The 144,179-nt window shown below is 41.8% G+C and overlaps 1 protein-coding gene across 1 annotated transcript; it reads left to right on the forward strand.

The window, feature by feature from the left end:
• The first annotated feature begins 28,671 nt into the window (after window positions 1-28,671).
• LOC126228015 (leucine-rich repeat-containing protein 40-like) lies at window positions 28,672-94,286 on the forward strand. Its single transcript, XM_049942261.1, has 3 exons — window positions 28,672-28,788; window positions 80,789-81,050; window positions 93,702-94,286. The coding sequence occupies exons 2-3, from the start codon at window positions 80,790-80,792 to the stop codon at window positions 94,224-94,226; spliced, it is 786 nt and encodes a 261-aa protein (XP_049798218.1). The 5' UTR covers window positions 28,672-28,788; window position 80,789; the 3' UTR covers window positions 94,227-94,286.
• Window positions 94,287-144,179: the final 49,893 nt, after the last annotated feature.

Consider the following 144,179-nt stretch of genomic DNA (forward strand, 5'->3'; position numbering starts at 1 on the left):
TGAACGAACTTTACAAACTAACAGCAGGAATATTAACCAGTTGTCTACATAAATTTTAACTTCCAGGAAATGATAAATTCTTTTAAGCCACATTGTACTGAACTTTTTTAGAGTAATAATTTGTATCAGAGATTATTCCAGTGTGCTACATTTATAATTAATTTATTCATCACTAAAGGAGTTCACAGGTGTTGAGGGTTCTACATTCTTTGCAACACTCAGGGGCAGAACTATTGATGAAAACCTAAATGTCCATATTTGTTGCACAACTGGAACTGAAAATGACTGTATTTCCTGCATAGCTGGAACTCAGTTTTAAAACACACACACTGACACTCACGTCTTTAAAATAAATCATCAGTAAATGGAAAGTCACAGTCTGGGTTCAATTTAACTATAAATATATAACAAAATAACAAATAATAAAATAAATAATTTCATTTATTTGAGATGAGGTGATGTACAATTGTGTGTTACACAATTTTGTGTCTATGTTGTAGGACAGACTTAAATTCCTTAATTTTTCTGGAACTATGTACAAATGTGTGTTACACAATTTGGTGGCTATGTTGTAGGACAGACTTAAATTCCTTAATTTTTCTGGAACTATCAGTGAAATCTGTTCTTTTATTATAAGCTTCTCATCATTATTAAGAAGAATCTTGTTTGTACACAGAAAGATATTCTTTAATTCGTTTGGCAGGGAGTATCCAACACACATTTGTGTCTAACATCCATGATGTTAGTGTCCTGTAATCTTCTCTAACTTATGAGCAACTGGAAGCTGTTTCCCATATGTCATCAACTGTTGCAGATGATTTTTCAGAAGTGAAGATACCATGTCCATGTCAGAACCACAGTGAATACTCCTTCCTCAGAAGGTAAAATTAGTCTGCCTCTGTTCAAGTCTTGTTAAGAATCTACTTCAATTTCTTCATCTGACTGCAAACCCACAGCGCATATTTAACATTTTGGCTTCTGTAAAACTTTCGTAACTGCATAACCCTTTATGTAAATCAGTGATGGTAAGATATCATTTGGAATGTCCGCTACTTTGAAACTCTTACTTAATATATCTCCAAACATATGTACTATATCAATATTCTAATCATCGCTCTGCTGCACAGGAAATAAAATTTTCAGCTGTTTAGTGTCATTTTGAGCAGCAAACAGTACATAATTCTTAAATCTAAGCTTTCTTTCATTCTCAAATACCTGAATGTAACTTATGTAATAATTGGTATCACTCAGTTGATGGTATGATCCAAATTGACTTTCCAAATTATCAGATTGAAATAACCATAGCAGAATGTTATGCACTCCATATTTTTCGAATAAATATTGAATTACTTCAAGAAACCATTGTATGGTTAAAATCAAAGATTGAAATGTCTGTGGTGGAAGAACAATATTTGATGGGACAGACAGTCCCAAATTTTTAGCCAGTGAAGCATGTCACTTAAAAAATCTGATTACCAAAGGTAGTTCTAACAGCTTCTCTGTATTGACCTCTGGCCTTCAAACACACTTTTAACATTAACAACTTTCCAACATTGCACTATAATCTGAAGAAAACACTAGTTTGATTTATCTCTCTAGATGTGTCAGGAATATATATTGGTGCATGTTTTAATGCAACTAAATTAAGTTTCATTGAAAAGTCTTGAAGCTAATTTGACATTCTGCTTTTGTATGGAAGATGAGTACAAAAGTTTGAATGAAAGTATATGATCATACTTAATTAATGAGTTTTCTCTTTTTCAAAAAGTAGTTCTAGATGACTATATTGTAGTGACAAAATGACTGAATTGTTATCAATGTCAGAAAAATGCAGTGTCTTATTTACATTTCTCTTTGACTCCCAGTAACTCCTCATAGATTTTAATATATGGAATGCATCAAACATAAAAAATGATTTTTAGGAGAATCAAGATGTACAACACTGTACAGTGTACAACACTGAGCTGTAGGATTTTATTTGGACTGAAGAGTTCAAAAGCCTTTCTGTTCACACTGTTATTATCAGCAATAAGTCTGGCAACTCTGAAAATCTCTTCTTCCATATACAGAACATTACTGATTAAAGACTTTGACTGTTCAGCTGACATACCTACAACAGGTATAATATCCACTACATCAACATATTTGAAGAGAACAGAAGAAATCACAGCAGTCTGGGCTGTCTTACAGATGTCTCAGCATCAAAAATATTACTTCCATATATCTCACCACACTTAAATGAAAGCTGTGGCTGCTCATAAATCTCATCCATTAAAAGAGACACTAACAGTTCATGTAGTTTTAAATACTGTATCCTAGTTTTCATATACTTGCTACTTTCAAGTGAGGAACTGTCTCAGTGGTAATTACAAATAACCTTCTGTAAGGAACGAGGTTGTGGCAGAAACATAAAATGCATTTTCTCTGGGCATTGTAAGCAGAAAGTGGATGCACATACAAACATCATGCTACGATCAAGGTTTTTTTTTATATCTGTTACAGTTCAAGTTAGTCAACAAAAAAATTTATGTATTCATTGACATCATAGTTAAGTGTAGTTTGCAGACATTGGATGGCACAGTCTAACTTACTTCTGACATCTGACACTACCTTCTTTTCTTCCATTTGCAACATAACGCTGTCTAAAGTGTTTACAGGATTGAGTCTCTTTTAGTTACTTGAAGGAGCATGAACAAAGAGATTACTGGTTGTATTAACATTTAAACTGTAACTTAAATCACAATTTATTGTGCTGAAGGAAGTGACACAAGGCACTCTCCTATAAACTCCCAACAGACAAATTCGCAGTTTATCGCTATCATTAATCACTAACCACTTATTACTACTAATTTTTCTTGTCTTATGCGTGATAGTATGTGATTTAAACTCTTTAGTGCGTCCTGTGCAAGGTGGTTCTTATTGGATTCAATACAATCCTTAATGGGTTTTCGCAGGTTGTCTTCTTCTACATCAACAAGTGGTTTTGCTTTTGTGACGGTTTTAGAACAATAGGATGGCGTGTTTGGAAGTATAGTTGCCACGGCATCTTCTGTTCCCTTCGGGATTATTCGTGGATACACTCTTAGTACAGATTTGTCCATAATTCTGTCTACTCGAATTACGTGTGATTCTTTGAAATGTTTCACATATACACCTGTCTGAGTTTAGAGAAGTCGCTTGGGACGTGACGAAGCCATGCATTACGGCGATTTTCAACGGATGGCAGTGGAAATATTATTGTCTTCTCAGTCTCTCATTTGTAATTCGATCTGCATCCAAATAAACAGCTCTTGCGTGGCATATCGGTGTTTCACAAAATCTATAAACAAAATGAAATGAATTTCGAAGTACCTGTCACAATTAATTTGTAGTGCTACAGTTTATCAATACACTGTAACTGGAGCATTCTAACCTAAAATTTGGTGTTACATATCTTCTTGATATAAGTATTTACTTCCAAACACTTCAGTATAAAATCACGAAAACCTGTTGACCAATGTGCACACTTGGACAGTCACTATATTAGTGGCTTGCACAAAACGGTGTACTTATTACAAAACCCTCACTGAAAGAAATTAGACGGTTAAGCAAACTCAACGAAGTTGAGGTTATGCACACTTCTGATTATTATACTTTCACATACACCTGTTTCATTATTAAAAATTGTACGATACGCGTTGAATGATTTCATTTACACATTAGAAAAATTTGAACGAAAATAACTTACACTGTAGAACTTTGCTCACATAAAACTCACAAACAGCCACATTCAACAGCTATCACGAGACACACAAGAAATCCATCCGAGATGCTGACGTCACTATAACGCGCCGGGGCGTCGGTTTCCAACGGAAGGCGTCAGGTGCATGGTCCCTTTTACCCCGTTCCAGCTCACGGCTTTAAGACAATTATTTATCCACGTTTGCGTTGATTACACGTAAACGCAAATTAGTACGACAGAGTACAGTACTGCAAATGAGAGAGGAATTGAGACTAATCAGCCGAAACGCTGGTACGATTTATACAAATTTTATATCAAAAGATGTCAAATAAACAAATCTGCAGTATGTGCAATTCACTGAATAATTTATAACTTTTGAACGAATGCAGATACAGAATAAGTGAGTGTTCATTTCGAAGGTCCCGTCGAAACACAACGACCGACATACTCGAATAATTTGCAGCAATAATATTTTACTGGCAAGAGACCAATTGTATTAATTTGTTGACAATAATTAATTAAAACTAATAATAGAAGACGCGTACACGAACAGCAAGGCAGTGTTTGATAGGGGTGTCGTCATGCACATTTCAACATAATCTGTTGGTGATATTTGTAATTATTACGATGTTTTGTCTATGTTTAGTAATAATTTTTGTATAGTTCGGCCCATCTCTGTTTAACCTTTGAATATACGTAAATTCTGATCGGTGTATCAGAAAGAGCGCTTCAAATCTGTGTGGAAATTAGTACCTTATAAAGAACTATAATGTTATTTAGTGGCACAAATAGCCAAAACTATTTTCGCAGTCTCCAAGGATAATTGCAAAATATTGGAACATTAATTCTGGAGAAACTCTTCAGCTACGAATCTGGTTAATAGATGTTTTTTGATGACAATTGGAGAGCGCATATAGCGGCACAAACTGCATTAACATTGTTCTTATATGTAAGAAATTACGCACAAAAGTGGTGATCAATGGAAAGCAGTCACGTGACATATCTGGGCATTTCGGATCGAGGGTACTTAAGCGGAGCTTTAGGACAGAGTTCTGCGCGCCTTTGCTGACGCCAGACCTGTGTTGCCCGATGCGACACTTCGGTGATAGTTTTTTGCGGTTCCAGAACAGTTGAACTAAGCCGAATTTCGCAAATCCCCGCAAACAGAATTTTTCACGATGAAACCGGACACAGGATATTAGTGATGTGGAATACAGTAGAGACTTGCGTTTTGTACGTGTTTCGTATTTTGGTGATTGTTTTTGCAAGCAAACGTGACTTTGCTGCAAAATTGCAGACGTGGGACTCTGTTTTCACTCGGATGCCGCCACACTTAGCCCTTAGGCGCTACTGTGGGACTCGGTTTATTTTTGAGCATTATGAACTCTGTTTTGGAATACAAAGGGCGCTTTTGATACGGTCAGGTTGGACTGTAATTATTTTCACCACGTTTAGGTGATTGGTTCTGAAACGGTGCCATTGGACTTAACTGTGATTAAATCAGTAGGGGCTTTGAATATTTTGTGACATTCGTCACATAGGAATTCGCGCTAGTGTCGAGTGAACTTTAGATCATCGAGATTAGGCCATTTTTTTAGCGAACCATTTCCTAGATATCAGTCGATGTTCTCCAGCATTCAATAACTTTTATTAAAATATGTACCGTGTTGACTATCGCTACTGGGGGCTCGAGCAATAACTAAAATAGACGCAACCACTAGTGAACTGTATTTAGTTATGAATAATAACTTGTGAATTTTAAGGAATTTAACACACTCATTTCATTCGTCATTTGACTTCAGCCTCCTAGACTGTACCCTAATTAACATTCGTGCTTTTCGGTCAGCAGTATCTGGAGTATTTTATTTTTGCTCTTTAACAGGTGTTTAGCACACGCGCCCGGAGACAGACAATGAGAGTCAGCGAACAGAAGTATCTGCAGCTCCATTCGATTCCGCAGACCATCACACAGTTCCGGTCCTAGGACGGTGTCTAGGGCCGTTTTCAAGATCCCATATTTCACATTCAGACAAAAGGACAATACTTAAAACTGGTGAGATGTCCCCCCAAAAATAAAGGCGATGTACTCGCGTCAGTCCTCTGTTAAGATCACCTGACAGCGAGAGGATCAGCAAGGTCCCAGCAGGCACACGGGGAGAGGGGGTTTACAAATTACTGGGAGCTCCAATGTTAGACGCGTTATTGAGCTCAGGCAGATACCGTTCACGTCGGGAAAGAAAGCCAGTGTGCACTCGGTATGTCTGCCGGGGTTTGGGCGACGGGGGAGGGGGGGGGGGTCTACTCCGAGACTTGGAGACGGCCTTGTCTGTTGCTATCGAGAGTGCAGGGTGCAGTGGTCTGCATGATGTGGCGAACGTCGGGACCACCGACCGCTGTCGCAGGCGATCCTCAGTTCGTACAGGCGGCAGGCGGAGGTGGTGAAGATTAATGGCCTTCCGCACGGGATGCAAGCAGAACTAGCAATCTGCATTAACGTTCCCAGAGCTGAACGCGGTCCTTTGGATTGGAGACGAGTGGAGGTCTCAATCAAAGGCTCCGGCGACTCTGTGGCGGTCTTGGCTGCAGATTTCTAGACCTGCGTTATCGTGTGGGGATTTTGTAGGACTTCCCTCGAGTTGAACAGTGGTGCACTACACAAAAGAAGCAGCTACTCAGGTGGCTCAGTACCTGCGGAGTGCAGATGAGGTTTTTTTTTTTTTTTGGCTCAGCAGTAGCCTGAGGTGCTCTGATGAACACTCGTCAGTTGGTAAGCAGCAAGGGGAGTCAAACGGCGTTCAGAATAAAGACATGCCGACTGTCACATTTTAATAAGTAAACTGTCGAAGTATTCGTAACAAAGTTCACGAATTTACTGCCCTCCAGGAATGTTCTCGTTTTCAAATTGTTCTTGCGACCGAGAGCTGGCTGATGCCCGAGCGGAAATCTCTGAGATGTTTAGCGAGTTGTGGAACGTATATGGGAAGGAGAGATTAGAGGCCATGGAAGCGGGAGTTGAAGCTTTGTACAAAGTCAGTATAGACACGGGGTTAGTGGACATGATGTCAGTATAACAGCTATGATTACGAAGGTTAGTAAATCGATCAAGAAGGCTAGGAGATTGTTTCTGCTAGACAGAGGAGATAAGCAGTTACTAACATCTCAGTGAATTGGCATAACCTAGTTCGAGTAAGACTGATGAAGAGGAATTATGGGCAAAGTTTAAGCAGATCGTAAATCGTGGTCTGGAGGATTACGTTCCTAGTAAGAGGAAAAAGGATGGAAAACACCCACCATGGTAGCCAGCCGCTGTGGCCGAGCGGCTCTAGGCGCTTCAGTCCAGAACCACGAGGCTACTATGGTCGCAGGTTCAAATCCTGCCTCGGGCATGCATGCGCGTGTTAGGTTAGTTAGGTTTCAGTAGTTCTAAGTCTAGAGGACTGATGACCTCAGATGTTGAGTCCCATAGTGCTTAGAGCTATTTGAACCATTTTTTGAACCCATCATGGTTTAATAACGAAATTCGGCGGTTCAAGAGGGAACGCATAAATGACGATAAACGAAGAATAGGAGAGATTTGTGTGTCTTTGAAAATATGTACATGCGAAGCATAAAATAACGACCAGAGATCCCGAGAAAATTTTAGTCCTACGTAAAATCACTAAGCAGCTATAAGGCTTCTATTCAGTCCCTTGTTGACCAGTCTCCAGTGGCAGTTGCAGACAGCAAAACGAAAGTTGAAGTTTTAAATTTCACGTTCAAGAAATCGTTCACACAGGAGAATCGTGCAAATATGCCGTCATTTGACTATCGGTCAGACTCCGTATGGACGACATAGTAATAAGGACACCTGGCGTAGAAAAATAACTGAAGGATTTGAAAGTAAATAAATCACTAGGGCCGGGTAGAAATGCAGTTCGATTTTACGAAGAGTACTCTATAGCACTGGTCCCTTGTTGTTCTCTATAAATATAAATGATTTTGTGGACAGGATGGGCAGCAATCTGCGGTCGTTTGCTGATGATCCTGTGGTGTACAGTAGGGTGTCGAAGTTCAGTGACTAAGAGTGACTAAGATACAAGACGACTTAGACGAAATTTCCTGTTGGTATGATGAATGGTAGCTAGCCTTGAATGTGGAAAAATGTCAGTTAATGCGGATGAGTAGGAAGATCAGATCTGTAACGTTCTGATAAGGTATTACTAGTGTCCTGTTTGATGCAGTCAAGTGGTTTAAATATCGGGATATATCGTTGCGAGGCGATTTGAGGTGGAACTAGCATTTTACCTCGTATTTCACAATACACGTTAAACTGTTCTAGAGGTTGTAGAGGGGACTTAGTAGCTCAAGTTTTACATAGGATCCCGTGTCCGGAAACGACACGCAACGACGCTACAGAGCGTCAAAGTTATCGGTGCCGGCGTCTGTAAATGTGTTTATATACAGGGTGATCCGTGATGAAGTTACGAACTTTCAAGGATGATGGAGAAGGGTAAATGTATCCCTTTGCGATAAGGATCCCTGGTTCAGAGTTGAAAATTGAAATCGAAAATCATTCTGATACCTCTGACAGTGGAATACATCTACCGATACAGCTGTTGCTAGGAATGTACGGCAGGCAACTTCCAGAGGTGGTAGTATGGACCAAGACGAAAAAAATTATAGTAAACACGGACACTAAAATGCATACCTGAGGAGCTATGAGCACTTCTTCATCTTCGCTAGTGTGAAACACATCTCCTCTATTCAACAGGTACTCATAAGCCATAAGCTATGCATTTTAGAGCCCATGTTTACGAGACACTTTTTCTTGATTTGGTCCTTATTACCACCTCTGAAAGTTGTGTACCCTACACTATTAGCAACATTAGCATCGATAAGCGTATTCCACTTTCAGAGGTGTCATAATGGTTTTCACCTTTAACTGTGGACTCATCCTTTTCCGGTACAGGGACCCTTACTTCATAAGTGATACATTTATCCCTCTCCACCATCCCTGAAAGTTTGTGACATCATCGCGGAATCACCCTGCTTATGTACAGTCACGCTCAAAAGTACCCGAACGACGAAGAATTGCATTTCGCCTGATTCGCATGCAACACACATAACACAGCTGTCTAGCAGGTCCTCTAATCGCTCCTTGGTACAGTCGTTTGACTATTGAAAATGATTCCAACAACTCACCACTAGAAAACACTGATCTGTATCGCAATAACTCAAGATGTAAAGTAATACCACAATACTAGAAATATCAGGGAACACCTTAACACAGATAAGACTGTGCTTAAGGCTTGTAAGCTCACATTTATTACAATAAATGACATACCTGAAATGTTACCACTCTCATTATTACGTCAGATGGGTAATGCATGTAGTAAGTTCGTCGTAATTATGATTTCCTCTTCAAAGTAACATACTGTACTTGTTATTTAACACAAAATGACGTTAAAAATTTAAGTTATTCGCGAGCAGCTAGTTGAGAATATGTATGAACTTCAAATGACACGACGAACCGTCTCTTTCTGCATATGGATTCAAACCCAGGTCTTGCAGACTAAGAATTCGTGACTGCCGGAAACTGACAGCCATTCCTGACTAGGCATACAGAGACTGATATATCTCAATTTTACACAGTATCAATTAGAAAATATCAACTTTAAATTACATAACGTAACATTTTTAACGGACGCGAATTCCTACCCAGTATCTATCTTCCCTGTTAACGAACTACGAGAGATGTTAAATATTGCTTCTTCACAAGTAACGTACTTCAAATGTCGTGAGGTAAAGCTTTGTGTTGGACAGGGATTCGAACCCAGAATCTAATCGGATTGTTGTCGAAGCACAATCAACTGTGACATATCGGATTTTCTCGGCAGTAGCTAGATGTTTTAACTGGAATGACGAGAAGAAACATTAATTTTTTCTTTCCCAGGACTCCAACCCGTCGCCTATCACTATTATATTCTAGAGAAAACGAACGTTAAATATGGGTTTGGTACACCAGCAGCGACATGTGAGCATGTTTGAACTAGAAATAATATGACGAAGAGTTCAGTGTTGACTGGGAATCGAACACCACACATATCGGTGTTGACTACACACAAACAGACGCTATCTACCGAATTTTTCTGCACCAGCAACTCGAAATAACATCCTTGAACTTACAGTGATCTCGCAAATAGTTGTATGTCTCACTTTTAGTGAAAAACGTCAGATATCGTTTGTGTTGCATTATATTTTTTTATTATTCACCACCAGCAGATAGGTGTTCTCATGCTAGAGCTTGATAATTCATAATGAAAACCTTTTTGCCGGGCCAAGATTCGAACCCATTCACGTGCAACATGTGGAGATGTTGAATAAATAACAAATTGTTGTCGAGCTCTATTGTCACGAAGGGATCAAATTCCGCGTTAAGGGTGGTCTGAGTTGATTTTCCAGTTCAGAACCAATTTTATCGACATACAGAAGCTCAGATAAAGATGGAATAAGTGTCCTGTGACCCCACATAGCGTTTGTTTCGTCACTAGAAATAAATAACTAGTATAAGAAAGGTTCAATATAACGTCTAGTTGGTAGAGAAGAAATATCACGTTTATGTGAATTTCAGAACACAGTGCCATTATACCTTCTTCACTTGGCGTAGCAAGAAGAGCATAGAATCTGTCATTCCCTATCAAAAAGCATCGGCAGAAGTTGGAATCGAACATAGACCATCAGTATATAAACATATCATCGATCCAACAGATCACCAAATCTTCTTCTCCGTGATTCAATTTTCTATCATAACACCTATACGGCACACTCGATGAAATTTCTGACACACAGGCTCCCTGTAGTGGTTTGTAGCATGTTCAGTTCATTCTTTTACTTGGTTGACCGAATCGCCATGAATTAGCTGCCTCTGCTATCCAGTGCATACATTCGTCTCTATTGTGTAATCACCGAAATAAAATAACTGTCACCTACACAGAACTGCCAACAGTGTAGGATGCAGAAATTTAAATAGGATGTGTTCCTTTCCATTTGAGCTACTCTATTGCTCTATCTGTTTGTTGAAACAGTCGTGCAGTGCAAAAGAAAAGCTGAAACTGTCTGTCTTTCAGAAGTCTAGATCTGGCCATATCCATTATCTCACAGCACTGTGGAATGCGGAAGTTCTGGAGGAACTATTGTTGACTTCTGGAGCTGTTGTACCTATGTGACAGCTAGTGGCATAACGGTAAGCGTCTCGCACTGTAGATGAGAGATTGTGAGTTCTATTATATTCGTTGCTACATTTTTTAAAACGCAATTCTGCTGTCTGCTGAAGTTATCAATTTAATGGAACTTTGAACATAATTCCCTTCACTTCTCACCCCAAAATAGTCGCATGTGGAAAAAGGGCTAACTTCTGCGACATTTTGTTCTTTTCAGGTTTAATAGACGGCCAGGCAGCAGATGTATCTCGAAGCACTTGTATTATGTATGGGGAGAGCGCATCGTGCCAAAATAGTCATAAAAGTATTTCCTACATTAGCTGTCATCTGGTAGTGGCATTTGTGGTGTCACCGCTAGACACCACACTTGCTAGGTGGTAACTTAAATCGGCCGCGGTCCTGTAGTACATGTCGGACCCGCGTGTCGCCACTGTGTGATCGCAAACCTAGCGCCACCACATGGCAGGTCTCGAGAGACTGAGGAGACCTCGCCCCAGTTGTACGGACAACATAGCTAGCGATTGGACGTGCTAAGCCTTGCTCTCATTTGCCGAGAGATAGACAGTAGAATAGCCCTCTGCTAAGTTAACTGGCGACCACCTAGCAAGGCGCCATTTGTATCAGTGCCTATAGCTTACTAATATTCAAGAGAGATGTATTCCAAGGACTAATTAAAAGTTAAGTAACAAGCATCTACGTACTTTTCTTCTTATTCATTGATAAGTTCTCATGTTCCAGACTTCACGCCCGTCTGCGTTAGCCTTGCGTGCCCTATCGGCTACAGCATTGTGTCTGGGCTGTATGGTCTAGACACAACATTATTGGCGACGAGGATGGGATGTTAAACAACTACAGAGTGTGCTGGGTAAAATTAATTATTATGCAAAGTTTGTGCGCAATGCTTCTTCCATTTCAGCTCCGCTTCATCGCTTACGCCGTAAAGGTGTTCCGTTGGTCTGGACGACGGAATGCGAACGCGCCTTTCGCCAGTTGAAATCGGCGTTACTTTCACATACTTGCCTTACGCCATTCGATCCCCGAAAACCCCTTTTGTTGATGGTAGATGCATCGGATTTCGGGATCGGTGCTGTGCTTGCGCACAAAGATGGATCGCATGATCGCCCTATTGCCTTTGCGTCAAAATTGCTCTCCTCTGCGCAAAGAAATTATTCACAGATAGAGAAAGAAGCTTTAGCTCTCGTGTTTGGTGTTACAAAGTTTCACGATTTCTTGTATGGTCGTCACTTTACAATCATCACGGACCACAAACCGTTGACATCGCTTTTTCATCCGACCAAGCATGTACCTCCACGTACAGCGCAGAAATTCATTCGCTGGTCACTTTTTCTCTCGCAGTACCGCTACGATATCTTGTATCGGTCCACTGCTAAGCACGGAAACGCTGATGCGTTGTCCCGTTTGCCTGTTGCTGAGGATAAAGCATTCGATTCTTCCGAACTTGCTTGCATGTTCATTGATTCGGAAACCGATGACGTGGTCGAATCGTTTCCGATTGATTTTCGTCGTGTAGCTGCAGCCACAGCTGCTGACCCTGTCCTTGCTACTGTTTTGCGTTTTGTTGCTACGCAATGGCCCTTGTCAAAGTCACGGATCGGGGATCCTTTGGTTCGTCGTTTTTTTGCTCACAAGGAGAGACTTTTTGTCCGACGTGGTGTTTTGTTGTTGCGTTCCGATAATGATCAGTCCAGAGTCGTGGTCCCACGTTCGTTACAGTCCTCTGTCTTAAAGCTTCTTCACCGAGGACATTGGGGTATTGTGCGTACGAAACAACTTGCTCGTCAGCACTGTACTTGGTTCGGAATCGATGCGGCGATTACGAATATGTGCTCTTCTTGCGTGGCGTGTGCCGAACAACAATCCGCACCGCCGCGGAAATTCTTTGCATGGCCGAAAGCCACTTCCCCTTGGCAACGTTTGCACATCGATTTTGCTGGTCCATTCTGGAAAGCTTGATGGTTGGTTGTGGTCGATGCTTTCAGTAATTTTCCTTTTGTTGTCCGGATGTCTTCCACGACGTCTTCTGCCACAATCCAAGCCTTGTCTGCTATCTTTTGCATTGAAGGTCTTCCGCAGACTATTGTTTCCGACAATGGCCCACAATTCATGTCCGCAGAATTTCAGTCCTTCTGCGAGGCCAATGGTATTCAACATCTGACATCCGCGCCGTTTTCGCCTCAGTCAAACGGTGCCGCTGAACGATTGGTCCGGACTTTCAAGTCACAGATGTTGAAATTGAAAGAGTCGCATTCTCGGGAGGACGCTTTGTTGCTCTTTTTGTCTTCGTATCGCTCTCAGCCCCGCGATGGTCGCTCGCCGGCTGAATTGCTCCATGGTCGTTCTCATCGCACCTTGATGTCTTTGCTGCATCCGCCACATCAGGTTCCTGTGCAGCGGCAGACTCCTGCTTTTGCTCCTGGCGACGTTGTCTATTATCGCACCTATCGCGGTTCACGGCGTTGGCTCGTAGGGCGCATTCTTCGCTGCCTCGGCCGCGCGATGTATTTGGTTTTGCGGGCCTCTGGTGAGGTGCGTCGGCATCTCAATCAGCTGCGCCTCTGTCGTCGCCTGGGTTCTGCCGCTCCCCGTCTGCTTTCAGCGACGGAGCCGTCCGGTCAGCGCCTTGGGGACCCATCTACTGGCTCGTCTCATCCCCAGGTGTTACCGCCGCTGCCTTCCCTTTTGCCTCATGGCGTCGCGCCGCCGCCGCAGCCGCCGCCGGCGCCGCCCGCAGTGGACGCTTCGCTGCAACCGCCCGGCGCCTCCCAGGGTCACGCGCCGCCGCTCGCTTCCCGTGACCAGCCGTCCTCCGCCATGGACCTCTTGCCCGCTCCGGACCAGATGTCGTCATCGCGCGTCGGATTCCCCGACGCAATGGAGGTTGACCCTTCGGCCCCTCCTGTCTCATTACGGGCGCATACACCGCATGTTGACGTGCACCCTGGACTAGGTTTTCAGGCGTTTCCTGGCTCCCCTCGGACCGAATGGCCGGGTGCGGGTGGCACAGCCTCGCCTGTTGTTAGGCTCCCCACCTCATCGCATACGTCAACATGGGGTCCTCCCCACGGCGGGCGGAAGCCTTATCTCACGACCGTTCGCCGATTTGCGGGGGAGGAATGTGGTGTCACCGCTAGACACCACACTTGCTAGGTGGTAACTTAAATCGGCCGCGGTCCTGTAGTACATGTCGGACCCGCGTGTCGCCACTGTGTGATCGCAAACCTAGCGCCACCACATGGCAGGTCTCGAGAGACTGAGGAGACTTCGCCCCAGTTGTACGGACAACATAGCTAGCGATTGGACGTGCTAAGCCTTGCTCTCATTTGCCGAGAGATTGACAGTAGAATAGCCCTCTGCTAAGTTAACTGGCGACCACCTAGCAAGGCGCCATTTGTATCAGTGCCTATAGCTTACTAATATTCAAGAGAGATGTATTCCAAGGACTAATTAAAAGTTAAGTAACAAGCATCTACGTACTTTTCTTCTTATTCATTGATAAGTTCTCATGTTCCAGACTTCACGCCCGTCTGCGTTAGCCTTGCGTGCCCTATCGGCTACAGCATTGTGTCTGGGCTGTATGGTCTAGACACAACAGCATTTTATTTTTCTTCAAACGTTGTTTGACAGTTTTAACTCAGAACAAGTATTATACATGCATGTAATCAATAAACTGCATGTGCATTGTCAGACTCTTATAGATAACATTAAAGGATTCGCATATATAGTTGATGCTTAATTTCTCTCTCGTATTTAGTATTGTTTTTGTAGTGTTGGCAGAAGAGCCAACACCGTGTTGCTAGAGGAGGCCGAAATGCACGCGTTTAATTACACGCAGACTGGTGTGTAACTGGAAGAATACTTAACTTTAATCAAGAAGTGGTGTACATCGGTCTGACGGTACAGGCATCACAAATTATATATCTATTGAATACGGCGCCTTGCTACGTCGTAGCAAATGACGTAGATGAAGGCTATGCTAACTATCGTCTCGGCAAATGAGAGCGTGATTGTCAGTGAACCATTCCTATGAACGTCGGCTGTACAACTGGGGCGAGTGCTAGTAAGTCTCTCTAGACTGCCGTGTGGCGGCGCTCGGTCTGCGATCCCTGACAGTGGCGACACGCGGGTCCGTCGTGTAGTAATGGACCGCGGCCGATTTAAAGGCTACCACCTAGCAAGTGTGGTGTCTGGCGGTGACACCACAGTTTTAACAACACTAAAAGAAACCTTACGAAAATTGTGCACTGTATTATAAGAAATGAAATAAAACTACCCACGTTAACCTTACGACGAAAGTCTGTTTTAATAAAACTATCTGTACACAAGCGTGCATCTATTGGCACGAATCAGTAAAATACTACTCACTTAGATTTCGATTTGGTCTGTGTTTAATTGGTACGCTGTGTCATACTCAGCAGGTATGCAAATGTGGCATTTCAAAAATAAAGTTATGTATTCCTAGAAACCCAAAATTTGCTTGTCAATACCGGAAAGGGGCGTTACCTGTTGTGTAGGATTGTAAGTTTTTCACCATTGCACTATGAGCTGAAAGTATTTCCTTGCGATTATCTTATCGATGTTTGATCTGACTGCCTGTAGCTCTTTCACAGAAGAGATAAAAACTTTAATGTCAGCGAGACTGGATCCGCAAACCATAACAGACGCTTTTCCATAGGTCAGCACGTCACCACGTTGTTAGCGAAGAGGTACGTGTTGCGCCTTCCTCTTACAAGGTCAGTAGTGACTAAAACTCGTAAACCTCTATTTAAAGGATGAGATTAGTTGCGATTTACCCATGCAACGACTTTCCTGGGCTGAAAACCGTAAATTTACAATCTGTTACACCTCAAGCGATAACAACTCAGATTATTCAATGGAAATGACAGGAAGAATCAAGTGAACTTTGAGCCTTAATTCCGTGCACAGCAGGAAGTAACTCATCGGTCACAGTGTTGCCAAACATACCTTGCCCTGTTGCCAAATCTCAGTTACAGTAAGAGCAGGAAGAAGACGAACCGATGTGATTCTACAGCGGGCTGGGAAGTGACCATAGCTGGCATCTCAAAGACGCAGCTGCTGCGGCCTGGAATACGTAATGCGTTTGATTCGCATTTCTGTAACTGGGTTTAGGGACCGGAGCGTAGTTACCAATAATACTCCGAACTGACTGCTAACTGAGCATAATAAATCAGTATTCTCATAGTCGTTTTTATATTTCTTTGCCAACTGTACTCAAAACTAAGATACTCATTCACGGACGTTTTCGTGCCTCGCCAATAGTCGAGCACAACAAACAAACAAAAATAAAAAGAGAATGTGTGTGTGTGTGAGTGTGTGTGTGTGTGTGTGAGAGAGAGAGAGAGAGAGAGAGAGAGAGAAATAAAAAATAACGAGAGAGAGGGTAAAAAATTGTTGTAAAGAAATTGAATACTGGTATGTAAAGAAATCTTTCATTAAAATGACACGTTCCACTTCATTACGAAATGTCGTATTCATGATGTATGGAACAAGTTTTAATCTAATCTAATATAATCATATCATATTGCTCACTAGCCACGAAGAGTCATGAATTACCGAAATTTTTTGCCAATATCAGTTACCAAATCTAAACTTGAAAATAAAAGACGACAGTTTTTGTAATTAACCGGGACTCCTATCAAGACTCTTTCATCCCTGTTAACTAACTACGAAAGATGTCTGATATACCTCAATTCAGAAGTTACAAAGTGTCTATAAATTTAAAGATGAAGCGCATGATGAGAAGTTCTGTGACGGATTGTTAACTAAGTAAAATCAAATGTTATGTATCGGTTTTTCTTGCCAGGTGCTAGGTGTTTGAATCTAAAATAAGGATACAAATTTTTGTGCCTGAGTGACAATTTAACTGCACTCCTGTTGTTCTTCTTTATCGTCCACGTATATAGCTTATCAATTGCTTACTCACCAACAGTAAGATGTGTGCGTGTTTGACCAGAAATTGTTGGCAACACAAAAATGGTTCAAATGGCTCTGAGCACTATGCGACTCAACTTCTGAGGTCATCAGCCGCCTAGAACTCAGAACTAATTATACCTAACTAACCTAAGGAGATCACACACATCCATGCCCGAGGCAGGATTCGAACCTGCGACCGTAGCGGTCGCTCGGCTCCAGACTGTAGCGCCTAGAACCGCACGGCCACTCCGGCCGGCTGTTGGCAACACATGAATAGACATTAAAAATGCACGTTAATTTTCACTAGCAGGCCGGTGTGCACGTGATAGGGCTTGAAATGAATTTATGAATATTTTTGTACTGGATCAGGATTCGGACCTACATACTTACCTTTGGAGGTGACCTAGAGAAGATTGCAGTCTTGGGAAAAGGAACGAAACGATTGAACTATACTGTTCCGAGGGATTCAGATCCTCGAAAGAGGAGATACGAATTCGAATCACAGTCCAGAACCAAATTTTTCAACGTTACTAGTTCAATCAAGTACAAGTAAATTAAGAGCCCTGTTCCTTTAAATGGCTATCGGTTCATCAAATAAAATAAAATTTTTTAATGTAAGTAAGTTTACTGGCGACAGTATTTCTGTTTACCCTGACCTCCACCTATGTCATTCCCCAACGTAAACCGGCTCTGCCCAGTTTGGAATGGAGGAACGTGATGTTTAATGCGGATTCTGGATTATAACATCTTTCTCTTGAGGTTACCAGAGGTAAAGTAAATCTGTTTGTGCCTCTTAAAAGTAAATGCCTGAACCCACGCATTGCACTTGTGATAGTTCGTCCCAACAGACCATTGTGGCCACATTTCCCAGCCCCAGGAGTGTGCAGTAACGGAAGATGTGCTTAGCTTACACAATTAGTCACGGTGGAAAAAATGCGAGTCTATTAAATGGTTAAGTAGAAGCAAGCTTCTGACGTGGAGATTATGTTATTCTCACGTTAGCAGGTTGCAAAGACTCTTCTAGGCGTCATAGCCTCGATTTGAAGCCGTTTTGAAATTTTCACTAATTCAGGAAATTTCTTAGTTCGAGAAAATCCACTATGAAGTGTGAAGTTACCGGATAATTCCATTATTACCGTCATTATTATTATCATTTTCTTCATACCGCTGTTGCAACACATGTGCTTGAAGATCATTTAAGGCCTTTTCGTCATTATAGAAGTAGTTGCTCAAGAACAGGTTCTTTCCCTGTCTACGGAATTCTTTTCATGATAATATCAAACATCAGCAATTACTCGTAGATCACTTTGAAACTAAAGTAATTGATGAAGACGTTACTTGATAACAAAAACACGCTGCCTTTCTTCATTTACTTGCGCCTAGAAATGGCTGTCGAATACTGCTAAACCAAAAGCCAAGGGATCTTACTGCCTTCCAATATACGTCGCTGTCAGTTCTTCCATATGATTTGGTCGACGTGACCTGTTTCAAGTTGCGTATGACAGAGAATGTTTTAGAAAATCAATTGTTTTCCTTTGCAATAAACAGAAAGATTTTCATTCTAAGCTATCAAAGTCCAGAATTTTCGCAATATTAGTTCAGATTTAATATTCGCTTGTATAATGTAGGAAAGTATTTCACAGTTTTAAAAAACCCGCATCCGACTCATTGTCTTTACACTTAGTCGCTGTCCATAAATTATAGCTCAGAGTGACACCAGTTTAAGTAACCTAATGTAGCGAAGTCTGTTTGCCAGTGCTCTTTGTCACCGGAAAATATGCAATTCACTCATTGGGCTCCATAAGTACACTGTAACAGTAATTACTGTGTGTAGAATTGTAGAATTGAGTGGTGCTCTCTCTTCCACTTCTGTATACAATATGCCTGATCTAAACGGGCCCTTTATCATTACAGACCCTGGGCGGTGCAACATCATTCTGACAATAGTACTGTGCTTATACTGACAACCTCACTGTTCGTTTTACCTGATTTTGCAATCATTTAAATAAAACAACATGACCTTACAGTGGGAGACATTTCGTCCCCCTTTTCCTTCTGTGAAATTTGTCAGTAAGCTTTTTGCCTTCCAACCAGCGAAATGCGGCAGAGTACGGCCGGTAAACGATTCACAAACCACAATTTAGTGCCGTTGAGACGATTTCTTTAAACACTGGCGTAGCTGAAGGAATTTAGTTTCTTCTTAAATTGTCTTATGCAGCATCGTTCACGGATATCTCAAATAGGAAAAGCTCTTTATCCAGGTACGAAGGTTGTAAAACAAACTTCCCACAGTTTGTGTCACGTTGATCTTTTCGTCTAATAGCACTGCGTTACTATTTTGTCTAACAGGTATCACAAGTAGTGTTCCTGTAGCTGTGGGAATCATTGGTTGAAAACGATTTCAACACCAATGTGTACAGTAATGCTAAATATTCAAAATGATTATCAACCTAAGTCTGTGTTCATCCGCAAACTGAGGCGTATTTGTAATGTGGATGCTAGACTCTGTATCCTTATCTTCGAGGTGAGCATTGGAAGGCGTTTACACACACGCATACGAAGGTAATCCCAAATGTAAGGTCTCCTAAGGGACACGCAAGTGCCAACGCAGGCACAAACGAGAGATCCTAATTTTAATGCCAAGCAGAAACCATTGTGTTGGATGCATGATGGCAAGGTGATAAAGAGCAAGACTACGGATACGAATTTCTCAGGTTCGGTCCCTCCCCAGTCCCACGCTTTTTATGTGCCATTTTACACTTATTTCCCCTCGGGCAGTGTTTGTTGATGTGAAAAATGCCGAGTTGCACTGCGGTCCGAAAGCCACGTCAAACTGTAGGTTCCCCTATTAACTGGTTAGGTAAGTCAACTCAAAGGTCGGATGAAAGCAACGGCATACCACCTCCAACAAGACCGTGCCTTTTAAAGCATTGTGGTGTTCCAACCACTTTTCCGACTGATAACTGCTTTACTTTCTATGGGTTTCAAAATTAATGATCTTCGGGTTATTAACATTTTTGTGTTTTTAGCTATAGCTTTGATACCAGTAAACGTTAAGTAACCGGCCGAGCACTGTCACCGTTCGAGTTGTCAAGGTGGTAGACGACGATGCTGTCGACCCCAGTTACAATCTTGGTCATGGCTATGTTTCAGCCGAATACCTCTACGTGCCTTTCTGCGTATTTCAAGATATACTTCTATACACTTGGTATGCATCAAAATTGATATCTGATAGAGCTGTATTTAGCAAAATGAATCAGATATGTTTTCCATGCAATATTTAGGACAACACGTCAGTGAAGCGAGATTTCGTTTCTGTGTTGCGCATGGTGCAAGAAATATTTATGTTTGGCTTGCTTCTGTGATAAGTTTCACCCCACTGAATGCGAGCAAGCTCACGAATAGACCGTCAATAACTGGAATTAAGCAATAATACACTTAAAAGTTGCATTTTTGCATTATGTATCCCGATGAAAATAGCTGTAAACCGGTTATATGCCTACTTGCTTATTATTGCGCTTCTCGATGCTTGCCTCAAAAAATAAAAATGAAAATAATAAGAGAGACAGAGACAGAGAGAGAAAACAGAAATGTATTTCAAATATCAGCTCAGTGACGCCATGTTCGTCTCTTGATGTAAAGCAAGGGCAGTTGATAGGTAATATCTCGTTGTACTAGCCATATGTATGGCTACAGGATTCATTCTTTTCTCTCTGCAAACAACCAGAGCAGAATTCAGTAACTAAGTGGTAAGAACACCTACGCAGTGCGCCAATTAAACACTCAGCTTCTCTTGGTTATTTTGTTCATCGTCTGTAATGCAGTAAACATCCTTGATTATTGATTCGTTATTACTACCATTCTCACCTCACATCAGCTTTCCTATCACTCATTGCCGCCTATGCACGTAATGAATGGATCAGGATGAATGGAATGTGGGATGTTTCGTCACGGAGAATATACACATTTATCTCGGCGTCTTGTGTTCAAATTAAAATGAAAATCTCAATAAGAGAGGACGACAACGGGATGCCGGTGATGCAGGCAATAACACCAAACTATTTCTGTCGACTTAACACCATGACGACAGACAAATTGGCGTCTCACTGTATTTTGATTATAATTCGTTAGCCTTCTTGCGACCTCGTTTTAGTATCTCGTGGGAGCAGGCATGATATTTTGCTTTATCAGCACCGAACAATAACACACAAATATAGTAGATGGAAGGAAACAAAGAAACAATCAGATTCATGCGTGTGGATCCATTTCATCATCAGAAGACTAAACAAGAGCGAAACATTACGAAAGCAATGAATACGCTGGTTAGTATAAATTATTTGTATAGATCTGAAGATGAAAAAGTGCAGATCTGCACAGTACCCACATCTGCACTTTAGTTTCTGTCTTAATGGGCATAATTTTTAGTTTCATCTCTACTGAATTTTCAAATGAATTGATTATTACGTAGTAAAGAATAATTAGTTAACTGTGTTTCTTACAGCTTCCTATTGCACTAACATTTTTCTACATTCTCGTGCAGTTCATGATATTCTACTTGTATGATCTCAAGAATGCACATAGATGCAATCGATTTCGAGGTGCAAAGTGTCTGTTATCTTACTTTTCGTGACAGATGGGCGAAGTTCATTTCCAAAGACTTTTTATTGTACTGAAATAATCTTTTGTCGGAAACTAACAAGGTAAGTGTTTTATTCGTATATATTTTGTGGGAAACTGTAATCGTGATGGAAGATTACACACCTGAATGTTTGACACAACTGGTAGGAGAAAACGCTGCACATTAACCAAACCCCGCGCCTCCTCTCCGTATCCTGCTATGACACGAGCGCGGGATTCTCCTCCTATAACGCTACAGGGCTGTTCCTAGCACAGCCGAGAATTGGCAACATCGTCACAAACATTTGGCAACACTATGACAATCCAATCACTTCCGCGTACGGTACTGAATTGACTCGTTAAATTCACTTGATATTCAATTTCCATTTGAATGACTCGTGCTACATAAGCCTCACGTAAACTAAGACAATGAGACAGAAAATTCAATTTTTTGACTAAAGAAATGCTATTCTTCACATAAGTGACAACTTTTATTATCTTTCACGATGCGTTATGAGGCTGAGCGATCAATACCATGACGAGAGTGGCGTGCTGGCAGCTGTGTCTCTTGTTGCAACAGTTCAAGGAGTCGTCAGTTGTAACCGTGGTAGGGGCCAGAGTGTGCAAGTTTTTTCTTGTGGTTTATTTTATGGAGCTCCGAATTTCCAAAAGAAAATTCTGTAACGAAATCAGAAGAAAACCTTCACACATCAAATCCTATTGGCAGCTCTACTCAGTAAGTTGTGTTAATGGTCACAGATCTCGGCTTTCTGACTGCCAAGCTGCTTCACAATACAAGTGTCTCTGAAGAAATTTGAATCGACCATCAACGATACGAAATTCAGTATTGTTCTTCACTTAAGTCTCACATGCCAGGGTCATAAGTATGAAGGAAATGAACTGATAAGCAAATCGCAAGAAAATACTTTCAGCTCATAGTGCAATGGTGAAAAACTTACAACGCTGCACAACAGGTAACGCCTCTTTCCGCTACTGACAAGCAAATTTTGGGTTACTAGGAATACATAACTTTATTTTTGAAATGCCACATTTGCATACCTGCTGAGTATGACACAGCGTACCAATTAAACACAGACCCATTCGAAATCTAAGTGAGTAGTATTTTACTGATCTGCGCCAATAGAGGCACGCTTGTGTACAGATACTCAGTTTTATTAAAACAGAATTTCGTCGTAAGGTTAACGTGGGTAGTTTTATTTCATTTTTTATAATACAGTGCACAATCTTCGTAAGGTTTCTTTTAGTGTTGTTAAAACAATACTAAATATGAGAGAGAAATTAATCATTAACGATATATGTGAATCCTCTGATGTTATCTATAACAGTCTAACAATGCACATGCAGTTTATTGATTACATGCAGGTAGAAAACTTGTTCTGAGTTGAAGCTGTCAAACAACGTTTGAAGAAGAATAAAATGCCACTACCAGACGACAGCTAATGTAGCAAATACTTTTATGATTATTTTGGCACGATGCGCTCTCCCCATACGTAATACAAAATCTTCAAGAGACATCTGCTGCCTGGCCGTCTATTAAACCTGAAAAGAACAAAATGTCGCAGAAGTTAGCCCTTTTTCCACATGCGACTATTTTGGGTTCAGAAGTGAAGGGGATTATGTTCAAAGTTCCATTAAACTGATACCTTCAGCAGACAGCAGAATTGCGTTTTAAAAAATGTAGCAGCAAATGTAATAGAACCTCTCATCTACAGTGCGCGATACCACTACCTGTCATATAGGTACAGTAGCTCCAGAAATCAACAACAGTTCCTCCAGAACTTCCGCATTCCACAGTGCTGTGAGATAATGCAAATGGCCGGATCTAGACTTCTGAATCACAGACAGTTACAACTTTTCTTTTGCACTGCACTACTGTTTCAACAAACATATAGCGCAATAGAGTAGCTCAAATGGAAAGGAACACATCCTATTTCAATTTCTGCATCCTACACTGTTGGCAGTTCTGTGTAGGTGACAGTTATGTTATTTTTTTCGGTGATTACAAAATAGAATCGAATGTATGCACTGGGTAGCCAAGGGAGCTAATTCATGGCGATTCGGTCAACCAGGTAAATGAATGTACTGAACATGATGCAAACCACTACAAGGAGCCTGTGTGTCAGAATTCTCATCGATTGTGCCGCAACAGTGTAATGATAGAAAAATGTGTCTCCAGTAACAGGGTTTGGTGGTCTGTTGTTTTGATGGTGGGTTCGTATGGTGATGGTCTGGGTTCTATTTGAACTTCGGCCGATGATTTTTAACATGGAGAGACAGATTCTATACTCTTCTGGCTACGCCAAGTGAAGAAGGTATAGTGGCATTGTGGTTTTAAATACACATTAAACATAATATTTTTTCTTAACCAAGTAGACGTTAGGTTGAATCACAATAAAGTCAGGAGTGGCGAAATGTGGGAACTCCATCACCAGTAACCTCTCTTATACTAGTTATTTATTTCTAGTGACGAAACATACGCTGTGTAGGGTCACAGGACACTTAGTCCATCTTTATTTGAGCTTCTGTATGTCGATAAAATTGGTTCTGAACTGGGAACTCAGACTGCCCTTAACGCGGAATTTGATCCCTTCGTGACAATACAGCTCGACTGCAATTTGTTGTTTGTTCAAAACTGCAGACTCCTCAACATCTCCACATATTGCACGGGAATGGGTTCGAATCCTGGCCCGGCAAAAAAGTTTTCATTACGAATTATCAAGCTCTAGCATGAGAACACCTATCTGCTGGTGGATGATGATTTTGATTTTTTACTGCTTTTAATTCGTTGTCAACACTAATGATATCTGACGTCTTTGACTCCAGTGACACACAACTATTTGTGAGATCACTGTAAGTCCAAGGATGTTATTCCGAGCTGCTGGTGGAGAAAAATTTGGTAGATGACGTCTGTTAGTGTGTAGTCAACAACGATATGTGTGGGATTCGATTCCCAGTTAGCACTGAACTCTTCGTCATATTATTTCTAGTTCAAACTTGCTCACATGTCGCTGCTGGTTTAACAAACCCATATTTCACGTTCGTTTTCTCTACAATATAATGGTGATAGGCGACGGGTTGGAGTCCTGGGAAGGAAAAAATTAATGTTTCGTCTCGTCATTTCAGTTGAAACATCTAGCTACTGGCGAGAAAATCCGATATGACACAGTTGATTGTGCTTCGATAACAATCCGATTAGATTCTGGGTTCGAATCCCTGTCCAACACAAAGCTTTTCCTCACGACATTTCAAGTACGTTACTTGTGAAGAAGCAATATTTAACATCTCTCGTAGTTCGTTAACAGGGACAATAGATACTGGGTAGGAATTCGCGTCTGTTAAAAATGTTATGTTATGTAATTTAAAGTTGATATTTTCTGATACTGTGTAATATCGAGATATATCACTCTCTGTATGCCTAGTCAGGAATGGCTGTCAGTTTCCGGCAGTCACGAATTCTTAGTCTGCAAGACCAGGGTTTGAATCCATATGCAGAACGAGACGGTTCGTCGTGTCATTTGAAGTTCATACATATTCTCAACTAGCTGCTCGCGAATAACTTAAATTTTTAACGTCATTTTGTGTTAAATAACAAGTACAGTATGTTACTTTGAAGAGGAAATCATGAATACGATGAACTTACTACATGCATTACCTATCTGACATAATAATGAGAGTGGTAACATTTCAGGTATGTCATTTATTGTAATAAATGTGAGCTTACAAGCCTTAAGGACAGTCTTATCTGTGTTAAGGTGTTCCCTATATTTCTAGTATTGTGGTATTACTTTACATCTCCAGTTATTGCGATACAGATCAGTGTTTTCTAGTGGTGACTTGTTGGAACCATTTTCAATAGTCAAACGACTGTACCAAAGAGCGATTAGAGGACTTGCTAGACAGCTGCGTTATGTGTGTTGCATGCGAATCAGGCGAAATGCAATTCAGGTCGTTTGGATACTTTTGAGCACGACTGTACATACACTCACACACGCTAGTGCCTATAAGTTTGACGCTCTGCAGCGCCGTTGGATGACGTTTCCGGACGCGAGTTCGTATGTAAATCTTCGTCTACTAAATCCCATCTACTGAATTTAAATTTTTTGCTTTTTAACGTCTAGTTCCGTTGGATCAAGTTGACGAGCAAATCTCCAGTACGTGAAATTACAACATGAAAGTAATAACAAATGAAATAAATTGTTGTGGATCCCAAAGAAACGAGGCTTAACTTTATGTAAACGCAATTAACAATATAACACAGCTGTCATCTTAATTTTTCACGGAACTCTTCGACAGAATAGAAGAAGTGGCCCGTGAGAAAACTCTTCAGTTTCGATTTGAAACAGTGTCGATAACTACTAAGATTTTTGAACTCTTGTCCTAGCTTACTGAAAATTGATGCAGCTACATAGTACACGCCTTTCTACACAAGATTGAAACAAGTGCAGTCCAAATGAAAATTGGATTTCTGCCTAGTATTAACTGAGTGAAAACTGCTAATCCTTGGGAACAAGTCGATATTTTTAACTAGACAGTAAAGAATGTGTATATTGAGAGCCCAATGTCTGAATATCCAGACTAATGAACAGGGGCGACGAGAGGTTCCCGAATCTACACCAATTATCGCTCGAACCGCCCGTTTCTGTGGAAAATATCCTTTGAGAATGGGAAGAGTTACCCCAAAACATAATACCATACGACATAAGCGACTGAAAATGAGCAATGTGGGCTAATTTTCGTGTCAAGCTATCACGTACTTCAGATACCGTTCGAATACTAAAAACAGCTGCATTAAGTCTTTGAACAAGATCCTGAACGTGGGCTTCCCACAACAATGTATTATCTATCTGACCACCTAGAAATCTGAATTGTTCAGTTTCCTAATCATATGCCCATTCTGTGAAATTAAAACGTCGGGTGTTGTTGAATTGTTTGTTACAAACTGTCAAAACTGAGTCTTAATGTGATTTAGTGTTAGTTTATTTTCTACAAGCCATGAACTGTACTATTTGAAACAGTGCCAACGTTGCACGTAATATCCTTTGCTACCAAGCTAGTGCCATCAGCAAAGACATATATTTTAGAGTCACACGTAATACCAGATGGCATATCATTTATATAAACAAGGATCAGGAATGACCCCATCACTGATCCGTGCGGCACCCCCATTTGACCGTGCCCCTCTCAGGTGTCACATTATAGCCATTCCCAACACTGCGAATAATGACCTTTTCTGTTTGTTATCAAAGTAAGAGGTGAACCAATTGTCAGCTACTCCCTGTATTCCATAATGGTCACACTATTGGATCAATATTTTGTGATCAACACTATCAAACACGTTATTTAAATAAAAAAAGATGCCTAGAGTTCGAAAGCTTTTGTTTTATCCATGCAGTACCTCACGGAAAAAATAGGCTATAGCAATTTCAGTTGTTAAACCACTTCTAAAACCAAACTGTACATTTGATAGCAAATTATGAAAAATAAAATGATCAATCATCCTTATATATACAGGCTTTTCAATAACTTTAGCAAGCACTGATGTCATAGGAATAGGTCTGAAATTGGCTACATTATTCCATTCTCCCTTTTTATAAAGTGACTTTAGCACTGGGTACTTTCATCATTCAGAAAGCTGACCATTGTTAAAGAAAAAATTACAAATTTGGCTAAGTACAGGACTTACATGTGCAACACAGTACTTTAATATTCTGCTAGGTACTCCTTCATATCGATGAGAGTCCATAGTCTTCACTGATTTAATTATTAACTCAATCTCCTCCTTGTCATTGTCACATAGGAGTATTGCAGACATCATTCACAGAAAGTCATTTTCCACTAGAATTATCTGATTGCCTGTAGAAACCAAGTTTTTATTTAATTCACCAGCAATGCTCAGAAATTGATTGTTAAAAACTGTACATATATCTGACTTATCAGTAACAGATACATTTTTACTAAGAACTGACTTTATATCGTCGACCCTGCGCTGCTGACCAGACACTTCCTTCACAACTGACCATATGGATTTAATTTTATCCTGTGAATTGACTATTCTATTTGCGTACCACATAATCTTTGTCTTCCTAATAATATTTTTAAGCACCTTACAATACTGTTTGTAATGCTCTACTGCAGCTCGATTGTGAGTGCTTGTTGTTCTTGTTGGTTTGTTTTTGGGGGAAGAGACCAAACAGCGAGATCAGCGGTGTCATCGGATTAGGGAAGGTCAGGGAAGGAAATCGGCCGTGCGCTTGGAACCATCTTGGCATTTGCCTGGAGCGACTTAGGAAAATCACGGAAAACCTAAATCAGGAAGGCCAAACGCGGGATTGAACCGTCGTCCTCCCGAATGCGAGTCCAGCATGCTAACCACTGCGCCACCTCGCTCGGTGTGTGAGTTCTTCTAACATTTTTACATAATTAATATAATTTATATAGTGTTAGCACACTAAGTAGGATACTGTTATCAACCAGATGATACAAAGTCGACAGTAAACCTATAGGTAGCCATCTACGTGACAAGTGGAGAACGAACAACACATTACTCAGCATGTACGACTGTCTACTATTACTGAGCAACGAACCAATTGTTGTAGCCATTTGAGTTCAACGATAAATATTTTATTACACAACAGAATTTATTATGGCTATTTCTGTCTCCAATAGAGCACATGAGGGACGTCATGGGACGATGACTGCAGCATGATCCACAGTCAGCATTAACCGGCGAGGAATGACGGTGTACGCAGGGAGCGTGCTGTTCGTGTCCCACTATCCATCTGAGGTTGAGGAGGGATGTACGAAAATTATAAATGTCTTGCCTACTGAGAGGAAGAAAAACATGTTACGCTTACAGATGTAGCCGATCTAACTCTGTCTTTATATCTTTCTCCAGTGTTGACGTAATCGTTCTTTGTCTACGGAAATAACGTAGAGCTAATTACCACCTAAGGATTTGCGCAGCGCAGCTGTTAATGCAACTTAACCCAGTGTAAAAAGTGATAAAAATCAACGCGAAAGTGAACACGTCTCACGAGTCAGTAGCCAATAGACAATGGCTGATAAAAAATTTCTCTTATCTCGTGACTGTCATCTTATCCCATCCACAATATCTCTGACGATCATCTCTTCGCCTCTACTTCTCTGCCTCCCCTCCCGTCCCACACTTGTCTATATATACCGCAGATAGTGGGCGCCAACATTAGTTTACTTCAACGATTCACTTGCTGAAGACCAGAGGAATGTGAAACGTACGACGACGAATTGATTTTACAGCAGGTAACTATTTTTCTTATATATGTTAGTTCTACTTCCTGCATCTTTCCATTCGAATAAGGTGATAATGTACACTGATTAGCGAGGACATTACGACCACTGACCTACTATCGATACAAACCCGTCCGTGCGATAGCAGCGTTACCTCGCGAGGAATGACGGTGCACGCAGTATCAGGAAGCGTTCTGACTGTCTCTTGACTGGGGAACGCGCGCGTTCTACCTGAGTTTGGCCGACGGCAGATTGCGATGGCCCGGAGAGTCGGCATTTCGAAGACTGTACGACTTGTCGAGTGTTGGAGGAGTGCTGTGGTGTCTCTTCAACAAGTGATGAAGCCAAGGTGGAAACCACGTCGAGACATCGTGGTGTTGGGCAGCCACCTCTCATCAGAGATGTCAGGCGTCATAGATTGAGCAGTCTGGTAAAACACGATAGGCGGCGAACAGTGGTGGAATTAACATCATACTTAATGCTGGGCAGACTACATGCGTGTCTCCTAACGATGGACCTACGCATGATCCATGTATGTGTCAATTTTAACACCTCGACATAGACAAATACGACTGAAACGGGCACGTGACTATCGGTCTGGTGAAGTCCGATGCCTTCATCATGCCAAAGGGAGGCTGCGAATCCATCGTCTTCTAGGGCAACAGCTCCTTGACACCTGTACTGCAGGACGGAAACAAGTTGGTGGCGGCTCCGTCGTGCTCTGAGAAATATTCACGTGGGCATCCAAAGGGCCAGTGGAGCTTGTGCAAGTCATCATGACGGCCGAAGTCTATCGTACACTGCTTAAATACCACGTGCACCTCTTCGTGACGATTACACAGGCCAAAGAAAAAAAATTTTTGAAAACATTTTTTACTTTGATAGCTGATCTTTATAGATTTTTATCAGCTGAAATACTGGAATACTCTCTTTCAAATTCTAAAGATGGCAGGGCTAAATACAGGGAGCGAAAGGCTATTTACAATTTGTACAGAAACCAGATGGCAGTTATAAGAGTCGAGGGGCATGAAAGGGAAGCAGCGGTTGGGAAGGGAGTGAGACAGGGCTGAAGCCTGTCCCCGATGTTATTCAATCTGTATATTGAGCAAGCAGTGAAGGAAACAAAAGAAAATATCGGAGAAGGTATTAAAATCCATGGAGAAGAAAGAAAAATGTTGAGGTTCGCCGATGACATTGTAATTCTGTCATAGACAGCAAAGGACTTGGAAGAGCAGTTGAACGGAATGGACAGTGTCTTGAAAGGAGGATATAAGATGAACATCAACAAAAGCAAGACGAGGATAATAGAATGTAGTCGAATTAAGTCGGGTGATTCTGAGGGAATTAGATTAGGAAATGAGACGCTTAAAGTAGTAAAGGTGTTTTGCTATTTGGGGAGCAAAATAACTGATGATGGTCGAAGTAGAGAGGATATAAAATGTAGACTGGCAATGGCAAGGAAAGCGTTTCTGAAGAAGAGAAATTTGTTAACATCGAGTATAGATTTAAGTGTCAGCAAGTCGTTTCTGAAAGTATTTGTATGGAGTGTAGCCATGTATGGAAGTGAAACATGGACGATAAACAGTTTGGACAAGAAGAGAATAGAAGCTTTTGAAATGTGCTGCTACAGATGAATGCTGAAGATTAGATGGGTAGATCACGTAACTAATGAGGAGGTATTGAAAACAATTGGGGAGAAGAGGAGTTTGTGGCACAACTTGACAAGAAGCAAGGATCGGTTGGTAGGACATGTTCTGAGGCATCAAGGGATCACAAATTTAGCATTGGAGGGCAGCGTGGAGGGTAAAAATCGTAGAGGGAGACCAAGAGATGAATACACTAAGCAGATTCAGAAGGATGTAGGTTGCAGTAGGTACTGGGAGATGAAGAAGCTTGCACAGGATAGAGTAGCATGGAGAGCTGCATCAATCCAGTCTCTGGACTAAAGACAACAACAACAACATGAGCTTAATCCAAATCTAACCTTAGTTTTTTTGTATCACCTACAGGTTTCCAGCAATATGCTTTTTATTATATAGTATAAAAATCCTATGCTATACGGTAAACGGGGAAGTTAATGAAACGCCTTGTTACAACATAAGCGTGATTTGTATTTACAGTAAGCTACTTAAAACAAGGATATGTGTTAATAGAGGTTTCACTTTTCAGCTGGAATTGGCTTGTATTTTCTTTCTCTTTTTTCTTTTTTCTTGTGTAGCTTTTTCTGCAATGAGTCAATTGCTGAACTTCTCATTGAAGTGACCAACACCCATCATGTTGATGTTCCAGCGGACTTGGTAGCGTTTTTCCATCACTACTTTTGGATGAATAAACAGCCTCTTCCTTTTTGTATTCAATTACAAACTCATTCATCAGACCGGGAATGTCTGAGCAGTACACTAAATCACCTTCTTGTTGAAAAAACTTGGAAAATTGCTGCTCTCTCTTTATATACAAGTATGTGCTGGTCCCAACTGCCAATAAGTCCTTTTCTATTAATCTACAGCCAAGCAATTCAGCTTTTTCTTTCGTTAAGCCCAAATCAGTAACCAAATCGGTAAGCTCGGTATGAGTAAACGATTTGGGCTCTAGACTTTCTGTATTACAATGGAATTCATCATCATCTGGTTCAACTAAATCACATTGAACATCAGAAAATACTTCTCTTGGAATAGAATTTAAATGATCTGGTGGTTCAGGAACTGGCAAATCTACACCATGCCCTACTGGTCGGATGGCGGACAGAAGGTTAAGGTAGCTTATTACCTTCCTTGTTTTCGAATTATGATCAATAATCAGTAAAAACACTGCAAAAGTAGCAATCATCAGAATGGTTTCTTGGCTCCCTCCATATCATAGGAACAGCAAATCTAAAGGCTTTTTTCTCCTTTTGGGACCATTTTCTCAAATCTTCAACACACACACAACATACCTTATGCGGCGCCCAAGATTTATCTTGATCACCTAGATCCAAAGTATGATAGATAAACCTTTTTCACAACGTCTGTAATGTTTCTTTGGTGGTTTTTAGTAACAAATTCACCACAAATATAACAAAAACTGTCAGCAGAGTTTTTACAATCACGATTAGACATTGCACTGAGCACATGTACAGGAAACGGGAAAATGAGGTTAGGTTGACAGTAAACAAAACATCATCTGTTAACACAAAAATAAAATCGACCTTTCTTTGCCAGCAAATGTTTTTCAGCAGTGCTACCAATGCCATCTACATTCATTACACCTCCTTTTTACATTGTTTTAACTATATAAAAGCTGCTACATTCTTCAAGCAATCGCTTAATTTAATAAATTAAACTGTAAGATGTGAAGAAATGGTGGGTGATACAGTTTTTTAAGTATCATATTTGGATTTCCCACCCTAAAAGAACATAAGAATAAGGCATTTTCAGCAAAAAAGGTTTTTCATCGTTGGCCTGTGTTATGTTTCACGATGGCAGTGCCATTTTTCAACAAGATAATGCGCCATGTCACAAGGCCAAGAGAGCGATGGAGTGATTCGAGGAACACAGTAGCAAGTTCCAATTTATGTCGTGGTCCCGCCAGCTCGCCAGCTCTGAACCTGGTAGCACACATGTGGGATGTGGCGTCAAAGCTCATCGCCCCCCTCCCCGGAATTTATGGGAATCAGGTGACTTGTGTGTGCAGATGTGGCACCAACTCCCTCCAGAGACCTACCAAGGTTTCATTGCTTCCATGCCACCACACATCGCCGCTGTTATCTGTGCCAAAGTTGGATTGTGCTTCGAAATGCTCCATGAAGAAGTCGGCCACCACTGGACTAAGCATGGCGATGCCTTCCAGCTGTTCGTAGAGGTTGACATTCCACACGATATAGCTCGTGGTCGACATGCATGAAAGAACTTGGTGATGTCTTGCGGAGTTATGGAACCAATATGCCACAGAGAATGACCGAGTGGCACTTGAGTAAACAAAGAAACATCAAAGCTGATCAGGACGTCGTTGGTCCATGTTTTAGTTACTTCAGCTTCTCAGTGAAAAGTCCTGAGCCTTTATATACGTGTCAGTCTTTTCCACTTGCGGCTTGAGGAGAGAGGCCAATTTATACGTCGGTGAGCCAGGTGTTGCCCATAATATTCGGTCTTCATTACGACGGTCGCATTTCCCTTTCGGCAGGCAGTACCAATATACACTTGTCTGCGTTGAGACTCTTGACACAGCTGATGTCAAGTGTTGTGTACTGGGGGCGTCCGCTCTCATGAAAGTCTCGTTGCCGCTGAAAAAGACTAACACAGGTGCCCCTGTAGGACGGGTGTGTGGGTTCTAGGACAGCACGCACGCACCATGAAAGTAACACAGAGTAGTGACTAGTAAAATGTACAGGGTGATTCAAAAAGAATACCACAACTTTAAAAATGTGTATTTAATGAAAGAAACATAATACAACCTTCTGTTATACATCATTACAAAGAGTATTTAAAAAGGTTTTTTTTTCACTCAAAAACAAGTTCAGAGATGTTCAATATGGCCCCCTCCAGACACTCGAGCAATATCAACCCGATACTCCAACTCGTTCCACACACTCTGTAGCATATCAGGCGTAACAGTTTGGATAGCTGCTGTTATTTCTCGTTTCAAATCATCAATGGTGGCTGGGATAGGTGGACGAAACACCATATCCTTAACATACCCCCATAAGAAAAAATCGCAGGGGGTGAGATCAGGGCTTCTTGGAGGCCAGTGTTGAAGTGCTCTGTCGTCCAGAACTTTTCCCTTTGCACAAACACCCATTCTCTGTAAACTGTTTATACCAACGTTTAATACACCACCTATCAGGAGGTTTAACACCATACTTCGTTCGAAATGCACGCTGAACAACTGTCGTCGATTCACTTCTGCCGTACTCAATAACACAAAAAGCTTTCTGTTGAGCGGTCGCCATCTTAGCATCAACTGACGCTGACGCCTAGTCAACAGCGCCTCAAGCGAACAAATGTACAACTAAATGAAACTTTATAGCTCCCTTAATTCGGCGACAGATAGTGCTTAGCTCTGCCTTTTGTCGTTGCAGAGTTTTAAATTCCTAAAGTTGTGGTATTCTTTTTGAATCACCCTGTATTACTCAACTTTGGTAACGGTCCTTACCTCATGTATAGAATGCCGGTTTAGCCTATCTGTTGCGCGTTGACTGTAGTTCTACGAACACAAACAAAATAATGTTCTCCGAACTACATTCGGATGGAAACTAATCTTCTATCTTGATGTACAATTCGGAATACAGTCCCAAACTAACAGTTAAATCTCTTGGCAGGCGGTCTCTGTCTGTACACGATTATTCTACAGAGTCTGCCGGAAAAATGTATACACTCTTTGTCACTCTTTATAGAGATAAAGATATTGTCGTTCGATTTGAGTTACGAGTGTGTTGTAGTGTGGTCTTTGGCTCAGCAGATATTAGTACTTTCATCTCGCTATTGAGAAAACAAGATCGCTGGAGCACGCTTGACATTCGGGCAACGAAAATGTATTGTGAAGTGGTTTTTCAAGTATGATAATGCCGTTGAAGTGCAACATCAGACGGGAGTTTGACACAGAACTGCCAAACCATCTAACAATTAAACGCATCATTGACAAGTTTGAATTGCGTGGGATGATTTGTGATATTTACAGAGGAAGATCAGGAAGACAGCGTACAGCTACAAGTCCTGCTTCGTTGCCGCTCGTGTTAGATACGTTTGCTAACTCTCCACAGAAGTCTACTACGCAGTGTCCCCGTGAAGTGTGGGTTAGCAGTACAAGTGTACGAAGAATTCTGAAGGCTGCAAAGTGGAAACTTTACTTTAAACGATTACTGCACGTGATTAATGATGACGATCCTGATCGCCGAATGCAATTTTTCGAATGGTATCAGCAAATGGTAACTGATGACGAACAATTTATGACGAAGGTAGTGCGGAGCGACGAGGCGCAATTTAAACTTGATGGAACCGTGAGTCGAATAACAGTGTGTACTGAGCGCCGGAAAATCTGCATATTTATTTGTATAAAGCAGAATGCAGTCACTGTACCAGGGGTTCACGTGTGGTGTGGACTATCATCTAGGGGCTTAGTAGGACCCCCCTTTTTTTTGGTGCTACTGTCACTGGAGGAGTGTACCTAGAATTGTTACGAACATCAATTTTGATAGGTATACGTGCGCTTTATGGAGCTGATGAAGAGGTCTTCTACCAACATGACGGGGCGCAACCACACTACCACCTAGCCACACGAGCTTTCCTTGATGACAGTTTTCCGGGGCATTGGATTGGACAAAGAGGGCCCATTGAGTTCCCGTCACGGTCGCCAGATCTAACACCTATGGACTTTTACTTGTGGGGAACTGTGAATGATGACGTCTGTCGACGTAAGCCACGTACGCAGGAGGAACTTCGCTAGGAGATGGCGACATGTGCAGAGTTCTCCATTATAACATTGACTGACGTGCTTGCGGCGACCGCTCATCGTTCTGTTATGTGTATAGCCGCCAACGGTGAACGTTTTGAACATTTAAAGTAACCATGTGCTAAACTGAAGGTTGTACAACATGTGTGGTCAATTATTAAATGTAAAATGAACACATAAGTAATACTTTTCGTTCCTTAAAGTGTGTATACATTTTTCTGGCGGACTCTGTATTCACTATTCTGTTTCTACCTGGAGACTGTCCATCTGTTGGCCACTGTTTCTATCTCACTCGACGACATGAAGACTTGAAGACATGACGAACGTTCTGCAGGAGCTCCCTAGCAATACTCGGGCTGACTTACAACTTGCAAATGACAACTTCTGCTCGTGCACAGTTCCTTAAGCGCGCGTCTCTCTTTCTGGTGCTGCTGGAGCTCCAGAGGTTGTCACTCTGGCGGGCCGCTTGATTGGTTTGTCGACTGCGATAATCCTGCTGCGGACGGACGTCCACGGTACTTCTGGTACCAACTCTTCTTGTGTGATATTTTAGTAAATCACATCAAGAAATTCGCTGTCAGTGAATAAATTTCCTAATGTGTGTAAATTCTGTGCGACTTAATGCTACGCCGGGCAGAGTGGCCGAGCGGTTAAAGGCGCTACAGTCTGGAACCGCACGACCGCTACGGTCGCAGGTTCGAATCCTGCCTCGGGCATGGATGTGTGTGATGTCCTTAGGTTACTTAGGTTTAAGTAGTTCTAAGTTCTAGGGGACTTATGACCACAGCAGTTGAGTCCCATAGTGCTCAGAGCCATTTTTTTGAACTTAATGCTACGAGTTCCAGCATGGTGAAATAATGTTTGAATTGGAGCTTTTATTTTTTCATGAACTACTCATTATCTTTCTTGACTGAATAATTCGTTTCAATATATATGAATATCGAATCTCGCCTCATTAACAATTCTGCGCTGCTGTAAGTCAGATACACTGAAGAGCCAAAGTAACTGGTACACCTGCCTCATATCGTATAGGACCGCCGGCGATCACATAGAAATGCCGCAACACGACGTGGCATTGACTCGACTAATGTCTGAAGAACTGCTGGAGGCAAATGAATGAATCCTCCAGGGCTGTCCATACGTCCGTAAGAATCCGAACAGCACTTTGCAAGGCATCCCAGATATGCTCAATAAGGTTCATGTCTCTGGAGCCTGGTGGAAGTGTTTAAACTGTGTTCCTGGAGCCACTCTGTAGCAATTCTGGACTTGTGGGGTGTCGCATTGTCCTGCTGTAATTCATCATACTGGATGCTTACCTACGTGTCACCTGTCAGAGTCTTATCTAGACGTATCAGGGGTTCCATATCGCTCCAATTGCACACGCCCCGCACTATTACACAGCCTTCACCAGTTTCAAGAGTCCCCTGCTGACATGCAGGATCCATGAAATCATGAGGCTGTCTCCATATAAGGCTGTCTCCATATCCGTACACTTCCATCCGCTCCATACAATTTGCAACGAGACTCGTTCGACCAGACAACACGTTCCCAGCCGTCAACATCCCAGTGCCGGAGGTGACGGACCCAGGCGAGGCGTAAAGCTTCGTGCAGTGCAGTCATCAGGGCTCCACGAGTGGGCCGCCGGCTCCGAACGCCCATATCTATGACGTCTCGTTGACTGCTTCGCACACTGACACTCTTGTTGCTGGCCCAGCGTTGAAATCTGCAGCAATTTGTGGAGGGGTTGCACTTCCGTCACGGTAAACGATTCTCTACAGTCGACGTTGGTCCCGTTCTTGCAGGATATTTTTCCGGCCACAGCGATGTCGGAGATTTGATGTTTAAACTGATTCCTGATATTCACGGTACACTCGTGAAATGGTCGTACGGGAAAATCCCCACTTCATCGCTACCTCGGAGCTGTTGTGTCCCATCGCTCGTGCGCCGACTATAATATCACGTGTATACTAACTGAAATCTGGATAACCTGTCATTGTAGCAGCAGCAACCGATCTAACAACTGCGCCAGACACTTGTTATCTTGTATAGGCGTTGCCAGCCGCAGCACCGTATTCTGTTTGTACATCTCTGAATTTGAATATTCATACCAATATCAGTTATTCTGGCGCTGCAGAGGAGAAAACTCTTGAATAACGTCAGTTTTTCGTCGATGAAAATCACTGTATCATCAGTTGATGATGAAAAACTTGTTCGTTGGTCTCGTACAAAAAAAATTATCAAACTTCTAACATTTCCTCTATTTAAAAGCGGCCTGTAAATACCTTGAATGCTGACAGACGTAGACATAATTAGCATCCCAACTTCAATGCTAATTCTGTGCGATCGCTGTAGTGGACGTCTTTATTGTCTTTTGTCTTAGTTGCTGAACATGGTAACCAAATTTACCATTACTAGTTTTTATGCATATTGTCCAGAGAATTACTAAAACAATAATTTCACTCCCTGTTCTTACAGTTTCAGGACTTGGTGGCATTGTGCTAATAAGAATCGTAATTCGCCTATCTGCTTCTTTACGTTGATGTTCATAATCAATTTCGGTCAGTTTTTACGACGTGGTTTTTGTTTACACTATGGCGTGTTGAAAACTAATGCCTCCGAATTTTTATGTGAAAATTCTTAAAGATTTTTAAATAAAACAAACTTTATTAACTGTCTACATCTTTATTCTTCATTATTTTTCAAGACAGTCACCTTGGTGACGAACACATTTCTCCCGACGGAAGATCGCTTTGTTGCTACCGCCACTGTAGAATGTTTAATTGCACTCAGAAATAAATATTAACATCCGTTGATTGCCGATTGACTTAATAGTAATGAATCTTGACAGAGCTGCAGCCGCACCTCCGACTACAAAGCTTCATCGCTATCAAAGAGAAGTCTTCGAACATGTTGCTTAAGTTTTCAAAACAGGTGAAAATCGAATGGGGCCAATTCGGGACAGTATGGAGCAAGGTCGATGACAGAGGACATAAAGTGTCGGATCGCTGCATATGTCGCAACGTTCGTGTGTGGTCTGGCGTTCTCATGCTGAAAGACAGGCTGTATTAAGTGTGGACGAACACTTGGCTTTCAGTTTCTCCCCCAGCGACATAGTTCCGGTACGTACCGCCATGTTACACGATACAATTCAGAGGGTTGCACGTTGCGTCGGCGAAGTGTGAATGTCGACTCGTAATACGTATGATATGCAATACCTCAATCGATAATGAGAACAGAATAAAAAGTTCGGAGGTATAACTTTTCAGCACACCTCGTATAATAGGAGTTGCATGAAGTCTGAAAAGATTTTCTTCATTTGCATTACTGATGCCGAAGTGTCGTTCTCCAAATAATTGGCGAAGAACTGTGCTGAAGCCTCTTCAAAGGGAAAAAACATGAGACTTCCCAAAAAACTGATTAACCTGGGTTGTAAAGGGCCTGGAATTCTGTATGATGTATCGCACCCTTGTAGATTTTCTAGTTGCAGTCTTTGATTGAATGTGTTCAATAGCGATCAAGTATAATATGTATCTCTGCAGCATTATTTGATTAAAGCTGTATGAGAATACACTTAGTCTCTTAATCAAAAGTTTGTGGGCAGGAGAAATCGATCAGACGCAAGAACTAAAAACCATATTATTTCGACGTCGATTCGTGTAGGCTGAAGCATGTGGACTGGAGACTTAAATGTCTTTTCTAATGTGTACAAGTATGTTTTTAACATTTCACCGGTACACCAGAAAAGAGCAGGTGGCATTGTTGCTAGTGGAAATGTCGGTGTTCTCCCTTTTTTTTTTCAAGGTTAATTACGTAGTGAGGTGGCGCAGTGGATCGTATTCGGTACGACGACGGTTCAGACCAGCGTCCAGCCATCCATATTTAGGTTTCCCGTGATTTTCCGTGATTCCGGGATGGTTTCTTTCCCTATGCTTGACACAATCCGAGCTTGTGCTCCATCTCTAATGACCTCAATATCGACGGGACGTCCTTCCTTCTTCAAAGCTAATTGCGAATAGCCGACCAAAGATTTCTCGTTCCGTTTTTAGTACTACCTGTATGTCTTTATTCACGTGAACTTTGAAGGCGCACTGTGATGCGAAATTGACAATTTTCTTTCGTGATATCGTTTCTCAAGTCTTCCGATAACAGAAATGCATTCGGAAATAAAAATTAATCAGTGTGTATTGTCCATTGACTTAATAGTAAACTGGAAATCAGGAACATTTAAATATGCTTTACCAGAATAAATTTAAAGAAAAATAAATTTAGCGAAACTATCATCAAATTGATTTACCGTACTTTTAATCGTTTTCATAAATTGTGATGATTTGCTTTATATCTATTATTGGCCCTTTGGAAAGAATCCGATGTATCATCGTTTAGTAACAAACCATATTGTCTTTTGTATGACTGATTCCAAACACGCCTCGCCGCAATTCGGTAACCAGTGGTCAATTTTCTCGGCGCAACCGAATTAAGTTAATTAAGTACATTATGAACCATCTAGCTTTAATACTGGTTTAATGGAAAAAATGAATCAGTCACGTTGTAATTTGCGTCCAAGTATAGTTCGAAGTAACTGGTACAGGTGCTTCTCGTCAACCGAACAAACAAGTACATAAACTCACCATACTTGCAGTAGTATTGAACCTTTTTTCCGTGTTTACCCATCACTGTACGTGTGCAGACCTCTTTACAGCCGTTAAAAATGCGGTTCAATAAATCAGGTAATTCAATCCTCTCGTTGTCGTAAGAAGCAGGTTCAGTAGATGTAGTATAGATAACTACTTTTAAAAGTACATTCGGCATCTCGGATGGAACTTGAGTTGTGGATAAATACTCTTCGAAGCGCGGTGACTGTGACACTGATGGGGTCGCTTACAACGCTTAGCGCCTGCTGTCTAAAAAACGCTTCACTGAACCTCCTGCTAATAATTCTGCTTGAACCAATACTTCCCATTATCCACTGGAATCTGTCAATTTCCTGATTGCTCTGAAAAATGGTGACTCATTACGAAAATATTATCAAGTTTTGGCTTTTCATTCTCTTGAATCTCTGGCCATATTGTATTCCACGAAAAACGTTTTTCTCCACTTTTCTCACATGGGAACCTCCCCATCGCACCCCACTCAGATTTAGTTATAAGTTCCACAGTGGATAGGCCTTGAAAAACTGAACACAGATTAATCAAGAAAACAGGAAGAAGTTGTGTGGAACTATTAAAAAATAAGCAAAATATACAAACTGAGTAGTCGATGCGTCATATAGGTAACATTAAGGAGTATATATCCTCAGTCGAGCCGTGGCCCCGTGGTTAGCGTGAGTAGCTGTTGAACCAGAGGTTCTTGGTTCAAGTCTGCCTTCTAGTGAAAAATTTTAATTTTTTATTTTCAGACAGTTATTATCTTTCCGTCCGTTATGTTTTCATCACTTTCTTGGGAGTGATTATCACATCCACAAGAAATCCTAAATCGGACAAGGTAGAAGAATCTTTTTACCCATTCGCCATTCGACAACATATTCCTGTCATGTGACGCACATGCCGTCACCAGCGTCGTATAGAATATATCAGACGTGTTTTCCTGTGGAGGCATCGGTTGACCTATGACCTTGCGATCAAATGTTTTCGTTTCCCATTGGAGAGGCACGTCCTTTCGTCAACTAATCGCACGGTTTTGCGGTGCGGTCGCAAAACACAGACACTAAACTTATTACACTGAACAGAGACGTCAATGAACGAACGGACAGATCATAACTTTGCGAAAATAAATAAAGTAAAATTGTCACTCGAGGATAGACTTGAACCAAGGACCTCTTGTTCCCCGGCTGCTCGCGCTAACCACTGGACCACGGCGTTCCTGGGCTCAGACTCTCCTATCTTGCGCATGAACTACTCAGTTTGTATATTTTGCTTATTTTTTTCATAGTTCCACACGACTTCTTCCTGTTTTCTCGATCGGTCTGTGTTCCGTTTTTCAAGGCCTATCCACTGTGCCAACCTATAACTAAATCTGAGGGGGGTGCGATGGGGAGGTTCCCTTGTCAGCTGTTTCCTGGGCCATGATAGGTGTTTCATTTTCAGTAGCTTAAGACGATCCAGAAGAGTCTGTTGGAGGAAGTAGTCAACTTTTGGATTTTCACTATGATCTGTCAATATCACACAGTTGAACTCCAACCACAAAGGAACACAATCATATCTGACGAAGGCATTACCCATAACAAATCTTTATCAATAGTTATCTCTTGGGCTCTTTTGTGTAGGTCGATTGCACTATTAGAAGAATCAACGATAAGAATCATCATACTTGCTGTTGGTTTATAGTAATTTGGCCAACACCTCGGAAAATTTCATTTAAACGTCATCTTTCCAGAAAGAATGTCAATATCTCTCCTCGTTGCTATCAAGTGGAAGAACTGAAGAAGTTTGTATACGCAGACTGAAGCGAAGAATTCAAATTTCTACCAAGGCTGGGATTCGAACCCAGGTCTTCTGCTCGCAAGGCAGACACGCTAAGTACGTCACTGTGGCACAGCCGATTTGTTCACCTGCACGGACTAACCTCACACGCCTCCTTCATCAATCCAAATTCCGGTTCACACCTGAGTCCACTTGTGGACAGGCGTTGTAAGGTCGTCCATGCAGTTGTACAAAGCCACTACACCAGGATGGCGTAGTGGGTTGCACATCTGCCTAGTAAGCAGAAAACCTGGGTTCGTGTCCCAACCATGGCACAAATTATCAGTTGTGACTCCAGTCTACATATATACATTATATGTGTCTCAGAAAGGTCTCTGGAACTATGTAGTATCATTTCAATACCTGAAGAAGTGATTATTTCAAGGTCCTCACTTCCTATATGGCTACATTAACAGACTATTCCAACTGCTCCGTGCACAGTGTACTTTTTCCCGAAATTTTATCAATGCAATCTAAATTATCAAACGCTATGTGAGTTGTGTGCCCATATCTATAACCACCTGATAATGTCTTGTTATCTGTGACTGCTGAGTAGCTTTTGCCAAGCCTTCAACTAAATTACACTACTGGCCATTAAAATTGCTACACCAAGAAGAAATGCAGATGATAAACGGGTAGTCATTGGACAAATATATTATACTAGAACTGACATGTGATTACATTTTCGCCGGCCGGAGTGGCCGTGCCGTTCTGGGCGCTACAGTCTGGAGCCGAGCGACCACTACGGTCGCAGGTTCGAATCCTGCCTCGGGCATGGATGTGTGTGATGTCCTTAGGTTGGTTAGGTTTAAGTAGTTCTAAGTTCTAGGCGATTGATGCCCTCAGCAGTTACGTCGCATAGTGCTCAGAGCCATTTGAACCATTTGATTACATTTTCACGCAATTTGGGTGCATAGATCTTGAGAAATCACTACCCAGAACAACCACCTCTGGCCATAATAACGCCCTTGATACGCCTGGGCATTGAGTCAAACAGAGCTTGGATGGCATGTACAGGTACAGCTGCCCATGCAGCTTCAACACGATACCACAGTTCATCAAGAGTAGTGACTGGCGTATTGTGACGAGCCAGTTGCTAGGCCACCATTGACCAGACGTTTTCAGTTGGTGAGAGATCTGGAGAATGTGCTGGCCAGGGCAGCAGTCGAACATTTTCTGTATCCAGAAAGGCCCGTACGGGACCTGCAACATGCGGTCGTGCATTATCCTGCTGAAATGTAGGGTTTCGCAGGGATCGAAAGAAGGGTAGAGCTACTGGTCTTAACACATCTGAAATATAACGTCCACTATTCAAAGTACAGTCAGTGCGAACAAGAGGTGACTGAGACGTGTAACCAGTGGCACCCCATACCATCACGCCGGCTGATACGCCAGTATGGCGATGACGAATACATGCTTCCAATGTGCGTTCACCGCGATGTCGCCAAACATAGATGCGACCATCATGATGCTGTAAACAGAACCTGGATTCATCCGAAAAAATGACGTTTTGCCATTCGCGTGCCAAGGTTCGTCGTTGAGTACACCATCGCAGGCACTCCTGTCTGTAATGCAGCGTCAAGGGTAACCGCAGCCATGGTCTCCGAGCTGATAGTCCATGCTTCTGCAAACGTCGTCGAACTGTTCCTGCAGATGGTTGTCGTCTTGCAAACGACCCCATCTGTTGATTCAGGGATCGAGACGCGGTTGCACGATCCGTTACAGCCATGCGGATAAGATGCCTGTCATCTCGACTGCTAGTGATACGAGACCGTTGGGATCCAGCACGGCGTTCCGTATTACCCTCCTGAACCCACCGATTCCATATTCTGCTAACATTCATTGGATCTCGACCAACGCGAGCGGCAGTGTCGCGATACGATAAACCGCAATCGCGATACCCCACAATCCGACCTTTATCAAAGTCGGAAACGTGATAGTACGCATTTCTCCTCCTTACATGAGGCATCACAACGTTTCACCAGGCAACGCCGGTCAACTGCTGTTTGTGTATGAGAAATCGGTTGGAAACATTCCTCATGTCAGCACGTTGTAAGTGTCGCCACGGGCGCCAGCCTTGTGTGAATGCTTTGAAAAGCTAATCATTTGCATATCACAGCATCTTCTTCCTGTCGGTTAAATTTCGCGTCTGTAGCACGTCATCTTCGTGGTGTAGCAATTTTAATGGCCAGTAGTGTATGTCCTATTGTATGCCCATGCCTGTTCAGCATCTTAATTAATCGCCTAGAATTTGTTTAAGACCTTATGGTAATCCGAGGGTTAAATCCTTCGCAGTATTGCAAAAAAAATGGTTCAAATGGCTCTGAGCACTATGGGACTCAACTGCTGAGGTCATTAGTCCCCTAGAACTTAGAACTAGTTAAACCTAACTAACCTAAGGACATCACAAACATCCATGCCCGAGGCAGGATTCGAACCTGCGACCGTAGCGGCATTGCGGTTCCAGACTGCAGCGCCTTTAACCGCACGGCCACTTCGGCCGGCGCAGCATTGCATCTACCTTATGTACCAGTTTAAATAGTATCGCTGCCAGTGACGTCATTTTGAATGCGATGTCGCCGTGCGGGGTAGCTGCGTGGACTAGGGCGCCTTGTCACGGTCCTCGCGGCTCCCCCCTTCGGAGGTTCGAGTCCTCTCTCGAGCATGGGTGTGTGTGTTGTCAAAAACAAAATGGTTCAAATGGCTCTGAGCACTATGGGACTCAACTTCTGAGGTCATCAGTCCCTAGAACTTAGAACTAGTTAAACCTAACTAACCTAAGGACATCACACACATCCATGCCCGCGGCAGGATTCGAGCCTGCGACCATAGCGGACACGCGGTTCCAAACTGAAGCGCTTAGAACCGCACGGCCACACCGGCCGGCTGTATGTGTTGTCCTTAACGCAACATAGTTTAAGATAGCTTCAGTAGTACGTAAAATTAGGGATCGATGACCTCAGCAGTTTGGTCCCATAAGACCTTACCACAAATTGCTAATTGAATGCGATCTCCTGTTATAAATGTTGGTTTTCAGCGTTGGGTCCAGCAATGAAGTGTGCAAATTCAAATAATTTACTCGGGACCTTTGCCTTGCGCGGGCAAATGCTCTACCATCTGAGCTACCGAAGCACGACTCACGCCCCGTACTCACGGCTTTACTTCTGCCAGTACCTCGTCTCCTACCTTCCAAACTTTACAGAAGCTCTCCTGCGAACCTTGCAGAACTAGCACTCCTGAAAGAAAGGATATTGCGGAGACATGGCTTAGCCACAGCCTGGGGGATGTTTCCAGAATGAGATTTGCACTCTGCAGCGGAGTGTGCGCTGATATAAAACTTCCTGGCAGATTAAAACTGTGTGCCCGACCGAGACTCTAACTCGGGACCTTTGCCTTTCGCGGGCAAATGCTCTACCATCTGAGCTACCGAAGCATGACTCACGCCCGGTGGTACTGGCAGAAGTAAAGCTGTGAGTACGGGGCGTGAGTCGTGCTTCGGTAGCTCAGATTGTAGAGCACTTGCCCGTGCAAGGCAAAGGTCCCGAGTTCGAGTCTCGGTCGGGCACACAGTTTTAATCTTCCAGGAAGTTTCATATCAGCGCACACTCCGCTGCAGAGTGAAAATCTCATTCTGGAATTTCTCAGGAGTCTCGTATTCTCCGTGAATTATGTTATCAGCTGTTAAGTGACTCGGCAACGATTAGCAACTCACCCGTTTTATGCAGTTCCTTAAATGAAACGATGTATCATCAGATTTTATTGTTCTATTCTATTTTCAAATATTCGGAGTTATTTGTTATTACAGATAAATGGATGTGTGAATTGAAAACAATTTGTTCACACTGTGGTGGAGCAGATACTTCTATTGTCCTGTGGCCAGCAAAACCTTTCGCTGTTTTGTTCCTAGTGTTTGGGTTGGTAATTTTTCTTCAGAGTCTATTTTATCTTCTCCGGATTCAAATATTAGAACTTTCTATCTGCAAAAGTACAATACATAACTTCATTACATAACTTTATCATATTATATTACTTCTCTATTTAAAAAATCCACACCTCCAGAGCTAAAATTAAGCAACTACTTATTTTGCGAACAGAAAGGCTAAGTGGAATATTCCGTCCGCCTCGTCTGGTGCAGGCCATAACGTATTATGAATGTCTGTCTTTAGCGAACGCAGAAGAGCTTCTGTGAAGTTTGGAAGGTAGGAGACGAGGTACTGGCGTAAGCAAAGCTGTGAGTCGTGCTTGGGCAGCTCAGTTGGTAGAGCACTTGCCCCTGAAAGGCAAAGCTCCCGAGTTCGAGTCTTGGTCTAGCACATAGTTTTAATCTGCCAGCGCACACTCCACTACAGAGCGAAAATCTCATTCTGGAAACATCCCCCAAGCTGTGGCTAACGGGTTGTCAGTCGTGCTTGGGTAGTTCAGATGATAGAGCACTTGCCGGCGGAAGTCAAAGGTCCCGAGTTCGAGTTTCCGTCCGTCACACAGTTTTAATCTGCCAGGAAGATTCATATCAGCTCACACTCCACTGCAGAGTGAAAATCTCATTCTCGTAAATGAACGATAATATTAATTGACTGTTTGGTCACCTCTTTGTTAAAAACCTTCATGAAGTTCAATTGATTACCTAAATAAAACAGTACTATTAGTGACATATGAGCCAGAGTTCAGGTTTAAATACAAGTTGGTGCCAGTTTTTCAGATTCACAGAATATAGCTTAAGAGCAAAATTTCAGTTTACATTCATCCATATACCAAACTAAATTTCTACAAAAATTCTGTAAGGTACACAGCTGGTGATTTCATTTTTCGCTTAACATACAAACATTCATCTTTCGTAGTAATCATTTGGTTACAAAGTTTATCATGATACATTTTTAGTATTCGTAGAGATGATCGGATGGAGCAAGTGGTTGAATTTTAGGCAGGGGTTGCTTGCTGCCGTTTAGGCGTAGCTAACTGTAGCTCTGCATTATAAGCTACTTCTACCTCGCCACTCCTCACCGGATGCCGAAGAACATGAAAACTTCCAAAATTAAAGTAATTAATTAATTATTACCAATATAGAAGACTTCGTATGGATTAATACATTGCATTTGACAGTGAGGAGTTTCGACTCAGAATCTCGACTTAATGCAATATCCTTTGCTCATTTCTGAAATCGGGTACGTTATAGATTAGTCATATCCTCGGGGTCAGTTGGGTCAGTTTTGTCCTTCTTTGCTAGTTTTCACTGCTCCTTCAAGTCCAGTAACTGTACGGTCACTACATGGACTAATTAGCTTGCATGCATTTGAGGTTGGTAGTCCGGTTATTGCCCCTTGGCAGACCGGTAAACTGATAACCCGCACTTGTCAGTAGCAATGCCATCTGTTAGCCGTCACCGGAGTCCAGTTCTAATGTGACGTTAACTGCGTACCATTTACAGGACATATTATTGTTCTACGATAGACACTGCAGCGGGTGTCCGTTATTAGTGCCACTAATAGATTCACTTTAGAATTGTTCGTTACACAGCAGCCAACACATCAGTTAAATAGCTGTCGACACACATTATTGTCTGTAAGCTGCCATCTTCACTTCATCCTTGATACCCACGGCTCACAATTAACGTGGCTGTCTATATTACCACTAAGCCCATATGCATGCATTAATTGCGCATAACCTTTACAATTCACACAAACTGTCTTTATAGAAGACATGTTTTCCAAAGACCACCATCTCATACATTTCTGAACTAGATCGTTATCAGATTACGTATCCTTTCTACGCTCTTGCTTTGTCTAAAACCGTTAGTTCTATTCTAGTTTTCAGTCAAGGATATTTCCAGTAATATGAATAATTTGTACCGTTTCAGAGAAATCGGTCCTTGTATCAAAATGGCAAAGTCTATCCGACTGCAAATGGTTGGTTCAAATGGCTCTGAGCACTATGGGACTTAACATCTATGGTCATCAGTCCCCTAGAACTTAGAACTACTTAAACCTAACTAACCTAAGGACATCACACAACACCCAGTCATCACGAGGCAGAGAAAGTCCCTGACCCCGCCGGGAATCGAACCCGGGAACCCGGGCGTGGGAAGCGAGAACGCTACCGCACGACCACGAGATGCGGGCGACTGCAATAGAAAGGAAAAAATATGTACTGAAGGAGCCGAAAGAGAAAAATGTCGTCGGTGAACGAATGAAGGATAGATAACTCACAATCGAGTGTGATTCGATATTTGTTAATCTATTGATTTGCAGTAAATTAACTGCTTAGTAATAATCATTTCCACAAAAATACAATATACCTCAATTATTTATGTCATTTGTGGTACTTTGCCACATACGTCCATGACAAATGTATTTAGAAATTGAATTTAATTTTAATTTTACTTCATTACCGAGCAAGCAACTACAACCTCCTTGTAACAATCACACAGCTAAATTCAGTTTATTTGATAACGAAGGCTGTCATTTTTACACAGACCTTAGTAGTGCAAAGAAAAGACTGGCTTATCAATGATGAAACCTAACAAATTCTTTCAAGAACAGACAATTCCTAAATATACCAGATTACATCCAAACAAACTTATGCTCATTTTTACAAAAGCAGTTTTACTTCTCGTAAGTGTATTTGCTCAAAATATTTTTTGAGTTCCTTTCGAGCATACATCACTTTGATGCGTTGCGTGTCGGGATATGACAAAAGACGCATGATCACGTGAGGTACGTCAATAACGACATAGGGGCCAGAATATAGCAGCTGCTATTTCTTTTTGCTTTTAGCTAACGTAGAAGACGCAGTGTGGCTTCGTACAAGGTTTTTTCTTTCCCTGCCTCAAACTCTTGTACTCTCTTCGAACTGGTGTCAAAGTAAAAGTTTCTCTTCTCTGTTGTTGCGAAAGAGGTCATTTCTCTTGCAGTCCTGGGTAATGGCTTAACACATTCATTGTTCTTCTTGTCAAAAATTAGCTCATAGACAGTGCACTGGGTCGAGATATGGGTTAAGTTATGAAAAAGGTCCTTGAGCAACAGCAAATAGTCCGTCTATGCAGTTTTTTTACTTGACCAGTAAATGTGCATGAACCTATTGAAATCGAAGAATACCTGTATGGGATTCGTTTCAGAATGATAGCGTGATATGAGTCTCTGTTTGATACCACGAATCTCCAAAATTTGCTTCCATATCTGCTCGTGAAATTTTATGCGTTATCATTCGAATTGCTGACTTGAGGAATTTAATTTCTAATAATCGTCGGATTACTGGGTGCCGGTTGCCCTCTTCAAGGCATATTCGAAAACAACCCACAGACTGTAATGACGTATTGGGTGTTTGTACATGCAATTGGAAAGTGTTCACAAACGCCTGTCGCGTTCGACCTGTCGACGTTTCTCGACAAAAATAGGGTTTAATTTTCCCTTTGAGTCTCGGTTTGAAGGTTTTTCCTTTTGACATATCAAACGTTTCCGTACCAATTGCTGTATACCACGAATCTCCAAAATTTGCTTCCATATCTGCTCGTGAAATTTTATGCGTTATCATTCGAATTGCTGACTTGAGGAATTTAATTTCTAATAATCGTCGGATTACTGGGTGCCGGTTGCCCTCTTCAAGGCATATTCGAAAACAACCCACAGACTGTAATGACGTATTGGGTGTTTGTACATGCAATTGGAAAGTGTTCACAAACGCCTGTCGCGTTCGACCTGTCGACGTTTCTCGACAAAAATAGGGTTTAATTTTCCCTTTGAGTCTCGGTTTGAAGGTTTTTCCTTTTGACATATCAAACGTTTCCGTACCAATTGCTGTATTTTCCTTCGTATATTCAATATTCAATCATTTTCGCGGAGCCTTTAGCCAAATCCTATGGGTGCACCAGATTACGTCTGCTTGGCTTCCTTCTGCAATGAAAACACACCAGTCACTGTTCCGTGCATTATGACGATAAAACAGTACACCATTATGCGCCACATAATGATTACTTGCCATATCCGTCGGGCTTATCACTAACTACCTTTCTTATGTCCCCTATCTGGGATAATTATCTTGTAGACATCCCACGTTTCTACACAGATGGAGGTGACACTGTCAGTACGTCCCATCATTCATTAATAAACTTCGAATTCATTATTTTGACTATCATATTCCTCAGTCTCAGACAAACTCTCAAAAGGTTATTTTATGCATGTGCTGGAATAACGACGGTATGGTGTACTACGAATTGCTTCCCTGAGGTTTAACCGTGACTGCTGACGTTCACTGTCAACAACTGAGACATCTCGCAGACGGAATCCGAGAACCACCACCAGGAAAACTGTGTAAAGTGATGCAACTCCACGATAACGCCCACCCTCATTCTGCTAAACTAGCAAAAAACATTGTACGGAAGTTGGATTAGGAAGTCATTCCGCACTCTATTTATTCACCTGATCTTGCGTCCTCAGTTTTTCACCTTTTCCACTCCCTATCAAACAACCTTCAAGGAACTTCTATTCCGGGTGCAAATGCGCTCCGATCGCATCTCGACGACTTCTTTGCCTCAAAACCTCGGGATTTTTCTAGTTGCAGAATAGTAAAATTACACCAGCGTTGTCAGACTGTGGTAAATTGTTAAGGAGAATGGTAGATTCCCCATCTGTGTTTCTAATCTGAAAAAGGAAAACCCCCAAGTCAATGGACAAAGCATCCGTGCTAAGGAACAATCCTATGACATGTCAGGATGATACAGATATTGTGAGTTGACCAAAGTGTCAACGATTCTTTCACTGGAATGATAATCTTATTGATTGCTCTGGTATCCACCACCAACCGTACATTAGCCCAGCTTTTGCTCAGCGATGGTTCAATAACCTGACTTTCTAGCATCTTCTTAATTGCTTTTGAAACAGCAGCACACTTTGGCCACGGAATGGGGTACGATGGCAAACAATTTGGTTCATGTGGCATGACATTTCGATGACAAGAATATCCTTCGATCATTCTGAGTTTTGTTTCAAAAACTTTTATGGATTCAAAAAAAAAAAAAAAAACACTAACCAAATCGGTCTATTGGTCTTTAGTAAAACTCTGTCACTCAGATATCTTGATCTCAATCTTTTACTCAATGTTGAGTTCATAACTGATTCCAGAATGCTACAGGTATACATGCTCCATCTCTCTCCCTATCAATCTAATTCTAATTTCCTGACAGTATTTTCCGTGGCCTAAATCTGTCTTCAGAGAGTTAACTGCCAACTCTTGCCCAGCAATCGTAAACAAGAAACTTTCCCATGGACGGGCTTATTGTTGTCTTGTTCTCGCGGAGAAAATGAAATCCAAATAGGGAGTCCACAATTAACATTTATCCATGTAAAATATACTCATTATTGCTACAATGGCATGCGACGCTGCTAATTAATATTTTGGGACTGCGTGCCAAAGGCTACCAGAATCCTGAAATTGCTGAGTGGCAAAGTAAGCACTTCCATTATCTGAGATTATCTTTCATACAATCCATGCAGCACCTGTGTCAGTTGTAACCATTACAGTAATACTTATCGTTACAGTATATTTCGCTGACTGAGGCATTGCCTTAGGCTGCCTCTTACAACATACGTTACCAGAACATAATTCCTCTCATATATCTTGTCCGTTGTCATACCTGATTAGACTGATTTCGTTTTGAGCTCCCCTGTCCCACACCAAATTAGACTGATTTCGTTTTGAGCACCGCTCTCCGATTCTCTGACAAACCATTCAAAGTTAGACGTGGTCGAAGTTAGTTTTGCGAATGATTAGCCGAACAATAGTTCAGTTTTCTCTGTTTACGCCTATCAAAATAACTGTACCCTTTACTGCTACTACTATTGCAATTATTTATTATCCACACAATTTTTGTGCCTTTCATTACGATTAGGACAACTACTGTTTTTATCACTTTGATAATTTGCCTAGGCATCTTCATTGATCAGGTAAATGGAATCTAATACTGACATGAATGTCTCAATATTCGATTCTGTCGTGTTAATTAATTTTTCTCTAATAAGCATCGGCAGTTTGGCCTTGAATATTCGGATGACATCTGACTGTGACATGGCGTTCTCCCAATATTTTGTGCGTTCAGCTACTTGTCGAAATATGTTCTAAGGTTTCCCTTTTTGATTGAAGACGTTTCATGTTAAAAACCTCCTTCCTTAATCTTTCTTGACGAGCATCTGACCAGTACTTAACAAGGAACACACGTTAAAAATCATCATAACTATTATAATAATCAGGAACACTCATTGTCATTACTGATCCTTCTCCGTGGATGCATCTAAGTACAGTTTTTTGTGGCCCAGTCCGTGAATTAGGCATTGGTCCTCTAAAAGTTTCAGTGAATTCAATGGGCTGCACAGGTTCCTTATCACGCACGAAAACTTGAAACTGACAGTACCCAATTAAGTTTTCATTCGTCGTTACATTTGCAAAATATGTCACTACTCCTGCATTACATGTCGTACTATGTGACGCTTGCGTTGTATGATAGACCTGCATTCACAGTACCTTTCTCCGCAACAGTTCGGACTCAGAATTCACTTCGGAACTGGTTGTGAGAAATGGTTTCTTACTAGTCCTCTTTCTTCATTACCGCTGTAGCATGGCCTTTGCCTGCTGGAACAATTAGAATGTCTTTATCAGACTTTTAAATCTCGGATATCTTTCATTTCAACTTCCATCAAACTACTACAACGTTGTTTGGTCATAAGCAATATCCTGGATGATTCTATGCGTGCATGCTTTCTGCAGCTGGTTTAGGTAATAAATGCATTTCAGCTTCGACGTTAGCAACAATGTCTCTCATTCGTGTTCGAGAAGGTGCAACCACATAGTTTCCTTCTTTGGAATGCACTCGGAATGCATTCATTCTTAGACAAATTCTGTCAGGCTAAGAGTATGTTTCATGTCTGAAGATAGGAAAGCTACTCTCTCCTTTAGCAATGTATCGAATTTGTTCTTCTGTCTGTTAACTGGCCGGCCAGAGTGGTCGAGCAGTTCTAGGCGCTACAGTGTGGAACCGCGCGACCGCTACGGTCGCAGGTTCGAATCCTGCCTCGGGCATGGATGTGTGTGATGTCCTTAGGTTAGTTAGGGGACTGATGACCTCAGAATTTAAGTCCCATAGTGCGCAGAGCCATTTGAACCATTTTTTTGGTCTGTTAACTGATACTGCAAAATCTACTTCCATGGTTCGAGACGTTCAAGTATCGGTCTTGCTCCAGACGTGACACAATTTAGTGCCCTCGGTGCCTCAAATGGATAGAGCGACTGCCACGTAAGCAGGAGGTCCCGGGTTCGAGTCTCGGTCGGGGTACACATTTTCAACTGTCTCCGTTGATGTTTATCAACACCTCTGGACAGCTTAGGGTATTGATTTAATTATCATTTCACTATATCGTGGTGTTGCATGGACTCCACAGGTTCTCTGCAATGTCGCATTACTGGCAAGGACTATGTGACCAGTTTGGATGATCAGGTCTATCTCTTGGTAGAATGTTTGTCTCTCGACGGTGATTTTGTGTTCCAAGACGACGGGGCCGCTGTTCACACAGCTTACATCGTCCACGATTTGTTTCTGTAAAGGAGACCGCTTATAAAACACTAATACGACCTATTCTTGAGTACTGCTCGAGCGTTTGGCATCCCTATCAGGTCGGATTCAGGGAGAGCATAGAAGCAATTGAGAGGCGAGCTGCTAGATTTGTTACTGGTAGGTTTGATCATCATCACGTGAGTGTTACGGAAATGCTTCAGGAACTCGGGTGGGAGTCTCTGGAGGAAAGGAGGCGTTCTTTTCGCGGATCGCTACTGAGGAAATTTAGCGAACCAGCATTTGAGGCTGAATGCAGTACAATTTTGCTGCCGCCAACTTATATTTCGCGGAAAGATCACAAAAATAAGATAAGAGAGATTAGGGCTCGTACAGAGGCATATAGGCAGTCATTTTTCCCTCGTTCTGTTTGGGAGTGGAACAGAGAGAGAAGATGCTAGTTGTGGTACGAGGTACACTCCGCCACGCACCGTACGGTGGATTGCGATGTATGTAGATTTTCAAATAGCTTCCGGTAATTAAGCCAGGTAACACTTTCAGCGGTCGCTGAAAGTGTTACCTGGCTGAATTCCCAGAAGTTATTTGAAAGTTGTATACGGCAGGAGAAACTCAGCTCTGACATGCATGTAGATGCAGATGTATTACTGAGGAAAATGTTCTACTAACATAACGGTATACAACGGCCAGTCGCGTCGCATGTGATGGATGCGCTCTCGGAGCAGGGCTCACACTGTACGATCGTGCAGCTGCCGAAATGGAGTATCTCTTCACCCTCAGAAATATTTACGCACCTTTCTTGTTGGTTTAACCACTGCATCAATACTGCGTTTTCTGAGTACTTTGCAGACGCGATCTACGATCCAAGTTATGATTTAGTGGATGGTGTTTTTCCAGTTTTTCTGTATGCGGTATAAATCTTCAATACAATGCTTCTTGAAGCTCCTAACATTTTCGCTAACACACCGGCACCAACAACGCACACGTTAGACTTAGCGCGTGCATAACGCACCCACAGCTACAGAGGGCGCTGTTCTCGCCACGACTGGCACTTGCCTTTCAATGTGTCGTAAGCATCGCTCAGGTGCCGTGCGGGATAAAATACAACACCGCCATCTGCAGGCTTGTGTGGGATTTGCATTTATTGTCAAACACTTATTTCTCGCTGTTTATCCATACTTCTGTCCTGCTGTAGTACGTATGGGAAGCGAAAGTCTAATCCGAGCAAAACTTCTTCGGTAAAGCGACGAAAAGTTTGCGCCACGTTCCGCAGACTTAGCAATCATATACAACCGCTCGCTCACCGATAGATCTGTACCTACAGATTGGAAAATTGCGCAGGTCGCACCAGTGTTTAAGAAGGGTAGTAGGAGTAATCCATCGAACTACAGACCTATATCATTGACGTCGGAGCATATACTGTATTCAAACATTATGAATCACCTCGAAGGGAAAGATCTATTGATACGTAATCAGCATGGTTTCAGAAAACATCGTTCTTCTGCAACGCAGCTAGCTCTTTATTCGCACGAAGTAATGGCCGCTATCGACAGGGCATCTCAAGTTGAATCCGTATTTCTAGATTTCCGGAAAGCTTGTGACACCGTTCCTAACAAGCGACTTCTAATCAAGCTGCGGGCCTATGGGGTATCGTCTCAGTTGTGACACTGAATTCGTGATTTCCTATCAGGAAGGTCGCACAGTTCGTAGTAATAGACGGCAAATCATCGAGTAAAACTGAAGTGATATGAGGTGTTCCCCAGGGAAGCGTCCTGGGACCTCTGCTGTTTCTGATCTATATAAATGACCTGAATGACAATCTGAGCACTTCGCTTAGGTTGTTCGCAGATGATGCTGTAATTTACCGTCTAGTAAGGTCATCCGAAGACCAGTATCAGTTGCAAAGCGATTTAGAAAAGATTACTGTACGGTGTGGCAGGTGGCAGTTGACGCTAAATAACGAAAAGTGTGAGGTGATCGACATGAGTTCCAAAAGAAATCCGTTGGAATTCGATTACTCGATAAATAGCACAATTCTCAAGGCTGTCAATTCAACTAAGTGCCTGGGTGTTAAAATTACGAACAACTTAAGTTGGAAAGACCACATAGATAATATTGTGGGGAAGGCGAGCCAAAGGTTGCGTTTCATTGGCAGGACACTTAGAAGATGCAACAACTCCACTAAAGAGACAGCTTACACTACACTCGTTCGTCCTCTGTTAGAATATTGCTGTGCGGTGTGGGTTCCTTACCAGGTGGGATTGACGGAGGACATCGAAAGGGTGCAAAAAAGGGCAGCTCGTTTTGTATTATCACGTAATAGGAGAGTGTGGCAGATATGATACGCGAGTTGGGATGGAAGTCATTAAAGCAAGATCTATTTACGAAATTACAGTCACTAACTTTCTCTTCCGAATGCGAAAATATTTTGTTGAGCCCAACCTACATAGGTAGGAATGATCATCAAAATAAAATAAGAGAAATCAGATCACGAACAGAAAGGTTTAGGTGTTCGTTTTTCCCGCGCGCTGTTCGGGAGTGGAATGATAGAGAGATAGTATTATTGTGGTTCGATGAACCCTCTGCCAAGCACTTAAATGTGAATTGCAGAGTAATCATGTAGATGTAGATGTAGACATAGGAGGGCCAGTCATCGGCTTCCTTTGGCACAACCTGTCCTACCAGATTGTTGTTCGCCCTGACTAGCATCACTCAATTGAAACTACGCAATAAATGTTCAAAAATTAAAGCTCGCCATAAAAGTGGAAATAAATTCAACACTTGCCACGCGGAATTGAATTTCACACGGACGGCACACTAACAGTTATTTTACCGAATTCTAAACGATCCAGGACGGTGTACAGTCCTCGCGAGTTCACTACCCGTTTTCACTGCCAAATTACGTGCGTATCACGGCTCGGCTCTGACGTCATCCGAGGCAGAGCGCGACCAGACGTTTAACTGGCGTGGACCTAACAGTGTCTGAGAGCGAAGTGAACCTTCCTACTGTTTTTGTCTTTTTTTTTCCTTTATTGAGTTTCGATTCCCCCTAAAGGGGGCGGGCTGGCAGCAGCTTATTACGCCGCTCTTCAGCCTACAGAATTTGTTTTAAAAAGATGAAGATAATAAAAAATAATAACAGTTGGCGATAAAATCGATGACTTGAAGGTAAAATGGCAGAAAATTCTGGAGCTTAACATAAAACACAGGGTTGATGAGGCTAATAAAATACACAGGAAGCAGAAAAATAATAGACAGACAATTAAAAAACACGGCGACAGTCTGGGTTCTGTTCGCAAGAGATATAAAATGCACACCCAGCGACAGCATGATTTCTGTTCGTAACACTGTGGAAAGACGCACAACACTGAACACTCACGTAAACACTGCACTAAAAAGTGGCGAGCAGGTGGGGGGAAACTGGTCAGATGACGGGAAAATAAAAAAGGGGAGAACTTCCTACTGCTTCAGGGGCTGTATTTATAAGGTGCCGGTGCGGACTGCCGAGAAAACATCTGTTGTCTCTGTCTATTTGCATACGGTGGCAGTCTACAAACGACGGCTATCTCGGGCACATAATCTTTAATAAAATAGTTACCAATTATTTGCAGAAACTTCTTAATTTTTGCTGGTATGTAGATAAGCAGTTTGAAAGCACGTAGAAAGTTTCAGCTCGCTAGAATGAAAACTTTGCTTAATAGAAATTATTTAGTGGAACTAACGGTAGATTGTTAACCCTCAACCATACATTCACTAAGACTTATATCAGTTGCCATTTATGTTACAAGTCGTAAACATGGTGTAGCTTTATTATTTGATATATCGGTTCATCTGGTTGAACCAAAATCCTCTATCATTAAAATTTCAAGTACTTAATCTACAACACTTAGGTACATTTTAGTTACAAAATTAGTTTTTATTTAATTACTCAAAAACTATAAGAGGTAGATTAACGCGAACTCTCTGTTATTATTTTTGGGGTGTACTGAAACATAAAACAAATTTTCAAGTTTCTAAGTCCATTATTTAGCGCCTCTGATTTTTCCGAAAAACGTGGATTCTGGGGTTAATTTTTGTTTTATGTTTTTGGAAACCAGCATCACTTATTTATAACTTCTAACTGCACCTTCTGACCAAATTCTGGCTTCCTAGCGCTATTATTTAGCGCCTCTGATTTTTCTCTTAAGACGGCATTTTTCCGTAAACTATTAAGTTTAGAGCATCAAGACTTGGTATTTGGAACATTATTAAACTAAACTATAATTTAACAAAGTTTTAAACATAAATTTTGATTTTTAGTTTCATACTAAATTGTCGTGCAATACTTGTGCGGTACATGCAGACGTGTTAAGGTGACGTGGCGCTACTAGCAGTGAACTGGGGTAATTGACGGCGCACTCGCTCGCCTCTGTATCTCACACATGATACAGCGCTCGGTTTGCTTCAGTAGGGGCATACGGGACGAGACGATATTCGGCGAATGGACTGGCCTGCCCGTACGCGCGACTTGAATCACATCGAATGAGTGTGTGATGTTTTGGGGGCGTACACGTATTGCAGTGCGTCCAGCAACTTGCAGAGTATGCACTCAACACATACCCTGTCAAGAATTTTGTCGACGATATAAATTATATATGTACACACACCCTATTAAGAATGAGCCGTGGTAAAATTAGCTGTTTTGACGAGCGCGCCGCAGCGCGTAGTGTAAAGCAGTCGCCTTCCGTTTCTGGCGGTGGCGCCGCTGTGGCAATCGCAGCTTTGATGTCTCCCTCTGGAAGGAAAGGGGAAAAGTTGGCTGCTCACGTGCATTTAAGCGGCGCTATGAGCTCGGCTGGGGACCAGTCAGTCTGAGTCGGTCAGTGGATCAGTCGGAGTGAGGCTAGGTCAATCTCGCGTCACCAGTTACTAGTCTGTCTCTCGTTTGCATTTGTGCGGCAGTGTCTGTCGTCGGAGTGCTAGTATGTCTGTCGTTTGGATCAAACTTTAAGGCCGGCAAATGAGAGTCTTGCCTCTCCGCCAGTAACAGAACTCAGCTAGTGGTCGCCCGGTCGGGGCTCAGTTCCTGCATCTGAGTCTGCGCGTTAGGCCGCCAGTCTGCTCGAGTTGCTCGGGCAACGGTCATTGGCGGTTGGATCGGTCGATTGGTCGGTCGCGCACTGAGACACGAGATGACTTGTCCGTCTTGAGCGTCGGATCATGTGAGGTCCCCACGTGAGTCCAGTGGGCAGCGCCGTATAGAAAGGGGTAGTGGCTTCGCGGTTCACACGAGAGCAACAGGAGCGAAACCACGACATCGGGCTAGCCGGGGCGAGCTGCGACGCCGTGAGACGGGAGATCGGCACGCCTTCCTGCGTCCGTTGAAGCGGCTGGCAGCAGACGGTTCGGGAGAGCGTTGGGGGTGCTGCACAAGGTCTTCGCCAGAAATCGCAGTTTATTAGAAGTGATTGGTGATATGGTGTTTCATTTACTTGTTAAATTCTACTTGTTTTCTTGGTGAGGTCACCAGCCGCTTTGTTTTGGAGTCGTCCCGCCATTCTTCTCCGTTTGCCCTCCCGCGGGAAGGTGGTTATTTATGAATTAGGTGGTCTTTTTTTCCCTTGTGGAATTGGGGAGGTTTAGAGCAATCTGCGGTTCGGGTTGTTTAGTAACCCCCCCTCGCCCCTCCCTCCGTAAATCTGCCACACGGATCGCTGCCTCTGTCATGTTTGTCGGATTCGGTGTTAACGAATTTATTGCTTAAAGGCCAAATTCTTGAAATATGTTTTTATCTTGCCTATCATCTTACGAGGTGGTATATGAGTAATGTAGAGCATGTTGTACATTTTATGTAAGTATTTTATGGGTTTTATTTAAATAGACATTTTAGGTTATGAGGTTGCAACCCTTCGACCGTAAGAGTCCTTTAAAAAAAATTGCACTTTCGGTGGCAAATAATTTGAGTGTTGTACCATTTCCATCCCTCTTACGGGGTGCATAGTTTACGTGTTTGTGTCCGTTGTCAATTTTTTGTTTTTTTGTTTAAAGTAATCTGGTGTGTTGCAGATTAGCTCCAGTGTACTCTTTCAGAGGTTGTTGTGAGCGGTCATGACTACGGCCGTGTTGAAAGGGAGCAGGCAAGCTTCTCAGCCCGAAGGCTCATACTGTTAATATTGTTCTTCCTGCCTCTAAATAAAATTGTAACTTGATATTTCGAGGGTGGTTGTCTGCTTATAGTTTTAAATCTGTTTTTGAAAAAGCTTTTAGGAATAAAATTCACATTTCTTAAAAGTGACTTCATTTTCCATCAGTTACTTCCTGGCAACTCCTTCCACGCTCACCTAGTGTGATTAAATGTGTCAATGTTCTTGATGAATCGATAGTAAGTAAAATAAATTCTTTAAGAAAAGATATTGAAAGTAAATTGACGGTTCAAAGAATTTTGGCGACGATATTAATTTTATATGGCAAAGGATCCAAAAAGACGACATTTGACACCCATGATCTGGTGTTACAGTGCCTCCCCGTTAACCGCACAGTGTGCTAATACTCATAATGGCAACAGTTCCTCCTTGGGTGCACGGAGTCCATTTCAAGATATCTGTTTGAAAGTCGTTTGTGATATAAATTTAATGAAATAGCGTAAAAAAAATCGATCTTATGGGACCTGAATCGTCAGAGCATATCATGTGCCTGTCAGTCAACAACCAGAAATGTACAGGTATTTACCTCTCTCAGAACCCAGTTTCGCATGTTACGTAAACGTAACTTACCTATATTGATCAGTTTGTATGCGTAGGAAGTGTTTTTTTTTTCTGTTTGTCTGTATTGGAAATGTTTTATTTTCATTCATTCATTTCGTATAGGCCATCTTTGGACTACGTTATTTCAACTGTCTTGCTTTCATCTACATTTACATCTACATGGTTATTCTACAATTCACACTTAAATGACTGACGAAGGGTTCATCGACCCATTTTCATTCTACTTCCCTACCATTCCACTCTCGAATAGCGCGTGGGAAACAGGAACACCTAAATCTTTCCGTTCGAGCTCTGATTTATCTTAGTTTATTATGATGATCACTTCTTCCTACCTAGGTGGGCGTCAACAAAATATTTTCGCATTAGGAAGAGGAAATTGGTGATTGAAATTTCGTAAATAGATGTCGCCGCAAAGAAAAGCGCCTTTTTTACAGTGACTGCCACCCCAACTCGCGTATCGTATCAGTGACACTCTCACCCCTATTGCGCGATTACACGAAACGAGTTGCCCTTCTTTGCACTTTTTCTGTGTCCTCCGTCAATCCTACCTGGTAAGAATCCCACACCGCGCAGCAGAGGACAGACAAGTGCTAACAGCTGTTCTGGTTTAGAATTTTAGAATATTTACTTCGTCTTCTTTCCTGAAGGAATCACGGAAAACTATATTTAGTAGCTCAGCTTTAGTGGCACCATCATCGGTAACATTTCCATCCCTATCGCGCAGTGACGGTATTGACTGTTTATTGCCACTGGTGTACTTTACATACGACCAGAATCTCTTTGGGTTTGCTACCATATTTTGAGACAATGTTTCATCTCGCATTGACGTCCGCACTAAATTTCGAGCTTCCGTGAAACTTAGCCAGTCTTGGAGATTTTGCGTTCTTCTGAATTTGGCATGCTTTTTTCGTTGCTTCTGCAACAGTGTTCTGACGTGTTTTGCGTACCATGGTGGATCAGTCCTGTCTCTTATTCTCTTATGCGGTCTGAATCTATCTATTGCTGTCGATAATATATCTTCGAATTTGAGCCATATCTGGTCTACACTTAAATAATTAGCTTGGAAGGAATGGAAACTCTCTCTTAGGAAGGCATCAAGCGAACTTTTATCTGCTGTTTTAAATAGACATATTTTGCGTTTGTTTTTAGTGGTTTTGGTTGATATGGTTTTGAGCCTCGCTACAATGACCTTGTGTTCACTAAGCCCTATATCCGTCATGACCGTCTCTATTACATCAGGATTACTTGTGGCTAAGAGGTCAAATGCGTTTTCGCAACAATTTACAATTCGTGTGGGCTCATGAACTAATTATTCAAAGTAATTCTCAGAGAAAGCATTTAGTACAATTTCGCAACATGTTTTCTGTCTACCATCGGCTTTGAACATGTATTTTCGACAACAAATCGAATGTAGATTGAAGTCTCCACCAATAATAGCTGTATGAGTGGGGGGCTTTACGTGTTCTGATGTTTGCCCGGTGCTCCCGCATTCGCTGTCGGTGATGCTCCTTCTTCTCCTGGGTCCACGCCATAAGTTTCTCTTTGAGTGGCACACGCTCCAAGGTGTCATCATTGGTAATCCCCACTTATTAAAGATCTTTCTCCATCTATGTGAACCAGGCCCATTTTGTTTTCTTCTCCTGAAACTAGGTGATCATAGGATTGGTGAGTCTTCCAGAGCTCATCTTCTCTATGTGGGAATACAGTTCATAATTATGACGTCATCTATATTCCCCATTTTCTTTGATGGGATCTAAGATCTTTCTCAAAATCTTCCTTTCCTTGGCCTCCAGTTTTTCGATTAGGGATTTTTTGTTCATTACCAGGCAATGGCAAGGAAAGCGTTTCTGAATAAGAGAAATTTGTTAACATCGAGTATAGATTTAAGTGTCAGGAAGTCGTTTATGAAAGTATTTGTATGGAGTGTAGCCATGTATGGAAGTGAAACATGGACAATAAATAGTTTGGACAAGAAGAGAGAAGTTTTCGAAACATGGTGCTACGGAAGAATGCTGAAGATTAGATGGGTAGATCACATAACTAATGAGGAGGTATTCAATAGAATTAGAGAGAAGAGAAATTTGTGGCGCATCTTGACTAGAAGAAGGGATCGGTTGGTAGGGCATATTCTGAGGCATCAAGGAATCACAAATTTAGCATTGGAGGGCAGCTTGGAGGGTAAAAATCGTAGAGGGAGACCAAGAGATGAATACACTAAGCAGATTCAGAAGGATGTAGGTTGCAGTAGGTACTGGGAGATGAAGGAACTTGCACAAGATAGATTAGCATGGAGAGCTGCATCAAACCAGTCTCAGGACTGAAGACCACAACAACAACTAGGCATTCAGAAGTGTACAAGATCTCCGGACGGATAACACTGCAGTAATGCCTTAACTTTGCATTGAACGATACTGATTTTTTGTTGTAGATGTTTTTGGTTAAATGGAATGCCATTTCCATTTTGTGCATACGTGATATGAAGCCTTTTTTTCTCTGATAAGGTGGCTGTTATCCATTCTCCGACACATTTAAACTTTTCCACTCGGTTAATTTTGCCTTGACCCCCTGCCTGACACCATTTTTAATTCCTTAGTTTCCCAGTTCTTTGCGCCACTTACGAATCACCTCCTCGAGGGCACAGTTGAAGAGCAGAGGTGAGAGCCCATCACCTTTCCTCATTCCAGTCTCTGTTTCAAAAGCTTCTGATGTTACTGTGGTCTTCAGTCCAGAGACGGTTTGATGCAGCTCTCCATGCTACTCTACCCTGTGAAAGCTTCATCATCTCCCAGTACCTACTGCAACCTACATCCTTCTGAATCTGCTTAGTGTATTCATCTCTTGGTCTCCCTCTACGATTTTTACCCTCCACGCTACCCTGCAATACTGAACTGGTGATCCCTTGATGCCTCAGAATATGCCCTACCAACCGATCCCTTCTTCTAGTCAAAATGCGCCACAAATTTCTCTTCTCTCTAATTCTATTGAATACCTCCTCATTAGTTATGTGATCTACCCATCTAATCTTCAGCATTCTTCTGTAGCACCATGTTTCGAAAACTCCTATTCCCTTCTTGTCCAAACCATTTATCGTCCACGTTTCACTTCCATACATGGCTACACTCCATACAAATACTTTCAGAAACGACTTCCTGACACTTAAATCTATACTCGATGTTAACAAATTTCTCTTCTTCAGAAACGCTTTCCTTGTCATTGCCAGTCTACAGTTTATATCCTGTCTACTTCGACCATCATCAGTTATTTAGCTCCCCAAATAGCAAAACACATTTACTACTTTAAGTGTCACATTTCCTAATCTAATTCCCGCAGCATCACCCGAATTAATTTGACTACAATCCATTATCCTGGTTTTGCTTTTGTTGGTGTTCATCTTGTATCCTGTCCATTCTGTTCAGCTGTTCTTCCAGGTCCTTTGCTGTCTCTGACAGAATTCCAATGTCATCGGCGAACCTCAAAGTTTTTATTTCTTCTCCATGGATTTTAATTCCTACTCCGAATTTTCTTTTGTTTCCTTTACTGTTTGCTCAATATACAGATTGAATAACATCGGGGATAGGCTTCAACCCTGTCTCACTCCCTTCCCAACCACTGCTTCACTTTCATGCCCCTCGATTCTTATTTGGTTTCTGTACAAAATGTAAATAGCCTTTCGCTCCCTGTATTTTAGCCCTGCCATCTTCAGAATCTGAAAGAGAGTATTCTAGTCAACATTGTCAAAAGCGTTCTCTAAGTCTACTAATGCTAGAAACGTAGGTTTGCCTTTCATTAATCTATTTTCTAAGATAAATCGTAGGGTCAGTACTGCCGCAGGTGTTCCAACATTTCTACGGAATCCAAAGTAATCTTCACCGATGTCGGCTTCTACCAGTTTTTCCATTCGTCTGTAAAGAATTCGTGTTACTATTTTGCAGCCATGGCTTATTACACTGATAGTTCGGTAATTTTCTCATCTGTCGACACCTGATTGCTTTGGGATTGGAATTATTATATTCTTCTTGAAGTCTGAGGGTATTTCGCCTGTTGCATACATATTGCTCACCAGATGGCAGAGTTTTGTTAGGCCTGGCTCTCCCAAGGGTGTCAGTAGTTCTAATGGAAAGTTGTCTACTCCCCATTCTTCTTCTACTGCGTTTCTTTCCCCCATCCTTGTCCATCGTTCCCTAATGCTCTCCCTGAAGCTTTCTACAACCTCTGGCTTTTTCAGTTTAACCAGGTTCCATCTGCACAAATTCCTACCTTTTTGCAGTTTCTTCAGTTTTAATCCACAGTTCGTATCCAATAGGTTGTGGTCAGAGTCCACATCTGTCCCTGGAAATGTCTTACAATTTAAAACCTGGTTCCCTAATCTCTGTCTTACAATTATATAATCTGAGACCTTCCAGTATCGCCAGGTTTCTTACATGTATAGAGCCTCCTCTTATGATGTTTGAACCAAGTGTTAACTATGATTAAGTTATGCTCTGTGCAAAATTCTACCAAGCGGCTTCCTTTCATTCCTTCCTCCCATTCCATATTCACCTACTACGTTTCCTTAGCTTCCTTTTCCTACTACCGAATTTCAGTCACCCATGACTATTAAATTTTCGTCGCCCTTCACTATCTGAACAATTTCTTTTAGCTCATCATACATTTCATCAATCTCTTCGTCATCTGCTGAGCTAGTTGGCATATAAACTTGTACTACTGTGGTAGGCGTGGGCTTCGTATCTAATTTGGCCACAATAATGCGTTCACTATGCTGTTTGTAGTAGCTAACCCGCATTCCTACTTTCCTATTCATTATTGAACCTACTTTTGCATTTGATTTTGTATTTATAACCGTGTATTCATCTGACAGGAAGTCTTGTTCCTCCTGCCACCGAACTTCACTAATTCCCACTATATCTAACTTTAACCTATCCATTTCCCTTTTTAAATTTTCTAACCTACCTGCCCGATTAAGAGATCTGACATTCCACGCTCCGATTCGTAGAACGCCAGTGTTGTTTCTCCTGATAACAACGTCCTCCTGAGTAGTCCCCACCCGGAGATTCGAATGGGGCACTATTTTACCTCCGGAACATTTTACCCAAGAGGACGCCATCATCATTTAACCATACATTAAAGCTGCATACCGTCGGGAAAAATTACGGCTGTAGTTTCCCCTTGCTTTCAGCCGTTCACAGTACCATCACAGCAAGGCCGCTTTGGTTAGTTTCACAAGGCCAGATCAGTCAATCATCCAGACTGTTGCCGCTGCAACTACTGAAAAGGTTGCTGTCCCTCTTCAGGAACCACATGTTTGTCTGGCCTCTCAAGAGATACCCCTCCGTTGTAGTTGCACCTACGGTACGGCTATCTTTTATCACTGAGGCACGCAAGCCTCCCCACCACGGTTCACGGGGAGGGGGGGAATGTTTCTCCCAAAATTTCACTTTTGAGGATGTGTTGGTTAGTGTTTGCTGGATTATCGCTGTGGTATTCTTGTCTAGGCCAAGTTCTTCTAGAATTCTGATAGGGGTTTTACGATCAATCGAGTCGTATGCCTTTATGAAATCCACAAAGGTCACAACAAAATTTTTATTCCTGAGCTTGCGATGCCACTATCCAAATGTACTGTAATATTTTAGTCCTTGTGGCATCGGACGTCTGGAAAGCGGCTATCGCGTTTAATAAGCCTGAATAGATTTGCTATGTAATTCAGATTACTACACGGAATTACTGAATAAATATTGGCAATGGCGTACAAGAAATCGAATGTTAAATGAATTCTGATTTTCATTAACAAAAATAACCTCTTTGAAGTGACTGAACAGAATGCACTAACTGGTGTACGTTAATCACGCCTAGCAGGCCAACAACATTTACGTAACACAATAAATCGTCCCCTTTGAACAATTATACAAGACTATGCTTAAACTGACACACAATATTTTTAGCGCAACTCAATCTGACTTTCAAGAATCCCTACAAAAGAATGGCCATGACTAACATTAACCTATACCTTTCACAAATCGCTTACCTCACCAAAAATCTTCGTTACTCGAACTACTGCAATAGAGCGAGCGCCACTACTGCCAGCTCAATAAAAGATTCAAACTACTGGAGGCACTAACTACTGATAGGCATAGTTAGCAAATGAAAGATTTTGATTCAGAACAAACAATGTATTTTCCTTAATATTGTTGAAAAATCATAATATACATAGCAGTTCATGACATCCAGTCTCACAAATTTCAAACCTCCACCATTTCCCTCCCCACATCCACCACTGCTGGCGGCTCACCTCCAACTGCGCAACGCTACGCGCTGTTCACATCCAGCTGCCCAACACTACAATGGCAGACAACAATGCAAACTAGCCACAGACTGCACACAGCACAGCCAGTGATTTTCATACAGGGCGCCACGTAACGTTGCCAGTAAGAAAACATAAACAGCCAACATGCTCCCCACAAAAAAATTTTTACAAATTGTTTTGGGCAGTGGCCAATAATGATTTGATAAAATTTTACATACATATAATAACAAAGATAATAAAATACAATGTTGGTCAAAAGCTAAAATTTTCTCACAGTCCATAAAGACAGTCCTGATCATTCATCACAGTAAAACTGCCGTTTCTTTTCTCAAAGTCTGAGCAGTAAAAGACAATGCACATGGAAGTAGTGGATTTCCATGCAGTCTTGAAGACGTAGTGTTGTCCTTCCAACGGAAAGACAGTGCTGACTCTTCATGCTGACAGGTAATGGGCCACAACAGAGCAAACCCACTGCAGAGTCAGTCGAAGTTTTGAAGAACATGGGTAGGTTGGTCATCAAAGAGCAGAGCCACTGTAGTTCTGGTAGAGAGTATGGTATTGGTGAGTCATCAAAGGTGCAGACCCACTGTAGCCCTGGTAGAGATTGTGGTATTGGTGGGCCACCAGAGGTGCAGACCCACTGCAGTCCTTGTAGAAATAATGGTATTGATGGACCATCAAAGGTGTAGACCCACTGTAGTCCTTGTAGAGATGGCCAGCAGCCATCTGCTGCGACTGTGCAGGTGCACAATCACCAGCGAAGAGTCATGCGGAGAATATAGCAAGTCCATAAACCACCACTTGTGCACGCACACAGTTTTTGGAATTGTCCTTAGAACCAGCAATGCTGTTATCCAGTCCCTTGCTGAATTATTAACACACGTGCAAACACTAACAGTCTCTATTTCTCACATATTGTCCATATACTATGACCAACAGAAACGTGTGTAGTGAGATGTAACTTACAAGTTACTTAATTTGATGAACTGGTGTCAATTACAATTTTATAACATAAGAATAGAATAACAAAGGTACAAAATACATAATTAAAGAACATAATAGTACAGATAACATTTGTAGTAAAACAGGCTTTACAAAAGAATAGAAATAAACATGCACATCAGTGTTACAAGAATTATGACATCAGTACATACATAAAGATCAGAATAACTTTTGAAACATCAACTTCACATATGAGCAACAAAACAGAATAGATAAATAATGTCTAAACATCTTTACAAAGTAAATAACATAGTATTACAAAAATTCTACAACGTAACTCATATCAGCTAAACACATAAAGACAGGAAAAACACAAATATACAAGAGTACACAAACACATAGCAGAATAACATAAGAGGAAAGGGCAGGGTTTGTTTTCAGTGTAACATTTGGTACTGCAGTATTTTGCAAACAAAACCTTTTTTTTTCATGGAGATCTCCCTTCGTTCATCATTATTCCCAAAAGGTCCTATCTATACCTGCTTTCTGTACTTTTTTCGTATAACTTCTCAATGCACTTCTTCCTATTCATCGCAACTCATTCTCTTATATAGTCTACCCCCTCTTAAGCTAACTTAAATCTACTGAGCTCAGATGCTAAACTAAGGGACGAGGCAATGCAGCAGTACAAAACAATTAACACAAACAGCAATGACAAAATATTCAAATTGGCCAAGCAAGCAGCAATATTACAACTAATATAACGCAATGAGCAGCAAACAAGAAAAATAAATCAGTAGTAAAATTGGCTTAACAGAGTAATGTAAAGTGAAATTTAGTAGTACTATGCCTGGCAAACAGCAGAAGCAAATGCAATAAATTATATCTATTTATGACAAAGCTCAAGCAGAAAAATATTACAGTAAAGACAACAATGCACATAAGGGAAATGTCTATTCACATCTTAATATCTATGTCATTAAAGTGGTGCACCACAACTTATTCTACAAAAGAAATTACCAAGTACTTGAAAAGAAAATTATGAATGCAGTTCCTGTGAAGGTAAATGTCTTTTTGTGCTCCCTCATTTTTTTGAAAAAAATTATCATTTACTCGATCTGTAGACAGAAAATATTTATATTAGTACATCTATAAATTTTATTTTAACCAATGCTGCAGTATAGCTAGACACTAGATATTAAACAAATTGAGTAAATAAATACATAAAGCAAACCATATGGCATTTCTCTCAACTAGCAAGACAATAGCCGTGAAATGTTTCTCATCGTTTCATTAGGCATTTTAGTAAATATCATAAATTAAGAGCTCCACAGTATAATCATATGTTTTCAAGTTTGAGCATGTCATATTTGCGATGCTTTCTACAAAGGAATGTCAATAGCGAGGATAATGGCCTCCCTTTTTTTTCTACCTGTGCCTCTGAAAAGGCACACACTAATGGCTTTTTCTCCAGGCATCTGACACAGCTGGGTGCCCATGACGCATTACGTGCAGGTGGTCACTTAACTTTCTTACAGAAATATTTACGACAGCAGTTTCCGCTACAGTGGCAGTCTCATATAAAAAATTTCACAGGTCGAGAATTTGCGTTGCAAATGTGTAGAAACAAAATCCTATGAATATAACAGTGTCCAAAAAATTTTCAGTGGCATTGTGATACATTCACATATGTACACACGTTTCATAACTCTTAAAATACGATTCTTGGTTTCCAACAACCTTTTTCACAAACCAGAGTCCCTAACCACTACTCATTATTCCTTACCTTATTCGTCGACACTTCTTCAATATTTCATCATAACAGATACGTAGCATACTCAAATAACTCATACAGCATCAGCTTATTGATCATAAACATACCGCAACAGCATAATACACATAGTCATCGTAATAATAACATCATAACACCTCAGTCAACTCTCAAAATCGTCGCAGCTTCCTCCAATAATTTCAAAACCTAAAAAAAAATTCTCTGCTCATTTCAATAGTGTCATCTACCTCAAACGTACTTTAAAATCATGCTCCCTTACCAAATATATCATTCAAAGCTCTCATAGTATCACAATGGTTCCGAAAAAGAATGAACAGTTCACAAAGTACAGACAAAATACAATTTCGTAAGTGTGAAGTTATCCAACGGTGTAATTACGTAAACATCTGTCACTGCCATAGTAAAAAAGTTTGTCTCTCTCAGTTAAATGATCAGATAGCTGTGTAATTCTGTGTTAGAGAAATATGGTACAGATGTGTAAAGTTGTATAAGCAAATACCATATTAGCTAGGGCTCCTTGTGCTTGCCAAACACATGGTACACAAAGTAAGTGTGTACCCCCCTGAGGATTAATGTAATTATACCCTCAGGTGTTACAGATTACAGCAATGGAATGAAATGTATCATGGAAAACCTTTGTATCTTGTACTTCAAATATCTTTCAAAATAAATGTTTTAAGTACAAAATTAATCACTCAAATACGTGTACTGTAACGCAAAACTGTGCGTCTTGTTGTAAGATAATCTCTGTGGAAGTGTCGTAGGTATCGTCCTCTGAAAGCTAAGTTCTGCAGAAGTCAATGTACTTACCTCATGATACACAAAAGTGAAATGCTTTGCATATGGATATCTTAGTTATTACGCTTATTGCCGTGATGAGGAAAGTACTGTGCTGTTGTCCTACGGAAAAGGCTGTCTCCTTGTAGCTATAGCACAGAAGTTACTACTAAAACATGTTTTACTTTACAGAAGAATTCAGAAAATCTGGGCAGATATAAAACAGATACACCGCAAAAGCAACATTGTAAATTGTCACTCATTAGTAGCGTCGTGATAAAATCGTGTAGCTGTCACATAAACTAACCACTGTGTCATCTGGTATTTCACAGAAAGTACTTTAAATCCAGAATGTATTTTCAAGTAAACCAAAATGTTGCATTAAAATCTCATTAGCAGTACTGGTAAATGTTCTAAGTATGTGAGCCTTATAGTCGTTACGTAATCGTGCAACTAACAAGCAAGAATGTACAAATAACAACATTGTGACGCCTGTTCACTATAACAATGCATTCACAATTTCTGCTGAAATAAGTTCTCTTGGTTCTTGACTGGATATTTAACTTCAAACATTGTTGCATGTTCAATAGCGACTAGAATGTACGAAAATCCATTAGATGTTCTGACAAGCGGTCCCAAGACATCAACAGCAGCAAATTCTTTTAATTTAGAAGGAATAATAGGAAACAATGGAGCACGATGTGAGACAGTAGATGGTTTCGCCTTTTGACAAAGTTTACAAATAGACAAGACTCTTCGAATTCTCTTTTCCATATTGTTAAAATAACAAGTCGTTCGAAGAATATGATAACATTTTCGTGGACCAAAATGTGCGTAGCTGAAATGAATGTACCAAATGAGCTTATTAACAAAATCGTCAGGAATGCAAAGTACCCATAGCTTGTCAACAACAGTGCAGCGTTTGAAGAGTATGTTGTTTCTAACCAGGTAATAATGCCGAATCTGAGTGTGTGTCTTTTCATGCAATTCACTTTTGATGTCTTTCCAAATCGGATCGTTATCTTGTTCATAAGCAATGTCCTTTAAAGATGTGGTGATGAAGTTTTCAAAGGCGACTTTCTGAATGTAAAGAATACTGAAATTTTTCTCGAGGTTGCCTTCTGTGTTACTTTTCCCAAGCCCAGCCGGTGCGCGTGACAGTGCGTCCGCAACAATGTTCTCCTTGCCGGGAATGTAGACTATTGTGAAGTGGAATTCTTGCAGAAACAATGCCCAACGTTTTAACCTGTCATGATTTAATTTTGAAGACATAAGAAATTGTAATGCACGATGATCACTGTATACTTTTACGTGCTTACCAGAAAGAAAGAAACGGAATTTGTTAAATCCCCAAACGATAGCTAAAGCTTCTAATTCAGTAACGGAATAATTTTTTTCAGATTTTGTTAGCACTCGGCTAGCAAAAGCAATGGTTTTCTGAATGGTAGTGTCATTTTCTATGGCTACTTGAAATAAATGGGCACCAAGACCGACTTTAGAAGAATCCGTGCTAAGGCAGAAATCTTGTGACAGATCTGGATGAGCTAGTATTGGCGCGTTAAGTAGCGATTCTTTCAAAGAATTGAATTCCAACTGTGCTTGTTCGTCCCAGTTCCAAATAGTGTTTTTTCCAGTGAGAAAACAAAGTTTTGGTGTAACTAGAATTTGCATATTCAGAAAACGACGGTAAAAATTTACGAGACCTAGAAAACTGTGGACTTGTTTTTTTGTGGATGGAACTGGAATGGCTCTGATTGCTTCTAACTTTTCAGGATCCGGCTGAATGCCTTCAGAAGAAATAATATGTCCCAAAAACTTCACCTTTGTCCTACCGAATTCAGACTTCTCCAAGTTAACTGTAATTCCAGATTCTGCAAAAATACGTAACAAACTGTTGAGGATGCGATTATGTTGTTCCCATGAGGCTTCTGCTATCAGAATATCGTCAACATATAAGGTGATGTGACGTTTTAAGAACTCAGGTAATATGGAATTTAGCCCGCGAATGAATGCTGCCGAAGAAATGTTCAAACCAAAAGGAAGTTTCCGAAATTGATAACAAACGCCGAAACAAAGGAAAGCTGTGTATTTTCTACATTCTGGATGAAGTTCGATCTGATAAAAGCTGGATCTGAGATCAATGGAAGACAACACTTTTACACCATTAAAATTTTGAAGAAGTTCTTCCAACGTTCTTCCTTTGTTTCGGGAATAATAATAGTATTGATTTGTCTCGAATCTAAGACAAGCCTGATGGATCCATTTTTCTTCTCAACAACATGTAATGGATTGTTGTATGAGCTTACTGCAGGCTCAATAATGCCCTCGTCAAGCATAGATTGTATTTATGTTCTAACACGGTCCCTATAATGTGCTGGAATTACTTATGGTCTAACACAAAATTGGTATTGAAATCCCTTGATTGTTCCTGTTTTGTGAGTAAAAACTGTGGAATGTGCTTGTAAAATCTCAAAAAGGTCCTGCCTATCAGTGTCATTACAATTCTCAATTGTTTGAATTTTATTCTGAATTAATTCATTAATTTCAAATATGCCGTCGATATCATCCCTGTCCTTGCAGAGTGATTGTTAGTGTCTAGTTCCGTAGAAAATTCCGAACTGTTGTCTAACAGAAGGTAAAGCCGATTAATTTCCTCGTCATGGTTTGAGAGCCAATCTTCAAATTTCAAAGCTATTGACTTACCTTCCTTCTCTAAACTTATTTCAGCATCGTGAAAGTTTAAGATTGCTTTGTATTCATTCAAAAAGTCTACTCCCAATATAATTTCCGTCGACAATAATGGAACAATAAGAAAGTTCATAGAGAAGCTGCGGCTTTGGCAAAAGAATTCGAAATTGGTTTGCTGGCGTACATCTACACTTTTTCCAAAGATTGCACCTTGTAATTTAATCTTACGTAACGGAAGTATGGGGCAATCGTTCGATTTGTTGCATTTGCTAAAAGCTGTTTCACTAATTACTGAAATGGGACTGCCAGAGTCAAGTACTGCCGTAAATTTTACGTCATTTACAGTAATGTGAATCACATGATATGCAATGTTGTTATGTTTTACGTCGTGTTCCTGGAGTAAGATGTCCCTAATTTCTTCCATTTTACGTAATTACTAGCTACGGCAGCTGCGTCGTCAGTTTCATAAATACGTTTTGTGGCTGCCAGCGGTATGAGTCATTGCCTATTGTGTCTTTGCTGGCGCGCGTCGTTATTGGGATTTGGAGACCTAACTTCTACAAATTCACCTTGTCGAGAGGCCCCTGCTCTGTTCGAATCCCGCCAGTTCTGATGCAATTCAGGTCTGTCGTTACGATCATATCGTCTGTCGTCATGTCGGTAGATTCCATAGTTTCTTTCTTGTCGGTCACGTGGTGGAGAATTTCTCCCTGAATCGTAACTGCGCGCTGGACCATTGCATCTAAAGTTATTCTGTCTCCCTTGATAATAATTATTTTGGTTCCCATATTTTCTGTTTCTCTGATTGTCTCTGTGATAGTCATTACCGTGGAGAGGTGATCTTTCCCTGTAATTATTACTACTCTGCCAACGGTTGTCATACGGGTGTTGTCTGTTATGGTCACGATTTACGTTGAAAGAATAGCCTTGTCGTGTATTATTTCTGTCATCGTGGAATTGTGACGATGTGATCTGTAATTGTTGTGCTCCTGTTTTCGCGTTCCGCGATTGTCAGTGTCAATTTCCAGTTCTTGTAACAGTCCCTGAAAAGCTTCAATGTCGTCTTTGCAACGTCCTGCTAAAATAATATGTCGTAAATGTTCAGGCAATTTGAGTAAGCAAATGCGGATGAGTTCTGAGGGGCTGTATGGGTTTGACAGGTACTGATTCTTGTGCAACATGTCTTCAAAATATTTCACAAGACTGGAAAATTCAGATTGTTCGAAATGTTTCATCATTATGATGCTATGTTTTACTCGGTCTTGTGTAGCTTGAGACCAATATGCTGAGAGAAAGGCATGATAAAAGTCTCCTTCACTGTGACAATCGTGAATGACCGATCGCATTCTTACAGCTGGTTCATTCTCCAAGTAGCCACACATAAATTCTAACCTGTGCTCCAATGACCAGTTGGGAGGAAAACAATGAGAGAATTGATGGAGACACGCTTGTGGATGAATGTCGTTGGCAGAATTCATAAACGTTTTGAATTTACGTGTAGTAATGAACAGCTTATAGTCAAAATCATCGTGTCGGCGAGTAGCATATCGGTCATTGTTACGTCATGTCGGCGGTTCCATCTCAAAATTCGGTGCACCTTGCCAATTTCTTTCATAATTTCCGAAATGCCCTGTGTTATTATTTTGTGGCTTTTCCGTATTTCTAAGTTCCTCTTCCTGTGTTGCAGCGCGAGTATCCTCTGAAATATGAAATTTTTGTATTACTTGTGCCAACTGATCTTGTACTTCCCGGATTTCTCTTTTGTATTGCGTATTAATTTGATTCTGATTTTCTTTGAATTTCTTAATTTGTTCATACTCTTCTGTGTTAGTGATGGCTACAGGTCTTGTGTCATTCAGATTATCATCTACCTTTGCAGATAAGTTAGTGAACTGATCCGAAAGTTCGGCTACTTTCTCCGATAGTGTACTTATTTCCTCAGTGTGTTTTTCTGAACCAAGTTTCAGAGTGTCCATTTGTGTTGAAATCGTATCTACTGTGTCCTTTAAGTTTTCTTGAGTTTTTGCAAGTTGCGTAACCGAATCGGTAGATGCAACTAAGTCAATTTTAGCTTGCAAGGTGTCGTGATTTTCATGAACAATAGTTTGCAGTTCTTTTATGGCTGCTTCGTGATTCTGTAATGCATTTTCATGACGCGAAAAAATAGGTTGGAAATGCTCACAAATTTGTGTTTTTACGTCATTACAGACTTTTTGACATTTCGATTCGATGTTATGTAACTCAGTAGTTAAATCTTCACGTGTTTGTTCAAGCGTGGTGTCTAACTTTTGAAGATTTTGTTCCATTGTGTCTAACTTTTTAAGATTTTGTTCCACTGTGTCTAACTTTTGAAGATTTTGTTCCATTGTGTCCAACTGTTGCTGTGTTTGTCTCTGGCGTTGTTCCATTGTGTCTAACTTTTGAAGCCTTTGTCCCATTTGTTGCATTAACTGTAATAACAGTGCACTGGTGTCTGAAACATGTTCCTCAGTGATTTTCGGCAGTGAATTTGCACCGGCAACATTCACATTTTGACAAGCAGAAAATGTATCTTGACTTATTTGAGAAAACGGTGAGGACCCAAAACCTGAATCTACAGTATTTGCGAAACTGTGTCCTGTCATTTCGGATTCCTGAGGCGAGCTGTTGCCGACCGATCGATCGATAATGCTTCCCTGTTCACTACCTGTTTCACTGTCTACACCATTATTTCCCGCCCGCTCCATTTCCCTATGCACAATTACCAAATTACTACTTCGAATGTCTGTTAATTCATTACACAGTGGTGCTGATAAGCTACGCTCGTCGTCACTATTATTTCTCAGTTTACTTTGGAGCCTAGTGTTACGTTTTTCTCATGCCATTATTGTCACAATATTTCACACAATAACACAGAAAAGCACAATTTGAAGAGCAAAAATAAGAGAACACATTAACATAGCACTGAAAATAACATGTAGTTAATAGCAAGCGCAGCTGTGAAATACTTGGTGCAAATATACATGCATCCCACAACTGTTTTACTGTACAACAATGTAGGACTGCAACTACAAAGGAGATTCTCTCTACAATTACGCGCTAGCAATAAACAATAGCTACACTAATTACACAAACTACAAGAAAAAAATCAGAAGATTCCAGTTAGGTATCCTCGGCTAAGGGTCGACATAAAAAACGTCCCCTTTGAACAATTATACAAGACTATGCTTAAACTGACACACAATATTTTTAGCGCAACGCAATCTGACTTTCAAAAATCCCTATAAAAGAATGGCCCTGACTAACATTAACCTATACCTTTCACAAATCACTTACCTCACAAAAATCTTCGTTACTCGTACTGCAATACAGCGAGGGCCACTACTGCCAGCTCAATAAAAGATTCAAACTACTGGAGGCACTAACTACTGATTGGCATAGTTATCAAATGAAAGATTTTGATTCAGAACAAACAATGTATTTACTTTAATATTGTTGAAAAATCATAATATACATAGCAGTTCATGACATCCAGTCTCACAAATTTCAAACCTCCACCATTTCTCTCCCCACATTCACCACTGCTGGCGGCTCACCTCCAACTGCGCAACGCTATGCGCTGTTCACATCCAGCTGCCCAACACTACAATGGCAGACAACAATGCAAACCAGCCACAGACTGCACACAGCACAGCCAGTGATTTTCATACAGAGCGCTACGTAACGTTGCCAATAAGAAAACGTAAACAGCCTACTTACAACACCATACACACATATGATAAACACTTGAACTTGTTGTAAGTTAGATTGATCTACACCAACTGTCAGTAATGATTTTAATGTTACAGAATTTGCATTGTACTGAAGTTACAACGAGTACTGTGGTGGCAAATAATTCTTTAATCGAATAATCAATGAACGCTATAGAACTGATGGTTACTAGAGATGTTAAAAACATTACTTTAGAATCATTTTGTTCTAATGAAATTGAATGAGTTTTTACGTTGATAATGTACTGAAAAGCCACCACATCGAGTTGCTGTAATTAATGTGGCACAATACTTGGCGTCTTCTGTCAGTTGCATAATCCGGCGTTTGTTGGAAATTTTCGGCGTTAACTCCAATTATATCCTCTTGTTGCATTAATACGCCGATACGTAATATAGCCTTTTTACTGGTATTGCTGCACACACAGTGATGGATTTGGGATAATAACAAACTATTCTCTGTAAATAATCGATGACACTCGTGGAATGCACTTTGAATCACAAACTTGTTATTTCACTCAGACATTACACTGTAGAGAACTTGACTTGATAAATACATAAACTGGTTCACTACGGATAAATGTACTTGTTACGGCGGCGATATAAAATGCACAGTTCATAAAATCACTGTCGTATGATAACTACTAGTTTGTTGTTTGTGCTGACGTGAGCTAATCAATGGATCGCATATGTTTGCATTGTTGTCTGCCATTGTAGTGTTGGGCAGCTGGATGTGAACAGCGCATAGCGTTGCGCAGTTGGAGGTGAGCCGCCAGCAGTGGTGAATGTGGGGAGAGAAATGGTGGAGGTTTGAAATTTGTGAGACTGGATGTCATGAACTGCTATGTATATTATGATTTTTCAACAAGATCACATTGCAACATTATCTGCAGACACTGGTCACTTTATACCTTGCTGCTGGTCGCTGCAGTCCGTCGTAAATTACGCAGACTTCCACAAGGCATGCCATGTGCTTTTTGATCGGGAACAGCAACTATATCGCTCACAAGCCGCTTCCGTCGAAATGTTTCATCCTGCAAGCCTTATTGTCCATTTCACTTGGTGACACACCATAAATCCAGTTCGTGTTTGTTGTAAGCTCACTTTTAACTGTTTATAAGCAACGTTACCGCACCTTACTTAAACCGTCACTCTCGCGCCGCGTAATCTCTGTTCTGCATCTGAACAGAACACATCTCTCTCTACTGTCAAATTCACGTGCCAACGTGCATATATATATATATATATATATATATATATATATATATATATATATATATATATATAAACTAATATTAAACATAATCTCACTTTTCACAAATTCAGATTTCTTCAATCGTAATGTCATTCCTCCTTTATGCAATGCATAAACACCTCTCTCAATATAGTACAATGTTCCTTCCAACTTTTGGTAGCTATGAATATATCGTCCACATACACTGTAATTTTGCTACTCAACACCTTTCCTAATACTTTATATACTATATAAATATATACCATTTAAATATGGATACTTAAATATTCAGACCAAATGTTACCACGCAATATTGGTAACATTTTCCTCCAAATAAGAAAGCTGTATATTGTCTATGTTCCTTTGCCAGGCCTATTTGCCAAAACCCCCTGTTAAATCGAGACTACTTAAGTATTTAATCCCATTAAAATTTTGTATTATATCATCTAAACTGTCTCGTTTGTCACACTCTCTTTCTATTATTGAACTTAGCTTCCAGCATCCAGTACAACTCTAATTCCACCATCCTTTTTCTGTACACACATAATCGGATTATTATAATTGCTATTACTTCCTTCTATTACTCCGAGGCTTTCCATCCTGTCCAATTCAGCGGCTACTGCCTTCCTCTTTGCTATAGCTATATCAAATGGTCTTCTATAAAATGGTTCATGAGGTTTAATATTTAACCTACATTCAAAATCGATTACTCTTCTTGGTTCCTCAGAAAACACCTGTTCAATTTCTACTAACAGATTAAACAGCTCCTCCTTTTGTTGTTCATCAATACCGTCCACTTCACTCACCTTCTAATGGAACACCCTATTCTTGTCTAACCATAGATTCTCACTTTCACCAACATTTCCTTCCTCCCTACTTCACAACATTCCACTACTGACCCTTCCACTATTTTGAGACAACCTAATGGTTCCCTCTCATCTACCACTGTCCTGCAAAATTCACTGTGTGTTCTGTACGCAAACATTTAAACAGCATCAGCCTTTGGTCACAATTAATTATTACTTGATTTTCCATCATCCAATCTGAACCTATAATCATATTTATACTTAAATTAGGAATAACTAAAAACACACTTTCCATCTTACAATTGCCCATTTTCAGGTTTACTTCCCTGTGGCACCTACTATCTTGAGTCCAGACAGAGACATTTCTGGAATCTGATATTTACTACTAATATGTTTCCACAAGGACTCAGAAATACGAGTTATCTCACTACCTGTATCTAATAATGCATATCACTTACATCATACAACTGTACACTTATTAAGGGTTGGCCTAACCTAATTGATGACTCATCTTCCTCTTCTCTTAGCAGATCCTGTTCAATTGCCTCATTAGTCCAATCTGCCAACATTCCTTGCACTAACTTATCACTATACTTATCAGGTGGTTCCTTTTTCCTCTCTGTGACAAACTCTCTCTGGGGTGTTTTTCTGTTTGTCTCTCCTACTGTGTTTTGACACATTTTTACTGAGGAATTTTCATTATCACCTATCACATTTTCATCCTCTTGGCAATGATCCCTACAATTGCCTCTTTTGACAAGGTAAACTTGTGTTTCCCTTTCAGCACGGGTGGGATACTCTCTTTCACTTAGTTCTGCTCTTTGGGTACCATATAACCTCTCATGTTCTCGACTAGGTTCACCTACTATCACCATATCACATTTACCATTAAATACTTGCCCCTCTACACTAATGATTTCATTACCCATGTCTACTAAGCTGATACCTTCCTGGCCACTCTTTGAATTATTTCCTTTGAAACCCTCTCCTTGCAAATTATGCTCCATCTATGTACTCACACTACACAGTAGTAGCACCCCTCTCCATTATCTCCTCATCACTCTTGTCACTACTAGTTTCCTCATCACTGTGACTACTGCTACTACTTATTGATTCCTCCTCCATTTCACTACATATTTCGGGAATATCTTCAATATTCTCCTCTATTTCAATTCTACCCCTTCCTTCAACTTTCTCGTATCTACTATGAGTATCCTCTCGTAGCTCCCTCTCATACTCTATTAATCCTGTACCTAACCCATGTAAGTCATTTACCCAGTGATCATATCCTTCCTCACCACTAGTATTATTGAGAGACTTACTCTCAATAACTACACTTCCTACTCCTTTTCCAGTACTACCATTGATAATCTTTCCTGTATTTCTGCATGTACCAACCTTTTCCCTTTTGGGTATCCCTTCTTTAATATTAGTTATGCTATTATGTTCATTTGTTGGTAAGGTATCATCTATGTCTACTTGATAGGCTTTCCTTAGCTTGTAATATGTATCTAGTTCCTTTTTTCTACAAAATCCAGTTAAACCTTGTACCCATTTTAATTTAGAGTCCCATTATCTCTTCCCCCATTGCTTCATATCTTTCTCAGACCAAGCATGGTATTCATTCTGTTCACTATTATTGCAATAGTTTACTTTCTGTCTGTTATATTGCCTATTATTATTGTAATTCTTATTTTGGTGATAATGTTGGTTCCTATTATACTGTTGTTGGGGCCTACCCCCATATTCCGCTCCAGTTCGGCCCTTTACTGTGGCGGTTCTTGGTTCACCGACTGGTACTGTGGTCTACCATTGTAGTTACCTCTACCACCAAAACCTCTTCCACCTCTTCTACCTCTATTAGTCCTCATTGCTCACACTCCATATTCCTGTTTCTGGACTTTCCTGTTATTATTACCATAACTGTACCGTACTTAAACCGTCACTTTCGTGCTGCATAATCTCTGTTCTGCATCTGAACAGAACACATCTCTCTCTACTGCCAAATTCACGTGCCAACGTGCATATATATACTAATATAAACTAATATTAAATTAATATTTTACTATATGTAATAATATTATCCTAGTTTAATGCTTCTTTATTTCGTCGTCCGAGCGCAGCAGTATTCAGATACTGTCTTACTCGTAGCACTATTTCATTTGACTGCCACCAGGCGGAAGCATCTGTGCTTTTGTTTGTGCAACTATCCAACAGATGGCATGAGCGTTCACTTATTCAACTGCTGCGCCTTGGCTATGCTTCGTTGTGGCATTACAAGCTTCAGGTACGAAACGATGAATTTGAGGTCAATTATCTGTTCGATGCATAATCGCCCCTTCCTGAAACCTTCTTGATACTCTCCGGCTGTGGGTGTGACTCTTCTTCTGTCCTAGTTTGCAGAGCTTTCGACAGAATCTTACAGTTTGATGATATGAAAGAGATACCATGATAGTTTTATTTTTTTATTTTATTTGTTTTTACAATTGGATTTATATGGCTGAAATAATGGAATTGAATAACAAATAGCTGCTGGGCATGGTGGTTGCAGGATGCTAGCTGCGCAGAGGACCGCTCTGCCACTGCTAGTCTTCCTCGTCGCTTCTGCTGCCGGCTCCACGTTTCCAGTGAACTGCGACTTTTCACGTGATGGCAGTGAGGCTGTCTGCATTGGCTGGTGCCCTTTGTACATCAGCAAAAATGTAACGACTCTTCGCTGCCAGCACAATGGCTGGAGAATTATAAATGGTACTCGGCTTCATCTTTTCGCCCACCTGATCTCTCTGGACCTCTCATTCGGACGCATATCACAGGTAGCTGCTCATAGTTTAAGTCACCTGCTAGAAGTACGAACGTAGGTGGGTTTAATATCATTTTACATTTAAATTCACAAGATCTCTTAGAGTTCACAAATGGTTCAAATGGCTCTGAGCACTATGGGACTCAACTGCTGTGGTCAGAAGTCCCCTAGAACTTAGAACTACTTAAACCTAACTAACCTAAGGACAGCACACAACACCCAGCCATCACGAGGCAGAGAAAATCCCTGACCCCGCCGGGAATCGAACCCGGGAACCCGGGTGTGGGAAGCGAGAACGCTACCGCACGACCACGAGATGCGGGCAAGAGTTCACATTAAGGAGGTTCTCTAATGTTTTCTGTTAAGTCACGAAGAAAGCTATTCATATTATCTGAAATTTTGAACAGGTCGATTAATTCATCTCTCATTGGTGGTTTCTTTAGTTGGGTTGTAGTATTAGATTCGTTAAAAATCTCAATTCTTCGTTTTGCGTCTCTCTCTTGTAATTCTACTAGTAGTCGTCAGAAGTACCCTTTGTTACTGGAATCTCTTTCAGTGTTATGGGCTGGATATTCATGGAAGTTGATTAGCAAACATACACCATTTCTAGATTACATAAAAAAATTCTGTTGCTCCTTAGCTTGTAGTACCCTCGATAGACGATCTTCTGCTTATGAATGACAAAATTTGGATGTTCAGACAATTAGTTGATGTAAATAGGGATGAGTCACCCTCGTTCTACCAACGGCCTTCTCAAAGTGGGTGGAGGAGCGGACAGAGGTTCAACAACAGAGGTTGTAACAACTTAAACCTAACTGACCTAAGGACATCACACACATCCATGCCCGAGGCAGGATTCGAACCTACGACTGTACTGGTCGCGCGGTTCCAGACTGAAGCGCCTAGAACCGCTCGGCCACCCCGACCGGCCGGACAGAGGTCTTGGGGTGGGAAACTGCCCCTAAAGGCGGAACAATCAGCAATGATTAACAGCATGAGGATGCAGAAGGCAATAAAAACCACTGCAGTAAAGGCAGATAACGTACATCCACAAGCCATGTAATTGAAAAAATTGGCAAAAGATTCCAGAATAGTCCCCCATTCGGATGGCCAGGAGGGGACTGCCAAGGGGAAGGCGACAATGAGAAAAAGACTGAACAACCAACAAAAGGATAACGTTCTACGAGTCGGGGCATGTAATGTCAGAAGCTTGAACGTGATAGGGAGGCTCAGTCTACCCACAGTAGCGGTCATTTTAGTGAAACGGAAAGAACACAAGGATTTGTGGTCAGATGAGTGTAGGGTAACATCAACAGCAGCAAAAAATGGTATAACGGGAGTAGGATTCGGTATGAATAGAAAGGTAGGGCAGAGAGTACGTTAGTGTGAAGAGTTCAGTGATAGGATTGTTCTTATCACAATCGACAGTAAACCAGCACCGACAACGATAGTTCAGGTATACATGCCGACGTCGCAAGCTGTAGATGAAAACAAAGCGAAAGTATATGAGGATGCTGAATCACAGAAGCTGGAAAGACAAATAAATGTTCAAAAAAGGTAAATGCGAAGAAACAAGGGGTAACACAGGAAACACTTGAGTTGATCGATGAAAGAAGGAAATACAAAAATGTTCGAGGAAATACAGGAATTCAGAAATACAAGTCGATGACGAATGAAATCAATAGGAAGAGCAGGGAAGCTAAGACGAAATGGTAGCATGAAAAATGTGAGGAAATCGAAAAAGAAATGCTTTCCGGAAGGACTGACTCAGCATACGGGAAAGTTAAAACAACCTTCTGTGAAATTGAAAGCAAGGGTGGTAACATGAAGAGTGCAACGGGAATTCCATTGATAAATTAAGAGGAGGGAGAGGATAGGTGAAAGAGTACACTGAAGACCTCTATCAGGGGGAAGATTTATCTGATGTGTTAGAAGAAGAAACAGGAGTCGATTTAGAAGAGATAGGGAAGCCAGTATTAGAATCATAATTTAAGAGAGCTTTGCAGGACCTAAGATCAAATAAAGCAAAAGAGATAGAATTTCTAAAATCATTTGGGTAAGTGGCAACAAAACGACTATTCACGTTGGTGTGTAGAATTTATGAGTCTGGCGACATACTACCCGACTTTCGGAAAAATATCATCCACACAATTACGAAGACTACAAGAGCTGACAAGTCCGAGAATTATCGCACAATCAGCTTAACAGCTCATGCATCTATGTTGCTGAAGAGAATAATATACAAAAAAATGGAAAAGAAAACTGAGGATCTGTCAGATGACGATCAGTTTGGCTTTATGAAAGGTAAAGGCACCGGAGAGGCGGTTCTGAGCGTGGCGGTTGGTAATGGAAGCAAGACTAGATTGGTTGGTTGCTTGTTTGCTTGGGGAAGGAGACCAGACAGCGTGGTCATCGGTCTCATCGGATTGTGGAAGGATGGGGAAGAAAGTCGGCCGTGCTCTTTCAGAGGAACCATCCCGACATATGCCTGGAATTATTTAGGGAAATCGCGGAAAACCTAAATCAGGATGGCCGGACGCGGGATTGAACCGTCGGAAGCAAGACTAGAGAAAATCAAGACACGTTCATAGGGTTTGTGATCGGGACAATGTGTTCGACAATGTAGCATGGTGCAAGATGTTCGAAATTTGAAAAAAATAAGAGTAAACTATAGGGAGGGACGGGTAATATGCAATATGTACAAGAGCCAAGAGGGAATAATAAGAGTGGACAACCAAGAACGAAGTGTTGGGATTAAGAAGGGTGTAAGACAGGGATTTAATCCATCGCCCCTAGTGTTCAATCTTTACATCAAAGAATCAAATAAAAGAAACGTTATGAAATGGGTTTAAAATTGAAGGTGGAAGGAAATCAATGATATGACTCGCTGATGACATTACTATCCTGAGTGAAAGTCAAGAAGAATTACGTGATCTGCTGAATGGAATGAACAGTGTAATGAGTACAGAATAGAGAAAGAGAGTAAACAGAAGAAAGGCGAAAGAAATGATATCAGAAATGAGAACATTGAGGAACCTATCATCAGGACTTACGTCTACGAAGCTGATGAAGTTCTGGAATTCTACTACCTAGGCAGCAAAGTAACCAATGACGAATGGAACAAGGAGGACATCAAAAGTAGACTAGTACTGGCAAAAATGGGATTCTGGGACAAGGGAAGTCTACTAGTATCAAAAATAGGCCTTACTTTGAGGAAGAATTACGTTTGGAGCACAGCGTTGTATGGTAGTGAAACATGGACTATGGAAAACCCCGAACAGGAGAGAATCGAAGCATTTGAGATGTGGTGCTACAGACGAATGCTGAATATTAGGTGCACTGATAAGGTTAGGAATGAGGAGGTTCTGCGCAGTATTGGACAGGAAAGGAATATGTGGAAAACATTGACAAGGGGCAGGACGATAGGACATATGTTAAGACATGAGCGAATGACTTCCATGGCACTAGATGGAGCTGTAGAGGCCAAAAACTGTAGAGGAAGACAGCGAGTGGAATACGTCCAGCAAATAGTTGAGGACGTAGGTTGCAAGTGATACTCGGAGATGAAGAGATTTGGAGCAGTGCCACACTGACCGTTCCTCGGACAGCCGCATTTCGAGGCGAGGCCAGGGATGCAGATCTAGCAGCGGCAGGATGACGTCATCATGCCGCTGCCTCTCTTAAACCACGGTACGTTCTTGGAAATATGTCAGTGGGCCTCCTACCCAAGACACAATACTACTTCGATCTCCCAAACACAGTCCAGTATTTTTCAGGCATTAAAATGAAGCGGCTAATGAGTAAGTACCACAGAACTGTCATATAGTTTTATACAAGCCACTTGTTGAGATTTTTCAAATATTAAGCAATGTCTCTTCTTTGGACATGGATCAATCAGCATGCTTCTAAGCCAACAAAAGATCTGTATGTCACATAGGCATGACAGGTATAGATCATAAGTAAAACATTGAGATATGTAGTTCATAATATATTATGGAAAATTACGTTGAGATAAAACCCATACGACATACAGTTTGCAAATACATTTACAACATACTCTATACCGACATCTACAACATTAGGTTACAATTTCAGTTTACATCTTCTCTATATCGACAGCATCATTTAGCGTACATTCTCAGTTTACATATTATACACACACACACACACACACACACACACACATTGCTTGCCTTCCAAGTTTATATATTTTCTATGTCTATAATGTATAGGTCACGATTACAGACGGTAACTGGTAAATCAGTTGTTACTTGCACAGCAATAACCACATGCAACAGTGCCCAGTTTATCAGCTAGTCTGAAAGACTTAAATCATTTGCCAAAAGCGCTAGCTTACATTGCCTTATAGTTGAAAGAGTATGCAGCTCGGAGTGAGTTATATATTGCACAGTCGTTTCATCATTATCATCTAACACACATTCTCAGTAACCATCAGTGCTTAGTTCTTTTGCTGATGATTATTTCACACCTTCCAAACTGTACATTATACTTTCTGTTTACACATTGTGTCTCAGATTCGAAGAGTTTTGCAGATTCGAAGAGTTTTGCTCTCATTCCTCTGATCTCTGTAATAATCTCCCCTGATAATGCATCTTTCATTAAACCCACTTTCTTTTTATTGACACATGGGACGTTATAAATACTATTATAGGGGTAAGTCGAAGTGTCAGATCACCTGTACACACCACTTTTATTAACGCTGTGCTTACCAGAAAATCCGTATCACGTTGTCTGCAACACGGGCCTCTCAGTCCTGTGTTGTTTAAATTGACATAAATTGAAACTATTTTGACTGTTTTTGATGTGAAAGACTTTCGAATTATATATACTTCTAAAATAGTTCTATTTATTTAAAATTTGCATTAAAAACACACAGTTTTATATTTTGCTGGTGGCTTTTATTTTTATTGTCTACAGACAATAGCAGAATGTTCCAAGCATGCAAATTTTGTGCACTTTTAATATGCTGTTTGACTTTTTCTATCTTTCTTCTCTACACAATAAGCACTTTTTCTCCTTTTCTTAGATTGTGGTTTCACTGCCCTTCCTGGATCCGTTGCTACTAATGAAGTCATTGACTTCTTTACCTGCTAGTTGCTTTCCCAAACTGATGATGAAAGTCTGACGTCACACTTTTTATTACAACCAAGCATGATCTAAATTATGTATGAATTCATTACACTTTGGAGAAAGCCACCAATGACCAGCACCTTGTTTTTCTCTTTCCACTGCAACATCGCGTCTTCTGGTCCATGTTGTCAACGCCGTCCTTTGTGGCACTGTATGTCATTATAACTACGAGCTTCTTTTCTTGTGATGACGGTGCCGTTGGCTGGACATGAAGAGTGCTATGATCGGTAACAACTTTGTTTTTCTTAGGAACTACAGAATCTATCATCATAGCTGGTTGAAAACCAAATCATATAACAGTACACTTTATATCTTTTAGGTGTAAAAATATCAGCAGGCAGTTCACTTTTGTTTTTTTCGCATAGTACCAACTACTGTCAGACCCTGTGACAGCAAATAAAGAGCTAAATCGTGAGATGTAAAAAAATTATCACAGGGATATTACGTCCAGATTCTTAAAGTTCAATAACCAGGGTTTTCACAAAATTTTCTGCAAATCGCACGGCTTTGGTTCCTTCCTCCTTCCCCAAATACACTTTCATCTTCCCGCAATAGCTTGTTACGAGGTCACAAATTGCCCAGAACTCTAATCCGTATCCACCAGATTTTGAGGTATGTATTGTCGAAATGGACAACGTCCTCGATATGTGACCAACTGTTCATCCGTGGTCATGCACCATCTTGGAATGGAGGTATCCTTAAGTGTAATTTCCCACATCTCAAAAACTTCTCAAAATGGTTCCAATGTGTCACCTGACTTATATTCACTTATATCACCAAAGCATATCACCCTCAGAATAGCACGGAAGCGCTTGCGAGAAATAATTTCATTGAACAGTGGTCAGCCATTCTCAACACTCCAGAGCTGTCTGATCTCTTCATTTTTTGATTTGTAACCTCCAGTCAGGATCAGAGCAGCAAGATACTTTTTCATTTCATGCGTATCTATGTCAACCCAGTCCTCATAAACTGTTCGACCTTCCTTATTGGTTCACATACACATTTTGTCCATCAGGGGTACACGAGAGAACAACATAAAACCAGATTCGTCATTATCACGGCTACTAATCAAATAACTTGGAGGTCTCTGGCCTTCCTTCTGTGCATCCTTTTGGCTCCGCCTACTAGAAATTCCAACTTGAGGAGCTGTAGCCCATATTTTATTTCCATTACGACAAAGCAATAAGTCACACTCAACAGAATTTGCACTACATTATTCATCTGCGTAATATTTTCAGTTTATATTACAGACAACTGTTATGAAATAATACACAAAAATAAACTAGTTCTTATCATAAGGAGGACAGTTGAACAGTGAAAGAATAACAGCGCGAGTCGACAATGGCACATGCCGCAGCAGACGCTGCGCGGCCAGATGTCTCGTTGAAAAATTGCTTCTAATCGCACTGACCCGCACCAACAATTTAATATAATTCCATAGGTAAATTTTTATAATTGTTTTTCCAAAATTATGACTAACTTGACAAAATAGGGAAAAAAATCACAAAATTTCATTAAAATAAGATCTATAGTTACTAATACAAAAGATATTAAACATCGCAGACGGGCCTCTGTGACACGACGATAGGGAAAGGGTTAACATCATAAATATTTGAGGAAGTTATACGGTATGTTAGTCTTTCTACGTCTATGGAGAACACTGTAATATTTTTTATCTGGAATTTTTCAGTTTGTACGTGTAATAGAAATCCGCAAGCAACGCCTTAGAAGTAACTAAAATAGACTACCTGCAAGTATAGGTTTATGAAAAAAAAACTTTAAGTCTTCTTAACCCCGCTGTTGTGTTCGGATCTATGAACGTCAGACCAGAAAAGGCTTTACATCTCTTTTCTCAGGATTTAGATAACAAGATAACTTGAAAATGAATGTTTGCATGAGAAGTAGGTGTTTAAAAGCGTTTAAAATTATTTAAGTGGCTTGGCCAAAAACCGTAATAGTGATATATTTCACAATCTGGTCATAATGACCCAATGTCAATATGATTACTCCAATGTCAAATATTTTTTAGTTTTTTCTTTTACTTTATGGTAATACCCATTTTTGTCGTTCCAACGAACTTTGAACAATCAACAAGGCCTCTGTGTTTACATCTATGGGCTCTTTTCTTGATTCTTCCATGAAATTGATTCACATTTTTCAATTATTCGCATCTTTATTGTTTCTCGCATCTCTATTGTGTCTGCTCAATTTCAGTTGTGACACCATGGAAATTCACTGACTGAATATGTGTCTAAGGGATTAATAAATTCCTCAATAGATGAAAGAACGCTTCCAGCAGAATAAGCGACGTAAGATCTACATTTGGACTAGTATTGTGTACAGCACTTCAAAATGAAATAATGTGTTGTTGTGGTCTTCAGTCCTGAGACTGGTTTGATGCAGCTCTCCATGCTACTCTATCCTGTGCAAGCTTCTTCATCTCCCAGTACCTACTGCAACCTACATTCTTCTGAATCTGCTTAGTGTATTGATCTCTTGGTCTCCCTCTACGATTTTTACCCTCCACGCTGCCCTCCAATGCTAAATTTGTGATCCCTTGATGCCTCAAAACATGTCCTACCAACCGATCCCTTCTTCTAGTCAAGTTGTGCCACAAACTTCTCTTCTCCCCAATCCTATTCAATACCTCTTCATTAGTTACGTGATCTACCCACCTTATCTTCAGCATTCTTCTGTAGCACCACATTTCGAAAGCTTCTATTCTCTTCTTGTCCAAACTGGTTATCGTCCATGTTTCACTTCCATACATTGCTACACTCCATACAAATACTTTCAGAAACGACTTCCTGACACTTAAATCTATACTCGATGTTAACAAATTTCTCTTCTTCAGAAACGATTTCCTTGCCATTGCCAGTCTACATTTTATATCCTCTCTACTTCGACCATCATCAGTTATTTTACTCCCTAAATAGCAAAACTCCTTTACTACTTTAAGTGTCTCATTTCCTAATCTAATCCCCTCAGCATCACCCGATTTAATTTGACTACATTCCATTATCCTCGTTTTGCTTTTGTTGATGTTCATCTTATATCCTCCTTCCAAGACACTGTCCATTCCGTTCAACTGCTCTTCCAAGTCCTTTGCTGTCTCTGATAGAATTACAATGTCATCGGCGAACCTCAAAGTTTTTACTTCTTCTCCATGAATTTTAATACCTACTCCGAATTTTTCTTTTGTTTCCTTTACTGCTTGCTCAATATACAGATTGAATAACATCGGGGAGAGGCTACAACCCTGTCTCACTCCTTTCCCAACCACTGCTTCCCTTTCATGCCCCTCGACTCTTATAACTGCCATCTGGTTTCTGTACAAATTGTAAATAGCCTTTCGCTCCCTGTATTTTACCCCTGCCACCTTCAGAATTTGAAAGAGAGTATTCCAGTTAACATTGTCAAACGCTTTCTCTAAGTCTACAAATGCTAGAAACATAGGTTTGCCTTTTCTTAATCTTTCTTCTAAGATAAGTCGTAAGGTTAGTATTGCCTCACGTGTTCCAACATTTCTACGGAATCCAAACTGATCTTCCCCGAGGTCCGCTCCTACCAGTTTTTCCATTCGTCTGTAAAGAATTAGCGTTAGTATTTTGCAGCCATGACTTACTAAACTGATAGTTCGGTAATTTTCACAGCTGTCAACACCTGCTTTCTTTGGTATTGGAATTATTATATTCTTCTTGAAGTCTGTGGGTATTTCGCCTGTCTCATACATCTTGCTCACCAGATGGTAGAGTTTTGTCATGACTGGCTCTCCCAAAGCCATCAGTAGTTCCAATGGAATGTTGTCTACTCCCGGGGCCTTGTTTCGCCTCAGGTCTTTCAGTGCTCTGTCAAACTCTTCACGCAGTATCTTATCTCCCATTTCATCTTCATCTACATCCTCTTCCATTTCCATAATACTGTCCTCAAGTACATCGCCCTTGTATAAACCCTCTATATACTCCTTCCACCTTTCTGCCTTCCCTTCTTTGCTTAGAACTGGGTTGCCATCTGAGCTCTTGATATTCATACAAGTGGTTCTCTTCTCTCCAAAGGTCTCTTTAATTTTCCTGTAGGCAGTATCTATCTTACCCCTAGTGAGACAAGCCTCTACATCCTTACATTTGTCCTCTAGCCATCCCTGCTTAGCCATTTTGCACTTTCTGTCGATCTCATTTTTGAGATGTTTGTATTCCCTTTTGCCTGCTTCATTTACTGCATTTTTATATTTTCTCCTTTCATCAATTAAATTCAATATTTCTTCTGTTACCCAAGGATTTCTATTAGCCCTCGTCTTTTTACCTACTTGATCCTCTGCTGCCTTCACTACTTCATTCCTCAGAGCTACCCATTCTTCTTCTACTGTGTCCCTTTCCCCCATTCCTGTCAATTGTTCCCTTATGCTCTCCCTGAAACTCTCTACAACCTCTGGTTCTTTCAGTTTATCCAGGTCCCATCTCCTTAAATTCCCACCTTTTTGCAGTTTCTTCAGTTTCAATCTGCAGTTCATAACCAACAGATTGTGGTCAGAATCCACATCTGCCCCTGGAAATGTCTTACAATTTAAAACCTGGTTCCTAAATCTCTGTCTTACCATTATATAATCTATCTGATACCTATTAGTATCTCCAGGATTCTTCCAGGTATACAACCTTCTTTTATGATTCTTGAACCAAGTGTTAGCTATGATTATGCTCTGTGCAAAATTCTACAAGGCGGCTTCCTCTTTCATTTCTTCCCCCCAATCCATATTCACCTACTATGTTTCCTTCTCTCCCTTTTCCTACTGACGAATTCCAGTCACCCATGACTATTAAATTTTCGTCTCCCTTCACTACCTGAATAATTTCTTTTATCTCGTCGTACATTTCATCAATTTCTTCATCATCTGCAGAGCTAGTTGGCATATAAACTTGTACTACTGTAGTAGGCATGGGCTTTGTGTCTATCTTGGCCACAATAATGCGTTCACTATGCTGTTTGTAGTAGCTAACCCGCATTCCTATTTTTTTATTCATTATTAAACCTACTCCTGCATTACCCCTATTTGATTTTGTATTTATAACCCTGTAATCACCTGACCAAAAGTCTTGTTCCTCCCGCCACCGAACTTCACTAATTCCCACTATATCTAACTTTAACCTATCCATTTCCGTTTTTAAATTTTCTAACCTACCTGCCCGATTAAGGGATCTGACATTCCACACTCCGATCCGTAGAATGCCAGTTTTCTTTCTCCTGATAACGACGTCCTCTTGAGTAGTCCCCGCCCGGAGATCCGAATGGGGGACTATTTTACCTCCGGAATATTTTACCCAAGAGGACGCCATCATCATTTAATCGTACAGTAAAGCTGCATGTCCTCGGGAAAAATTACGGCTGTAGTTTCCCCTTGCTTTCAGCCGTTCGCAGTACCAGCACAGCAAGGCCGTTTTGGTTAATGTTACAAGGCCAGATCAGTCAATCATCCAGACTGTGGCCCCTGCAACTACTGAAAAGGCTGCTGCCTGAAATAATAGAAATGCCAAATTTTGAGGGGCGACGAGTTTATTCTCAAGAATGGACAAACGTGATGTTCCTATATTTCATTTGTACTGAGGCCTCTTATTCCTTGTGGGTGTATATCGATCTAAAATAAGTTTCTGGCATAAGGATACTGACCGGAACACATTTCGAGCAACCGCGTTGCATGAAATTTCTGTTGGCTATCGTTTGTCCTGCATTTTGCTAAGATATCCACCAGAGAAGCAGGAAGACATACTTATAAATTTGTTATAAGTCGTAGGATTTGGGAGAAGTCGGTAGAAGTCCTACCTAAATTCTGTAATCCTCGATAAAACGTTGCTGTCGACGGAGAGTTAGGAGAATTTAGAGGTTGATGTCCTAAGTAAACCGACCAAGTATGGGATCAAAATACTAACTAACTAAATACAGTAAATCTTTATATATACTGAAAGCCCAAACTAATAAGGAAACAAGTGAGGAGTAACACCACTAAAAGATATGAGAATGAGGGAGATTGCTTATCTCACTTCTGAGTTTGCTAGGTCAAAATATAACATGTGATAACTTTTTTACATCATAAAATTGGGGCAGCTGCTTCTCAAAAGAGTATTAACGATGCTGGAAACTACAAGCAGAAATATGTCTAAGCTTCCACAAAATTTGACAAACAAGGAGATATATAGCTCTTCGTTTTAGTTCACGAGTGACAGTACAGCGGTCAGTTATATTCCTACGAGAAATAAGAATGTTGTACCAATGGTCACCCTCAGTCGTGATAGTTAAATCACTGACCGGCCTGATAATAAGCCAAAAATGATCCTGGATTATAATTCAACGAAAGGGGCTGTAGACACATTTGGTCATCTAGCAGGAAAAAAAAAAACAATAGGTAGCCCTTGATACTTTTCCATAATATTCTCGAGCTTTCTGCTTTTAACGTATACGATTTGAGGACTTCGAGTGACCCTAATTAGAATGTATGAATATTGACTAGAAGGAGAATGTGTTTTGCGGGACAGGATGAAACACTGGCAGTGGAACACATTGTGTCAATGATGCATTTCCCAAAAACAGAAAAATATCTGAGATTAGTCCAAAAGCTTGAATGTAAGTTAAGTGTGTCAGAATCAGAAACCTCAAAGGCTACATAATGTACGCGTTGTAAATTTTTGGAAATTTGTGGTAAATTCCTATGGGACCAAACTGCTGAGATCATTGGTCCGTAGGCTTACAGACTACGTAATACAACAAACTAACTTACGCTACGGACAACACACATGCACACACTTGGGAGGACTCGAACCTCAGACGCAGGGAGCCGCGCGAACCGTGGCAAGGCGCCTCAGCCCGCGAGGATAGCCGAGCGGCTGTGCGCGTTGCAAGTTCTGTTTAACAAGCAGATTATGAAACAAACGTATTGTGTGGAAAAAGTAATAAACATTTTAGAAAAACACGAGATAGTACGGGTGCAACAAGATTCCCCTAAACTGAAAGTTTTTTGTGCCACATCCCGGCGGAAAGTTTATGGGCCGTTCTTTTTCGGTGGAGCAACTGTAACTGGTGTTTCTGATCTTCCTCAGCTGGAAGAAACTGACCATAGAACTTTGTTTGGCAGCAAGATGTCACCTCCACGTTCGACCGATCTGACGTTATGTGCATTTTACCTTTGGGGGTTCATAAATGATCATGTTCGTGCGCGTCCGCTACCAGCTCATTTGACGAACTTAAGAAACAGTAATGAAGCAGTTGTTGCAACAGTGCTCTAGACAGGATGACCAAGATTTCGGAAAAACTCTCCTGTCGACTCGACGTAATGCTGTGCGACGAATGGTGCTCACATTCAACACTTGTATGAAAGATGCTAAGGATCTTAAAACCCTGACAGTCAGTTTCAAACCCCCCTATAAACATTACACCTAAATTTTTTCCCTTAATATTCTTTTAGTGTCTTGCACTTTTATTTTGCTTGTTCAATTTAACTAATTTTATTTTTCATTTTCTTTCGTAGATACTGCCTGACAGTTTCCAGCGGATGAAAGAACTTCAACATCTCGACCTGTCCAACAATATGTTGAGTGCCCTTTCTTCCGACTTCAGTGAGCTGCCAAAGCTTCTCTCTCTGAACCTGTCTGGAAACCCGCTGGCGCTGTCTTCCAGGGAGCCGTTCCTCGTCTCCAGTTCGCTGGACGCTCTTGACGTCTCTAGCTGCAGCCTCACTGACCTGTGGGAAAACTCGTTTGGCAAACTACCGAATCTGAGTGAGCTGCGGATTCGAAACAACCCTGACCTGGAGATCAACGGATGTCCATTTGTTGACAACATTAAACTAATCGTCATCGACGGCGAAAAAGAAGTCATCCCAAAATTAAAAACCGTTTGCCAGTACAATCATTCATCTAAACCCCATGCCCCATCAATGGAAGAAAGCAATAAAACATTGGCCGTAAGCAAGTCTTCTGCTGATACAATATCTTCTAAACGGTTTTTTGTGTATATCACTGCATGCATTTTTCTACTTTTTTTATTGGTTTGACTTTGTGCTAATTAAACATAACAATGGCCACAAAACCAACATTATTACATTAAACGAATATCAGTGAAGTTAAGGATCACAATGTATTCTAATTTCATACAGCAACATTGATCGTAACGTGTCTTTCTTTCCTTTGAAACACAAAAATAGTTTTACAGGTAGCGATTCTGCTTTACTTCCGGCATAAGAAGTCAGCCTCATTCTGCCAACGGCCTTTTCAAAGAGGGCGGAGGAGCGGATAGAGGTTAAGGGCACTCTCTTGTCCTAGGGGTGGGAAATTGCCCCTAAAGGCGGAAGAATCAGCAATGATAAACGACAGGAGGATGCAGAAGGCAATGGAAACCACTCCATTAAAGACACGTAACATGTATCCACAGGACATGTGGCCTGTAATTGAAGAAGTGTCATGATGATCGCTCCATTGGCAAAAGATTCCGGAATAGTCCCCCATTCGGATCTCCGGAAGGTGACTGCCAAGGGGGAGGTTACCATGGGAAAAAGATTGAATGATCTACGAAAGGATAACGTTCTACGAGTCGGGGCGTGGAATGTCAGAAGCTTGAACGTGGTAGGGAAACTAGAAAATCTGAAAAGGGAAATGCAAAGGCTCAATCTAGATATAGTAGGGGTCAGTGAAGTTAAGTGGAAGGAAGACAAGGATTTGTGGTCAGATGAGTATCGGGTAATATCAACAGCAGCAGAAAATGGTATAACAGGTGTAGGATTCGTTATGAATAGGAAGGTAGGGCAGAGGGTGTGTTACTGTGAACAGTTCAGCGACCGGGTTGTTCTACTCAGAACCGACAGCAGACCAACACCGACAACGATAGTTCAGGCATACATGCCGATGTCGCAAGCTGAAGATTAACAGATAGAGAAAGTGCATGAGGATATTGAAAGGGTAATGCAGTATGTAAAGGGGGACGAAAATATAATAGTCATGGGCGACTGGAATGCAGTAGTAGGGGAAGGAGTAGAAGAAAAGGTTACAGGAGAATATGGGCTTGGGACAAGGAATGAAAGAGGAGAAAGACTAATTGAGTTCTGTAACAAGTTTCAGCTAGTAATAGCGAATACCCTGTTCACGAATCACAAGAGGAGGAGGTATACTTGGAAAAGGCCGGGAGATATGGGAAGATTTCAATTAGATTACATCATGGTCAGACAGAGATTCCGAAATCAGATACTGGATTTTATGGCGTACCCAGGAGCAGATATAGACTCAGATCACTATATAGTAGTGATGAAGAGTAGGCTGAAGTTCAAGACATTAGTCAGGAAGAATCAATACGCAAAGAAGTGGGATACGGAAGTACTAAGGAATGACGAGATACGTTTGAAGTTCTCTAACGCTATAGATACAGCAATAAGGAATAGCGCAGTAGGCAGTACAGTTGAAGAGGAATGGACATCTCTAAAAAGGGCCATCACAGAAGTTGGGAAGAAAAACATAGGTACAAAGAAGGTAGCTGCGAAGAAACCATGGGTAACAGAAGAAATACTTCAGTTGATTGATGAAAGGAGGAAGTACAAACATGTTCCGGGAAAATCAGGAATACAGAAATACAAGTCGCTGAGGAATGACATAAATAGGAAATGCAGGGAAGCTAAGACGAAATGGCTGCAGGAAAAATGTGAAGACATCGAAAAAGATATGATTGTCGGAAGGACAGACTCAGCATACAGGAAAGTCAAAACAACCTTTGGTGACATTAAAAGCAACGGTGGTAACATTAAGAGTGCAACGGGAATTCCACTGTTAAATGCAGAGGAGAGAGCAGATAGGTGGAAAGAATACATTGAAAGCCTCTATGAGGGTGAAGATTTGTCTGATGTGAGAGAAGAAGAAACGAGTCGATTTAGAAGAGATAGGGGATCCAGTATTAGAATCGGAATTTAAAAGAGCTTTGGAGGACTTACGGTCAAATAAGGCAGAAGGGATAGATAACATTCCATCAGAATTTCTAAAATCATTGGGGGAAGTGGCAACAAAACGACTATTCACGTTGGTGTGTAGAAAATATGAGTCTGGCGATATACCATCTGACTTTCGGAAAAGCATCATCCACACAATTCCGAAGACGGCAAGAGCTGACAAGTGCGAGAAATATCGCACAATCAGCTTAACAGCTCATGCATCGAAGCTGCTTACAAGAATAATATACAGAAGAATGGAAAAGATAATTGAGAACGCGCTAGGTGACGATCAGTTTGGCTTTAGGAAAAGTAAAGGGACAAGAGAGGCAATTCTGACGTTACGGCTAATAATGGAAGCAAGTCTAAAGAAAAATCAAGACACTTTCATAGGATTTGTCGACCTGGAAAAAGCGTTCGACAATATAAAATGGTGCAAGCTGTTCGAGATTCTGAAAAAAGTATGGGTAAGCTATAGGGAGAGACGGTCATATACAATATGTACAATAACCAAGAGGGAATAATAAGAGTGTACGATCAAGAACGAAGTGCTCGTATTAAAAAGGGTGTAAGACAAGGCTGTAGCCTTTCGCCCCTACTCTTCAATCTGTACATCGAGGAAGCAATGATGGAAATAAAAGAATGGTTCAGGAGTGGAATTAAAATACAAGGTGAAAGGATATCAATGATACGATTCGCTGATGACATTGCTATCCTGAGTGAAAGTGAGGAAGAATTAAATGATCTGCTGAACGGAATGAACAGTCTAATGAGTACACAGTATGGTTTGAGAGTAAATCGGAGAAAGACGAAGGTAATGAGAAGTAGTAGAAATGAGAACAGCGAGAAACTTAACAGCAGGATTGATGGTCACAAAGTCAATGAAGTTAAGGAATTCCGCTACCTAGGCAGTAAAATAACCAATGACGGACGGAGCAAGGAGGACATCAAAAGCAGACTCGCTATGGCAAAAAAGGCATTTCTGGCCAAGAGAAGTCTACTAATATCAAATACCGACCTTAATTTGAGGAAGAAATTTCTGAGGATGTACGTCTGGAGTACAGCATTGTATGGTAGTGAAACATGGACTGTGGGAAAACCGGAACAGAAGAGAATCGAAGCATTTGAGATGTGGTGCTATAGACGAATGTTGAAAATTAGGTGGACTGATAAGGTAAGGAATGAGGAGGTTCTACGCAGAATCGGAGAGGAAAGGAATATGTGGAAAACACTGATAAGGAGAAGGGACAGGATGATAGGACATCTGCTAAGACGTGAGGGAATGACTTCCATGGTACTAGAGGGAGCTGTAGAGGGCAAAAATTGTAGAGGAAGACAAAGATTGGAATACGTCAAGCAAATAATTGAGGACGTAGGTTGCAAGTGCTACTCTGAGATGAAGAGGTTAGCACAGGAAAGGAATTCGTGGCCGTCCGCATCAAACCAGTCAGTAGACTGATGACCAAAAAAAAAAAGAAAGGGATATTTCATTTTAAACAGAAAAGCATGGCACACTTCTCCAATATGGAATGCTTACTAAATTAATACACTTACACCATCGCCGGCCAGAGTGGCCGATCGGTTCTAGGCGCTACAGTCTGGAACCGCGCGGCCGCTACGGTCGCAGGTTAGAATCCTGCCTCGGGCATGGATATGTGTGATGTCCTTAGGTTAGTTAGGTTTAAGTAGTTCTAAGTTCTAGGGGACTGATGACCTCAGAAGTCCCATAGTGTTCAGAGCCATCTGAACCACTTGAACTTACACCATCTGGCCACAAGTTTCCTGACACCTTTTATCGCCGGGCCTGCCGCAGCTACGGGTACATTTGTTGCCAGTGCCACCGCGTGGTTATTGGTTGTTACTCCTTGTCGGTCGGCCTACTACGACAATCCCACCAGAAAATTCTGGAGCCGTTGCAGCGCCGTACTACTGAAACGTGAACAAACGTTAATAACCTCGGGGCATCGAAACGTACTCTCTTCGTAGTTTTGTAAATATACGTCGCGATATAGTAAAGATTACGACGTTTCAGTATTTCAGTATATGTTTTAATGCGTACATCCGTCTCTTATCGGTATCTTAGGTAAGAGGGAACAGCGGTACGAGAGAGCGCATTTGACGCCGACCATTCCAATCTTCAGTGCAGGAATTATATTCATATACTGAGTGGATTACCATTAATTCTCTGCCATATAAAAAGTTTTTTTGTCTAACCTACAAAATATACCTCTTGCGGCATGACATGTCTCGAAATTTACCAACTTATTTATATGAAAAAGAACACATTTAGAGCGTTGCCCCTCCCCCTGGAAAAAATGTTTCAGACGCCCATGGAAAAGTGTTGGTTCCGCAGCCTCATCTCCTATGTCACTGACACTATCTTCATTGATGCTGCTGCTGCTGCTGCCACCCCCTAAACACCTTGTCAAGTCTTCCATCCAGTGTTCCAGCGGACGTTTTCGTTGTCATGCCTCTTCCAAGATGTTCCACACCTGTTTGACAAAAGTTTCCCATTTAGTGGGAGTAATACAGCCTTACGACTCACACGCTAGGAATTCAATGCATTTCAGTTTCAAACTTTTATTTCTGTGTGTAGCAATAATTCTATTACATTGGAATGGCAATGGTGTATTAGAAGGCGCTACATTCTATTAACATTTTCTTTTTCATTTTGCTCAGTGTCGTGAACAATACTATGTGACTTCGCTCTTTCACGGTTTCGAGCAGTTCTGCCTCTTTCCTTGCACTTCCCTGTAAAAGGAATCTCCGCCGTTCTTCTCTAGCCAGTCCGCGATGTCATCCTTCTCGTTGCTACGCGTTGGGGCTTTGTTCAACTGAATGGAGTAATATGGAGTAGCATCGAAATTTATAGTGGACTTCTTTCCTATATTTGGAAGCAAAGAGAGTACGAAATACGGTTTAAATTTCGTTACTACCATTTCCTCAGATTTATTTGACGGAAAAAAAACGAAAGAGCATCTGGAAGCATCTGGAACAAACTCGCCCATTGCTCCAGGGCGTAAAAGAATGAGCCGATTGCCTTTTCCTACCGAAGTAGTGCCATCTGCCCAGGCAGCCGGTCTAGTATGACCAACATTTACCCAAGTTTCGTCCAACCAAACGATTTCGTGAGGTTTACACTTTGATACTTCCCTCAAAGAATGATCCCTCCCGGCTACGATACCCCCAGTTCAAGCAGAACACGTCCCCCAGAAAACAGTTTTCCAAAAAAACTTTATCGCATTTTGTACCACTGAAAGGTTGGTTTCTCCTCCGAAAAGCAACTCACTGTCCCGCGGTAACAGAAGCAGGTTTTCCCGTGTGGAAGACAATTTCTGCTGGTAATAGTCAAATATGAAGCTGAATAGCATCCTTTTGAAAATTATCGAGTACCTTTGTTTTGGCAGCACGCACTTTGTTTTCTCTTGCAATCGAAACGACAGCAGTTGGTTCCTGCAGTTCTTCAGCACTCATCTCCCTCTGTATCTTTTCCACAGAGAATGTTCCAAATTTGGAACTGCTGCAATTCGTTCGATGACTTTCTACAACGACGTAAGTAGCTCCCCCCTCCCCCTCCCGCCCCCCTCCCCTCACGCCTATCTTTCTCAAAATAGCGTCGTACAATACATACGAGCTCACGATACTGTCTCTTTAACGTAATGCCCTTGCCTACTTTCTTGCAGCTTGAGGAAGAGATCGTATCACTTACGTTTGCAGTTAACAATATGATACGTTACACTGTTTCGTTAACAAAAATGGTTCAAATGGCTCTGAGCACTATGGGACTTAACATCTGTGGTCATCAGTCCCGTAGAACTTAGAACTACTTAAACCTAACTAACCTAAGGACATCACACACATCCATGCCCGAGGCAGGATTCGAACCTGCGACCGTAGCAGTCGCGCGGTTCCGGACTGAGCGCCTTAACCGCGAGACCACCGCGGCCGGCGTTTCGTTAACACTAACAGAATCGGTTAACCCAGGATCCGCGATAAGCGACGAGCACAGGACAAAGACTTTGCAGCCACTAAGCGCCACAACGCGCTACCATGAGTTGTAAGGGTGGCGACGCGGCAGCATCACCATGATAACGCTTATGAATTCAACAATTGGTGTTAACGCTAGTGTGGACCCGGCAGACAATACAGGCCACGTGCGTGATCTGTCAGGGATGTTCTTTAGGGGCCTGACTATACTGGACATTTATATGGAGTGTTTCCACCCTTCCCCTTTATAATGGCTTGAACTCCGCTGGGGACACTTTTAATAAGGTGTCAGAATGTCTGTGAAATACTTCCTTAAGAGCTGAAACCCGAGGAGGTAGTGATGTGCTAAGGTCTGGGGAAAAGTCAACGTCCTAACACATCCTCAAAGAGCTGCATTAGGTCCACGTCGGAACACTGGGCAGACCAGTCCATTTCTGGAATGTTTCTGTGCGCAAACCATTACCTCACAGGCGTCACCGTATGACAGGCTGTACTGTTGTATTGATAAAGTCGTCACCTCCGAAATATTCCTCTACTGTACACAGTATAAAACGCTGTAAAATGGATTTTTATCTTTTCTCAAATAGCGGTTCCTTAAGCGGAACAGGGGGATCGCACCATATCCACGAAAAACGTCTCCGTATCGCAACGCCACATGCCCATACGTCGCTGCTGGATTTACACATGACGGCAGGTAAAGTTCCCGAGGCATCGGCCAAACCCACACCCTTCCATACGATTGCCGCAGCGTATAGCAGGGCTGGTAGCCACCATCACTGAAAGGTGAAGCTATCACAGTGCCAATCACTCGTGTTGGTGAAATGTAAAAATTGTCAAACAAAAGTTCGCCAGAGAACCCGAGACAGAAGCCAGTGGGCAGTACCTCATGACGAGTTTTCTTTTATCCTCACTCTGTACTTAGTTCGTGGTGTTTAAGCCTAATGAAGCTTTGCATAGTTCGCTTTCATAATATAACGCATTGGTAATATTGTACAGTCTGCACAAGCTTCCTTCCTGTCGTATATAAAATGAGTACGCCACAACCAGAGACCTCATAAGCCAGCACGGCGCTCAGGCGGCCGAGGGAACAGCTGTTCTTGTACTTTCAATAACTTTACTTGCATCTTGACCGCACTTTTATTTTTTATCAACCTTACGCGTTTCGACTTTTCCGTCATTCTGAAAGGCAGTGCTACGTCAGTATATAAAAACATTAGATATATTGTATCACGTCGACATTCGTGCACGAGACAAGTGAAAAACTGATTAATACACTTTATTTTTATCTGCCGAGTAGCTGTAGTTGTCTCAGTATACTTTTTTTCAACAGCATGTAATGTCTCGGCAAAGGAGAACAAAACGACATGGCACACGCTAATATTTACGACATTCTATGTGAGATATTTGTATTTTAAATTGACCTAAAAACAAAGGAACCACACAGCTAGAATGAAACCACTCGGCTCATAGACGGTGCTGTTGTTGATGTTGTGTACCAATAATAATGCTATGTCAATTAAATCGTGGTTGTTACTATTATTTACAGCTGCATACATATTTTTATGACTTGATGACAGTTGATCTACTGCTGTTTATGGTCTGCATGTCTATGTTGACGTGCATCATTTGCGTTCCAGTCATGTATGCAACAGATGACGCTCCTAATGCATTCCTTAACCCGAGTCTACAAACCAACCAACCAATCCACCCAACCACACGTGCAGCAGCGTGTGGCTCGAGTGCAGGAAGTCTGTACGCAGCGTGAGCACAATCTTCTGCCTGCTAGCTTGATCACAGAAGGTCGCTATGCTGTCACATTGAAGGTACACAGCTGTACACTTGAGATAAGCGATAGCTTTTGGCTCTTAGAAATGTTGGTCTGCTCCTTAACATTGCATCAGTTTCTGGAAAATAATCCAGTCCAGCTGTCCCGGTCAATCAACTTCACTTGAGGGGTCCTTAAAGTGTGGCTGTTTAACATGCTGTCAAGACCAAAGTGCACACTTGGAGAGCATCAACACAGGTGAGTCACGCGTTATAACCACAAGCTTAACAGCAAGTTGGTCTACCTTTAGCAACCAATACAGCGGCGATTCTGCGTAGCTTGGGTTGGACAATCTTTTGTAGGTCTCCGGAGGTAAGTGTCATCAAATGTTTACGACATTCAGATTCGCAAATTGACATTTTACATTCTTCTGAGAGAGTGTACAGTAACCTGAAGAAATTTGAGCATGCCCATCAGTGAAACGTGTTTCTTGTTGAGCAACAGAGAACGTAGAGAAGGAGGAAATAAGCAGTAGCAGTTCTGAAAGGTGAGAGTTATATCCACGAAATAACCGAATTTTCTTCGAAATCTGTTCGCTTAACTGTTATTTTAAGATTTTACACGGGGTAGCAAACATATGTTTGAAAATCTAAGAAAAATAAGTGTATGCCACAGGGAGAGATGGATACTGAACAACATGGACAAAAATCTATAGCGAATGGAAAGAATGTAAATCCAAGGGAGAAGGGCTCACATTGAAAAGGAGATGAGACGAGAAAGCAGTTGTGCTCCCCTGCCGTTGAACCGCTCTCTTCATTGAAGAATCAGACGTAGTTATGTAGTTGGTTTTAGACTCTGCAAAGGATACGTGAGAGAAACCACCTAACAGAACATTTACAGCTAATATTTGTTGAATAACTTTCATGTTCTGCGCTGTACAGAGGACACTGGATGTGTCCACAGGATTTCTAAATCAATTCCGATGGATAGCGATGTAATTCATTCAGCAAGATCATTGGCAGTTTATACCCATCTCAGTGCAAGATAGCACTAAGGTTCTTACGATCGCGATGCAGACGTTACATCAAACTTCAGTGCTGCTCCTGATCACCATAAAGCGATCTAGAGTTTGTGCCACCATTGCATTTCTAAGCGATTGCTCGTATAAATTTGTAATGAGTGATTCGGTTTCTGTACATGCTGTTTGCAAGCGTACCAGATGTGAGAAATGGTGTAGTTCACATCCTACATTCATTTACTCGTTTTGCAGACTGAGCTCAACAGGGAATCGAACTTGATTTTTCAGTTTGGTGTTGAAATCGCTGAATTTTTTGTTGAAATCAGCACACGTTGCGTCAAAATTGGATCTTTTTGGCGTTTGATGCAGCTTTCCACAGTAGCCTATTCCCCACAAGCATTAGCATCTATAGTTAACTGCTGCGTCCTACATCCAGCGGCATGCTCTTAATATAGAGGGTCACAAAGGCGAGCACTAATGCCGTGACTGTATGTACCAGACTGTCGTTATTGATAACAATGTACCACCTTTAGCTTATGCTCATTTTTCTTAGAATTTCAAACTACTGTTCACTACCCCATCATAAATCCCACCCTTCAGATAACCATCCATGCCACAAATTCTCCATATCACTGCAGGAATGCCACGAGAAGATTTTCGGCAATGGTCAACTGATGGATGAACATGCGAGAAGCTGTTAGTCCTTTCGTTCCATGATCATACATGCACCGTTATTGTTTCGGGCATCATTTATCAAAATATGTGAACATTTCGTCTGCAACATCACAAAACACAAATGAAATTACTATTCATTTAACTTACAGGTTAAAGTACGCTTGTTGTGGAGAGATTTATGCTGCCATACATACTACATAACAATTAAATGAAATAGCATGATGAACACTAGTAATGCATATCTGTACAGGTAAGAAATGGGTTCTGTTATGTTTTCAAGTACCCATACCCAATTACAGTCACCCAGACATTTCTGTGACTCCATCTTTAACTTGGCAAACAAAACATTTGTCATCTTTTGCTGATAATGTTAACTCAAGCGATGACATAGTGACAAATACACGATACGTCGCCCCATACATCGCCATTTTACAGAAAAACTGTAACACATTGCCTCATACGTCGACACATTAGAGCAAAACTGTAACTTACCGTTACTGTGCACAAAAATTTCTAGAATAATCTCCTTCTTTACAATTCACTCCATAGCAGATACATGTATGTGTCATGAACGACAGGACATTTGCTATGGTCTATTTGGCAGTATTCTGCAACACACCCACTGGAACCATAAGATTACTAACTTGTGCTTAATCACAGGCGTAGGGATAGCTCCCAAATCTGTTACACAACTTACAGAGTACTTGCCGTGTTTTGTATAACTGTGACCTACAGTATATCCACCGGGACCTTAAGCATACAGCATTCTGCACCTAGTAACTGTACAGCCATTTTCACAGTGTAAAACTGATGGAATAACCACATTCAGTATGGTTCATATTTGATGTGTTAAACTTACATGTAAAACAAGGAGGAAATCGATAAATCAGACCCCAACACTATTTTACGATTCGGTAGGAATTTTATCGGTTTTATAAACTGCCCTGATATGCGTCTTCGTATTCAGAGGATGGTATTACTAAACATCCATGATTTTTGAAGCCATGATTTATAACTATGTTCCAGTTCCTGCTCTGTTAGTCCCACAGATGCAGTTCTACAGTTCCAGTCTACACTTCCAGCCGACACTGTACATCCGCTGCCACCGTTATAGCCAGCCACTATAAACGAGGGATTGTTGGGCAGCCGGCCGCGGTGGTCTCGCGGTTCTAGGCGCTCAGTCCGGAACTACGCGACTGCTACGGTCGCAGGTTCGAATCCTGCCTCGGGCATGGATGTGTGTGATGTCCTTAGGTTAGTTAGGTTTAATTAGTTCTAAGTTCTAGGGGACTGATGACCTAAGATGTTAAGTCCCATAGTGCTCAGAACCTTTTGAACCATTTTTTTTTATTGTTGGGCAGTTAAACGCCGAGTCTCCAGTTCAAATGATGGTAAAAGGTCAGATCCAGTCTCTGTTAGATACACCGGTCCTTACTGAACAATAATACTGTAAATACTTCGCTTTTGAGATGGTGATACATGTATTCTTAGGAATATCCAAGGGAACGTAGCGGAAAGTGAGGACTTTTATTTACATGCATTTGAACAATAATGCATTTGAAGACAATACGAATTCAGAAATAGTAAATTTCTCTATTCTATAAAACCTGACGTCATGACTTAGGCCTGAGCACAACGGCCACAAGAAGATTCAATATACCGGCAGTTTAATGACCAGAATAATTAATATCAAATCCTTTAAACTTATACTTACACTTGGTATCTACTGTACATAAAATTCACAATGAAGTTCGATAGTCACAGCTCCAATAAAAACGCATTTTAAAGAGCAGTTAAATGATCAGAATAAATAATCTCAAAGTCCTTAAATTTATAGCAAGACTGGACATCTACTGTACGTAACGTTACCACAAGGCCGATTACAATGGCTCCAAGGAAGACATAATTGCCAACAGTAAAGGATCATAGTCTACATTTCCGAGCTTATTAAAACTGCGTGTCAACTTGTCAGAGGCGAGAAGGACTGTAAGAAGGCTGAATGAACTTTTCTTAAACAGCAAACAAGGCAAGTAGCAGTTTATGACAGTTGCACGGAATGACACTTGTACGGAGACTGAATGTGTTGACATTTGCACGGAGCTCAGGACATTATAGGTAGTGGAGAGAGTGTTCAGCAATTAGGATACACCAGCCTGTCCATTGCTACCTGCGACGCCTTCTGGGGCAGGCCACAGCCCATTTTCTGCACAAAGTTCCCTTCGCCCACACCAGTTCATATTGTGGGTGGCTTTGTCCCAGAGCTCAGTACCGCAGTTTACCTCTGACTGGCTAGTGGTGTTCGGTGTTTTAGTGCTGAGGTAATGGAGTTAACCAAGTGCGCCAAAGGGAAGCCTTTACTGATTTCCAACGAGGATCAGTATATGGTGGACTATACAAACAAACAAGACCTAACTTACTGATGTTGTTTAAACTTTAAAAAAAAGTAAAGGGAGGCTATCCACAAAATAACGCAGTTTTAGGGGAAGTTAGCCATGTTTGTATTCCATATGAAGCAGCAAATGTAGTGCGTAAACATTTTGTGAGTGCGAAGAAGCTCGAAAAAAATGGCTCTGAGCACTATGGGACTTAACATCTGAAGTCATGTCCCATAGGACTCAGAACTGCTTAAACCTAACTAACCTAAGGACATCACACACATCCATGCCCGAGGCAGGATTCGAACCTGCGACCGGAGCGGCCGCGCGTTTCCAGACTGAACCGCTCGGCCACATTGGCCGACAGCTGGAAAAAGAAAAAGACACTACAGTTTCATCAGTTTACCTTGAAGAACTAGGGCAGCTCTTCAATCGAGGCTATGACTTATAAGGCGGCCATCCGCCCAGGATTCTGCCGTACCGTCCCGCATTGGAAGACTTAATAAAAGTGTACCTCAAAATGCCTAATTTGTCCCGCATTCCGGTAATTTTCAAATTCCAGCAAAAGCTGATTATTACCACGCATCGTAAGCACTACGAATCTTCCAAGAAAATACACAACTGGCCATTAAAATTGCTACACCACGAAGACGACGTGCTACAGACGCGAAATTTAACCCGCAGCAAGAAAATGTTGTGACATGCAAATGATTAGCTTTTCAGAGCATTCACACACGGTTGGCGCCGGTGGCGACACCTACAACGTGCTGACATGAGGAAAGTTTCCAACCGATTTCACATACACAAACAGCAGTTGACCGGCGTTGCCTGGTGAAACGTTGTTGTGACGTCTCGTGTAAGGAGGAGAAATGCGTACAATCACGTTTCCGACTTTGATAAAGGTCGGATTGTAGCCTATCGCGATTGCGGTTTATCGTATCGCGACACTGCTGCTCGCGTTGGTCGAGATCCAATGATTGTTGGCAGAATATGGAATCGGTGAGTTCAGGGGGGTAATACGGAACGCCATGCTGGATCCCAACGGATACAGAAAATGTTCGACTAGCAGTCGAGATGACAGGCATCTTATCCGCATGGCTGTAACGGATCGTGCAGCCACGGCTCGATCCCTGAGCCAACAGATGACGACGTTTGCAAGACAACAACCATGTGCACGAACAGTTGGACGACGTTTGCAGCAGCATGGACTATCAGCACGGAGACAATGGCTGTGGTTACCCTCTACGCTGCATCACAGTCAGGAGCGCCTGCGATGGTGTACTCAACGACCAACCTGGGTGCACGAATGGCAAAACGTCATTTTTTCGGAGGAACCCACGTTCTCTTTACAGCATCATGATGGTCGCATCCGTGTTTGTCGACATCGCGGTGAACGCACATTGGAAGCGTGTATTCGTCATCGCCATACTGCCATATCACCTGGTGTGATGGTGTGGGGTGCCATTAGTTACACGTCTCGGTCATCTCTTGTTCGCAATGACGTATTTGAACAGTGGACGTTACATTTCAAATGTGTTATGACCCGTGGCTCTACCCTTCATTCGATCCCTGCGAAACCCTACATTTCAGCAGGATAATGCACGACCGCATGTTGCAGGTCCTGTACGGGCCTTTCCGGATACAGAAAATGTTCGACTGCTGCCCTGGCCAGCACATTCTCCAGATCTATCATCAATTGAAAATGCCTCGTCAATGGTGGCCGAGCAACTGGCTCGTCACAGTACGCCAGTCACTACTCTTGATGAACTGTGGTATTTTCTTTTGACGCTGCGTGGGCAGCTGTATCTGTACACGCCATCCAAGCTCTATTTGTCTCAATACCCAGGCGTATCAAGGCCACCAAGAGTTTCACGTGACTTCCCAAGGCCCACCACACGAGGCGCTCGCCGCAGGTAAGTCTTGGTGGTGACTTAGTACCTATGTACCACATTTTTAAAATGTGACTACGCCTATTGAGGCTGTTTTAGTTTTATTTTTAGACCTTGCCCTCGTAGACATATTATAGAATCAGGTATATCTTCTGAAGAAGACTCAATTACTTGGGCTGAAACCTAGGTAAAGGTTGGTTTCATTACCGCAATCGAAGCTGAGAGTTTCTTATATATTAATTTGAAATGAGGCTCGTCCGACCAGGCAACATGTTTCCGGTCATCAACAGTCCAATGTCGGTGTTGAAGGGACCAGGCGAGGAGTAAAGCTTTGTGTCGTGCAGTCATCAAGGGTGCACGAGTGGACTTTCGGCTCCGAAATTCCATATCGATGATGTTTCGTTGTATGGTTCGCACGCAGACACTTGTTAATGGCCCTGCATTGATATCTGCAGCAATTTGCGGAAGGGTTGCCCTTCTGTCACGTTGAAAGATTCTCTTCAGTCGTCGGTGGTCCCGTTCTTGCAGGGTCTTTTTTCGACAGCAGCGATGTCGGAGATTTGCAGTTTTACAGGATTCCTAATGGTCACGGTAGACTCGTGAAATGGTCGTACGGATAAATCACCACTTCATCGCTACCTCGGAGATTTTGTGTGGCATCGCTAATGCGACGAGTATAATACCACGTTCAAACCCACTTAAATCCTGATAAGCTGCCATTCTAGCAGCAGTAACCGATCTAACAACTGCGCCAGACACTCGCTTTGTATAGGCTTTGCCGACCGCACCGCCGCATTCCGCCTTTTTACGTATGTCTGTATTTGAATACGTATGCCTATGCCAGTTTCTTTGGCGCTTCAGTGTATATGCATCAATAACCCATAATTAATTTTACGTACCACCTTCACAAAATGTCAACTGACATAATTCTGAATAGCCTGGCGAAAGAAATTTAGGAAAGGGAAAAGTACAAAGGGGTACACAGCATTACGAGATCGGGCGCGACACCGTCAGGTAAGTAATTAAGCGATCTCAGGAATAAGTCCGGCCGAAGTGGCCGTGCGGTTCTAGGCACTGTAGTCTGGAACCGCGAGACCGCTACGGTAGCAGATTTGAATCCTGCCTCGGGCATGGATGTGTGTGATGTCCTTAGGTTAGTTAGGTTTAACTAGTTCTAAGTTCTCGTGGACTAATGACCTCAGAAGTTGAGTCCCATAGTGCTCAGAGCCATTTGAACCATTCAGGAATAAACTGTGTTCTTAAGGATTCCACTGCAGACAGAAATTGACATGGGGACGAGAACGTGTCCACACAAGCCAAGTAACAAACTTAACCTTAAAGTGCCGGCCGCTGTGGCCGAGCGGTTCTAGGCGCTTCAGTCCGGAACCGCGGTGCTGCTACGGTCGCAGGTTCGTATCCTGCCTCGGGCATAGATGAGTGTGGTGTCCTTAGTTTAGGTTTAAGTAGTTCTAAGTCCATGGGACTGATGACCTCAGATGTTACGTTCCATAGTGCTTGGAGCCATTTGAACCATTTTAACCTTAAAGTCCCTCGCAGCGCACTCGTGACAGAGGAGTCCTGAGTCACTTCCAATATAAATTAAAAATGCTGTGTAGCAACTCAACTACATTCAAAACACTGTCGCATTCTTTGTACTTTTGAAAAAATTAGCAACAAATTGTTATTTCTTCTTGATTATATAGGTCCACTAAAGCTTGTTTCGGCAATTGATTGAGATGCGCTTGGTAAACTTACAGAACCGTGCAAGAACTGGAAATCGTCTTGGGAGAGGAGTGCGGTTCTATCGCACTTCCTGGGGGAACTCCGGAAATTACCTTTTCATTTGCCGGTCTTGTTCCGTTAACAGGTACGTGTTGAGTTCTATCTGCCAGGAGGTCTTGAATCGAGTCACAACTTTGGTCCGATTTTTTTTTTTTTTGCGCTTGATTTACTTTAGTACAAAAAACCGCACTGAGTAACAAATCACAGATATTCCACAACATTTCGTGCACCAGCAACAAGCACATTAGTGATACATAAAACTCTTGGTCTGAGTGGGAGATGAATTGTTCGCTAATTGTCCCGAATGCCGTGTCGCTTGACCGTGGAGTCCTATCGAACAGATAAGAAAAACACTATCAATAATGCATAAACTGATCAGAATAGGACAACAAAGATTCCATCTACCACCAAATGTAGTGAAATTATACCACGGCAGTCTGCTGGTGTCGATGATGCGATATGGGTCAAGCTTATGGGCCCACAGGTTACGCCTTCTGAAGGCTTCCATGGCTGTGAGAAGAGTACAAAGAAACAACATACTACTAAGATCAATAGGGGCTTTGGGCACAACACCAACAGATGGGCTACTAGCATTAATGGGCCTTTGCCCATTAGATCTATTAATAAGGCGAAAAGTAGCAAATTACTGGTTAAAAAAGGGAAATTTCGATAAAATCAGGGAGATAATGGGAAAACACCTGGGAAGTAAGAGGGAGATAAGAGAAGAAGTAATAAACATCTGGCAACAGCAATGGGATAATTCATCAACAGCAAGAAGGGTTCATGAAATACACTCCTGGAAATGGAAATAAGAACACCGTGAATTCATTGTCCCAGGAAGGGGGAATTTTATTGACACATTCCTGGGGTCAGATACATCACATGATCACACTGACAGAACCACAGGCACATAGACACAGGCAACAGAGCATGCACAATGTCGGCATTAGTACAGTGTATATCCACCTTTCGCAGCAATGCAGGCTGCTATTCTCCCATGGAGACGATCGTAGAGATGCTGGATGTAGTCCTGTGGAACGGCTTGCCATGCCATTTCCACCTGGCGCCTCAGTTGGACCAGCGTTCGTGCTGGACGTGCAGACCGCGTGAGACGACGCTTCATCCAGTCCCAAACATGCTCAATGGGGGACAGATCCGGAGATCTTGCTGGCCAGGGTAGTTGACTTACACCTTCTAGAGCACGTTGGGTGGCACGGCATACATACGGACATGCATTGTCCTGTTGGAACAGCAAGTTCCCTTGCCGGTCTAGGAATGGTAGAACGATGGGTTCGATGACGGTTTGGATGTACCGTGCACTATTCAGTGTCCCCTCGACGATCACCAGTGGTGTACGGCCAGTGTAGGAGATCGCTCCCCACACCATGATGCCGGGTGTTGGCCCTGTGTGCCTCGGTCGTATGCAGTCCTGATTGTGGCGCTCACCTGCACGGCGCCAAACACGCATACGACCATCATTGGCACCAAGGCAGAAGCGACTCTCATCGCTGAAGACGACACGTCTCCATTCGTCCCTCCATTCACGCCTGTCGCGACACCACTGGAGGCGGGCTGCACGATGTTGGGGCGTGAGCGGAAGACGGCCTAACGGTGTGCGGGACCGTAGCCCAGCTTCATGGAGACGGTTGCGAATGGTCCTCGCCGATACCCCAGGAGCAACAGTGTCCCTAATTTGCTGGGAAGTGGCGGTGCGGTCCCCTACGGCACTGCGTAGGATCCTGCGGTCTTGGCGTGCATCCGTGCGTCGCTGCGGTCCGGTCCCAGGTCGACGGGCACGTGCACCTTCCGCCGACCACTGGCGACAACATCGATGTACTGTGGAGACCTCACGCTCCTCGTGTTGAGCAATTCGGCGGTACGTCCACCCGGCCTCCCGCATGCCCACTATACGCCCTCGCTCAAAGTCCGTGAACTGCACATACGGTTCACGTCCACGCTGTCGCGGCATGCTACGTGTTAAAGACTGCGATGGAGCTCTGTATGCCACGGCAAACTGGCTGACACTGACGGCGGCGGTGCACAAATGCTGCGCAGCTAGCGCCATTCGACGGCCAACACCGCGGTTCCTGGTGTGTCCGCTGTGCCGTGTGTGTGATCATTGCTTGTACAGCCCTCTCGCAGTGTCCGGAGCAAGTATGGTGGGTCTGACACACCGGTGTCAATGTGTTCCTTTTTTCCATTTCCAGGAGTGTATTTCCGAATATAAGAGAGAGACTAAAATATAAAAAATTCCAGCCAAGCAAAGGTCTCATACACTTCCTCACAGGGCAGGGACCCTATCCTATGTACTTACACAGGATAGGGAAAAAGGAGTCAGAAGAGTGCGAATGTGGGGTCCAGGTAGGCACCCCAGAGCATGTTGTATTAGAGTGCACCACTCTCACCAGAGATGTACAAGAGGAAAGGGATGGACTGAACACTAACAACATACGTGACATAATATGGGATGAAGAAAAAGTAAAAATGCTAGATAAGAAAACAACATAGATTTCAGATGTAGCATTACAGATGTACAACATATGATATTGTATGAATAGCTCGATCACGACAAGCACTAGGGGAGATATGGCTCCCCAGTCCCCTGGTGCCCACCGGACAGAAAAGGAGATGGAGCCGGAGGAGAGGAAGAGAGTCGGACGCTCCCTCCCCTCCCCTGGGAAGGAGACCGGAGCGACGGGAAAAGAACGGTGGGGCCGCCGTCGCGCTGGACCGGCCGCCTTCCAGGTCGGACTGTACTGGCCACCTTAGGCTAGGCCGGACACTGCGAGCTGGATCGTCCCACCAAGAAGAAGGTTCCTCCACTCCTGTCCACCCAACGAACAGACTGTAGAGTAGACAAAGTAGATAGCGCTCCAAATGTAGAAAAGTAGTAGGAGCGCTATATGTAGAGTAGAGAAGGTGATGGGAATTCGGTGATGGGAGATTATAAAATAGAAAAAAAGCAGTGGTTAGCAGAGAGGCCCAGGTCCACGTCCCTAGGGATGGTAACCAACTGGAATAACCAGTAGGGCTAAGTAGGCCGAATAAACAATTGTAAAGTAGAATAAATGAAGAAAGTAGCATCCAACTAATGTAAAATAGTAGAAAAGTAAAAGAAAAACATTTTGTAGAAATTTTGTAGGAAGTAAAATCCAACTAATGTAAAATAGTAGCAAAAAGGTAAAAGAAAATTATTTTGAAGAAATTTTGTAAAAATCATGTAGAAATCTTGAGAATAGACTAATCATTGTATTAAAGAATATGTGAAGTAATAAATGTAATAGAGATTGTAAGGTCCATATATGCTTAAGGGATGGACCATATAATGTAACACAAATTTGTAAAAAAAAAAAAAAAAGTCCTCGACCGCAGCGAAAGGTGAGAAGCCTTTCGTCCTGTCAGCTCTCGTACCCCTACTGGGGTCGTGACGGTGTGGGACAGCCGACGGCCGTCTGTTAAGCATTCCTATGAGGAAACGCTCCTTCCGTCTCCTCCTTCGAGCTTCGCCGGTTTCGCGCCAAGTGCCACCTACCAGAATACAAGCCCTCTTAGTGATGTGGGGCACGCGAGGCAGAGTACGTGTTGCACTGTTCCGCAGACATATGCGGGAAAAACTTTTGGCGACTGCTAAACTCGTAAATGAGCCTCGATTTGACAAGTGAATCACTTCCCTTACACAATCAAAAATGGTCTGTAGCAATTCAGCTACATTGAAAATACTATCACATTACATACGAATTGTTATTTCTTGTTGATTATACAGGGTGTCACAAAAAGGTACGGCCAAGCTTTCAGGATACATTCCTCACACACAAATAAAGAAAAGATGTTATGTGGACGTGTGTCCGGAAACGGTTAATTTCCACGTTAGAGCTCATTTTAGTTTCGCCAGTATGTACTGTACTTCCTCGATTCACCTCCGGTTGGCCCAATTGAAGGAAGGTAATGTTGACTTCGGTGCTTGTGTTGACATACGACTCATTGCTCTACAGTACTAGCATCAAGCACATCAGTACGTAACATCAACAGGCTAGTGTTCATCACGAACGTGGTTTTGCAGTCAGTGCAATGTTTACAAATGCCCATTTGATGTATGGATTAGCACTGGGCAATAGCCGTGGCGCGGTACGTCTGTATCGAGACAGATTTCCAGAACGAAGGTGTCCCGACAGGAAGACGTTCGAACCGATTGATCGGCGTCTTAGGGAGCACGGAACATTCCAGCCTATGACTCGCGACTGGGGAAGATCTAGAATGACGAGGACACCTGCAATGGATGAGGCAATTCTTCGTGCAACTGCGACAACCCTAATGTCAGCGTCAGAGAAGTTGCTGCTATACAAGGTAACGTTGACCACGTCACTGTATGGAGAGTGCTACGGGAGAACCAGTTGTTTCCGTACCATGTACAGCGTGTGCAGGCACTATCAGCAGCTGATTGGCCTCCACGGGTACACTTCTGCGAATGGTTCATCCAACAATGTGTCAATCCTCATTTCAGTGCAAATGTTCTCTTTACGGATGAGGCTTCATTCCAACGTGATCAAATTGTAAATTTTCACGATCAACATGTGTGGGCTGACGAGAATCCGCACGCAATTGTGCAATCACGTCATCAACACAGATTTTCTGTGAACGTTTCGGCAGGCATTGTTGGTGATGTCTCGATTGGGCCCCATGTTCTTCCACCTACGCTCAATGGAGCACGTTATCATGATTTCATACGGGATACTCTACCTGTGCTGCTAGAACATGTGCCTTTACAAGTACGACACAACACGTGGTTCATGCACGATGGAGCTCCTGCACATTTCAGTCGAAGTGTTCGTACGCTTCTCAACAACAGATTCGGTGACCGATGGATTGGTAGAGGCGGACTAATTCCATGGCCTCCACGCTCTCCTGACCTAACCCTCTTGACTTTCATTTATGGGGGCATTTGAAAGCTCTTGTCTACGCAACCCCGGTACCAAATGTAGAGACTCTTTGTGCTCGTACTGTGGACGGCTGTGATAAAAATACGCCATTCTCTACGGCTGCACCAGCGCATCAGGGATTCCATGGACGGAGGGTGGATGCATGTATCCTCGCTAACGGAGGACATTTTGAACATTTCCTGTAACAAAGTGTTTGATGTCACGGTGGTACGTTCTGTTGCTGTGTGTTTCCACTCCATGATTAATGTGATTTGAAGAGAAGTAATAAAATGAGCTCTAACATGGAAAGTAAGCGTTTCCGGACACATGTCCACATAATATATTTTCTTTCTTTGTGTGTGAGGAATGTTTCCTGAAAGTTTGGCCGTACCTTTTTATAACACCCTGTATAGCTCCACGAAATCTTGTTTCGGGATATGTAACATTTTCAAATTTTCCCGTTGTCAGTACGTTCATCTATAATTTTATTCTACGTCTAGGTATTAATACCACCAAATTTTGTCTTATATTGCACATACGCCTAGATGGAACGATGTCCATAAAACATCGTAATTTCTTTTATGTACATCGTTTTTAACATACGTCACTTATTTACTTACTACAGAAGAATAATAGTGAAATTTAATATTAGTATTTCGACAGTTACATAATTATAGATCGTTCCACTGTCAATCTGATAGTACTAGGAGATTCTCCACTGAAGTGCCAAAAGAAGTGGTATAGGGTTGCATATTCAAATACGGAGTTATGTAAACAATCTGAATGTGGCGCTGCGGACGGCAACGCCTGTATTAGACAACAAGTGTCTGGCACAGTCGTTGGATCGGTTAGTGCTGCTGCAGTGGCAGGTTATCGAGATTTAAGTGAGTTTGAACGTGGTATTATAGTTGGCGCACCACCGATGAAGTGGGGATTTTCCCGTACGACCATTTCACGAGTGTACCGTAAATATCAGGAATCCGGTAAAACATCAGATCTCCGACGTCGCTGTGCCCGGAAAAAGATCCTGCAAGAACGGGACCAGCGACGACTGAATTGAATCGTTCAGCGTGACAGAAGGGCAACACTTACGCAAATTGCTGCGGTTTCAGTGCTGGGCTGTCAACAACTGTCTGCGTGCGAACCATTCAACGAAACATAACCGATATGGGCTTTCGGAGCCGAAAGCCCACTCGTGTACCCTTGATGACTACACGACACAAAGCTTTACGCTTCGCCTGGATCCGTCAGCACCGACATTGAACTCTTGATGACCGGGAACATGTTGCCTGATAGGACGAGTCTAGTTTCAAATGATAGCGAGTGGATGGACGTGTACGGGTATGGAAACGCCTCATGAAATCATGGACCCTGCATTTCAGCAGGGAAATGTTCAAGGTGGTGGAGGCTCTGTATAATGGTGTGGGTCGCTTGCAGTTGGAGTCATATAGGACCCCTTATACGTCTAGATACGACTCTGACAGTTGACACATACGTAAGCATCATGTCTGATCACCTGCATCCATTCACGTCCATTGTGCATTCCGACGGACTTGGGCAATTCCAGCAGGACAATGAGACATCCCACACGTCCAGAATTGCTCCAGGAACACTCTTGTGAGTTTCCGCTGGCCACCAAACGCCCCAGAATGAACATTATTGAGCATATCTGGGATGCCTTGCAACGTGGTGTTCAGAAGAGGTCTCCACCCCCTCGTACTCTTACGGATTTATCGACAGCCCTTCAGGATTCATGGCGTCATTCGCTCCAGCACTACTTCAGAAATCAGTCAAGTCCATGCCACGTCGTGTTGCGGCTCTTCTGAATATCGCCTGGGTCCTAAAAGATAATAGGCAGGTGCACCAGTTTCTTTCACTATTACACGTACGTCTAGATGGAATGACGTCCCTAAATCGTCTTACAACATAAATTCTTTTATGTACAAAGTTGTTAACATAGCTCACGTGTTTACTTTCTACAGAAATTTCGTGGTATTTTTTTACAATTGTAAAATAACAGAACGGTCCATTGTTGGTTTATGTTTACATTTTTTTTCCAGAGACATTGTACATTATGTAGATGTGTAATCTTTTATTGTCTATAGGAAATGTTTATTCTGTTATGATTGTTTTTTTTTTCTTTTTCTGTTTTTCCAATAAAGTTTTCCATTTAATTTTATCGTTTGAGGTCCGTTTCTTCGTTTAGGATACCATTCGGATATATATTTGTGTCTCCATTAATTTCTAGTTCTTCCAAGATATTCATGGTTTCAGCTTTTGTTGTCCTATGTAGAATTTTCAAAGTATTTTCCATGGTTTACGCTCTAAAATTTTAATTCCTTAAGTGTAGGTATCAATTTGACTGGTTGCCTTTGTAATCTCTCGTGTGTTCTTAAAAATGAAACAATAAAACTTCATCCCCTCTGCCCGATGTAAAAGCTATTTCTGTGCTGATCTCAGCTTTGCAAGTTATTGGTGGCGTAAAATGATGTATTTTTGTGTAGCAAAACAAATTGTTTATTTTGTGCGATATTTTGCTTATACAGTTCAGTCCATTGATAGTGACCGAATCAAATATCTCACGAAATAAGCATCAAAAGAAAAAACTACAAAGAACGAAACTCGTCTAGCATGAAGGGGGAAACCAGATGGCGCTATGGTTGGCCCGATAGATGGCACTGCCATAGGTCAAACGTATATCAACTGCGTTTTTTAAAATAGAAACCCCCATTTTTTTTATTACATATGCGTGTAATACGTAAATAAATAGGGATGTTTTAGTCGAACCACTTTTTTCGCTTTGTAATAGATAGCGCTGTAATAGTCTCAAACGTATAAGGACGTGGTATCACGTAACATCCCGCCAGTGCGGACGGTATTTGCTTCGTGATACATTACCCGTGTTAAAATGGACCGTTTACCAATTGCGGAAAAGGTCGATATCGTGTTGATGTATGGTTATAGTGATCAAAATGCCCAACGGGAGTGTGCTATGTATGCTACTCGGTATCCTGGACGACATCATCCGTTCGCCGGATAGTTACGTTATTTAAGGAAACAGGAAGTGTTCAGCCACATGTCAAACGTCAACCACGACCTGCAACAAATGATGATGCCCAAGTAGGTGTTTTAGCTGCTGTCGAGGCTAATCCATACATCAGTAACAGACAAATTGCGCGAGAATCTGGAATCTCAAAAACGTCGGTGTTGAGAATGCTACGTCAACATCGACTGCACCCGTACCATATTTCTATGTACCAGGAATTGTATGGCGACGACTTTGAACGTCATGTACAGTTTTGCCACTGGGCGCAAGAGAAATTGCGGGACGATGACAGATTTTTTGCACGCTTTCTATTTAGTGACGAAGCGTCATTCACCAACAGCGGTAACGTAAACCGGCATAATATGCTGTATTGGGCAACGGAAAATCCACGATGGCTGCGACAAGTGGAACATCAGCGACCTTGGCGGGTTAATGTATGGTGCGGCATTATGGGAGGAAGGACAATTGGTCCCCATTTTCTCGATGGCAGTCTAAATGGTGCAATGTATGTTGATTTCCTACGTAATGTTCTACCGATGTTACTACAAGATGTTTCACTGCATGACAGAATGGCGATGTACTTCCAACATGACGGATGTCTGGCACATAGCTCGCGTGCGGTTGAAGCGGTATTGAATAGCATATTTCATGACAGGTGGATTGGTCGTCGAAGCACCATTCCATGGCCCGCACGTTCACCCGATCTGACGTCCCCGGATTTCTTTCTGTGGGGAAAGTTGAAGGATATTTGCTATCGTGATCCACCGACAACGCCTGACAACATGCGTCAGTGCATTGTCAATGCATGTGCGAACATTACGGAAGGCGAAATACTCACTGTTGAGAGGAATATCGTTACACGTATTGCCAAATGCATTGAGGTTGACGGACATCGTTTTGAGCATTTATTGCATTAATGTGGTATTTACAGGTAATCACGCTGTAACAGCATGCGTTCTCAGAAATGATAAGTTCACAAAGGTACATGCATCACATTGGAACAGCCGAAATAAAATGTTCAAACGTACCTATGTTCTGTATTTTAATTTAGAAAACCTACCTGTTACCAACTGTTCGTCTAAAATTTTGAGCCATATGTTTGTGACTATTACAGCGCCATCTATCACAAAGTGAAAAGAGTGGTCCAACTAAAACATTCATATTTCTTTACTTACTACACGAATATGTAATAAAAGTGGTGGTTCCTATTTTAAAAAACGCAGTTGACATCCGTTGGACCTATGGCAGCGCCATCTAGTGGGCCAACCATAGCGCCATCTGGTTTCCCACTTCAAGCTAGACAAGTTTCGTTCTTTGTAGTTTTTTCGTTTGACGCTTATTTCGTGAGATATTTGGCCAGGTCACAATCAATGGACCACCCTGTATATGTAGTTGGTACATATATCGGTTTGACTTTGGTTTGTCATCTGTTTCCAGTGTTGTCTTTATGTTCGTTTTCCGCTTGACGTTGAACATTGTCTCGGTAGATTTTGAGACCTATATCTGCGTCGAAATTATTTTATGTGCTACATATTGTGGTGTTGTAATTTCATTTTTTATTGGTTGTTCTTCCAGTCGTAAATTTATGATTCTGTTGTCATGGTTTAAAGGTAGGCTTATTTATGTGACCTAGGATGGCACGAATTTTTGTTGACGATGAAGTCTGCTGTTGTAGGTTTCCTGTAAATTTCAAATTTGTTTTGGTTATAATCTTTGCTTATTTTTAGGTCTAGGATGGTGATGAATTTGTCATTTTCTATTTCTATTGTAAATTTTATTGTGGAAAACGTACAGCATAGCCACTAAACAATCTGCAACTTGTTTCTAGCAGCGCCTGTTGATAATGTCCTCAATAAACAGAGCAGGGTAACAGAACAAACTTGAAAAAGGAAAACGACACACACGAAAATAACACAAGTGAAGTTTCCATAGGAGAAATGGAATTTATTGTGCTCTGTTAGATCTTGCCTAGTCCGCTTCGTTAATCAGATCGTCTTTGCTTGCCAATGAGCCTTCTCTTTACTATGCGGCCTCTTCCCTCCGAACAGGTACACGATCAACAAAGTACAGGATACCGCAGCCCAGCACGGGATTGCACTTAAGAACTCTTTCCAACCATAATAATAACTTTATGTATCACAAAATATCACTCCCTCTTGAGTTGAAATACACAGCTTAAAACGTTCTCTTCCGTCTGTGAAGGCCCGCGACTCAACTCTTACATCCAGGACACAGTCTGGTCGGCTCCCGAGCTCATGAGGTCCAAAACCGATCCACGGAGTTGTTATACGTAAGTACCCCTCAGTCAGATATCAGGAACAGAATGCAGGCAATTTCATTGGTCATTTACTGCTCCTACCAGTAGAGCAAAACAATGAGTGGGATTTCTAATGGCAGGTCGTGTTCTCTAGGCTAGATAAAGTGCCTTTTCCCTAGTCAGTGGAAACAGGCTCTTGCGTTCACAGCATCCGTCATGGAAATACCTAGACTCTATCAGGAATGATATGTTACAAGTTAACGACTAATCAACAGTGGTCGATGATGTGTGCATATAAAGTGGATGCCTGGGAGACAATACATATCAGATGATTGTGCAGTTGCGTTAGACAGACAAACATACCCATCCTCTTGTGATATAAGCATTTGTAATTACTCTGCCTCCAACCTTCTTCACCTTCTGAGGCACTGGCATTCATAGGCTTTGTGCAATCGACCAGAAACAATACGTTTTACTGTCAGTAGTGAAGGCTGTTACTGACAGTTATAATCTCGTGCATATTACTGGAGTAAGTATTAATGAATTCGTTTCCCTCCCACACGATTTCAGCTGTACATCTAAAAAGAAAACACCCTAGGTAATTTTACTGGTACCCTTTTGCCGTGTATCTCCTTGTACAATAAAAATGCGCTGCGTTCAGTCAGTACTTTTCAGGTTAATAGTACTGGAGGGCGAATTATACCGGACGGACTGACGGGCGTGGCTTAGAACCCATAGTGTATAATACCCTGGTATCTCTTCAGATTAAAACTAGTTCCAGAGTGCTACAGAAGTAACAGATATTTGTCACTGGTTGCATCATTTACTGAAACGGGAATGTTGACGGGCGACATACAGTGGTTGGAAAAAATGTGGAAAACGTGCGCCATCGCTGCAATGCCCTCAGTGCGTTGCCAGTCTCAGCAGCGGTCGGAAGCACGCACCCCTCTCCCACTGGCCACTTTGGGCACGTACGGGCACATCACCAAACGATAACCGATATTTATTGCTGTTGTTGTGGTCTTCAGTCCTGAGACTGGTTTCATGCAGCTCTCCATGCTACTCTATCCTGTGCAAGCTTCTTCATCTCCCAGTAGCTACTGCAACCTACATCCCTCTGAATCTGCTTAGGGTATTCATCTCTTGGTCTCCCTCTACGATTTTTGCCCTCCACGCTGGCCTCCAGTACTAAATTCGTGATCCCTTGATGCCTCAGAACATGTCCTACCAACCGGTCCCTTCTTCTAGTCAAGTTGTGCCACTAGCCCCTCTTCTCCCCAATTCTGTTCAATACCTCCTCATTAGTTATGTGATCTACCCATCTAATCTTCAGCATTCTTCTGTAGCACCACATTTCGAAAGCTTCTAATCTCTTCTCATCCAAACTATTTATTGTCCATGTTTCACTTCCATACATGGCTACACTCCATACAAATACTTTCAGAAACGACTTCCTGACACTTAAATCTATACTCGATGTTAACAAATTTCCTTTCTTTAGAAACGCTTTCCTTGCTATTGCCAGTCTACATTTTATATCCTCTCTACTTCGAGCGTCGTCAGTTATTTTGCTCTCCAAATAGCAAAACTCCTTTACTACTTTAAGTGTTCATTTCCTAATCTAATTCCCTGAGCACCACCCGACTTAGTTCGACTACATTCCATTATCCTCGTTTTGCTTTTATTGATGTTCATCTTATACCCTCCTTTCAAGACACTGGCCATTCCGTTCAACTGCTCTTCCAAGTCCTTTGCAGTCTCTGACAGAATTACAATGTCATCGGCGAACCTCAGAGGTTTTATACCTTCTCCGTGCATTTCAATGCCTACTCCGAACTTTTCTTTTGTTTCCTTTACTGCTTGGTCAATATACAGATTGAATAGCACCGGGGAGAGGCTACAACCCTGTCTCACTCCCTTCCCAACAGCTGCTTTCCTTTCATGTTCCTCGACTCTTATAACTGCCATATGGTTCCTGTACAAATTCTAAATAGCCTTTCGCTCCCTGTATTTTACCCCTTCCACCTTCAGAATTTGAAAGAGAGTATTCCAGTCAACATTGTCAAAAGCTTTCTCTAAGTCTACAAATGCTAGAACTGTAGGTTTGCCTTTTCTTAATCTAGCTTCTAAGATAAGTCGTCGGGTCAGTATTGCCTCACGTGTTCCAATATTTCTATGGAATCCGAACTGATCTTCACCGACGTCGGCTTCTACCAGTTTTTCCATTCGTATGTAAAGAATTCGCGTCAGTATTTTGCAGTTGTGACTTATTAAACTGATAGTTCGGTAATTTTCACATCTGTAAACACCTGCTTTCTTTGGGATTAGAATTATTATATTCTTCTTGAAGTCTGAGGGTATTTCGCCTGTCTCATAGACCTTGCTCACCAGATGGTAGAGTTTTGTCAGGACTGACTCTCCCAAGGCTGTCAGTAGTTCTAATGGAATGTTGTCTACTCCTGGGACTCCGTAAAACATATTCATTCCGAAAAAATGGAACGATAGTGACTGACTACATTACCCACTTGCTTATTAGCTTTGCGCAGCGCTCATTTCTGCCCGGACCAAATAGCGACGTAAAATTAAACGTGACCAACCGACTTAAATAAACCGACTCGACGATCGGAAATTCCCCTGTATTTGTGTGCGGTGTTGTAACGTTTGTTTTGTTTGTAGTTGTTAGTGACTCAGCTCTGGTATCCCAAAGCTTTGTGTTTTGTTTTTCAAGCTGCTCACTTAACCCTTCTGACGTACATCTATGTTCTCCGAGTGGATGTAATGGTTGGAAGCACGTTAATTACACAGATTTAACACATGAAAGTAGCCGAGCACATCGACAACCTATGATGACTTATTCGGCACGAAGTAAAGCGGTTGGTAGAATAGATATAGACTTATTATCTCAACGTCAAACACAGGTAGATTGCTGGAGAAATGTACTTAAACGGATTGTAGCCGCCGTAAAGGTTTTGGCGTCGAGAGGGCTTCTATTTGCGGTGACAATGAAATCCTAGGATCTCCCAACAATGGAAGTTATTTGGGATGTGTAGAATTACTGAGTGAATTCGATCCATTTCTTGGAGATCACTTACAAAAATTTGGGAATCCTAGAAAAGGTAACACTTCTTATTTATCAGCGAACAGCTGTCATTAGTTTATTGACGTAATGACAAAACAGACCCTAAAAAATTATAAATGAAGTTAAATTAGCAAAATATTTTCTATTAGCGTTGACAGTACGCCCGATCTGTCGCATGTTGACCAGCTGACTTCTGTAACTCGATACGTAAAAGACCGTGTTGCTGTTGAAAGGTTCCTGAAACTTATATCTATTATAGACCGTAAATCTGAGCATTTAGCGGAAACCATTTTGAATTTTTTAGGGAATCATGATATTCTCATGAAAGATTGCAGAGAACAAAGCTACGAGAATGCTTCAAATATGTCAGGGAAGTATACTGGTCTACAAGCGAGAATCAATGAGAAATGTGAATTTGCCACCTTTCTACGTTGTGCGGGACATTCACTAAGCCTGGTAGGTGTCCAAGCTGCTGTGTGTGTATCAGAGGCAACAAAGTTTTTTGAAATGGTTCAGAAAGTTACAATTTTTTGTCGTGCTCTACCCGCCGCTTGAATATATTAACAGAACATTTAGATTGAAAAAAAGTCGTTAAAGGTCTTTCACAAACCAGATGGCCAGCCCGAGCTGCTGCAATAAGCGCCTTGCGTGAGGGTCATAAAAACTATAGAACAGAAGATACAGAACAGGCAAGAGAAACTAGAGACGAAGCCCTTAGTCTGTCCAGAAAAATGGTAAAGCTAGAATTTACTACATTAATGGAAATTTGGAGCTCTATATTGGAAAGTATAGACAAAACAGGGAAAAATCTTCAGAAAGAAACGATATCAGTGCACGTTGCTCCTAATTTGTTCTCTTCACTTGATGATTTTATCAGTAACCTCAGAGATAAATTTGATGACTTCAAATCGTCCGCCAGAGAAAGAAACCCGCAGTCTGTTTACAACGACATATCTCAAAGAACGGAACGTAGAAGCTCACTCCAGAGGTTTTTGATGGCTCTGCACCGTCAGTCCAACTGAATGGGAAAGAGAAACTCAGAGTAGAAAAGTTTCTTCCCATTATTGACACCCTGAGATGTAAAACACCGATTATATTCGTATGAGAACATGAGTCAGCTCTTTGGTTTATTTTTTTCGCTTGAAAACTCTGAATTCCGAAGAGGTGAGACAAAGCTGCAAAGAATTTGCTCAAATTTTTTATGAAGACATTGGCGGGCAAGAGTTTCAAATGGAATGTCTACATTTAACGGAATACTTGAAAATAGTTCATAGTAAACTTGGGGGAACTATTAATATATTGGAAATATATCACCTTTTGAAAGAAAACAGAATTGAAGACACATTTCCAAATGTAGAAATCGCATTGAGAATCTTTTGAAGCATGACGGCAACCAACTGCAATGGGGAACACTCCTACTCCAAACTGAAAAGAATAAAAAATAAATTAAAAAGCACAACGCTTCAAGAGAGATTAACCAGTTTATCGCTGATGTTCATAGCATCTCCAGAGGGGGGACGGCGATACCCACAGTGACAGCGAAAACAGTGACAATGAAGTGGGACAGGAGGAGGAAGACGAGATGTGACAGTAAATAAGCATAAGGTGTTGGCGATCCGGTCAGGAAATCACCAAATGCTGTAATCACTCAAAGTTAATACATAGGATTAGCAATACTATTTCTCTACTAATAACCATTTGTATGTATGTGTGTGTGTGTGTGTGTGTGTGTGTGACTGGCGGTCAACAGCTTGAAGAAACGATTCCGAGGTCACCATCAGTCACAATCGGTGATGGCACTAACAAATCTCTTTTCAATCCTACCATCTTTTTATATTCTTCTTAAAAAATCTTTATATTTCAACCTCAAATTACTGTTATTTTGAAAAGTATTATTCTTTGTAAATGTTGCAGATAAAACGAAAGAAAAGAAAACTGCAAAAAAGATGAACAACAGAAATTGTGCGATGTACGAGTTGTTTTGAAACATCAGATAACAGGTCTGTAATTTGGAATAAATAAAATACATAAAACAATAAAAAATGTCCATAGAATGGGATATGCTCAAAAGTATAGAGTCTGAAGTGGTAATTAACGATTTTGCCCACCTCTTCAGTCGACATAGATTTTTAAGCACCAACCTGCGAATGGTAAAAGAGTTACTTTTGTGGATTTTATTATATTATCTATTCATTTAATGTGACTGTAAGGAAATAAAAATATATCTATAAACTCGCTTGTCTACTTTCTTTGTCTAAAAAAATAGTGCCCTATCAAGGTCATAGGGATCACGTTGTGCACAGGGCCTCCAATAGGTTAAAGACGGCCATGGTCAGAAGAGAGTTCTGTGCAGTTGTGAGCGCAGAATGACGGAGATAAGTGGATTCGAACGTGGGAAAACTGTTTGTGTTCGTATAGTGTGTTCTTCCACAACCAAGGCAACCGAAGTGTTTGATTTTACTAGAGACACCGTACCAAAATTTATACTGCGTACAGGGAAAGCGGAGAAACGTTATCCGCTGTGTCACAAAGCGGACGAAAGTGTGTGTCGAGTAATCGTGACGAACGGTCTGTGACCAAAAAGTAAGGGAACGACAGCTGCAAAAGTTACCGCAGAACTAAATGTGGCACTCGCGAACCCTGCCAGCACTAAAGCAACGCGACTAAAGCTTCAGTAGCAGCGAATTTGCCGGGATAGCTGGAATTCCAAAACCATTCATCAGTGATGCAGATGCCCGTAACAGGTTCAAATGGCTCTGAGCACTATGGGACTCAACATCTTAGGTCATAAGTCCCCTAGAACTTATAACTACTTAAACCTAACTAACCTAAGGACATCACACACATCCATGCCCGAGGCAGGATTCTAACCTGCGACCGTAGCAGTCCCGCGGTTCCGGACTGCAGCGCCAGCGCCCGTAACAGGAAGACGTGTTGTCGAAGACACGAAACCTGGACTGGGGGAGATAGAGGAATGTCTTTTGGTCGGATGGCTCCTGTTTCACACTATTTCTTTACATCGCAAGATGAAACTTGTCGGGGGTTCGGTGAAGATTTGGACAACTACATCATGGTACATGGAGATGGTATCTATTCTTTCGGACATGTCCGAAAGAACAGATACCATCGGCGACCATGCGGCTCTCGAAAATGAAATGATAAGTAAATCAACAGCTTAAGCTCTCGACAGGCGTTGATATACATCAGTGTAGTGTGTGAAGTTGGGAATGTGGGTCTCACGGGGAGCGTGCAAGGGATAAATCCTTGCAGTCGCACTATCCTCTGTGCCCTCGGTGGCTCAAATGGATACAGTGTCTGCCACGTAAGCAGGAGGTCCCGGGTTCGAGTCCCGATCGAGGCACACATTTTCAACTGTCATCGTTGATATTAATCAACGCCTCTCGACAGCTTAGGGTATTGATATAATTATCATTTCACTATATCATGGCGTTGCATGGACTCCACGGGTTTTCTGCAATGTCGCATTACTGGCAAGGATTGTGTGACCATTTTGGATGATCAGGTCCATCTCTTGGTAGAATGTTTGTCCCTCGACGGTGATTCTGCGTTCCAAGACGGCGGGGCCGCTGTTCACACAGCTTACATCGTTCACGATTTGTTTTGTGAGCACGCTGATGAATTGGCGCATCTACCCTGGGCTCCACAGTCACCAGATCTCGGTATTACTCAGCCTTTGTGACCTACTTTGGAGAGAAGGATGCGTTGCTGCCATCCACCTCCATCGTCGTCAACTGAACTTGGCACTATTTAGCAGGAAGAATGGTTTAAGATTTCCTTGCAAATCATACATCACCTGTATTTATCTATTTTGAGACGAGTAGAAGCTGTTTCGAATGCCAATGGTTTTCCTACAACGTATTAGGTGTGGTACACTGTTTTTCTTTTTGCGTTACCTCTTTTTTGCCGGCCGGGGTGGCCGAGCTGTTCTAGGCGCTACAGTCTGGAACCGCGCAACCGCTACGGTCGCAGGTTCGAATCCTGCCTCGGGTATGGATGTGTGTGATGTCCTTAGGTTTGTTAGGTTTAAGTAGTTCTAGGTTCTGGGGACTGATGACCTCAGCAGTTGAGTCCCATAGTGCTCAGAGCCATTTGAACCATTTGAACCTCTTTTTTCTCCACCAGCTGCATTTAGCACAATGGTGTTAGCATGGATTCTTGCCTTACTCGCAAAAAGGAGACATCACAACAGAGCTAAAAAATTCAGGAAGGTCAATGCAAATTTTCTAAGCAGTTTCAGTACACCATTCCCGTTACAGCTACGACATATAAATAAGAGATCAAGATAGCACGATTAAATTATTCAGGAAAAATGATTTGACACGTTGTTACCTGTCGTACAATGATGAAGCCGAAGACGACAACTGGATCTTTTCCATCCCTTGTCTATTTCAGTTTGTTGTGACCAACGGTCATACGGTTGGTCTGAGCACGTAACGTGTGGTGTCACCGCCAGACACCACACTTGCTAGGTGGTAGCCTTTAAATCGGCCGCGGTCCGTTGGTATACGTCGGACCCGCGTGTCGCCACTATCAGTGATTGCAGACCGAGCGCCGCCACACGGCAGGTCTAGTCTAGAGAGACTCCCTAGCACTCGCTGCAGCTGTACAGCCGACTTTGCTAGCGATGGTTCACTGTCTACATACGCTCTCATTTGCCTAGACGACAGTTTAGCATAGCCTTCAGCTACATCATTTGCTACGACCTAGCAAGGCACCATATTCAGTTACTATTCTGAACAGATAATAATGTGAATCCTGTACCGTCAAGAGCGACGTTCATCATTCATGGATTAAAGTTAAGTATCAAACTAATTACGCCCGCTTTCTGAATTCTAATTGCTTGTCATGTTCCAGACCTCACGTCAGTATAGTTCTTCCCTCCTCACGCCAGCCTGCGTGAGCTAAAACGCGTGCATTTCGGTCTCCATTCGTAACACTGTGTTGGCTCTTCTACCAACATAACATAACGTATATACCGCCTCCCTTTTCGCGTTTTCCTGGCATCAGCTGTGCAGCTACTATAGTAGTAATACAAAATATTTCATACTATTTGAGTTAAACATTAGCGCTGAAATTATTCTTATGAGATCTTGTCAGGGATCACTTTTTTGACCTCGTGTTACAGTGTGACAATAGAGTGATATTTTATATTGTATGCCAACAAGCTATAACCAAGAACGAATTTGAGTGTAAATAAATTTATTTACAAAGTAAAGCATTCACTTTCATAATGAAACAAAGTGATAAACTCCGTTAGCTGTTTCTCTTAAGGATGAAGTAAGCTCAGAAATAGAAACAAAAAGTAAAAGACCGGCATTTGATGCACAGCCATTTAACAGCAATTACGAAACCAGGCGGTGTTGTTCTATAGACGAAGAGTATACAGGCCCGATGATGTGGAATGTTATCTTAAGGCATTATCACATTGTACACATTCTGATAAAAAAGACTTTTAGATTACGGGCATCGTCGTTATCTTAAGCAACGAAACGTCAAATGCAGGGAGAAGTCAGTATAGCATTTTTCCCCTTTGACAACTTTAAAGCCAACTGTGAACTATATGTTCATTTGTCACTGACTTCAACTTGAAGAAATAGAAAACAAGATTAATGTATGGTTCAGGCTATATGAGTGTGGAGGAAGAGTTATCAGTCACTGCATACAAGATCGGGTCCTTAAGATGACAACAATTTGGACTCTATTTGAAGCCGATGTGAAGTGCCGTTCGATCTTCGTAAAACATTACTGTCAATAATGTATCATATGAATTACCCTTTCTTTTTTTGCCCTACAAGAGACGTCTGGAAGTGGTTGTCTCTCTCTCTGCCTGTTTTCGTCAAATTTCAGATTGAATGACCGTTTTATAAAAAGAAGCAACTAAATCATTTAGTTACGAATTTTTTCATCGCTATGACGTCAAATATCATCCAGTTATTTTTGCTAGTATATGAATTTTTTCCGTCGATGATAAACTCTGCCCAAGGAAGCTATCTGAAGCATGCATTTCCTTTTTATTACAAAATTATATTTATTAAACAAAAAAGCCATTCACAATAATTATTGTTAGAAAAAAATAGTTCCATTAATGTAGAAACTCTCTACGCAGCAAGTGATCTAATGTTGACAATGGTTTTATTGAAACTGTCTTGATCGTACAAATTAACGAGAGCGTCGAAATGTTTCAGTAGTTAAGCAGCCATCATCTGAGCTAGAAAACAGAAAAGACTCAATACAAGTAGATGCTGTGAAATATGAAAAATAAAGAAATGAATGCATATTGGTGGAAACATACACAGTAGGCTTGTTCCTGAGTAACGTGACCTAGTAATCGTCACAAGGTCCCAAAGTGCTCTTGATGCTTCTGCGTCGTGCTTACAACAGTGAGATATACTACACTATCTGATCAAAAGTATGCGAATAGTAGAACTGTGTATGTGGTGCGTCCACCATTCGGATTTATAACGGCTTTAACTCTGCTAGGGACACTTTCATTTATGTGCCTGAGTGTCTTTGGAGGAATGGCAGCCGAAGTCAGAGAAGATAATGATACTGGACGCTGGAGCCTGGAGCAAGTTGACCTGACACTGTTCCATTGCGACCCTGGACAGGTTCAAATGGCTCTGAGCACTATGGGACTTAACATCTATGGTCATCAGTCCCCTAGAACTTAGAACTACTTAAACCTAAGAACATCACACAACACCCAGTCATCACGAGGCAGAGAAAATCCCTGACCCCGCCGGGAATCGAACCCGGGAACCCGGGCGTGGGAAGCGAGAACGCTACCGCACGACCACGAGCTGCGGACCCCTGGACAGGCCATTCCACTTGAGGAATGTTACCGTCCACAAACCACTGCCTCACAGATGCTGCTTTATGACAGGCTGCACTTTCAAGATGGTACAGTCATTGTCACCAAACTGTTCCTCAACTACACGCAATACACACTGCTGTAAAATGTGCCCACAACCTTCCGCATTCACTGTTGTTTTTTTTCTTTTTTGAACGCAATGAGTCGACCACGACCACAGCCTAAGCACGAAAAACACGCCCATACCGAAACGTCACCTGCTCCGTACCTCGCTGTTGGCGCTACACGTGATGCCAGGTAACATCTCTAGGTATTCGCCAACCCCAAACCCCTCCATCGCTGCCACAGGGTATAGCGCATTTCATCACTCCAAACAACTCGTTCCCAGTCATCCACTGTCCACTGGCAACTCAAACATCACTTAGCATTCACTACAGACTAGTACGCAGCTTAGGTGCTGCTTGACGTCCCCCACTCTTCTTAGCTCTCTACGTAGAGTCATTCTGGCACCTGGATTGCTGGAGCTGACGAGTGATTCCTTCAGCTGATTGCGCCGGCACGAAGGGCAAAACGTTAGACCGGAGAGGGCTGTGAAATTTACATAGTTTTTTTCCATGTCCGTAGCTGAGTGCTTACGTACGCTGACGGAATCCTCTCTAGGGCGACACAGACAGGAGCGGCCTCTACGCGAAGAGAATATAAGCACCGCGCCGCCTAACCGCAGCCCAGTGTTGAAGTCTAGGCAGTGACTTAGGGACCATACTGTTTCGCTTGTATTACGAAACGTAAGTTCTGAAGAGATTGCTTATGTTTCATGTCGCCCTTTGCTTGCGACATCTCATTGTACATTTCTCAAAGTTACGTATTGTCAGTTCTCTTACTGTAAAAAAATATTAATACGATTGGCTTGAATTGTTGTCTAGCGATCGAAGAAAGCGGGCTTCCTAGACGTCTTACACGAATGGGCAGAACACAACACTTGATGGCCCTTGTCAGTCTGTACAAGTGGTATGCCCGGTCTTGGTTGATTGCTCCTTCAAGGTTTCCACTTAGCAGCCATCAGCCATCAGCCAACTTGGGTGGCTTAAGAAGGGCTCAAATCTCCCTGGTGGATTTGTTACTCAGGTGACACCCACTGATCGACTCGTTCTCCCGTTGCCGCTTCTGTGCTAGTGACACTGTACTCCTCGCCTAATTTTATACAGGTGGGTCCACGTGCCATGACGTGTAGTGGTCAGTTCTGCCTTGTAAACGACTGTCCGGACACTTTATATCAGGTAGTGTATGTCAGTAGAGGGTGCAGAATTGTGCTGAGCTCACACGATGTAGAACAACCAGGTAAATATAAAATACAGATGCAAAAAGTAAAATGGCAGTAGAACGTATTATCTAAAAGTAACCTACAATTCATATGAACAATCGAAACGACTTTTGTTTCTAATGAGAGAATGGCACGGCAAGCAAAAAATTTGTTACAGGAAAAATGTATTTTATGCTAATCTAGGAATGGAAGTGGTTATTGCGGGCAAGGGCATGATTGGGCAGAAATAAAGGAAAAAGTTGAAAGTGTGAATTATGCAAAACAAATCATAAAAGTCAACGTGTTCAGCATAAGACCTGAAGGGAAGTTGGTTGCCGGCCGCGGTGGCGGAGCGGTTCTACGCGCTTCCGTCCGAAATCTCACGACCGCTACGGTCGCAGGTTAGAATCCTGCCTCGGGGAGGTTAGTTAGGTTTACGTAGTTCTAAGTTCTAGGGGACTGATGACCTCAGATGTTAAGTCCCATAGTGCTCAGAGCCATTTTTTGGAAGTAGGTTGTTTACTTGTTACTGAGCCCAGTCGATTTCTCGCTGCGACAGCGCGCGGGCAACTCTGCAGGGAGTCTCTCACTGTGTCCACCACACAGCACCAGCAGCAGCAGGCCAGGAGGACACAGCCGAAACGTTCCTCCCGCGCCCCCCACACCTCGCTGCGTTGGACCCACACACTTCGCCAAGAGATCAACTCTTCAAAGACGTCGAAGTAAACATTTTGCCTTTAACACACTTGCTTCATTACGAATAGGCTCAGGGTATTTCCTCTTCCCACTGGCTAGCTCCTTTTCTTCCAGCAGTCTTCCCTTAGAAGCGGCCTGTGAAATTTCCATAGTTTGTGACATATCCGTAGCTGAGTACTTACGTGCAACCACACTTGTTCATATAAATATGGCACACTAGCCATATTTTTAGACATAGAACGCGCCTTCGACCGATTATGGCACAACGGACTGCTTTACGAGCTAATTAAACTTGGCATCCCACCCAAACTAGTGCGCCTCGTACGCATCCAGATCACCGGAAGGATCTCCAGAGTCCATGTAAACGACGCAGCATCAGAACCATTCACCCCAGAGGCAGGCGTCCCACAAGGAGCTGTACTATCTCCGCTACTGTACGCGCTGTACACGCATGACGTACCGACCCCAAGAGACGCCAACGAAAAGGTGGCGCTATATGCGGACGACACTGCCTACTGGTGCACAGGCATCCGGACAGACACCATACAACGAAAAGCCACAAGATACTTGACCAAACTCGAAAGACTGGATGACAAAATGGATGTAAGACCAAACCACACAAAAACACAAACAGTCCTATTCAGCACCGAAACCTGACCCGAAAACGACAACAAAAACGCACCGACATCACCCTCAGATTCTGGAACCTACCCCTACAACTCGCAGACTCCGCAAGATATCTCTGGGTATTCCTTGGCAAACACGTAAACTATAAGACTCATCTTCAGCACCTACTAAACAAAACAAGACGAAGACAAAACCATATCAGACAAGTCCAAGGCCGACTGTATGGATGTTCCACCAGGACAGCCACACACACGTACAAAACATACATCAGACCTATTTACGAATACGCCTCAGCGCAACTAGGCGGTATACCGAAGACTATAGCAAAAAAACTATACGCAACAGAGCGATGACTATTGCGCAGCATCGCAAAACTACCACCTCGCACCCCAAGCAACGAAGTATACCAGATCACAGACATGATACTACTCCAGACAAGGCTCGCCAAACTCAGAGCAAGATATGGATCCCATATCCTCCACAAAAGACCAGACATGGAAGACATACTGACAAACAAACCACCAACGACACGACGACCAAAATTTAAATACATCTATCCAGCGCGTACAGTAGCTCAGAACACCTCCACAATATTCCCCGACCCAACACCAACAATGACACAACTGACTCATCCTGAAACAACCCCACCTCACCTAGACAAAAGACCATAACAAAAGCCCATGACATAAAACATAACGCACCAAAACCCATATCCAAAACACCGCAACGGCTCCACACTGCACAAAACACACAAGTATCACACAGAAAAACACAACATCAACACACACAAAACATGACAAAAGAGAACAAAAACAGTCATAAACTAAGGAAAACATTGTAATACCCTACTCCGAGTACTCTAGTAACAGGAAAGGAGAACCTGTAACGTAGAAGTAAGCGAAAACACAAAAGTACGAACACCACAACACATAACACTCCTGCACAAGATAGCAGGAAAAAAAAAAGAAAAAGCTATGTACACCATTACTCAATGACACATCACTTATCTATTTTTACTTATATTTCAATTATTTTAATTTATAATGTTATCAATCACTTATTTATCTGTTAATGAACAAAAAAAACAAAATTATGTATAGCATGTATTCAAAAGTGTAAGTTATGTACAATAAATAAAATAAAGATGTAAACCTCAGGCTGATGAAGGGCACTGAGATAACCCTTCAAACAGCCCGCCTTCTCCCCTCAGGAGAAGGAATGGAACGTGCGGAGAAAAAAAAAAAAAAATTGTTCACCGGAAGCCGTCCTGTTCTGCGATCAGCTGTCCCCTTTATATTTAGTTCTAACCGGGCGTTCATTTTGCTCTATATGTTACCTATCGCAATCGCTGCAGTTTGTTCTGTATACACCTGAATACGAAAAATTATTTAATTTCTGACGAATGTCATGGTCCAGCCGCTTTCTTAAAGTATTCGTTTGGAAGCCGAAATTTACGTTAGCTTTTCTTAGGCAGTGTTCAATGTTTAGTGCTATTTTACCAGTGTAGTTCCTGGGAAAGTACTCACTGTTTTTATTCTCGATTTGAAATTGTTAGTTTTTTTTCTGCACTTTGCCGCTTATTGCCTTTTAAGCTTCTTATACATGTTGACGTTTCTCCTCTGAAACGCACTGGCGATAGTTACATATCTCTTTTCCTATGTTGAGATCTTTGTCTATTGCGTCATCGGTTTAACGTCAAGATACACATTTATCTTTCAGAATAACGTCAGCAACATGGACTAGAAGAAACTCTAAATAGAATATGGTCATATACACTTTCTTTAAAATCCATTTGTGTCATCGAGTGTTAGCAACGCCCACCATCTACTGCAATACATGTTCGCATTCGTTAATGCAAGGACTTCTGGGAACACTAAACAGATTTCTCCTGTATGATTGTGCACGGTACGACAATGCGGTGCCCTCTTGGGTCGTCGGAACTTGTATTGAGACTCCATCTGCGAGTCTGCCTCTGAGAAAAAAAGTCCTCTGGCGTCCAGTCATGCGAACGTGCAGACCGACATAAAGCTATCACGTCGGGATGATCATGCTAAATGATAGCTACGGCGTAAAACATAAAGTTGATGCTGCAGACTGTGTATAGGAAAAACCAACATAGATTATATATAAATGTTATCCACTTTTTAAAACAACAGTAAGGAAGTGAGGTCTTCCACTTATAATGTTCAGTTGACAACTTCTTGGATATCATTAGTGAACACAGTTATATGCAATTGCTCTCGTGTAATTTATTATTATTGTTATTGAATAAAACTTTGCCAGTAGTAACCACTCCATAAAGGAGTCTGTAGTCATCCGTATAGTCTTTTGGCACTATATATTTTAATCAGGTTATGAGTTTTAACATCTCAGATCTATGTACCAGGAATGTGAACACATTGTTTCGAAGCAAAACGGCCGATGGCTTATCACCTCGGGTCGATTTACCGTCACGTACATTCAAAGTCGAACTTATGCATTATTTTTCTATGAAGGCCGATTTCATACTTTTTGCCACTTGGTGCATGGAAGGTGATTTTCACGGTCAGTGCTTACAGACAATGACGATGTACAGTAACCGCCAGGGCCTGACACATCGAGAGGGCATCAAATCCGCAGTGGTCGATGTAAGACACTAAAACTGACGGAAGTTCACCAAATAACACTAAATTTTGTCATGTGATGTGTATTAAACTAGTTACAGCATCGTGCCATCGCATTTGTGACATACCTTTTCTGAGACAAGCCTTTCTTAACTGCGTGGCACATATTTTTGTAACAACTAAATAGTTTTTCCAAATTTTATTCTCCTAGCAACGGAAGAAACACTACAGGTACTTCTTATGGGAGACCTGGTAGCACTTCGATAAGGAACAGAGCGAATCTTTTAGCCGTTACGATTTGTATAATGAAGTGAGGAATAGTCACGTGGTCTCCACTAATGTTGCGCAAGGCGTTCGCTCTTCACCGCCTCTGATGTTGGACCGATCTCAGTCAGCGCGGGTTCTCAGCGACCCAACAATGCACAATTGTGTCATTTAGCTTGTCGTGGTTGGCAAATGTAGCTTCACCGCTAAAGTGTTTTTAAGAAGGAACATTGTCAATGTTAAAAAATATATCGGCTCAACCATTTGTTCATAGTGTAAAACACTAAGATTGACGCGTTTCGGAAGTCATGCTTCCATTATCAGAACAATAAAAAGTAAAAGAACCTGTTAAAACTCGCTAAAATGGAACATGCATCAGGCACAATAACATTGATAATAAAATTAAAACATCGTAGCTACTTCCCTTGTTGCAGCCATGTCTTCCATCTCCTCATGCACCTTTGAAGACACGGCTGCAACAAGGGAAGTAGCCACGATGTTTTAATTTTATTATCAATTATACGAGGTGTGGCTAGAAAAAAACCGGACTAGTACTGGTGAAACAATAAAACGAATGCAATAAGGCTGAAAGTCGCGTGGCCTGTCACGTGACTCTCGCTCCGCCTACTGCTCGAGTTTCATCTGCCTCCTGCACTCAGTCTGCCCGTGGCGTCTGTTTTAAGTAGTTGACGTTTTGTCTGTGCGTCGGAAAATGTTGAGTGTACAGAAAGAACAGCGTGTTAACATCAAATTTTGATTCAAACTAGGAAAATCTGCAAGTGAAACGTTTGTAATGTTACAACAAGTGTACTGCGATGGTTGTTTATCGCGAACACAAGTGTTTGAGTGGTTTAAACGATTTAAAGATGGCCGCGAAGACACCAGTGATGACACTCGCACTGGCAGACCATTGTCAGCAAAAACTGATGCAAACATTGAAACAATCGGTAAACTTGTTCGACAAGATCGCCGTTTAACAATCAGAGCAGTGTCTGAGTTAACAGGAGTTGACAAGGAAAGTGTTAGGCAGATTCTTCATGAAAGTTTCAACATGAACAAAGTGTGTTCAAAAATGGTTCCAAAGTGTCTCACAATTGAACAGAAGGAAGACCGAAGAATGATTTGTTCTGACATCCTGGAAAACATTGAAAGTGATCCCACCTTCTTACAAAATGTTATTACTTGCGATGAATCGTGGTTTTTTACTTACGATCCCGAAACTAAACGCCAATCGATGCATTGGAAAACTCCTGGTTCTCCACGACAAAAAAAAGCACGAATGTCAAAATCGAAATTCAAGGCAATGATGATTGTTTCTTTTGACATCAAAGGGATTGTGCACATTGATTGGGTACCAGAGGGACAAACAGTGAATCAGCATTACTACAGTAGCGTCCTGGCTACCCTACGTGAGCGAGTACGGAGAAAACGGAACGATTTGTGGAGAAAAAAAGTCATGGATCCTTCACCAAGACAATGCCCTAGCTCACAGTGCGTTGTCAGTGAAGACGTTTTTGGCAAAACACAACATTCCCATCTCAGATCATCCACCCTACTCACCTGATTTGGCCTCCTGTGACTTTTTTCTTTTCCCTAAAGTCAAGTCAGCTTTGAAAGGAACTAGATTTGAGGCTGTTGAAGCAGTAAAAGAAAAAGCGACGGAAGTAATGTATGGACTTACCGAAAATGATCTGCAGCATTGCTATGAACAGTGGAAAATTCGTATGGAGCGGTGTAGAGACCGAGGAGAAGAGTACATTGAAGGAGATAACATGAAATTGTAAATAATTGTAAATAAATGTTTTTTCCAGCATCAGTCCGGTTTTTTTCTAGCCGCACCTCGTATTGTGCCTGGTGCATGTTCCATTTTAGCGAGTTTTAACAGGTTCTTTTACTTTTTATTGTTCTGATGATGGAAGCTTGACTTCCGAAACGCGTCAATCTTAGTGTTTTATACAATAAACAAGTGGTTGAGCCGATATATTTTTTAACATTGACATTCACAATCACGACCTCTCATCCAGTATGGATAAAATCAAAGGAACATTGTGTCCTAGTCGGCCGGAGTGGCCGAGCGGTTCTAGGCTCTACAGTCTGGAATTGCGCGACCGCTACGGTCGCAGGTTCGAATCCTGCCTCGGGCATGGATGTGTGTGGTGTCCTTAGGTTAGTTAGGTTTAAATAGTTCTAAGTTCTAGAGGACTGATGACCTCATAAGTTAAGTCCCATAGTGCTCAGAGCCATTTGAACCATTGTGTCCTGCTGTCTCGTCAGAACCGAGTAACAGAATTCCATGTGTTTTCTGCAGAACTGAGAATCAAATGCACGGTACGGATGGAAGCTGTTTGTTCGGCTGACTTACTCCAGAGGCACACGGAAGTTCCTTAGATTTAAGGTGTGAATTATGAACAACGGGACTCAGGACATTTATTTCTTTCGCTCCACTCGTTGAAAGCACGCTCTACGTAGTATTCCAGTGCCGCTGGAATAACAGCTCTTCACTAAAATGTTCTTCTTGTTGGAAACAGTCTGTTGGGAAACCTTTCTACGTACGAATCAACTGTTCTCTACGCGTCCCATTTGGATTCTCGGTAAGGAAGTAGCATTCCTATTTATCTTGGTTTGCAAAAGACGTTTATTTTTTCCAACTGATCAGCACTGGACAGACTTGAACAACACAGACAGACAGAATGCAGGCTACACTTCTTCTGCAGCCTGGAACAGCGGCACAGCGGCCTTGCAGCTCTCTCTTTCCTCCTCATTCGACGTGACGAGCCGCATTTCCTCATCTGTGTATGAAATCACGCACTGTCTTATAAGACAGCCATCGGTTTCACGTTCAACACAGAAAGCTTAATTCTGAACGAAATGAAACTTTGGACGTTGACAGGGTGTGTGAAGTTATTTCAGTGATTAGTAATTCGAGTCAAATTTTCAAAGAACTTGGCAGTATGAGCCCACTTATCACGCCATCTAGCCTCGTTGCAGGCACTCTCTTGAGGCAAGTTGCCTCACGACTGTTATGACTAATCGTCCATTTTCTGGATACTGGTACCTGGACGAAGTTGACGCAAGGCTGGTCGCACAGTGTTCCATCGGGGACAGATCTGACCACATTGCTGACCACAGGTGTTTTGATGACCTCAACCCACAGGAAAAATAATTATCAAAATCTGAACTGTGAAGTCATCCAAAACTCTAGTTGGAAAACCACACTCTTTGTTATACTTCTCAATTGGTCACGATCCCACTATGTTTATGAACTGAAAACTCTAATATTCACGAGAAACTGCTCTAAAATTAACCTGAACCGACAAAATTGTGTATATATTCTCTGAAACTTCAAACACATCTAAGACAATATCTGAAAGGAATTAGAAAAAGCGACAAAATTTCGTGAATCACACACAATACGGTTAACAATCGCATGAACACTGGGGGGCTTCACCATACATCTACCCACTTTTGACTATAACCAGTGTCTCTTAATACTACGACTCGTAGTGATACAATACCAAAAACTTTTATTACTGGGTACACAGTCGCTACGTGATTTGACAGCTGACATTTATAATTCCCGCTCACGTCAGGAAATGCACCAATACGGGAATAGCAGCTATTACTTTATTGGTCAGAACGCAAGCAATTATGGCGGTCGCCGTAATTTTCGCGCGAAGCCATATTTCGCGACAAAATACTCTTATTAGTCACTGTCATATATCTAGTCTCATAACAATACATAAAACTACATAAAATAACTATAATAATTTTGACATGCTAGGAGAATTAGTTCTAATGAGAGGAAGAAGTTTATATTCACTGGTGTTTCAACAATGACTATCAGGCAACTTTTAATTCACTGATTGTAATTTTATTTTTGTTAGCAGAAAGAGCAAACAAAGAATTTCTTTAAATAGAGTCTGTAATTCTTATACTTTTAATAGAGAAAGAAAGTTTCTAGGTCAGGGGATAGCGTTCGGCGAAATCTCTTAACTTTTTGTTGCATAGGAAACGTTGCGTTGGGCAGCACGATGTCGGCGGGTTACGATGATGAGAGCAGGATACAGACAGTTCCGCTGGTTAATCTTCTCCTGCGAAACGCAGATAAAGTTCCGGCACAGCTGTATCATTAACCCCGTGGTGATTAACAAACCACAAGACGCCAGTATACGAACGTTGTTGACATGTCCTCTCTTTCAAAGTACATGACGTAGATATCGCTCGTTTTTACACTTTATGCACTGTCCGTGACGCTATCGTCCGTAATTACACAGTTCGTCACACTCATGCAGTCTTAGCCACAAATACACAGTTCATAGAATTGTTCTTGCGTGTGAAGCACACCGTAAACAATGTTCACTCTGTTCTAGCATTTCAAACTTCGACAACGTCACTGAAAGTCATTTATATTGCACAGTTAATTAAAGTCTTCACTTTCACGGCTTGATATAATGTGATAGACAACAGTTCCACCACCCAAAACCAATACCAGCAAAGTTCATTCGAATAAAGGCACAGTTCGTATCGGCCACAACAAAGTAATGTTAGCGCACTTTCACAGTCCGGTTTATTTTCTCTTAAAGTTCGCTGGCGATGGCATTACATACCGCATTGGTAAAGAGAATTAACAATCTGATAGTTCGGTATCGCTTTCCATACAATTACGCAAGCTTTTCATAAAACACAGTACTATTTTTCCCGCGCACGCTTCACAGACACACCATCCACCATCCCCTCTACTACACATCAACCTTTCGACTCTCGATATCACTATCGCTGCCCCTGTCTATAGACGTTATATCGCTATCGTAAATTACATAAACCTTTATAAATGTTATTGACTGCATTTTTCACAATTAATAATATTACAAAAGAGAACTTCACAAACTTTACCAGGTACAAAGCAAGAAACATATTTATCCATTGGCAAACGAAATAATCACAATTACATCTTTACATTTAAAAAACCACAGTGAATGTTACATAATCACAATTAGAAATGCCCATATGTACAAAAGAAAAAGAGTAGAAATCTAAAGAAAATCACGAAAAAAAATTTATATGCGTAATTAGTTATGCCTTCACAGTGTACCTCAACATCACACAGACAGTCCACACAGATACTTGCCACGAGTGGACGAGCATAGTTTTCTTGAAAAATGGCACCTGTCCCATGAGAGGTATCACACGAATACGCAGAGTATCCGAGGTGTACCACTGTTCCGTCAGAACTACCATTACAGCCACTATCAGCCTACTGGCCGTCACCCGAAGTTACGGCCGATGGCTCTCCCACACTGTGACGCCAGGAGCGCCTCTCCAAGACAATAGGCGAGTGGGACATCTTACATCTTGTCACACCAACGGCTACAACTAAACTAGCAAGGAACCGACAGTGTTACTCCTGTGAAAGGATACTTACGTGACCGTGAACGTGATCGTGCGTAATAGAAAAGTATTGGACTGTTTTTGTTTCTCTACAGCTTTCTGCTGAAAGGAAGAGGAAGCAGAAGAAACACGAATCGAACCAAGGTTGTATTAGTAATCAAGTAAACTGAAACTCGACCAAAGCAAAAGGTCGCCAACCTAGTTAGGCAGAGCTGTACAAGTAGTAGCATGTTTCATTCAAGAAAGTTAACAGTTGGGAATGGTACTGAAATTCTGTTCTGCGGAGAAGATACAAGGTAGTAGCGCAATGTAGCAAGTAATGTACCAGCTGTTTCACACGAACTACACAGGAGGAGTATCAATACGTTTCGGCACGTACTGGCTCTCAATAACGCCTACTATCTGTACATTACAGCCGCGCGGGATTAGCCGAGCGGTCTGGGGCGCTGCAGTCATGGACTGTGCGGCTGATCGCGGCGGAGGTTCGAGTCCTCCCTCGGGCATGGGTGTGTGTGTTTGTCCTTAGGACAATTTAGGTTGAGTCGGGTGTAAGCTTAGGGACTAATGACTTTAGCAGTTAAGTCCCATAAGATTTCACACACACTTGAACATTTGTACATTACAGTAGGAAGCTAATGATCAGTATAGGTAAATGATTATCACCGGTGGAGCACTACTAACTTGGACAAAGGGTTCCTTTGTCAATTTAATTATTGGAAATTACTACCACTGAAATAGTCTTGAAGTGATTGCATCATTTGCACTGATTATTATTTGCGTTGTCAAGGAGCATTCACATCCTTGTACTATTTAACTCAGATGGGACGTGCGACACCTGAGTCTAGTACGGTTGGAATAGGTGTAGCCGTCTGCTTAATGTAATGCACGCAAGTTACAAGAGTGAAAGTTGCTCTTCTTGGGCGGCCAGAGTGGACGAGCGGTTCTAGGCGCTACAGTCTATAACCGCGCGACCGCTACGGTCGCAGGTTCGAATCCTGCCTCGGGCATGGATGTGTGTGATGTCCTTAGGTTATTTAGGTTTAAGTAGTTCTAAGTTCTAGGGGACTGATGACCTCAGAAATTAAGTCCCATACTGCTCAGAGCCATTTGAACCATTTTTGCTCTTCTTGCATACCGTTATTGTAATATGAAATTTAAATCTGGCAAAACTATTAGCATGGGGAGCCAGAAGCTAGTCTATCAATAGACTCAGATATGGGCTGAACGTTTTAGCCAGATAAGAATGTTAGAAATAGTGCTCTTTACTTAACACATGAAATTATAAACACCGTTATTTCTATAAGAAGAATCTTCAATAAGAAGAATCTTCTCTAACAATTAGTAACTGTACTTTGATGAAACTTTAACTACCGTTTTATTAAAATTACTTGGAGTATTGGAAACCTACTCCCACCAAATAATAATGTACTTCACAACGCCACAAAATTCATTAACTTTTGTTATGCAAGGTCATTGCTTTACAGTTCAGGAAAATAGGATACTCGGAACTGTCGTAGTATTTGGGACAGAACCCTGTCTAGGTTAACTATTAAGGATAAAATGCGGGACCTCAACAAAAAATTTAAAAAAAACAAACTTATTATTGAAAAAGAAACCAGGTAACCGGTCCATGCAGTTATACAGTACTCAACTGATAATTTGAGATGAAGTTGGTGCCAGCGTCGATCTCCTGCGTTATTCAAAAAAGGCAGCATAAGTATCCATGGCTCTTGCTGTGTAACAAGCTCTGAAAATTCTCTTCCCAGCATCGAATTTTTTTAGTACAAAGCTAACGAAAGTTTGCCATGCATAACATGCCAAATGTCGTCTATTTTTGAGGCTATATTATATAATCCTGCAGTCCATCTCGCCTCGTTCAGTTCACGTGACACTAACACTTTGCCTGCTTGCCACCGACTAACTCTTGCCACAAAGGAGCCTCGCGGTTCGACCGCCAATTCCACCATCTCTATTCCTGCCAAACCACTTTCGTTGCAGAGGGACTTCTCTTCATCTTTTACTTGCTTACAAACCTTCATCCCCTAAGCATGAACCAGTATTACAAGCAAAGCTTTAGCATTATCGTTCTTTTACTTTTAAAATTGTACCCATAGGTTAATTACAATTACATAAATGGTCACAAATGATGAGTAAAACATTTACATAGATATTAGACTGAAGAGTATGGTTATACAGAAGTTACGTTAAGCAAAAACAGACGGAGAAGTTAGATAAGACAATTACAGGTAATACGGGCGATGGTGTTATACTCCCACCATCATACTCGCCGACAACGGTCAGCTCGGCTGGTGCGCAACCACCATTCATCGCTGAAAGCAGTGCTACGTCAACCATCAGCAGCCGTTGGCGTTGTGGTGTTAACGGCGGCTTACGCGCGGGTAGGCAATTCACCTGTCCTGCTGCTGCTGCTGCTGCTGTTGCTCCTGCTGTTATTCTCCCACCAATGGTGCAGCGCGACGGAGGATACCGCATGCTGTCAGTAACTTGTTCGTGGATGGCAGGCGCGGATGATTAGGGGCCACTTTATCCTTGGTGCACAATACGGTGATCCTCGCGTGTAGTCGTCAGATGTTCTCGACCAGAATGTTAAGGAGTAACTCTGCAATCACGTTCCTTTGCAGTCCAACATGAGGCCACTGTCACATCTGAATGCATCAAAAATCTGGATATTGCACCATTCGACCGGCCAGCTAAACGGAACCACACAATCAGCCCACTCTGTTAGGTGCTGATAAGACTGTCTCACACGGGTACGCGGTACCTCCGTGTCCTTAACAGTCATGATTCAACATCTCACTCTGTTCCTGCCCTCTGAGTACCCTACCAGGCCCAGTAACAACACGAAACACGGAAAAGAGTAACGCACTCTAGCGATGGTTCTGTCTATCACAGGGATGTTGTTTACGTGTGCCAACTTACGCTGACATCCTGACATGTCTACGGGGGCTTGCGATCACCATTTACTTCCATTGAGCAGAAATTGAAATGTTGGAAACTGCCAGTACTTTTATTGTACGGGAATATAACATCCCACACTCTTCCAGAAATATAGAAAAACAAGAACAATCAGCGAAACGCACCCACCTAAAGAGTCATACCTTACAGCACTTAAGCAATAGGCGACGCATCACATGTAGTAAAATAACTATTCACTCCAGATTCGTAAGGAAAAAACAAAGATCTGCTCAAATTCAAATGGTTCAAATGGCTCTAAGCACTATGGGACAACATCCGAGGTCATCGGTCTCCTAGACCTAGAACTACTTAAACCTAACTAACCTAAGGACATCACACACATCCACGTCCGAGGCAGGATTCGAACCTGCGACCGTAGCAGCAGCGCGGCTCCGGACTGAAGCGCGTAGAACCGCTCGGCCACAGCAAAGATCTGTTGTCGGAGAAAGTTTCCATACGCAAAATTAAAATGGAACTACATAGACAATAACTTAACTGGATCAAAATTAGAAGAGGTAACGGATCGATGACTTGGAATATAAAACGGTATAGACCAAGGCATTG

The sequence above is a fragment of the Schistocerca nitens genome, unplaced genomic scaffold (genome assembly GCF_023898315.1).
Source record: "Schistocerca nitens isolate TAMUIC-IGC-003100 unplaced genomic scaffold, iqSchNite1.1 HiC_scaffold_351, whole genome shotgun sequence".
Lineage (NCBI taxonomy): Eukaryota > Metazoa > Arthropoda > Insecta > Orthoptera > Acrididae > Schistocerca > Schistocerca nitens.

Bases quoted from the DNA above. Each gene is read 5' to 3' on its own strand.
- LOC126228015 (XM_049942261.1), top strand. From the start codon at position 80,790: ATGCTAGCTGCGCAGAGGACCGCTCTGCCACTGCTAGTCTTCCTCGTC. The intron at 81,051-93,701 runs GTAGCTGCTCAT...TTTCTTTCGTAG, and splicing joins CATTCGGACGCATATCACAG to ATACTGCCTGACAGTTTCCA.